A 140,650-nucleotide genomic window follows, 5' to 3' on the forward strand; every position below is an offset into this window, starting at 1 on the left:
CCGTAAAGTTAGTGTGGAAGAGGTAAAAAAATGTATTGTATTGTTGTCATTGTCTATCAACAATGACAAGCCACCGGGGACTGACAACTTGGATGGAAAATTACTGAGGATAATAGCGGACGATATTGCCACTCCTATTTGCCATATTTAAAATTTAAGCCTACTAGAATGTGTGTGCCCCCAGGCTTGGAGGGAAGCTAAAGTCATTCCCTCATTCTAAGAATAGTAAAGCCCCCTTTACTGGCTCAAATAGCCGACCAATCAGCCTGTTGCCAACCCTTAGTAAACTTTAGGGAAAAAATTGTGTTTGACCAGATACAATGCTATTTTATAGTAAACAAATTTACAACAGACTTTCAGCACACATATAGGGAAGGACACTCAACAAGCACGGCACTTACACAAATGACTGATGATTGGCTGAGTGAAATTGATGATAAAAAATATTGTGGGGGCTGTTTTGTTAGACTTCACTTCGGCTTGACATTATCGATCATAGTCTGCTGCTGGAAAAACTTGTGTTATCGTTTTACATCCCCTGCTATATTGTGGATAAAGAGTTACTTGTCTAACAGAACACAGAGGGTGCTCTTTAATGGAAGCCTCAAACATATTTCAGGCAGAATCAGGAATTCCCCAAGGCAGCTGTCTAGGCCCATTACTTTTTTCAATCTTTACTAATGAATTGCCACTGACTTTGAGGAAAGCCAGAGTGTCTATGTATGCAGATGACTCAACACTATACACGTCAGCTACTACAGCGACTGAAATGACTGCAACACTTAATAAAGAGTTGCAGTTAGTTTCAGAGTGGGTGGCAAGGAATAAGTTAGTCCAAAATATTCTAAAACTAAAAGCATTGTATTTGGGACAAATCATTCACTAAACCCTAAACCTCAACTAAATCATGTGGAAATTGAGCAAGTTGAGGTGACTAAACTGCTTGGAGTTACCCTGGATTGTAAACTGGCATGGTCAAAACATATTGATACAACAGTAGCTAAGATGGGGAGAAGTATGTCCATAATAAAGCGCTACTCTACCTTCTTAACAGCACTATCAACAAAGAAGGTCCTACAGGCCATAGTTGTCGCACCTGGACTGCTGTTCATTCGTGCCACAAAAAAGGACTTAGGAAAATTGCAATTGGTTCAGAACAGGGCAGCACGGCTGGCCCTTGGATGTACACAGAGGTGCGAATATTAATCATATGCATGTCAATCTCTCCTGGCTCCAAGTGGAGGAGAGATTGACTTCATCACTACTTGTATTTATGACAGGTATTGACATGTTGAATGCACCGCGCTGTCTGTTTGAATTACTGGCGCACAGCTCGGACACCCATGCATATGCCACAAAAGGTCTCTGCACAATCCCCATGTCCAAAACAGACTATGGAGCACAGTACTACATAGAGCCATGACTACATGGAACTCTATTCCACATCAAGTAAATGATACAAGCAGTAAAATTAGATCTAAAAAACAGATTTTTTTTTTAGCACCTCATGGAACAGCGGGGACTGTGAAGCAACACAAACATAGGCACAGACACATGCATACACACACAGGATAACGTACGCACACATGGATTTTGTACTGTAGATATGTGGTAGTTGTGGAGTAGGGGCCTGAGGGCACACAGTGTGTTGTGAAATCTGTAAATGTATTGTAATGTTTTTAAAATTGTATAAACTGCCTTAATTTTGCTGGACTCCAGCTAATGGGGATCCATAATAAATAAAAATACAAACCACGAGGGATAAAGCCTCCATCACCACCACACAGAACAATGGACAGAACAACCTCAGTCCTGGTGGTCATCAGAGAGACAGAGGCTCCAGTCGGGGATCCAGTCTGCAGCCCAGACTCTTCTCTTCACAGTCTCAGTGCAGGGATGAAGTAGGGCTTGATAGAGATAGACCCTCCTGTTCCTATGATACAAACACCACAGTATCCATGATGAACAGAGCAGGTCACCCTGGGCTTCAGACTTCACAGAGAGTGGTGGGAGACCGCCCTGGTGGTAGTCTTTCAGGAAGTGCCTAGTGTCTCAGTTCATAGAAAGCCTGGGCTTGGACCTGGGTCTAGCTTTCCTCAGCTACCTCATGGTTACCGCACCGATACAGACAGGGTCAGGATGGACATTCACCAAGAGAGGTACCTAGCCTATAACACAACACACAATCCCAACAACATCCAAACAATGGCAAGAGGTCAAGAAGGGAGCTGAAAGACTAACCACCTGAGGGTGGTGACTCCTGCTTCTACCTCTGGTGTAATTGGGTCTCAGCGTAGGAGTCGAGCATTAGGACGGACGCAGACAAGCCGTACAGCTGCCCCACGTGTGGGAAGAGCTTTACTTAGGCGACCTATGTGAAGAAGCAACAGACCGTTCACACCAAGCTAAATTGTGTACACAAACCAATAAACTTTGATCTCTCTCTATGGCCTGTTGTTCGCACTTGCATCTGCCCTCACATTAGCTAGAATGTTCCCACCTAATCTCGCCTCCTCCCTTCCATCTAAGGACAAGTCTTTCCATTTTTAGAAAGACTATCTTGAATATCTTGTCAATATAATACACAATCGTTGAAGAGGTTGGATGTGTAATGTAATAAGCAGTACCCCATTTTCAGTGGTTTAAAGTAAGTAAAAAAGTTTTAAAATACTATAAAGTACTACTTGAGTCGTTTTTGGGGCTATCTGTTCCTTATAATTTATATTTGACAACTTTTACGCCACTAAAGAAAATATGTACTTTTTACTCCCATACATTTTTTCATGACGTCAAAAAGTACTCCTTAAATTTAGAATGCTCAGACAGGACAGCAATATCGTCCAATTCATGCACCTATCAATGCAAGGCGTTGTCATCCCTACTGCCTCTGATCTGGCGGAATCACTAAACACAAATACTGCATTTGTAAATTATGTCTGAGTGTTGGAGTGTGCCCGTCTGTCAATAAATAAAAATAAGAAAGTCGTGCTGTCTGGTTTGCTTAATATAAAGAATTTGATGTATAGCATTTACTTTTACTAAAGTATGGCAATTGAGTATTTTTTCCATCACTGCATATTTTAAAGAACAGCGCAAATACCGTTTTTTAGCCACACCCTTTGACCTATGACGCCAACCAATAACAACTTATATTCCGTGTAAACGGAAGTAAACAATGACCAAGAACAATTTCCACGTTTGCGTTTTTATTTAGATGTTTATGAACACAATGGAAGTCAAAATATGACTCATTTAACTGCACAGCATTGCATATTTACCCCAGATAGTGTTTAATTCGCGCTGGAGACTGGACTTAGTTGATAGATGTTATCTAGGTAGGGCTAGCTAGCTGCTATGGTTTTTCACACTCAAATAGCCTCCATCATGGAGGTACTAGCGAATGCAGCAGTGGCAGAGGTCTGTAAACTCGTCGACGACGACTATGCAGTGTTTCGTTTGGAAATAACTCAAAGCCAGAAAGAAAACAGGACATTGCGGAGGAAACTACAGCTACTGGAAATGAAGATGGTACGGGAGCGCGTTCTCGTCAGCCGTCCCAGTAGTGTCAAGATCCTCGACCGATACAGAGGAATGGCAAGAGGTACATTTTGTGGAAGGTCGAGGCTGCGGGGCCTGTCGCCCCGTTCCCCTCTGCGCATGTGTGACTTTAGATGCATTAACCGAGAGAGGAAGAGGCGAAGCGAGAATCTTTCTCAACCCAAAATCTGTCCACGAAAATAAGCCCAGGAAGGCTTATTTTTGTATGGAGGTGAATGAGTGTCGAATTTGGTGAACAAAAAATGTAATGGCTAATTAGCTACGTGAGGCATATTTGATCAATATAAGTTTCATAATGGTTAGGTTGTTACCAAAGCGCATATATATATATATATATATATTTGATCTCTATATATATATATATATATATATATATATATATATATATATATTGATCAAATATATATATATATATATATATATATATATATATATTTGATCAATATATATATATATATATATATATATATATATATATATATATATATATATATATATATATATATATATATATATATTGATCAAATATATATATATATATATCAGAGTTTTGCCTGTTGTCATTGAGATAGAGGACTCCTCATGGATATAACCTGTTTTTAGCATGGACATTGCCATTGAGGGCTTCCACCATTTTTAAGTAGTCAACAGGGTGGGGATTCCTATAAGTTGGGAGCAATCAGCCAAAGAGGAAGAAAAAATGGACTACTTTCAAATAAATGCAAAGGAAAGGGGGATACCTAGTCAGTTGTACAACTGAATGACTTCAACTGAAATGTGTCTCCGCATTTAACCCAACCCCTCTGAATCAGAGATAGCCTCAATGGCCCTGCCCATGCTGTCACAGACTCTATAATGGCACAGATACAAAGATGAGTCGTCTATATATCTCTATTGACCAGAATGGTCCCACCTGATCTCGCCTCCTGCCTTCCATCTTTGAGGACATGTATTTATATTATCAGAGCTGTCACTCTAATATATTGTCAATATAATAGACAATCTTTGGTTAACCACATACAGTATGGTTAACCAGAATTGTGTCTTGGTCAGTTTTTGGATTGTATGCAATAATTCCCCTGATTACTTAGCTATCTTGCACAAAGACACAATATCATATTCTAACCAGATTCTTGATTTACTGCATTTCCTAATATTTTATAATTGAAAACAATAAGATGCAAGGAACATAATTAATCTATGAATAGTATATCAAGCAGTTATGCGAAGTGTTACCTTATCTAGAATTCTAAAACTGTCAACAGTGTGCAGCGTTGAGCATTGACAGTAGCTAACCTAACCACCTCTTTTCCCCCCAATCACTCTCTCAGGTGAAGGACATCTCACTGGAGGCCACAGGAGCTTTGTGAAGCCAGCGAGACACAATACATGGAGAGATGACCAACCAATCAGTTTTGATGAGGGGAGTGGAACCTCAACCCAGCACATTATCGTGATAGAGGTTAGTGTAATAGTATTACATCAAATTTACAGTACATAAAATGTGGCCAGTTTATTTCAGAAAGGCTCTGCCATTGGGGATCTTGCAAGACTTCCCTACGACATTGTTATCCAATTCAACCCATGTACCAGTAATAACCTCTTCTCTTCTTGTGTCAGTCTGCAGATACAGAGGCTGCAGGTCCTGGTGTTAAGCAGGAGAAGTCTGAAGGAGAGGAGGACCCGCGGCACAGCAGAGACATCCAGACTGAAGTGGCTGGAGTGCCCCCTGTAGCCACGGAGGTCCCCAACGCCGCCCCAGTGCCGCCCAGGACCCGAGGTAACATCACGGAGGTCAGTGGAACGCCGAACGCCGTCCTCAAGCCAGAGACAGACACCGAGACTTTAACTGTAACACACAGGCTCTTACACACAGGATCTGACCACAGATCAGACCCAGAGAGACTGGGGCTGGGGAGACTTAGCTGTCTTCCTGCTCCTGGCTCAGAGTATTTACCAGTATTTCACCAGAGCCAGAGAATGGTTCATTCCCGTGGAGATGGTGATGGTGACACATTAGACACTGGTGGTGAAGATCTGTCTTGTTCTTACGCTACAGAGATGGCAGAGATGGACCTTGGCAACATATCTTTGGGTTTAGAGACACAGACTGATCTGTCTAGAGGGGACTGGAACCGGTACAGTAGTAGTGTATACTCTGAAGGGTGCCTAGATAAGAAAGGGGAGGTTATAGTGGTAGATGAGGTGACTGTGAAAGTGGAGGGCGACGCTCCTCCCACATGGAATGCAGATAGCCACCTAGGAGACGGACACTCACAGGGCAGAGATTTCTTAGATAACAGGGAAAGCTTAGAGACAAATCTAAATGCCACAACCCAGTCCCCTTTACACGCGTTCAGGGAAAGCGACTTAGTGTCAACATCGTTGGGGCCTTCTAATTCACACGGCCGCGTCCTTTTCGATCAGGTATTGAACTCAAACGACAGGGCTAGAGCCCAGGCTCAGGGAGGAGGAGCCACATCAGGCAATAGTAAAGAGAAGCGGTTCCTCTGCAGGTTCTGTAACAAAAGCTTCAGCTGCTCCCAGAATGTGGAGATACACCAGAGGGTCCACACAGGTGAGAAACCCTTCAGCTGTACCCAGTGTCATATGCGCTTTGCCCAGGCTGGCCACCTGAAGAGGCACCAAATGGTCCACACAGGGGAGAAACCCTACAGCTGTCCCCAATGTGAGAAGAGGTTCTCCCGGCAGGACCAGCTGAAGAGCCACCTGAATGTCCACACGGGAGAAAGGCTGTTTGCATACAAAAGCATTGCGGGAAGAGGTTCTCAGAGAGGCTCTACCTCAGGAAACACCAGCAGAAAAACCAATCCACTCTGTAACATAGAAAGTAACCATTCCACTCAATAGCTTCTGACCTTTAGATCAAACCCTGCATTAACAACAAAGAGGAATTTTCAGCAGAAAAAAATCCACAGATGCATTTGGAATAACAAGAGTAACAGATTTCAGCGTTGCATATTTCTGGGTAGAATATTTTGTGATATACAGTGGGGTCAGAAATTATTGACACACTTGATAAAGATGAGCAATAATGACTTTGTAAAATAAAAAATTCAAATACTGAGCTATATTGTATGCAATTTTAAAAAATCTTAATATAATTTATATATTATTTTATACTAAGAAAATTGCTCAGAGAAAAAAAATTGTTTAACAAGTAATACTTTTTTTTCCAAAAGTTCAAAATGATTACCACAGCTAAAGATTCTTATAGATAAAGTAGTCAAAAGTTTGATATTTGGTCCCATATTCCTAGTACTCAATGTCTAAATCAAATTTGTGACTTTACGAACTTGTTGGATGCATTTTCAGTTTTGGTTGTGTTTCAGATTATTTTGTGCCCACTAGAAATGAAAGGTAAATAACCTTTTACTGCAGTGGGCTAGATCAGGGCCACACAGAGTGTTTGTAGGTAGTCTTAAACAAATCTACTTTGAAACAAAAGTATACTCCTCACACACATGGTTATGGCATAAAAAAAAGAAGACACTTGTACCATGTCTGATATAGAGTTGAAATGTATAAATGTTTGGCTTTGCATCACAATATTATACTTTATATACATCAAAGAAGACTGAAATATAACAAAACAGTTTGAAATAGAAACACCTGATTTTACTTTTTTTTAAAAAAGAATGTCGATTAATAACTTTCCACCCATGAGGTCACTAGAGGGCGATTTGGTCAGTTGGCTGCAGAAATTAAGTATTTTGTCCCATATTCATAGCATGCCATGACTACGTCAAGCTTGTGACTCTACACATTTGTTGGATGCATTCGTTGTTTGCTTTGGTTGTGTTTCAGATGATTTTGTGCCCAATAGAAATTAATAGTAAATAATGTATTGTGTCATTTTGGAGTCACTTTAATTGTAAATCACAATAGAATATGTTTCTAAACACTTATACATTCATCTGGATGCTACCATGATTACGGATAATCCTAAATTAATCGTGATTGATGATGAGTGAGAAAGATACAGAGGGTCAAAGATCATACCCCCAAGACATGCTCACCTCCTCTATTAATGGTAAGAGGTGAGTATGTCTTGGGGGTATGGTCTTTGACCCTCTGTATCTTTCTCACTCATCATCATTCACGATTCATTTAAGAGTATCCGTAATCATGGTAGCATCCACATTAATGTTGAAGTGTTTAGAAACATATTCTATTGTTATTTACAATATAAGTGAATCCAAAATGACACAATACATTATTTACCATTCATTTATATTGGGCACAAACAAAATGTTTTCCCCAAGACACTTTTAATGAGAAAATGTATGCAGTTTATTAAATTCATGCAGATTTTTAGTTGAGACGTGTATGTGTGGTTTTCATATGGTGTGTTGAGATTTTCATTTATTTTTTTAATAAACACAAAATGGGACTTTTCATTCTAAGATTTTAATTGAGACTCTCTTTAATATACATCACATCTGGACCCCTATCCACAAAGCATCTCAGAGTAGAAAATTGGTCATAAGTGCTGAGAATAGAGACATTTTACTCCTACTCTAATGAGTAAAAATAAAAGCTATGCATGAAGCACTTTTAGTTATTAGAGTCCCACCTAGTCGACCGATATGTAGAAAAACGGATTCTCCTAATCAGTTAACAGCAGGTGTCTTGATAATAGAAAAAGGTAAATAATCCGTGGTTTCGTTGGCATGGTTAAAATAATGTTTTGATATTTCTATATGATCAATTCATAAATAATCTTGACCTACAGTACCATTCAAAAGTTTGGACACACCTACTCATTCAAGGGTTTTTCTTTATTTGTACTATTTTCTACATTGTAGAATAATAGTGAAGACATCAAAACTATGAAATAACACATATGATGTAGTAACCAAAAAAGTGTTAAACAAATCAAAATATATTTTATTTGAGAATCTTCAAAGTATCTACCCTTTGCCTTGATGACAGCTTTGCACACTCTTGGCATTCTCTCAACCAGCTTCATGAGGTAGTCACCTGGAATGCTTGAAGGAGTTCCCACATATGCTGAGCACTTGTTGGCTGCTTTTCCTTCACTCTGCGGTCTAACTCATCCCAAACCATCTCAATTGGGTTGAGGTCTGGTGATTGTGGAGGTCAGGTCATCTGATGTGGCACTTCATCACTCTCCTTCTTGGTCACACAGCTTGGAGGTGTGTTTTGGGTCATTGTCCTGTTGAAAAACAAATGATAGTCCCACAAGCGCAAACCAGATGGGATGGCGTATCACTGCAGAATGTTTTGATAGCCATGCTGGTTAAGTGTGCCTTGAATTCTAAATAAGTCACCATCACACCTCCTCCATGCTTCATGGTGGGAACCACACATGCAGAGATCATCCGTTCACCTACTCTGCGTCTCACAAAGACACGGCGGTTGGAACCAAAAATCTCAAATTTGGACACCAGACCATAGGACAGATTTCCACCGGTCTAATGTCCATTGCTCGTGTTTCTTGGCCCAAGCAAGTCTCTTCTTCTTATTGGTGTCCTTTAGTAGTGGTTTCTTTGCAGCAGTTAGACGATAAAGGCCTGATTCACGCAGTCTCCTTTGAACAGTTGATGTGTCTGTTACTTGAACTCTGTGAATAATTTATTTGGGCTGCAATCTGAGGTCCAGATAATTACTGATTTCTGACTCTAATGAACTTATCCTCTGCAGCAGAGGTAACTCTGGGTCTTCCTTTCCTGTGGCGGTTCTCATGAGAGCCAGTTTCATCATATCACTTGATGGTTTTTGCGACTGCACTTGAAGAAACTTTAAAAGTTCCTGAAATGATCCATATTGACTGACCTTCATGTCTTAAAGTAATGATGGACTGTTGTTTCTCTTTGCTTATTTGAGCTGTTCTTGCCATAATATGGACTTGGTCTTTTACCAAATAGTGCTATCTTATGTATACCACCCCTACCTTACCACAACAGAACTGATTGGCTCAAATGCATTAAGAAGAAAATAAATTCCACATTAACTTTAAACAAGGCACAACTGTTAATTTAAATACATTTCAGGTGACTACCTCATGAAGCTGGTTGAGAGAATGCCAAGAGTGTGCAAAGCTGTCACCAAGGCAAGGGGTAGCTACTTTGAAGAATCTCAAATATAAAATATATTTTGATTTGTTTAACACTTTTTTTGGTTACTACTTGAGTCCATATGTGTTATTTCATAGTTTTGATGTCTTCACTATTATTCTACAATGTAGAAAATAGTACAAATAAAGAAAAACCCTTGAATGAGTAGGTGTGTCCCAACTTTTGACTGGTACTGTACAGTCATGGCCAAAAGTTTTGAGAATGACACAAATATTAATTTTCACAAAGTCTGCTGCCTCAGTTTGTATGATGGCAATTTGCATATACTCCAGAATGTTATGAAGAGTGATCAGATGAATTGCAATTAATTACAAAGTCCCTCTTTGCCATGAAAATGAACTGAATCCCAAAAAAACACTTCCACAGCATTTCAGCCCTGCCACAAAAGGACCAGCAGTTATCATGTCAGTGATTCTCTCGTTAACACAGGTGTGAGTGTTGATGAGGACAAGGCTGGAGATCACTCTGTCATGCTGATCGAGTTCGAATAACAGACTGGAAGCTTCAAAAGGAGGGTGGTGCTTGGAGTCATTGTTCTTCCTCTGTCAACCATGGTTACCTGCAATAAACACGTGCCGTCATCATTGCTTTGCACAAAAAAGGACTTCACAGGCAAGGATATTGCTGCCAGTAAGATTGCACCTAAATCAACCATTTATCGGATCATCAAGAACTTCAAGGAGAGCGGTTAAATTGTTGTGAAGAAGGCTTCAGGGTGCCCAAGAAAGTCCAGCTTGCGCCAGAACCGTCTCCTAAAGTTGATTCAGCTGCGGGATCGGGGCACCACCAGTACAGAGCTTGCTCAGGAATGGCAGCAGGCAGGTGTGAGTGCATCTGCATGCACAGTGAGGTGAAGACTTTTGGAGGATGGCCTGGTGTCAAGAAGGGCAGCAAAGAAGCCACTTCTCTCCAGGAAAAACATCAGGGACAGACTGATATTCTGCAACAGGTACAGAGATTGGACTGCTGAGGACTGGGTTAAAGTCATTTTCTCTGATGATTCCCTTTTCCGATTGTTTGGGGCATCCGTAAAAAAGCTTGTCTGGAGAAGACAAGGTGAGCGCTATCATCAGTTCTGTGTCATGCCAACAGTAAAGCATCCTGAGACCATTCATGTGTGGGGTTGCTTCTCAGCCAAGGGAGTGGGCTCACTCACAATTTTGCCTAAGAACACAGCCATGAATAAAGAATGGTACCAACACATACTCCGAGAACAACTTCTCCCAACCATCCAGGAACAGTTTGGTGACGAACAATGAGCATGATGGAGGACCTTGCCATAAGGCAAAAGTGATAACTAAGTGGCTCGGGGAAGAAAACATTGATATTTTGGGTCCATGGCCAGGAAACTCCCCAGACCTTAGTCCCATTGAGAACTTGTGGCCAATCCTCAAGAGTCAGGTGGACAAACAAAACCCCACAAATTCTGACAAACTCCAAGCATTGATTATGCAAGAATGGGCTGCCATCAGTCAGGATGTGGCCCAGAAGTTAATTGACAGCATGCCAGGGCGGATTGCAGAGGTCTTGAAAAAGAAGGGTCAACACTGCAAATATTGACTCTGCATCAACTTCATGTAATTGTCAATAAAAGCCTTTGACTCTTATGAAATGCTTGTAATTATACTTCAGTATTCCATAGTAACATCTGACAAAAATATCTAGACACTGAAGCAGCAAACTTTGTGAATATTAATATTTGTGTCATTCTCAAAACTTTTGGCCATGACTGTACATGCAACAGTGTCTCTTACGCTTTTGACAATGATTTCACATGAGGCCTATTTCACTATATATAAATTCTTATAACCGCTAGGCTAATAAATAAACATGTTTTTCAATCATGTTATTTCAAGTTATATCTTTGAGCGCAATATCACGTTCTTAAAAATAATGCCAAAATTGGGCATGTCTATATGGGCAATTGAAGGCATCTAGGGATGTTAACTTTGATTGTGTTCAATAAAAATGATAGACCTTCTAAAGGTTGTATGCAACATTATCGGCAAGTGCCTTTATGACTACTGTGCCAAAGCGATTTAGAGTTGTTAAACGGGAGTGGTGAGGATGTTGATATAAAGGTTATATTACCCAGAACTGTGCTTTTAACAACCAGCAGAATTGATAAAAAATGTTATGCATGCTAACATATTAGGCAAGCATTACAAATAAGAAAAGTTATCATGTTAAGCGAAAATTATCAAACATTTTACCATTGCAACATTTGAACGCCCACAGCAGTAGAAATCCACTTTTTAGAGGTGAAAAACGACGACCAGAGTTTACCCTTGATGTTGCACAAAGATTTAAGTCAATAAGTCATTGTTTTTTTCAAAGTATGATATATTTGGGCTTGAAGTGACAAATCCGACCTGCCCATGTCGTGCAAATCCGTGTGAATGTGGTGCATTTTCCTATGATATGACATTACAAATTATTTTCAACCTACATTTAATTTCATGAGCAAGGTTTTATTTAAATGTTACCACCGACGAGCATAGCATTGTTTATATATCAGAAACAGCTGCAACCTTATTCCTCTTCCCAAACAGTCTTGTCCACTTGGCCTCATGTTTTTGCACCTCCACTTCTCTTTTACCAGAAAATTATCATAATTCATTGGATAATTTGCACGTTATACATGTCAACATATTAGGCAAGAATAAGAAAAGTGATCGCTTCAAGCGAAAATGATCAAACATTAGTCTGTATAAAAAAGATATCTGACCATTTTATAAATGGTAAAATTTTGTGATGGTAGCATTTTGCAAACATGCTCCCCCCGTCGCCCCAAGATGAATGGTTTTGACCACTAAAGTTTTTTGCTTCACTACATGCTCCACTGCTTTGATTGGTGCAGCTTTAGCTAAAAACCACAAGTGTCTATCCAGATAATGAAAAGGCACCCTCAAAAGAAAACTTAAGGAACTTATAGTTAGTTACATGTCATTTGTGGTGTGCATGATCGTGAGGCAAGTCATTGTAGCCTATCATTTTACGTCCCCTGTGAGAACCATGAGCACGGGCTGACGGCTTTGCTGTACCACAGCCGAAACCTGCCAGCAACCTACCTACCAAAGGTTGTACCTGCCTACCAAAGGTTGCAGTGTCCATTACAATGTAGAAAAACGCATATCAGCTATCGTTCAATAGTTATCCATTAAACTGGAGCTTCATCTTATTCTTTATAATTATTTATCTGCGGATTTGTGGCCGCAATTGATGGAATCTTTGGAGATAACAATAGATGGCGAAGTCTAAGATAGTCCACTGGTTTCCATCTGTGGTGAAGGTTTCCCTAAATTAATGCTTATGACAAATCCATCTCCAGAACCAGCCATAGGCCCAGTTGGCTAATCTTTTGAATACGGTGTAGTTTAAAAAAAACACACAACAACAGATAATAATAGCTAGCTAGATAAGGTTGGCAATATACAGTGCCCTACTTAATTATTTGGACAGTGAAGCATTTTTTCATCTTTTGGCTCTATACTCCAAAAGTTTGGATTTGAAATCAAACAATGACTACGAGGTTGAAGTGCAGACTGTCAGCTATAATTTGAGGGTATTTTCATCCATATCAGTTGAACCGTTTAGAAATTACATCACTTTCTTTACATAGTCCCCCCTATTTTAGAGGACCAAAAGTATTGGGACAAATTCACTTATGTGTATTATAGTAGTAAAAAGTTAAGTACTTGGTTCCAAATTCATAGCACACCATGACTACATCAAGCTTGTGACTCAAAAATGTGTTGGATGCATTCACTGTTTGTTTAGGTTGTGTTTCAGATTATTTTGTGTCCAATAGAAATGAATGGTAAATAATGTATTGTGCCATTTTGGAATTACTTTTATTGTAAATATGAATAAAATATGTTTCTAAACACTTCTACATTAATGTGATTACTACCATGATTATTGATTATCCTGAATAAATTGTGAATAATGATGAGTGAGAAAGTTACAGACACACAAATATCATACCAAGTTGGGCTGTGGCGGTCATGACATTTTGTCATGCAGAAGACTGCCGGTCTTACGGTAACTGACCGTTAATTAACATAAACACGTTTAGCATCTCCAGGCCTCCACACACTCAAGCCACATACAAGGCACTGATGGGTAAAAAATGCTTCACTGTCCCAATAATTACAGAGGGCACTGTAGCTAGCTTGCTAAGGTTAGCATGCTAGCTAGCTAGCTACACTGACAGCTGTCAGTTTCCTATTTGTTAATGTTTATCAACCATGTGGAAATCCCCACACCCAATTCGTAAATATGTATAAGTAGCCTTTATCATTCTTTGGAGGTAGAACCTAAACGTGAATTTCCTCTCTAGGACAGGAAATGATGTTGAAATAGTGGCGGCAACTTCCTCTGGAGGGGGGGGGGGTCCTTTGATGTACAGTCACATTCACCGTAACCTCTTCCCCAGGCTATTGCGCACAGCACATATGAGGAAGTGTCTGGGGACGAGATTACATCACGGTAGTTGTCTGAGTCAGAGAGGAAGAGGTGACATGAGAGGATTTACTCCGCCCAAAATCTGTACACGTTTGGGGTTTGAACTGGTTCAGGGCACCGAAAACCGGAAAATGACTACATTTTTGGGGGAACAGAATAAGCATACACCCGACAGTGCTTTATAACCAATATACACTTTCTTAATAAATATACCTACACACTAATAAATATCTACTGTACATGTCAAAATAGTTTAGTCAGGTTTGTCTGATGATGACTTGACTTATCATAGCTGACTTATATGTACCCACAACAACATTTATGTCCACCATGATGGGTTTAACAACAATGAAGTCATTCTGTAACTACAGTATAGGACTCAAAAATAGTGGGGATGGGTCAACACTCCATGTTTAAAGTATGTTTATTATCTGTGTGTACTTACCTGAGGGTGTGTATGTCTGTGTAATCTGTATCACCTCTCTCTTCCAGGAGGAGGGTTCAGAGGTGCTGCTGGTGAAGGAGGAGGGGTGTGAGGAGGGTCTGGGGAACCCTGAGGGGACCATGGTCATGGAGGACAACCAGACTACACCTAGACCGACAGAGGATTCAGCTGAGCAGCACAGGACCACACACAGTCTCACTGAGGTGAGCCCACTGTAAACTACTGTCTGTATCCACAAAGTGTCTTAGAGTAGGAGTACTGATCTAGGATCAATTTTGCCTTTTAGATCATAATGAACATTTGGAAAGTTCCTAGATCAACACTCCTTCTCTGAGACTCTTTGTGGATACGGGCCCAGGTCTTGATTCATTTTGTCTTAAGTGTATGACCATGCCTTTGAATTATCAAACCGTTAAATGGATAGTTGGGGATTTTGGCAATGAAGACTGAAACACTTCCATTCTTTGCGCTAAGCTAGTTAGCATTACTGGATGCAGATACATAATAATGGTATCCACGAGTTCATTTGACTCTGGGGAAGTATAAGAGTGTCTGCTAGATGACTAAAATGTAAATGTAGATAAAGGGCTTCATTGCCAAAATCCTGAACTATCCCTTTAAACAGTGTCAAGGAATCAAATAAACTAACACTTTTGCGTAGTATGAAATCAACATGTTTGCATAGTACTCATAGCAATGCCTCATTGCCCAATCAGAAGATGCTCCATAGCAGGGTGCTGATATCAGATTTGTTGATCCAACATCCTCTCACTCTGCATGTCTCACAGTCAGTAGACATGGAGGATGGGAAGCCTGATCTGCTGCTGGTCAAACAAGAGACAATAGAAGACGGACCAGAGAGCATTGATCTGCTGAGTGGACTACAGATGGGGGAGCAAGGTAAGGGAGACATACATATACAGAACATAATATATAGAGATATTCTAGAGAGATGGCGCCGACAGAGATGGTCGCCTCGCTTCACATTCTTAGGAAACTATGCAATATTTAGTTTTTTTAATGTATTATTTCTTACATTGTTACCCTAGGAAATCTTAAGTCTTATTACATACAGCCAGGAAGAACTATTAGATATAAGAGCAACATCAACTTACCAACATTACAACCAGGAATACGACTTTCCCGAAGCGGATCCTCTGTTTGGACCACCACCCAGGACAATGAATTTAATCCCAGTAGCCGAACCAAAACAATGGCGCCGCAGAAGGGGCAGACAGAGCAGACTCCTGGTCAGGCTCCGTAGATGTGCACATCGCTCACCGCTCCCGAGTATACTACTCGCCAATGTCCAGTCTCTTGACAACAAGGTAGACGAAATTCGAGCAAGGGTTGCCTTCCAGAGAGACATTAGAGATTGTAACATTCTCTGTTTCACGGAAACGTGGCTCACTCGGGATATGTTATCAGAGTCGGTACAGCCATCCGGTTTCTTCACGCATCGCACCGACAGAAACAAACATCTCTCTGGGAAGAAGAAGGGTGGCGGTGTATGCCTTATGATTAACGATTTGTGGTGTAATCATAACAACATACAGGAACTCAAGTCCTTTTGTTCACCTGACCTAGAATTCCTTACAATCAAATGCCGACCGCATTATCTACCAAGAGAATTCTCTTAGATTATAATCACAGTCGTGTATATCCCCCCCCAAGCAGACACCTCGACGGCCCTGAAAAAACTTCACTGGACTCTATGTAAACTGGAAACCATATATCCTGAGGCTGCATTTATTGTAGCTGGGGATTTTAACAAAGCTAATCTGAAAACATGGCTCCCTTTTATCAACATATCGATTGCGCTACTCGAGCTGGCAGCATTCTGAAACATTGCTACTCTAATTTCCACGACGCATACAAAGCCCTCCCCTGCCCTCCTTTCGGGCAAATCTGACCACAACTCCATTTTGTTGCTCCCTGCCTATAGACAGAAACTAAAACAGGAAACGCCCGTGCTCAGGTCTGTTCAACGCTGGTCTGACCAATCTGATTCCACGCTTCAAGATTGCTTCGATCACGTGGACGGGGATATTTTCCGGATAGCCTCAGACAACAACATTGATGTATACGCTGACTCGGTGACCAAGTTTATTAGCAAGTGCATCTGTGATGTTGTACCCACGGTGACTATTAAAACCTTCCCTAAGCAGAAACCGTGGATTGATGGCAGCATTCACGCAAAACTGAAAGCGCGAACCACTGCTTTTAATCATGGCAAGGCGACCAGAAACATGACCGAATACAAACAGTGTAGCTATTCCCTCCACAAGGCAATCAAACAAGCTAAGTGTAACCGATGTGAAATGGCTAGTTAGTTAGCGGTGGTGCGCGCTAATAGCATTTCAATCGGTGACGTCACTCGCTCTGAGACTTGAAGTAGGGTTTCCCCTTTGTGGCGCGATGGGTAACGATGCTTCGTGGGTGTCAGTTGTTGATGTGTGCAAGGGTCCCTGGTTCGAGCCCGGGTTGGGGCGAAGAGAGGGACGGAACATACACTGTTACATAAGCGTCCGTATAAAGACAAAGTACAGTCGCAATTCAACAGCTCAAACACAAGACGTATGTGGCCGGGTCTACAGTCAATCACGGATTACAAAAAGAAAACCAGCCCCGTCGCAGACACCGACGTCTCGCTCCCAGACAAATTAAACAACTTTGCTCGCTTTGAGGACAATACAGTGCCACTGACACGGCCGCTACCAAAACCTGTGGGCTCTCCTTCACCGTGGCCAACATTTAACCCTCGCAAGGCTGCCGGCCCAGACGGCATCCCTAGCCGCGTCCTCAGAGCATGCGCAGACCTGCTGGCTGGTGTGTTTACGGACATATTCAATCAATCCTTATCCCAGTCTGCTGTGCCCACATGTTTCAAGAGGGCCACCATTGTTCCTGTTCCCAAGAAAGCTAAGGTAACTGACCTAAATGACTATTGCCTCGTAGCACTCACTTCTGTCATCATGAAGTGCTTTGAGAGGCTAGTCAAGGATCATATCACCTCCACCCTACCTGATACCCTAGACCCACTCCAATTTCCTTACCGCCCCAATAGGTCCACAGACGACGCAATCACACTGCACACTGCCCTAACCCATCTGGACAAGAGGAATACCTATGTAAGAATGCTGTTCATCGACTACAGCTCAGCATTTAACACCATAGTACCCTCCAAACTCGTCATTAAGCTCGACACCCTGGGTCTCAACCCCGCCCTGTGCAACTGGGTCCTGGACTTTCTGACGGGCCGCCTCCAGGTGGTGAGGGTAGGAAACAACATCTCCACCCCGCTGATCCTCAACAGTGCGGCTCCACTAGGGTGCATTCTCAGCCCTCTCCTGTACTCCCTGTTCACCCATGACTGCGTGGCCATGCATGCCTCCAACTCAATCATCAAGTTTGCAGACGACACTACAGTGGTAGGCTTGATTACCAACAACGACGAGACGACTTACAGGGAGGAGGTGAGGGCCCTCAACGTCAACAAAACAAAGGAAATGATCGTGGACTTCAGGAAACAGCAGAGGGAGCACCCCCCTATCCACATCGACGGGACAATAGTGGAGAAGGTGGAACGTTTTAAGTTCCTCGGCGTACACATCACGGACAAACTGAAAGGGTCCACCCACACAGACAGTGTGGTAAAGAAGGCACAATAGCGCCTCTTCAACCTCAGGAGGCTGAAGAAATTTGGCTTGTCACCGAAAACACTCACAAACTTTTACAGATGCACAATCGAGAGCATCCTGTCGGGCTGTATCACAGCCAGGTATGGCAACTGCACCGCCCACAACCGTAAGGCTCTCCAGAGGGTAGTGCGGTGTGCACAACGCATCACCGGGGGAAAACTACCTGCCCACCAGGACACCTACATCACCCAATGTCATAGGAAAGCCAAAAAGATCATCAAGGACAACCACCACCCGAGCCACTGCCTGTTCACCCCGCTATCATCAAGAAGGTGAGGTCAGTACAGGTGCATCAAAGCTGGGACCGAGAGACTGAAGGCCATCAGACTGTTAAACAGCCATCACTAACATTGAGTGGCTGCTGCCAACATACAGACTTAATCTCTAGCCACTTTAATAATTAATAATTGGATGTAATAAATGTATCAGTAGTCTCTTTAAACAATGCCACTTTATATAATGTTTACACACCCTACATTATTCATCTCATATGTATATACTGTACTCTATACCATCTACTGCATCTTGCCTATGCCGCACAGCCATCACTCATCCATATATTTGTATGTACATATTCTTATTCATCCCTTTACACTTGTGTGTATAAGGTAGTTGTTGTGAAATTGTTAGATTACTTGTTAGATATTACTGCACTGTCTGAACTAGAAGCACAAGCATTTCACTACACTCGTATTAACATCTGCTAACTATGTGTATGTGACCAATATATTTTATTTTATTTGATATATATTTATACTTCAATGGGAATAGTGATGCACCGGGCTATTATTTTCTCTTCATTCATAAAATGAAATCAATACAACTTACACTCAGTGACCAGTTTATCTAGTACTGGGTCGGACCTCCCTTTGCCTCCAGAACATCCTGAATTCTTTGGGGAGTGGATTCTACAAAGTGTGACATTCAAACGTTGCTCAATTGGTATCAAGGGACCTAACGTGTGCCAAGAAAACATTCCCCACATCATTACACCACCGCCACCAGCCTGTACTGTTGATTCAGGCAGGATGGGGACATGGACTCATGCTGTTCACACCAAATCCTGACTCTGCCATCAGCATGACGCAACAGAACCCGGGATTTGTCGGACCAGGCAATGTTTATCCACTCCTCAATTGTCCAGTGTTGGTAATCGCATGCCCCACTGGAGCCACTTCTTCTTGTTTTTAGCTGATATGAGTGAAACCCGGTGTGGTCGGCTGCTGCAATAGCCCATCCGTGACAAGGACTGACGAGTTGTGCATTGCACGTTTCTTGCCATTCTCCTTCGACCGCTCTTATCAACGTGCTGTTTTCGGCCACAGGACTGCCACTGACTGGATGTTTTTTGTTTGTTGGACCATTCTTGGTAAAAACCTAGACACTGTCTTGCGTGAAAAGCCCAAGAGGCTGGCTATTTCTGAGATACTGGAACGGGCGCGCCTGGCACCGACACTCATACCACGCTCAAAGTTGCTTAGGTCACTCGTTTTGCCCATTTTTTGTCCCCCCCCATTTCGTGATGTCCAATTGGTAGTTACAATCTTGTCCCATCTCCCCTACGGACTCAGGAGAGGCGAAGGTTGAGAGCCATGCGTTCTCCGAAACACGACCCTGCCAAGCCACACTGCTTCTTGACACTGCTCGCTTAACCCGGAAGCCAGCCAAACCAATGTGTTGGAGGAAACACCATACAACTGGCGACTGAAGTCAGCGTGCATGTGCCTGGTCCGCCACAAGGAGTCGCTAGAGCACTGAACGTAGTTATGTAGAGCACCTCAAGATAAAAAAGTAATATTCAATATTGGCAAGTTAGACTAAATATTAGCACTACACAATCTGGTGGGTGATAACCTTCAATCTGGATAATAACACAAAACAAATCTTCAGACTAGAGACATTTATCGACAAATATTACGAAAACAAGCAACACCCGAACATGACGGAGAGTAAGACAGGGGAACCGATTTCAAAACGAAAACGTGACTCTTCTACAGACACAGACGATTTAATATTTTCACCACCGGGAATGGTAAAGGTCGAAACCGATCTGTTAAAATCAATAAATGACAAACTGGGTATACTTGAACTAGTCAGTAAGGATATAAAAGAGTTGAAGGCAAGCCTCGAGATGAGTGATGAAAAAGCTGCGACATTGGAGAAGGAAACAAACAAGCTAAAAGGGACAGTCAATAAGATTGAAACCGAAGTGAATAAACTTAAAAAGGAAAACACCAACTTACTTGACATACAGACTCGATCCATGAAAGAGAATCTGGTACTTGCAGGTATCCAAGAGATAAAAGGAGAAGTTCCTGAATCTGTAGTTAGAGAGTTCATCCTTACAGCGCTTCAGATTCCACGCGAAGCTATCGACAAAATCCAAGTCGAACGTGTACACCGCTTCGGACAGAGAGGGCAAAGGTATGAACACCCAATCGTTGCTATATTTGCTTCCTTTAAAGATAAAATAATGGGTAAAAGCCTAGGTAAAAAAGACTTACCTGGGACCAAAATTGGCATGAATGACCAGTTCTCATCGTCGATAAACTATATATTGATAACCAGTTGTTCAGAGACACAAAGACTACTCCATGGTTATTTAAAAAATTATAAAGTTGTTATAGGCAAGGAAAATAATGAAACACAATTCTAGCCCGGTTATGGATTGTAACAATACAATACAAAATATAGCTTTTCTATACATCTTCAAATATAACTAATTGGAACACACAAGCACTAATTCAACATGGTGAAGATAAAAACTCAGTAAACAGAAGGCACAGTATGTGTGGAGGGTGTAGTGTGTGTTCATTTAATTGATTCATTTTTTTGATGTTTGGGAAAGTGTGGCGTTGAGTGAGAAAGGAAATGGTTGCATATCCCAGAACCAATGTATTGCTGTGAGCGGGGGTGTGAGAGAGCTTTCAATGTTGTTCAGATGATGGATATACTTTTTATAATGAATTATACGTCTTATTTATTTATTGTCCTATCATGGTGGAACTGTTTTAAAATAATAAATACATTTAATGTATTTATTGTCCTATCATGGGGAACAATTTGTTTTAAATATATTATATCTAATTTATTTATTTATGATCCTATATTGATGGAACGGTCCACAACCCTATACCCTAGACACCCACCTGAATGACCCAGATACTAAGGAGAAGTCCCTAACTGTTTTATGGGCCTGCTGTAAGCGGTCTGTATGCAGCCAAAATGCGGTCAGAGACCTAGAGCAGCACTGCCCTCTCAAGATTCTGAGCCTGCTTGGCAGGGTTGGTCCTGCAAAGCCAAAGCCCCCTAAAGGGAGAGCATACTATACAAGGAAATTCTCAAAGCTGCTAATGAGAACCTTGACGACCTTATACCTAGCCGGTAGGGGTTCCGGTGACGACCATGTACCTAGCCGGTGGGGATTCTGGTGGGGTGCCCCCACCCAGGCAGTGGCAGTGCTGGCAACACTAGCTGCAGTAGCACATGGGGAGGGGGTCACACTCGGACATTCAGAGAGGGGGTATATTATTGTGGCCCTGGTGGCACAAAATCAAAAGTCTGACTGCATGTAGATGCTTGGGAATATGGTCAATACGGGGGACCATGTTGTGAGTGTTTCAGGGAAAAGGTGTACATTTGACCTCCATCATCTAGGACATGACAATAGTTAATAAAATCTCTCCATTTCTGCCCATTTTTTTGCACAATCTTGCAGGCCTTCTCATACAGCTGCAACTGTATATGCATTTGTAAATCAAGACCTTTCTTGAGTTGGGCTCTGGGATGGTGCAACTGTTGAGAATGTGAGCCTATGGTTGTGTGGGGGGGGAAAGGTTGAGTGTGTATGATTGTGTGGGTGTATGTGCGTATCCCACAACTGTTGCGAAGGAGTAAAAGATGTTAGGGACAATATAAGATGATTCACAATAATTGTATGCTAATATAATAATTGCTTGTAAAAATGTAATTTTGGTAATGGCAAGCCTGGTGAGAGGTAAAACCCTTTGCATAAATTGCCAACATTACTCCAAATATTAATAGCTAATTATGGAAAATAAGAAACAGGATTTTAAAAATATATAATATACATTTTTTGATGGCTATATATAATACAAATCGAGGTGAGGGCGATGCATTTGGCCGTTGATCTACTTCTGTTCTGTAAATTACACTGTGTGCTCTTTTCGAAGGATGGATCCCAGTCTCTTCAGGGCTATGGGATACGGGGGGTCGGGGATGGTCTGCCGGGCATTGGGATGACAGCCCAACTTGGGATGAGGAGGGCTTTAGCGGGTGGAATAGTGGGGACCAATTGGAGGTTTACTTAATAGCAATGCAAATATCATGGTACAGCTATATAGACACTCAATCATCATGTTACTTTTTAATGGTACGTTTACAAACATATATTTTGATAAATAGAATTGAAAGTTGTGTCTCATTATGGTAAGTGGTGTAATAAGTATAGCCAGTTACAATTGTAATGGCCTAGCAGATAATAAGAAAAGACGATCAGTATTCACCTGGCTAAAAGAGAAGGAATATAATATCTATTGTTTACAGGAAACTCATTCAACAATTTTAGATGAAGTTTTGTGGAAAAAGGACTGGGGGCGAAATATATTTCTCCCATGGGCAAAGACATTCAAAAGGGGCGATGGTTTTAATTAACAGTCATTTTGATCCAAATGTGCAAATTGTCCAAACAGATCATCAAGGTAGATGGATTATTTTAAATATGTTATTGGACAATAAACAGATATGGCTTATTAACCTATACGGTCCAAGTAATGATGATCCAAGCTTCTTTGAAAATATATATAAGAATTTATCAACTCTACAAGCAACACTAGACTCTATTATTAAGGTGGGAGATTTTAATACGGTCTTAAATACCTCTATGGACCGGAAAGGAAATCACACTACAAACTATCACCCTTAGGCACTTAAGAAAATCATGAATGTCATGGATATATTGGAATTAGTGGATATATGGAGACTTAAATACCCTGACCTAGTAAGCTATACATGGCGGAGGCTTAATCAAGCTAGTCGTCTTGACTACTTTCTTATGCCATTCTCTCTGGCACCAAAAGTATCACTATGGATCACAACAAATATGCAAATTTTACATTACCGTGTAGTTTACCAATTAAATCCCAAAAGAAAGAAATGATCTCACTCCAATAAATTTTTATAGAAAGTTAGAAAAAATATATAAGATCTTGCTACCATGGAAAGGAAAATACCTGTCTATTTGTGGAAAAATCACCCTGATTAACTCTTTAGTCATATCACAGTTTACCTATTTGCTTATGGTTTTGCCTACACCTAGTGACCTGCTTTTTAAATTATATGAACAAAAAATATTCAATTTTATTTGGAACGGCACGCCAGACAAAATTAAAAGGGCCTATTTATATAACGAATAGGAATTCGGAGGGCAGAAATAATTAAATATTAAAGCATTAGACCTCTCACTAAAGGCATCAGTCATACAAAAGTTATACTTAAATCCAAACTGGTACTCTAGTAAATTGGTAGGAATGTCTCATCCTATGTTCAAGAATGGCCTTTTTCCCTTTATTCAGATTACACCTGCTCACCTTCGGTTGTTTGAAAAGGAAATAATCTGCAAAATATCATTATTTTTTAAACAAGCCTTAGAAAGTTGGTTGCAATTTCAGTTTAATCCACCTGAAAAGACAGAACAAATAATACAACAATTATTGTGGTTAAACTCAAATATACTAATTGATAAAAATAAACGTAACATTTTTTCAAAGAAATTTAAAAAAAGGTATAATTTGTGTGAATGATATCATAAATAGGACTGGTGGAGTTATGTCACACATACAGCTAACACAGACATATGGAAATGTCTGCTCTACCCAAAATTACAACCAATTAATTGCAGCATTACCACAAAAATGGAAGAGGCAAGTAGAAAGGGAAAAAAGCAAGGAACTTGTATGTCAGCCCTATATTAAAGGACATAAATGGTTAAAGATAAGTGTGAAAACTAAAAACATACCAATTTCATTTAAGGATCAAAAAACTGACAGCTGTGCCATATAAATTGCAAAATAGTTGGGAAGAGATTTTCGATGTACCCATTCCATGGCACATGGTTTATGAATTGATACGCAAAACAACGCCAGATTCAAAACTTTGAATTTTTCAATTTAAATTACTATACAAAATTCTTGCAACCAATAGAATGTTATATATATGGGGGATACAATCTTCCCAACTCTGCAGATTTTGCTGTGAGGAGGCAGAGTCATTAGATCATTTATTTTGGTATTGTCCATATGTAGCTAGTTTTTGGTCACAGGTCCAGGAATGGCTGAAGAATTGCAACATTTGCCTGGAACTAACGCTGCAGATAGCAATACTGGGTGATTTGAAAAGCCATAGTCAATCAATCAATCAATAATATAACAATTATTTTAGCAAAAAATATATTTTTAATTTACAATCTGTAGAAGCTATGAGAATAGAAAGGTTCAGTACTTTTGTGAAGCCTCACAGCACAGTTGAAAAATAAAAATCCAAAATGGATGATGTTGAGAGATAGATGGGAGGGGTTGAATGGAGCTGAAGGGTGGGACTAATAAGATAACCAATGTAAAGCATACGGGGTCTGTAAAATGTATATAGGTCAGAAATTTTGTGAAATAGCACAGTTACAAATATAAATCAAACTGGATGTACATCAGAAATAGAGGAAGGACTAAAAACAAACAAAATATAACTATTGTAAAATAGATTGTGTCTGTAAAATGTGTATAAGATGTAAACACTGAAGGTAGAAGCCTAAGTGTTTATTAGTTTACTTCAATTGGGGGAAGGGTGGTAGGGTTTGCGGGGAATAATAAAGGTAGATTCTTAAAAAAGTATGTATATCTATATAGGTATGTGTATGTATATATGTGTATATGTATGCATACGTGTATGTATATGGATATATATATATTTCCCCCCAAAATATATGGGGGATTGGAAATGATGCAGACAATTACATTGATGGAAGCAGCAATCTTTCCGCAATATTAAGCTGATCCACCCCTTAAAAAGTCATTAGAGCGCACTGAGCCAATTGTGCGCTGCCTTGTGCGCCACCTACTGACCCATTTACATTACATTTCCGTCATTTAGCAGACGCTCTTATCCAGAGCGACTTACAAATTGGATTGAACCCGGGTCTGTCGGGATGCCTCAAGCACTGCGATGCAATGCCTTACACCGCTGCGCCACTAGGGAGGCTCCTGTTTTGCCCATTCTAACGTTCAATCAAACAGTAACTGAATGCATCTATGCCTGTCTGCCTGCTTTATATAGCAAGCCACGTCCATGTAAATCACTGTCTGTAGGAGCAAACCATTTTTGTGGGGGGGTGTACCTAATAAACATACATTATAATAAAATGTATGACCTTGACCAGGTAATTGACAAAAAAAGTTAAGTAATAAAGTTCTCTCTGCCATGTTTGTAAAATCTATTTTGTAACCTCTTCCTGCAGGTGGTTGGCTGGAGGCTAACAGAGAAGACTGGGCGGCCATCTTGGATTCCCAGACCCAGACGGGTGCAGCCAAGGGCCCAGGGTACGACATCACCGAGCAGGCCAGGACCAGAGGCGACATAGTGGAGGTCAATGTAAGGGACAGCGTCCTCAACTATGGGCTGGGGAACAACACTGTTAACCACAACCAGAAACAGAGAGTGGAACACAAAATAACATCTGAACTTAGTCTCCATAAAAGACTGGCTGAGACCAGGGCGAGACGTAGATTGGGTCTGCAGGGACAGGGCGGTGTCCATATGCAGCTGGAGAGAACAGACACATACTCGGCTAGCAATGCTCCCTCCTGCTCCTATAGTTGTGATTCAGAGAGACGGGTGGCGCCTCAGGTTGACCCCCTAACAGATGCTGCCTTTAGCCTGCCTTCTATAGGATCTATCAACTGGAAGATGGACCCTGTGACAACACAAACACTCCCTGGCCTTCATCCTCCTCACACTCTCCTAATGTTAAACCAGACCTCAGACAATGCCAGTGCATCAACCCTAAATGGCAACACAAGCCCATTGACAAATGACAGTAGTAGTAACGCTATCAGCAGATCTGGTGGCAAAGAGAAGCGCTTCCCATGTTCGTTCTGTGGGAAAGTCTTCCGTTTGCCTAAACAGGTGGAGATCCACCAGAGGATGCACACCGGGGAAAAACCGTTTGGCTGCCACCTGTGCCGGGCCAAATTCTCACACTCGTCCAGCCTGAAGAGGCACCAGAGGGTCCACACAGGGGTTAAACCCTTCAGCTGTACCCAGTGTCAGACGCGATTTGCTCAGGCTGGTCACCTGAAGAGGCACCAGAGGGTCCACACGGGAGAGAGGCCGTTCACCTGTACGCACTGCGGGAAGAGGTTCTCAGAGAAGAGCTATCTCAGGATACACCAGCAGAAAATGCACAGGGCCCATGTATAGAGTATTATGTAGTTAGTTTGTTTGTAGTTCATTCTGTTGGTTTTGGATGTAGTAGGGAACTGGATGAGGTGAACTGAGGAAAGAATGAGTATGATTAAATAGATGATATGTCACACCTGCTCCCGCTTCTCCTCTCTGGTGTTTGAGGGCGCCAGGCTGCCCATCATTACGCATACCTGTCACCATCATTACGCACATCAGCACTCGCTGGACTCACCTGGACTCTGTTACCTTGTTGATTCCCCCTCCTATATCTGTCTTCCTCTGTTAGATCCCTGTGTCAGCATTATTGTCGTTTTTGTTTTCCCCTGTCCAGACGCTGTCCGTATTCTGTTCCTGTCCGTGTTTCATTAAATGTTCAGTCCTTGTACTTGCTTCTCATCTCCAGTGTCTGTCCTCACGATATGGTGATGGTTGGTGTGATGGTGTCTGTAAAAATGCTTCACTGATGAAGAGTGACAACCTTGTCCCTTTAGGTTGATACGGGTGTTTTATAGTGAGATACGGATGGTGCCTTAATTCATGTTTACTTGACATGAAGTAGTGAAGATGTGTGTAATGTAATGTTGAACATTTTCCAAAGTATCTTTAAATTGATTTTTATCAAAGCAGGGGTACAAGATTTACAGAAAATGTAGTGTTACCATAGTGAGAAAAGTTGTTATACATGTCACGTATCGTTTTGTGCAATAAAAGTACTGTACTTAAAAGTTATGAGTACATGACCATTTTGTTGAAATTAAATACAAAATTAACTCTGTGCTGACTGACTCAGTTATTTTTATTTTAGAAGTTGTGTAGAGTATGCCCAATATTACCATTACAAGGTTCCATCATACTTCTCTTTTTTGCTGTGAAGCCCTTTTTATGAAAAAAACTGTGAATCTATGGCATTATTTAGGATAGAAGCTTATATACTCAACAAAAAGAAGAAGAAACTGTATTCTGAAGCCAATATCAATGATATAAAGAGTGATGGATAAAAACTTGAGCACTTTAAATAAAATTATGGGCAGAAAGACATTGAATCAGATGGTTTATTCATCACAAAACTATTTGATGTTGACAATTATTTGAATGATTACTTCATTGGCAAACTTAGGCAGGAAATGGCAACAACGAAAAGTGAGCCATCATATTCATGCATAAAAAAAACTAATAATGAAAGAAAAGCATTGCAAAGTTATTGTGGGAGAGATGGAAAAAATATTGTTACCAGGGCAGATCAATGCTGTCGGGGGTATGCCAAATAAAAATGTGTTTCACTTTTTCAAATCAGCCCATTTAAATTTTCCAATGGGGCTATACATTTGGGTGATGTTTTTTTCTCTCCTGAGTAGCGTCGTTTCACTGCCCAAAATAAAATTAAACCATCTAGTGTAATAACAACACAATGTCAAATACAGGTAGCCTAGTCAAATAATTAACATCCAATCACATTAGCCCTTACTCTCTTGCGGTCCGTATGCAGTGTTGCCAACTTAGCGACTTTGTCGCTATATTTAGCGAGTATTCAGACCCCTCTAGTGACACATTTTCAAAAAAGCAACTAGCGACAAATCTAGCGACTTTTTCTGGTGTTATTTGAGACTTTTTGAGACTCTAACGTGAAAGCACGTATCGTTCTTACTCTTCTCAACGAGCAGCGGGTGCTGCCGTGGGCCCCACCCCTGTCCAAAGCACTCACAGGCGGCCCAGTCCTCGCGCAGCAGTCCCACCCAGCTGCAGTCAGAGCAGGAGATGTTCACCCCTCTGCGTCCAGACTGCAAATGAATCGCACATGCAGGAAGCCGCCGCTGGCTGATCCCGCCCTGACATACATTTAAAAAAAACAATTAACCTGAATTAAGGCCAGACTAGTTACCATAATTTTCTCACATTGCCATTGCCAGTTTTGTCTATTGTCTCTTTTTGGTCCATTTAGATTGTTAATGTAGATTGTATACAAAGAAATGTAAAAAAATGTATGGTTAAAATTTTTTATGTTTTACTGTGACTTGTTGTAGGCTCCTATGTGGACCATAAGGTTAAAAACCAAACCAAATTAAGAAAACGAACCAAAAAAACAACAACATTTAAATAAAAAACTAAGTTAAGTAACTCCGCCAGAGTGTCTCTTTTGGGTCATTTTTGCCGGTCCCAAGCCTGGATAAAGGAGGGTTTCCAACCGAACCTTGTGACATAAAAAAAAACAAGAATCGACAGAAGAAAGTGCATTTGTAGTTCTAAACATATTTAGGGTGTTTTTTAGTCCCTTTTGTCTCTCCCACGACGTTATTCCTCTCTCCTACAGCGTCCATCACAATTACATGCACATGGCCAATTATGCAAATTAGGTGATGACGTCATTTAGTGACTTCTAGCGACTTTTAGGACAGCCAATAGCTACTTTCCTTATTGAGGAGTTGGCAACACTGTCTGTATGTAGCCAAACGTAGCTGCTGCTCATCCTGTTTTGCTCGAAAATTGATAAATGGTTCAAAAAAAGTAAGGCCCGTGTCCATAGAGACACATACCAGCTCTACTGGTAGTACTGCTACTACCAGCAGTACTACACCTGCACCTGTGACACAAGTTGTTCTGCTTCCATGAGCACATCCAATGCTAGCATCAGTAATTCTACATTTGTTGCTAGACCAGCTAGCATGGACACTGACAGTTGGGAATCTGATGCAGCCGAAGAGCTACTGCCCCCTTACCCGGGAAAGCACCGAACAAAAGACAGGGAGGGACGTTGGACTATCAAAGAGGCGCAAATATGATAGCTACATTGATTTGGGGTTCACATGTATTGGGAGTCGTGCCTTTCCTCAGCCACAGTGTGTTATATGTGCAAAAGGACTATCTCACAACTCGATGAAACCTTCACAGAGACATTTAGAAACGAAACATGACAATTTGAAAAATAAGACGATTTTTTTGAGCGAGAATTAAAATTACTTTCGATTAATAAGACATGTATAAAAGCAACAGATATCATTAATAAGAAGGGGCTAGAAGCGTATTATATGGTGAGCTACCGAGTGGCTGGGACAGGCAAGCCCCATACTATTGTGGAGGACTTAATTCTTCCTGCTGCCGCGGATATGGCTGGGACAATGCTGGGGGGAAAAGGCCAAAATACTATACAGACAATGCCTTCATCAAACAACACTGTTTCATGACGCATCAGTGACATGGCAGGAGATGTTTTGAAACAATTACTGCTTCGCATACAAGCAAGTGAATTCTATGCGTTACAGATGGATGAGTCAACAGACGTGGCGGGCCTGGCACAGCTCCTGGTATATGTCCATTACATTTATGGAGGGGTCAATTAAGGAAGACATCCTCTTCTGTAAAGCACTGGAAACCAGGACAACAGGAGAGGATATTTTTTAAAGTACTGGACAGCTTTGTGACATCAAATGGACTTTGGTGGTCAAGATGTGTTGGTATCTGTACTGATGGCGCAAAAGCCATGACAGGGAGACATAGTGGAGTGGTAATGCGCGTGCAAGCAGTTGCTCCCAACACCACTTGGGTACACTGCAGCATCCACCAAGAGGCTCTTGCTGCCAAGGGAATGCCTGACAGCTTGAAAGACGTTTTGGACACTACAGAAAATGGTTAACTTTGTTAATAAAGCAAGGCTCCAGAACTCTCGTGTATTTTCTGCATTATGCAATGTTATGGGCAGCGGGCATGGAACGCTTTTACAACATACAGAAGTGCGCTGGTTATCAAGGGGCAAAGTATTGTCACGTTTTTTTTAATTGAGAGTGAGCTTAAAATTTTCTTTACTGACCATAATTTTCACTTGTCTGACAGCTTGCATGATGACGAGTTTCTCACCCAACTGGCCTAGCTGGGTGATGTTTTTTCTCGCCTGAATGATCTGAATCTAGGATTACAGGGAATCTCCGCAACTATATTCAATGTGCGGGACAAAATTGAGGCTATGATTAAGAAGTTGGAGCTCTTCTCTGTCTGCATTAACAAGGACAAGACACAGGTCTTTCCATCATTGTATGATTTTTTTGTGTGCAAATGAACTCAAGCTTACGGACAGTGTCAAATGTGATATAGCAAAGCACGAGTGAACTGCGTGCTCAATTACGCAGGTACTTTCCCGACACGGACAATACAAACAAGTGGATTCGTTATCCCTTTCATGCCCTGCCTCCAGTCCACTTACTGATATCTGAACAAGAGAGCCTCATCGAAATTGCAACAAGCGGTTCTGTGAAAATGTTATTTAATCAGGTAGCCACTGCCAGATTTCTGGATTGGGCTGCGCTCAGAGTATCCTGCCTTGGCAAATCGAGCTGTTAAGACACTGGTGCCCTTTGCAACAAGGACCTATGTGAAAGTGGATTCTCGGGCCTCACTAGCATGAAAACTAAATACAGGCACAGACTGTGTGTGTAAAATGATTTAAGACAGACTCTCTCCAATACAACCCAACATTGCAGTTATGTGCATCCTTTCAAGCACACCCTTCTCATTAACCTGTGGTGAGTTATTCACAATTTTTGATGAACAAATAAGGTTTTATATGTAAGATGGCTAACTAAAGAGCTAAATTATTGATTATTATTATATTATTTGTGCCCTGGCCCTACAAGAGCTCTTTGTCACTTCCCATGAGCCGGGTTGTGACAAAAACTGAAACTCATTCTTATGTTTAATAAATGTATCGTATAGTGTGTGTGGCAGGCTTACAATGATGGCAAAAAAACAACATTTGAGAGTGCGCTGACCCTGGTGCAGGATGGGGTACACTGCTGGAGGTTGAATGTTTGAAGGAGTACGGGACTATAAGAAGTTTGGGAACCACTGGCCTGGAGGAAAGTCTGTTCTCAGGCCTGGAGGGAAGCCAAAGTCATTCTGCTACCCAAGAGTGGTAAGCGGCATTTACTGGTTCTAACAGCAGACCTATTAGCTTGCTGCCAGTTCCTCGCAAACTGTTTGACAAAATTGTGTTTGACCAAATACAATGCTATTTCTCTGTAAACAAATTAACAACAGACTTTCAGCATGATTGTAGAGAAGGAAACTCAACATTACATTTACATTTACGTAATTTAGCAGACGCCCTTATCCAGAGCGACTTACAAATTGATGCATTCACCTTATGATATCCAGTGGAACAACCACTTTACAATAATACATCTATATCTTTAGGGGGGGTTAGAAGGAGGGGGGGTTAGAAGGATTACTTTATCCTATCCCAGGTATTCCTTAAAGAGGTGGGGTTACAGGTGTCTCCGGAAGGTGGTGATTGACTCCGCTGTCCAGGCGTCGTGAGGGAGCTTGTTCCACCATTGGGGTGCCAGAGCAGCGAACAGTTTTGACTGGACTGAGCGGGAACTGTGCTTCCGCAGAGGTAGGGGGGCCAGCAGGCCAGAGATGGATGAACGCAGTGCCCTTGTTTGGGTGTAGGGACTGATCAGAGCCTGAAGGTACGGAGGTGCCGTTCCCCTCACAGGTCCGTAGGCAAGCACCATGGTCTTGTAGCAGATGCGAGCTTCAACTGGAAGCCAGTGGAGTGTGCGGAGGAGCGGGGTGACGTGAGAGCTTGGGAAGGTTGAACACCAGACGGGCTGCGGCGTTCTGGATGAGTTGTAGGGGTTTAATGGCACAACATGTACTGCAGTTACAAATGACTGATGATTGGTTGAAAGAAATCGATAATAAGATTGTGGGAGCTGTAATTTTAGTGCAGCCATTGACATTATTGACCATAACCTGTTGTTGCGAAAACCTGTGTTATAGCTTTTCAACCTCTGCCATGTTGTGGATTCAGAGCTATCTATCTAATAGAACTCAAAGGGTTTTCTTTAATGGAAGCTTCTCTAATGTCAAACATGTAAAGTGTGGTGTACCGCAGGGCAGCTCTCTAGGCCCTCTACTGTTTTCTATTTTTACTTGCATTAAACAAAGCATGTGTGTCCATGTATGCTGATGACCACAGCGAATGAAGTCACTGAAACCCTTAACAAAGAGTTGCAGTCTGTTTTGGAATGGGTGGCCAATAATAAACTGGTACGGAACATCTCTAAAACTAAGAGCATTGTATTTGGTACAAATCATTCCGAGGTCTAGACCTCAGCTGAATCTGGTAATGAACAAGTTGAGGAGACTAAATTACTTAGATTGTAAACTGTCATGGTCAAAATACATTGCTCAAAAAAATAAAGGGAACACTTAAACAACACATCCTAGATCTGAATGAAAGAAATAATCTTATTAAATACTTTTTTCTTTACATAGTTGAATGTGCTGACAACAAAATCACACAAAAATAATCAATGGAAATCCAATTTATCAACCCATGGAGGTCTGGATTTGGAGTCACACTCAAAATTAAAGTGGAAAACCACACTACAGGCTGATCCAACTTTGATTTAATGTCCTTAAAACAAGTAAAAATGAGGCTCAGTAGTGTGTGTGGCCTCCACGTGCCTGTATGACCTCCCTACAACGCCTGGGCATGCTCCTGATGAGGTGGCGGATGGTCTCCTGAGGGATCTCCTCCCAGACCTGGACTAAAGCATCCGCCAACTCCTGGACAGTCTGTGGTGCAACTTGGCGTTGGTGGATGGAGCGAGACATGATGTCCCAGATGTGCTCAATTGGATTCAGGTCTGGGGAACTGGCGGGCCAGTCCATAGCATCAATGCCTTCCTCTTGCAGGAACTGCTGACACACTCCAGCCACATGAGGTCTAGCATTGTCTTGCATTAGGAGGAACCCAGGGCCAACCGCACCAGCATATGGTCTCACAAGGGGTCTGAGGATCTCATCTCGGTACCTAATGGCAGTCAGGCTACCTCTGGTGAGCACATGGAGGGCTGTGCGGCCCCCCAAAGAAATGCCACCCCACACCATGACTGACCCACCGCCAAACCGGTCATGCTGGAGGATGTTGCAGGCAGCAGAACGTTCTCCACGGCATCTCCAGACTCTGTCACGTCTGTCACGTGCTCAGTGGGAACCTGCTTTCATCTGTGAAGAGCACAAGGCGCCAGTGGCGAATTTGCCAATCTTGGTGTTCTCTGGCAAATGCCAAACGTCCTGCACGGTGTTGGGCTGTAAGCACAACCACCACCTGTGGACGTCGGGCCCTCATACCACCCTCATGGAGTCTGTTTCTGACCATTTGAGCAGACACATGCACATTTGTGGCCTGCTGGAGGTCATTTTGCAGGGCTCTGGCAGTGCTCCTCCTGCTCCTCCTTGCACAAAGGCGGAGGTAGCGGTCCTGCTGCTGGGTTGTTGCCCTCCTATGGCCTCCTCTACATCTCCTGATGTACTGGCCTGTCTCCTGGTAGTGCCTCCATGCTCTGGACACTACGCTGACAGACACAGCAAACCTTCTTGCCACAGCTCGCATTGATTTGCCATCCTGGATGAGCTGCACTACCTGAGCCACTTGTGTGGGTTGTAGACTCCGTCTCATGCTACCACTAGAGTGAAAGCACCGCCAGCATTCAAAAGTGACCAAAACATCAGCCAGGAAGCATAGGAACTGAGAAGTGGTCTGTGGTCTCCACCTGCACAACCACTCCTTTATTGGGGGTGTCTTGCTAATTGCCTATAATTTCCACCTGTTGTCTATTCCATTTGCACAACAGCATGTGAAATGTATTGTCAATCAGTGTTGCTTCCTAAGTGGACAGTTTGATTTCACAGAAGTGTGATTGACTTGGAGTTAGATTGTGTTGTTTAAGTGTTCCCTTTATTTTTTTGAGCAGTATATATAGATTCAATGGTTGTAAAGACGGAGAGAGTTCTGTCCGTAATAAAGAGATGCTCTGCTTTTTTGACACCACACTCCAAAAAGCAAGTCCTGCAAGCTCTAGTTTTATCTTATCTTGATTATTGTCCAGTCGTGTGGTCGAGTGCTGCAAGGAAAGACCAAGTTAAGCTGCAGCTGGCCCAGAACAGAGTGGCACGTCTTGCTCTTCATTGTAGTCAGAGGGTTAATATAAATACCATGCATGCCAGTCTCTCTTGGCTAAGAGTTGAGGAGAGACTGATGGCATCACTTCTTTTTATAAAAATATTGTGTTGAAAATTCCAAATTGTTATTATAGTCAGCTTACACCCAGCTCTGACACACACACTTACCCCACTAGACATGCCACCAGGGGTCTTTTCGCAGTTCCCAAATCCAGAAAAAAAATCAAGAAAGCAGACAGTATTATATAGACCCATTATCACATGGAACTCCCTTCCATCTCATTATGCTCAATTGAACAGAAATCCTGGTTTCAATAAACAGATAAAGCAACACCTTTCATCACATCTCCTCTCCCCTATTTGACCTAGATAGTTTGTGTGTATGTATTGATATGTAGGCTATCTGTGCCTTTTTTAAACATATGTAGTTCTGTCCTTGAGCTGTTCTTGTCTATTAATGTTCCGTATTATGTCATGATTTATGTGGACCCCAGGAAAGATCCTAATAAAATACCAAATACTTTACTAAATTAAACAAATGGTTTGAACAACAATGTGCAGAAAGTGTGGTGTCAAAACAATACTCACCGGGATTCAAATAAAATAAAATAAAATGTTATTGGTCACATACACATGTTTAGCAGATGTTATTGCAGGTGTAGCGAAATGCTTGTGTTTCTAGCTCCAACAGTGCAGTAATATTTAACAAGTAATATCTAACAATTTCACAACAATACACACAAATATAAAGTAAAGGAATGGAATTAAGAATATATCAATATTTGGACGAGCAATGTCAGAGCGGCATAAAATACAATAGAATATATACTGTAGCAGGCTCAAGGGTGTGGGTTTTCCACGTCACCAAGTTCAATAACAAAATATGCACCAGTAGTACAACTAGAATGCAAATGGAGAGTTTATTAGGGATTTTGGTACACTGGGGAAGAAGGGGGAATTCACCAATTACTTCACAGTCCACAAGCTGTTCTCATTGTCCATTCCGTTCTCCAGGGGTAATCCTCACACTCGGGTCCTCAGCCAATCCGGTTCGGTACACAAAGGGGGTAATCCGACAGTCCAGTCCAGGTAATCTCACAGATCTTGTTGTATAAGATTTCAAACATGACATCTTTAAAAAGACTTGCATCAACAAATTTCCTTTTTAGGCATTAATAACAAGGTCTGAAGTGTTTGTGAGCATTAATTTAAAAACATTTACTGACAATTTAACACCTTTTGGAACATATTTTCCAAAACAAGTCCTTAAAAATCTCATTACCGCAACGGTCTGAAAACGTCAAGACCATTAGGAAAGCTAATACATTTTTTTTTATGTAAAATTGATTATTAACAGTCATGCACAGTTACTTGAAACTTTGAAATAGTATATTTTTTTATTAACATTTGTATGTTATTTTGACTGATTTCTCTCATTACCGCAACACCTTCCGCAATCTACAACCTAATATTTTTGATATTTCATTGAAACCTGACATATTTTCAAAAGGATGTGGCAAGCCTGAAAGAACGTAACGTATAGATTATGCACATGCATTTAAAAGCAAACTACTATTTTTCCATTCATAAAATTAACATTAAATGAACACCTGTTGGGTTTCGAAAATGAGGTTGATGATTTCGGTAATGATAATAAGACTGAGGTATGGTTAAAAACATAACATTTTATGTAGAAAATAAATGACACAATATTGGCACGATCATGGATTCAAGTTCAATCAATTTCATTTTACAGTGCTTCAAAAGTATATAACATACATAGGCTAAAAACAGAGAAGACATAAAAACAGCACGTACAAAAACATTAGAACAGCACATGTCATCGTCACTACACACACTGGCCTGTACAGTGTCCCTTGGGGATGATGTTTCTATGACCCCAAGCTGGTGCAGCTTCTTTATCTTCAAGCCAAAGTTTTCATGCGTTTTGCAAGCACATGTTTCTCTGTCTGTGACTCTTCGCTGGCCAATCCAAAATGGCTTAAGTTTAAAGAATTGAGCCTTGGAAAGGTTGTGCTTTGGATTCTCAGACAGAAATCTTCTATGAAGATTTGCCATAATGTCCGTTAAGGCTCTCTTACGGAATATCTGGCCCTTTTTCCGAATGTCTCCGGATTTCCCATTTATTACAGTGGAGACTTCATCTGACGAAGGAAGCGGCTAACAAGTTTGCGCATTAGTCTTCTCTGACTGTTATTGTGTAATGTTCTCTGATGACCTATCTTTGTAGTTTTATTCTGGACCTCTCTACATTCAATGTTGACAATTACCTGCTTCCTCTTGGCCATCATCTCAAGTCTTTTCAGTCTTTTCTTTAGGTTGACCATCTCTTTGGTCCTCTCCAGCAACTTCTCTTCTGTGTAGCGCAACTTTGACCTCAATTTTGATAGTGCTTTCTTTCTTCTGTTCCTCTTTTGGGGTGATTCCTTTGGGGTAGATGTCTTCATTGGTCCTGGTGTCTGTAGAGATGTCGCTCTTCTTTTAGGAGTTGCGTTGATGGCAGGGACATTTACCTGCTGAGGTGAGAATGGCTGTTCTGTTGGGGGAGGCTGTGTCTTCTTGAAGATTTTGAATAACTTCTTCATTTTGCTTCTTGAACATGTTGAAGTGTATCATCTTCCTGGCTTGCTGTTATGTCCAATACGGCTTTTAGCTGTTTCTTTCTTCTGTAATACCTTTTTGAGTTTTCCCACCACTGTTTTTTCTCCTTTTCATGTTGCTTTTTTGTCAGATCTTGAGTTTTGATTTTACAATTTTGCTTTTGTTTTTGATATCTGGAAATGGAAAGGAAGCATGACATGAAATGAACATGTCTCAAAACATGGGAAGAATCTTACTGTTATGGACACGTCATCCAATAGTAGAGGCTGAATGGCTTATTGACTGTGTGTGTGTGCGCATCCTATAGAAGGGACTGAATGGCTTACAGACTGTGTGTGCGTGCATCCTACAGTAGGGATTGAATGGCTTACAGACTGTGTGTGTGTGTGTGTGTGTGTGTGTGTGTGTGTGTGTGTGTGTGTGTGTGTGTGTGTGTATACACATCCTATAGTAGGGACTGAATGGCTTACAGACTGTGTGGACATCCTATAGTATAAGCTACATGTCTTACTGCATCTCAGTAAGACTGCATCTCAGTACAAGAGGCATCACTGCAGTTCCGGGTTCGAATCCAGGCTGCATCACATCCGGCTATGATTGGGAGTCCCGTAGGGCGGCACACATTTAGCCCAGCGTCGTCCGGGTTTGGCCGTTATTGTAAATAAGAATTTGTTCGTAACTGACTTGCCTAGTTAAATAAAGGTTCGATAAAAAAAAATAAAAGGTCAGAGCCTATATCCACAAAGTATCTTAGAGCTTTACAACGAAAGCAAAACATTAGATTATGTCAGGAGAGTACCCAGCCAGAAATAATCACACACCCATTTTTCAAGCTAGCATATAAATGTCACAAAAACCAAAACCACAGCTAAATGCAGCACTAACCTTTGATGATCTTCATCAGATGACACTCCTAGGACATTATGTTATACAATACATGCATTTTTTGTTCAATCAAGTTCATATTTATATCAAAAACCAGTTTTTTTACATTAGCATGTGACATTCAGAACTAGCATACCCACCGAAAACCTCCGGTGAATTTACTAAATTACTCACAATAAACGTTCACAAAAAACATAACAATTATTTTAAGAATTATAGATACAGAACTCCTTTATGCAATCGCGGTGTCTGATTTTAAAATAGCTTTTCGGTGAAAGCACATTTTGCAATATTCTGAGTAGATAGCCCGGCCATCATGGCTAGCTATTTTGACACCCACCAAGTTTGGTACTCACCAAACTCAGATTTACTATAAGACAAATTGGATTACCTTTGCTGTTCTTCATCAGAATGCACTCCCAGGACTTCTACTTCAACACCCAATGTTGTTTTGGTTCCAAATAATCCATAGTTATATCCAAATAGCTGCGTTTTGTTCTTGCGTTCAAGACACTATCCGAAGGGTGACGCGCCGGCGCGTATTGTGACAAACATTTTCAAAATATTCCATTACCGTACTTCGAAACATGTCAAACGCTGTTTAAAATCAATTTTTATGCGATTTTTCTCGTAAAATAGCGATAATATTCCGACCGGGAGACCTTGTTTTCGTTCAAACACTGAAAATAGAAAATGGAGTCTTCACATGCACGCGCGAACCCGTGTCATTGTTCTCAGAACGACCACTTTCCAAAAGCCCTACTGTTTTTCGCCCAGGGACTGCAGAGTCATCATTCCCCGTTCTGGCACCTTCTGAGAGCCTATGGGAGCCTTAGAAAATGTCACGTTACAGCAGAGATCCTCTATTTTCCATAAAGAGGCACTTCCTGTATAGAATCTTCTCTATTATACTCACAGACACCATTAAAACAGTTTTAGAAACTTTAGGGTGTTTTCTATCCAAATAAAATAATTATATGCATATTCTAGTTTTTGAGCAGGAGTAATAACCAGATTAAATCGGGTACGTTTTTTATCCGGCCGTGAAAATACTGCCCCCTATCCTAAACAGGTTAATAGACAGTGTACAAAACATTAGGAAGATCTGCTCTTTCCATGACAGACTGACCATGTGTAAGCTATGATCCCTTATTGATTTCACACTTCAATCCATATAGATGGAGAGGAGACAGATTAAATAATTTTTTTGCCTTGCCATTTTTTTTGCCATGGATTGTGTATGTTTGCCATTGAGGGTGAATATGCAAGACAAAAGATTTAAGTGTGTTTGAACGGGGTATGGTAGTAGATAGTGATGGGTAAACAAAGGTTTCTGAAGCACCGAGCATTTCCAGCTAATTATGTTCAAAATAGGTTAACCTGTCTGGGCTAGGGGGCAGTTTTTCACGGCCGGATAAAAAAAAAAAACGTACCCGATTTAAACTGGTTACTACTCTTTCCCAGAAACGAGAATATGCATATTATTAGTAGATTTAGATAGAAAACACTCTGAAGTTTCTAAAACTGTTTGAATGGTGTCTGAGTATAACAGAACTCATATGGCAGGCAAAAACCTGAGAAAATTCCAAGCAGGAAGTGGCCTGTCTGACAAAGAACAGCAAAGGTAATCCAATTTTTGTAATAGTAATTCTGAGTTTAGGTTGCCCCGAACTTGGCGGGTGTCAAATTAGCTAGTCGTGATGGCTGAGCTATGTACTCAGAATATTGCAAAATGTGCTTTCGCCGAAAAGCTATTTTAAAATCTGACAGCGATTGCATAAAGGAGTTCTGTATCTATAATTCTTAAAATAATTGTTATGTATTTTGTCAACGTTTATCATGAGTAATTTAGTAAATTCACAGGAAGTGTTCGGTGGGAATGCTACTTCTGAACGTCACGCGCCAATGTAAAAAGCTGTTTTTTGATATAAATATGAACTTGATTGAACAAAACATGCATGTATTGTATAACATAATGTCCTAGGAGTGTCATCTGATGAAGATCATCAAAGGTTAGTACTGTGTTTTTGGGTTTTTGTGACATATATGCTTGCTTGAAAAATGGCTGTGGTTATTTGTGTCTATGTACTCTCCTAACATAATCTAATGTCCTAGATCAGCGCTCTTTTTTTTTTTGCCTGTTTTTTCTCCCCAATTTCGTGGTATCCAATAGGTAGTTACAGTCTTGTCTCATCGCTGCAACTCCTGTATGGACTCGGGAGAGGCAAAGGTCGAGAGCCAAAACACAACCCAACCAAGCCGGACTGCTTCTTGACACAATGCCCATCCAACCCGGAAGCCAGCCGCACCAATGTGTCGGAGGAAACAGGGTACACCTGGCGACTTGGTCAGTGTGCACTGTGCCAGGCCCGCCACAGGAGTCACTAGTGCGTGATGAGACAAGGATATCCCTGCCGGCCAAACCCTCCCTAACCCGGACGACGCTGGGCCAATTGTGCGCCGCCCCATGGGCCTTCCCAGTCACGGCCGGCTGCGACAGAGCCTGGGCTCGAACCCAGAATCTCTGGTGGCACAGCTAGCACTGTGATGCAGTGCCTTAGACCACTGCACCACCCGGGAGGCCTAGATCAGCGCTCTTACTCTGAGACTGTGGATACGGGCCCAGGTCTTGATTAATTTGTTTTTAAGTGTGGGATAATGCCTTTTAATTATCAAAACCATTAAATAGTATCAAGTAGTCAAATCAAATAATTTGTTTTGCATAAAACTCATAGCAATCCCTCATTGCCCATTCAGAAGATGCTCCATAGCAGGGTCCTCATATCAGATTTATTGATCCAACATCCTCTCACTCTGTATCTCTTACAGTCAGTAGACATGGAGTGTGCAAAGCTGTCATCAAGGCAAAGGGTCACTACTTTGAAGAATCTCAAATATAAAATAGATGTATTTAACACTTTTTTGGTTACTACATGATTCCAAATGTGTTATTTCATAGTTTTGATGTCTTCACTATTGTTCTACAATGTAGAAAAATAAAGAAAAACCCTTGAATGAGTAGGTGTGGCAAAACTTGTGACTGGTACTGTAAAGTATAGTGAGGCAGAGTAGATGATATGATGGTGGTTGGTGTGATGGTGTCTTTAAAAATGGTTCACTGATGAAAAGTGACAACCCTGTCCTGTTGTTTGATGCTGGTAGTTTATGAGGAAATTATAGTGCCTTAAAACCTTCTTGTTAGGGATAGGCGTCCCGTTAACGGGACAGTTGTAAATCATGCAGCGCCTTGTGTCACGATCGCAGATTTTAGAGAAACAACAAAGCTCGATATATAAGTGTCTTATATCGGCTGAAAGCTTAAATTCTTGTTAATATAACTGCACTTTCCAATTTACAGTAGCTATTACTGTAAAAAAAAATGCCATGCTATTGTTTGTGGGGAGCTCCTAACAAAACACTTTTTTCACCGCAATTGGTTTGATAAATTCACATCTGAAGGTGAAATGTGTACTCACATTCTGAAATCTTGCTCTGATTTATCATCCAAAGGATCCCAGAGATAACATGAAGTGTCGTTTTGTTAGATAAAATCCTTTTTCATGTTCTAAAAAGGTCCATATAGCATAAACGATCGATTTTGTATTTCTACTCGTTCAATTTGCAAAGAAAGGAATCCGTGAAAATCTAACCCTAAACATTGTTTCAACCGGTCAAATCACATTTGTATGTATTCCTCAGAGAACCTAGAACGTAACCAGACTTCACTATTTCATTAGGGGTATAGTATATCCTATAGGACACCAAATTTGGTCAGAGAGCGACGCCTTCATGGCACGCTGATGACGCGGCCGGTCTTCATTTGATTTACTGTATCTTTGTGAAATAAGCACCAATCGGGGTCAAACAAAGCTAGATAGATAGCCAGTGAGCTGGGCTTTACGGGAGTATCCGGAAACCCTGTATATGTCATAAAATGTAGGTGCTAACCTTTTGCGACAGCATGCCTTATCCTCTCGGACAAAAATTATACGAATATTCAGAGTTATGAAAACAGGTTGTTTTGCAAATGTTGGAAAAGCTAAATCAAAGTATACAGATTTTATGATAATCTTGCAGAAAAATGTAATATGAATGCAAATGTCTCCTTTACGATTTGCCCAAATGTACCTGGATGGCTTCACAGTAAATGTCATGAAGTTCGCTCATACTTCAAGTTATCCATTTGCACATACACTGCTGCCATCTTGTGGACACCATCGGAATTACAACCAGAGTGATGGCTCAAACAGGGACCTTTCTGTTGCATTTCAAAGATGGTGGTAGAAAAAAAAAAGTTTTTTTCTTTATACACTGCTCAAAAAAATAAAGGGAACACTTAAACAACACAATGTAACTCCAAGTCAATCACACTTCTGTGAAATCAAACTGTCCACTTAGGAAGCAACACTGATTGACAATAAATTTCACATGCTGTTATGCAAATGGAATAGACAACAGGTGGAAATTATAGGCAATTAGCAAGACACCCCCAATAAAGGAATGGTTCTGCAGTTGGGGACCACAGACCACTTCTCAGTTCCTATGCTTCCTGGCTGATGTTTTGGTCACTTTTGAATGCTGGCGGTGCTTTCACTCTAGTGGTAGCATGACCCCGAGTCTACAACCCACACAAGTGGCTCAGGTAGTGCAGCTCATCCAGGATGGCACATCAATGCGAGCTGTTGAAAGAAGGTTTGCTGTGTCTGTCAGCGTAGTGTCCAGAGCATGGAGGCACTACCAGGAGACAGGCCAGTACATCAGGAGACGTGGAGGAGGCCGTAGGAGGGCAACAACCCAGCAGCAGGACCGCTACCTCCGCCCTTGTGCAAGGAGGAGCAGGAGAAGCACTGCCAGAGCCCTGCAAAATGACCTCCAGCAGGCCACAAATGTGTATGTGTCTGCTCAAACGGTCAGAAACAGACTCCATGAGGGTGGTATGAGGGCCCGACGTCCACAGGTGGGGGTTGTGCTTACAGCCCAACACCGTGCAGGACGTTTGGCATTTGCCAGAGAACACCAAGATTGGCAAATTCGCCACTGGCGCCCTGTGCTCTTCACAGATGGAAGCAGGTTCAACTCTGAGCACGTGACAGACGTGACAGAGTCTGGAGACGCCGTGGAGAACGTTCTGCTGCCTGCAACATCCTCCAGCATAACCGGTTTGGCGGTGGGTCAGTCATGGTGTGGGGTGGCATTTCTTTGGGGGGCCGCACAGCCCTCCATGTGCTCGCCAGAGGTAGCCTGACTGCCATTAGGTACCGAGATGAGATCCTCAGACCCCTTGTGAGACCATATGCTGGTGCGGTTGGCCCTGGGTTCCTCCTAATGCAAGACAATGCTAGACCTCATGTGGCTGGAGTGTGTCAGCAGTTCCTGCAAGAAGAAGGCATTGATGCTATGGACTGGCCTGCCCGTTCCCCAGACCTGAATCCAATTGAGCACATCTGGGACATCATGTCTCGCTCCATCCACCAACGCCACGTTGCACCACAGACTGTCCAGGAGTTGGCGGATGCTTTAGTCCAGGTCTGGGAGGAGATCCCTCAGGAGACCATCCACCACCTCATCAGGAGCATGCCCAGGCGTTGTAGGGAGGTCATACAGGCACGTGGAGGCCACACACACACTACTGAGCCTCATTTTGACTTGTTTTAAGGACATTACATCAAAGTTGGATCAGCCTGTAGTGTGGTTTTCCACTTTAATTTTGAGTGTGACTCCAAATCCAGACCTCCATGGGTTGATAAATTGGATTTCCATTGATTATTTGTGTGATTTTGTTGTCGGCACATTCAACTATGTAAAGAAAAAAGTATTTAATAAGATTATTTCTTTCATTCAGATCTAGGATGTGTTGTTTAAGTGTTCACTTTATTTTTTTTAGCAGTATATTTTCTTCTACCAGATCTATTGTGTTATATTCTCCTACATTCAATTCACATTTCCACAAACTTCAAAGTGTTTCCTTTCAAATGGTACCAAGAATATGCATATCCTTGCTTCTTCAGGGCCTGAGCTCAGGCAGTTAGATTTGGTATGTCATTTTAGGTGAACATTTAAAAAAAAGAAAAAAGAAGGGGGCTATCCCTAAGTTCATGTTTACTTGACATGCAGTAGTGAAGCTGTGTGTAATTTAATGTTGAACCTTTTCCAGTGTATTCTAACATTCATTTTATCAAAGTGAGTACCAGATTTACAAAAGATAGTGTTACCATAGTGAGAAAATGTATACTTCTTGTCACATATCATTTTGTGAAATAAAAGTACTGCACTTCAAGTCCCTTATGTTAGAGTATGACCATTTTGTTGAAATTAAATACAAAATCGAATCTAGGCTGATAATAAATAAAAAATACATTAAAAAAATAAAAAAAACTGAGGGATTGAGTTTCCCTTATCTCAGGCAAACCAAAACATTATACTTCATAAGGACATTTTTTATAATAAACTCCAATGGCTCCATATTGTTAGGTACTTGAATCCCAGTGTTAGCAATGGGCTTAACTGTGGTTAACATTTTATAATATGTCATGTTTCTGTGTGTACAGCAAAGAGTTTATATAAACCGTCATGCTTTTCTGTTCAATGTGTGTTTACAGTCTGCATTCCATGAGGACCTGCTGATATCCGGTGTTGCTGGTGGAAGAGACTGGACCTCTGAGGCGGCTGGTCACAAACCCTGGCCCTGGATCAGAACCCTGGATCAGAACCCTGGATCAGGAGCCATTGCTCTTCCTTCCCGATTCGGAACCAGGACCCAAACACGAGGAACAGAGACTCCACCACCACATAGAACCCAACCAGTGGGCAGGTGGACTGAACCACCTCAGTCCTGGTGGTCATCAGAGAGACAGAGGCTCCAGTCAGGGATCCAGTCTGCAACCCAGGCCCTTCTCTTCAGTCTCAGTGCAGGGATGAAGCAGGGCCTGGGGCTGATAGAGATAGACCCTCCTGTTCCTATGATACAATCACCACAGTATCCATGATGAACAGAGCAGGTCACCCTGGGCTTCAGCCTTCACAGAGAGTGGTGGGACCCCCCCTGGTGGTAGTCTTTCAGGTAGTCTGTCTTCTCCTTCAGGGTCTCGTCTAATGCCTGGTGACTGGGTTCATAGAAAGCCTGGACCTGGGTCTAGCCTTCCATAGTTACCCAACCAATACAGACAGGGTCAGGATGGGTGTTCACCATAAGATGTACCTAGCCTATAACACAGCATACAATCCCAACAACACCCAAACAATGGCTAGAGGTCAAGGAGGTAGCTCAAATACTACACCTGAGGGTGTAGTATAGTATAGCTTCAGTCCCTCTCCTCGCCCCTACCTGGGCTCAAACCAGGGACCCTCTGTACACATCGACAACAGCCACCCTCGAAGCATCGTTACTCATCGCGCCACAAAAGCCGCGCCCCTAGCAGAGCAAGGGGAACAACTACTTCAAGGTCTCAGAGCGAACGACGTCACCGACTGAAACGCTATTAGCGCGCACCACAGCTAACTACCGTAAATTCCGGACTATAAGCCGCAACTTTTTTCCCACGATTTGAACATCGCGGCTTAAACAATGACGCGGCTAATATATGGATTTTTCCCGCTTTCAATTTTTTTTTCCCAAAAAAACACATTCTGTGACGTGCTCAGTTTTTTGGCGGCATGAAGCTTTCATTAGACCAATGAAATTGCCGAACGGGTTAAGGTCAAACAACTTTTTTGTTTACTGTTTAAATTAAATCGAGTGCTCTCAAACTTCCCATCATTCTGATTACGGTAGTCATTTTGTCACCCTCATCATGGCAAAGACACGGAGAAATGCATATGATGCAGCTTTCAAGTTGAAGGCGATTGATCTGGCTGTTGGAAAAGGAAATAGAGCTGCTGCACGGGAGCTTGGTCTTAATGAGTCGATGATAAGACGTTAGAAACAGCATTGTGAGGAATTGACTTAGTGCAAAAAGACAACTAAAGCTTACTGCTAATTTTTTATTACAAGCCGTTTCGTTAAAGCCTATTTATTTTTGTTACAAGCCGTGTTTCGTTAAAGCCTGTGTAAAGTTCATTTGTTTCAATGTACCGGTAGGCACCTGCGGCTTATAGACATGTGCGGCTTATTTATGTTCAAAATAATATATATTTTTTAAATTCAGTGGGCGCGGCTTATATTCAGGTGCACTTAATAGTCCGGAAATTATGGTAGTTAGCCATTTCACATCGGTTACATGGGCACTATTCATTAGCTGACATATTATAGTTATCATGTGAAGTTTAAGGTAATTAACCACATACCCCTCATTAACCCTTTATTAACTTGTAATTTGAAACAGGGTTGTGTAAATAACTTTTTAGAGTGACAGTAAACCTAGGGTAGAACAAAGACAGTTGAATATTTACCTTACTGAGGTGATATAGAAGGAATTAAGTCATTCTAATATTTTCTACTCTATTATTGCTAACACACTGTTTTTTCTAAACAATTCTGCTCTCAGCTTGAAAGATAGCAATCATAGGGGATTTTGTGTAAAAACCCTCTGAATTTGGCATTCCAGATTGTGTTTGTAATTTCAATCCATTGTTTATATTTTTTAATCCCCTTAAAAACCAAGTTAGGAATAGGCTACCTCATTTCAAAATAGGCCATCACTGTCAACCATGTATGATAATTTGTCACGTTATACCAAATGTCCAAACTGCATCTCCATGACAATAATTTAATTAATCTCAATCAATTTAATGGGAATATGCATTTACACCGAACAAAAATATAAAACGCAACATGTAAAGTGTTGGTCCCATGTTTCATGAGCTGAAAAATATCCCAGAAATGTTCAATATGCACAAAAAGCTTATTTCTCTAACATGTTGTGCACAAATTTGTTTACTTCCCTGTTGGTGAGCATTTCTACTTAGCCAAGATAATCCAGCCACCTGTCCAGTGATCATCACACAGGTGATGAGTGGCCATACATGAGCGGTTGGATGTACAGCCAAATTCTCTAAAACGACGTTCCATTCCCTGGCAGACATTCATGCAGTCAGCATGCCAACTGCACGCTCCCTCAACTTGAGACATCTCTGGCATTGTGTTGTGTGACAAAACTGCACATTTTAGAGTGGCATTTTATTGTCTCCAGACCACGTAAAATGCCACTCTAAAATGTGCAGTTTTGTCACACAACACAATTCCACATATGCCTCAAGTTAAGGGAGCTGTGTGGGCGTGTGGTTTGCTGATTCAACGTTGTGAACAGAGTGCCCCATGGTGGCAGTGGGGTTATGGTATGGGCAGGCATAAGCTATGGACAAGGAACACAATTGCATTTTATCGTGACTTGAATACACAGAGATACCGTAGGATCTGTACACAATTCCTGGAAGCTGAAATGTCCCAGTTCTTCCATGGCCTGTATACTCACCAGACATGTCACCCATTAGCATGCAGTGGCGGTTCTAGACCATTTGAACTGGGGGGGGGGGCAGTTACATTAGACGTTATTGTTGTCATATCGTTTTCTTCACTGCATTGCAGGCATTAGCAGGCAAAATACCATGTCCATAATCATCATCGTTGCCACTGTCTAATAACGGATGTAAAAAAAAGAAAGATAACACATTTTTGCTATGTAAAAATTATTTCATACGCCACATTTAGGGGGGCCACAAGGGTGTCCAAAATTGTTGTCACAGGGGCACTGCCCCCCCAGAACCGCTAGTGTAAGCATGTGTAGTAGAGTGATGTTGTTCCCCTAGATTATGCACCAAGTTGCACGCAAGGACAGTTCAAGTAGGCCAGGTCAAGAGGGGATGTTAATAAGTTAATAACAATAATAATAATTCAATGTGTTTTCTTTATTTAATTACAGCAGCATAGTTAATGTTGTTTTTCGGTGTACAAACATTTTTTGATATCTATATTGTAAATACACCTAATTGTAAAAGTTTGTATATTTTGGTTTGGTCCATCGCGGGTTATCCGTACTTACGTACCCTTTTATCGTTCTCTTTTGCCGGTCCTTCAACTAGCAAGGTGCCCGAGAGCTGTGACTGCACCGAGGGCTAACATATTGTGTGTTGTCTCTTCGTGTGCAGGTCGAATAAACATGATTCAACCATCACAATTCCAGTTGTGGCAATGTCCTAATTAAAAGTACACAACGCAGAACGAACCACGCTACACATGCTCTGGATCGACATGTATGACAGCGTGTTCCAGTTTCCGCCAATATCCAGCAACTTCGCACAGCCATTGAAGAGTGGGACAACATTCCACAGGCCCCGATCAACATCCTGACCAACTCTATGTAAAGGAGATATCGCGCTGCAGTAGGCAAATGGTAGTCACACCAGATACTGACTGGTTTTCTGTTTTACGCCCCTACCTTTTTTTAATGTGACCAACAGATCTGTATTCCAAGTCATGTGAAATCCATAGATTAGGGCCTAATGAATTCATTTCAATTAACTGATGTCTTTATATGAACTGTAACTCGGTAAAATCTTTTAAATTGTTTCATGTTGCGTTTATATTTTTGTTCAGGATAAAAAGCAGTGCCGTGTTTCAAAGAACAGTGCGCGTACCCTTTTCATTTAACCACACCCTTTGAGCTATGACGCCAACCAATAAGATCATTTCATTTCAAGTGTAAACGGAAGTGAACAGTGACCAAGAATAATTCCCCGTTAGCGTTTTTATTTCGATGTTTATTAACACGCTGGAACTCAAAATATGACAAATGTAAATGCACAGCATCAAACTTACCACAGGTAGTTTGTAATTCGCGTTGGAGACAGGACTTTGTTCATATGTTATCTTCGTAACGCTAGCTTGCTAGTTGCTGACGTTAACTAACAATGGCAACCTGTGACGGTGTGGTTTTTCACACTCAAATAGCCTCCATTATGGAGGTGCTAGCGAATGCAGCCGTGGCAGAGATCTGTAAAGTCGTAGACGACGAGTATGCAGTGTTTCGTTTGGAAATAACTCAAAGCCAGAAAGAAAACAGGGCATTGCAGAGGAAACTACAGCTACTTGAACTGAAGGTGGCACGGGAGCGCGCAGAGAGGACAATTCGAGAGCGCGTCCTCGCCAGTCCCAGTAGTGTCAAGATCGTCGACCGATACAGAGGAATGGCAAGAGGTATATTTGCATTAGGCCGAGACTGTGCTGCCTGACGCGGTTCATATATAGCTCAGTGCCTGTCGCCCCCATCCTCTGCACACACGTTCAGATGTGTTACCCAGAATTGGGTCTTAGTTAGCCCATTCAAATAGACGATAAAGGTTATTTAAGCAATAAGGCCCGAAGAGGTGTGGTATATGGCCAATATACAACGGAGTGCCAGGATACGGCCCTTAGCCGTGGTATATTGGCCATATATATCACAAACCCCCGAGGAGCCTTAATGCTATTATAAACTGGTTACCAACGTAATTAGAGCCGTAAAACTAAATGTTTCATATAACCAATACATTATGTTTCAAATATAAAATTTACACTTGCAAAGTTGCACCCGGATGTATTTTGAGAAACACAGTAAATGTGGAATGGAACGGTCCAATGGAAATGCTAGCGCAAGGTGAGAGGATGTGTCGTAGCCGAGGCAGTGTTTGAAAACAGCCAGGTGCAACTTGCTAAACTGTGCACAGTAAGTGTATATTTTTTATTTGAAATATTATTTCTCGCTTATATGAAAGTTAAGTTAAAGGTTTCCAAAACTATAGCAAGTGAGGTGCATTTGCATTTAGAGTGTCTGGATTAAACAGCATCGAGATTGTAGTTCACGTGGGAGCAAGCTGGGATCAGTACCATCAACTGAGAACGGGGGCGGCTGCTGTAAACTGGGTATACCCCACTTGGGTTCTTGAGAGCTTGTTCTTGGATAGTAGGCAATAATTCACCTGATTTAACTTACTTAGCTATCTTGCGCATATCAGTCGGGCTCTACTAAGCACCACTTTTCCCACAATAACTCTCAGGTGAAGGACATCTCACTGGAGACCACAGGAGCTTTGTGAAGCGAGCGGGACACAATACATGGAGAGATGACCAATCAATCACTGTTGATGAGGGGAGTGGAACTTCAACTCAGCATGTTATCTTGATCGAGGTTAGTGTAAAAGAGTTGCATAAAAAAATGCATCTCTGTGGCCAGTTTATTTCAGAAAGGTGACCCTCAGCTAGGGATGGGCATGGTTATTTGAATATCCAAACGGATGTTAGTATTCGATTACAAGGGAGAGTATTCATTTAAGATTTTTTTTTAAGGCAGTGTCTATAATTAAATAATTATCTATGTGTCACTGCTACATAGCCTACAAGGATGGAGCATTACATTCAACGTTTTAATAAAACTGTTACATGACAGAGTGCCTCATAAAAAAAGACTGCACCGGTAGCTTACACACGTTTCACACTGGTGTAGCTTGTTATTGTCGGTCAATCAAGAGGAACCATGTGTAGCAAGTGAAGTGGGAGCGTTCTACTCAATGCAAAAGGGAATTAAAGTTACGGAATTAAGCTGGCTAAATGAGGAGTAGGCTACAATGATCAACCAACAGATGCTGTTTCATATGAATAGAGTTGGAAACGAGGATGGGAAGCACAGCAAAATAGCCTCAATTAGCCTTGCTACTTTAGCTAGCTGGCTGGCTAATTTAGCTGGCAACTGTAGCTAGCTAGCTTCTTTACAATGATGCAGTCATTACATGCACTACAGGATGGCATGACAGATAAACTATGGCAGCAACAAGTTTGTCTAACTAGCATGAGTTGGTTTGGCTACTTTCTCTTTCTTCCTCAGTGCTACACACACCAGTCCCTGCTCCTCTCTCAACCCTCCCCCACCCTTAGCATAGCGCACCTTCTCTAAAATCTCCATTGAAGTAAACCAATAAAAATACCTTCTTTAAAAACGCATGAATCCGGATATCCTAAAAATATCATGATATTATTAAAATAGTGAAATCATTTCAAATGCCCATCACTACCCTAAGCTATTCACTTATATATATATATATATATAACCTTTATTTAACTAGGCAAGTTAAGAACAAATTCTTATTTACAATGACAGCCTACCAAAAGGCCTCCTGCGGGGAAGGGGGCTGGGATATAAAATAAATATAGGACAAAATACACATCACGACGAACGACGAGAGACCTAAGACAAAAACACAGCATGGCAGCAACACAACATGGTAGCAACACAACATGGCAGCAGCACAAAACATGATACAAACATTATTGGGCACAGACAACAGCACAAAGGGCAAGAAGGTACAGACAACAATACATCATGCAAAGCAGCCACAACTGTCAGTAAGAGTGTCCATGATGGTGTCTTTGAATGAAGAATTTAGTTAAAACTGTCCAGTTTGAATATTTGTTGCAGCTCGTTCCAGTCAGTAGCTGCAGCGAACTGAACTGTACATCCACATTTATCTGCCATAGCCTCCAGAGACCCATAAAGTTTGGATGTAAAAAATACATAAAATGCATTTGTGGTGCAAAAAGAAAGAAAAAAGTTATTAATATTTTTTTTATTGTATGTGATCTGTAGTGGCCATTTATGACTCAATTGATAGTAAATGTAAACAGACATTTATTAACAAGCTCTTATTTCATGTGAAAATTATTCCACTGCTCTGAAAACTCACACTATTCCTGAGATATTTACCTGTTAGAAACTATTTGAATATCAAACTCAACAATTATAATTACACACAAGAAAGAATTATGAAGGTAACACCGTTACACGTGATATAATTGAAAATCCCAAAATGTCCTCTCATAGGTACAACAGGACCTAACACAGTGGCATGTATGGCCTTAGCGATATGATCAAAAACTAATGTCCATTAAAGAACATAAAAATTCATTGCTGGGTCTCAGGAGGATATGGGTGCTTGTGAGACTTTCCTACGACATTGTTATCCAATTAGACTCCTGTACCACCTCTCTTCTTGTCAGTCTGCAGAGGCTGCAGGTCCTGGAGGATCGTCTCTGGTCAAGCAGGAGAAGACTGAAAGAGAGGACCCACCACACAGCAGAGAGACCCAGACTAGAGCGGCCCCTGTAGCCACGGAGGACCCAGCGCTGCCCAGGATCCGATGCAGCATCGGGTCAGTGGAACACCGAACATCGTCAGAGATCAACACTGAGATTTTAACTGAAACTCACAGGCTCTTACACACAGGATATGACCACAGATCAGACCCAGAGAGACTGGGCTGTCCTCCTGCTCCCGGCTCAGAGTACTTACCGGTATTTCGCCAGAGGACAGTTTATTCCCATGGAGATGTTGGTGACGCACTAGACACTGGCGGTGATGACCTGTCTTGTTCTTACACTACAGAGATGGACGCTGGCAATATATCCTTGGGCTTAGAGACACAGACTGATCTGTCTAGAGGGGACTGGAACCGGTACAGTAGTAGTGTATACTCTGAAGGGTGCCAGGAGGAGAAAGTGGAGGTTATGGTGGTAGATGAGGTGACTGTGAAAGTGGAGGGTGACGTTCCTCCCACATGGAATGCAGATAGTCACCTAGGAGACGGACAGTCCCAGGGTAGAGATTTCTTAGATTACAGGGAAAGCTTAGAGACCAATGCAAATGTCGCGATCCAATCCCCTTTACATTCGCTCAGGGATCGCGACCCAGTGTCCACTTCGATGGGGCCTTCCGATTCACAAGGCTGTGTCATTTTCGATCAGGTATTGAACTCAAACGACAGGGCTAGAGCCCAGGCTCAGGGAGGGGGAGCCACATCAGGCAATGGTAAAGAGAAACGGTTCCTCTGCATGTTCTGTAATAAAGGATTCAGCTGCCTCCAGAAGGTAGAGATCCACCAGAGGGTCCACACGGGGGTAAAACCCTACAGCTGTACCCAGTGTCATATGCGCTTCGCCCAGGCTCGTGACCTCAAGAGGCACCAGAGGGTCCACACAGGGGAGAAACCTTACAGCTGCCCCCAGTGTGAGAAGAGGTTCTCCCGCCAGGACAATCTGAAGATACACCTGAAGGTCCACACAGGAGAGAGGCAGTTCGCCTGTACGCAATGCGGGAAGAAGTTCACAGAGAGGAGCTACCTCAGGATACACCAGCAGAAAAACCATCCCACTCTATTAACATAGAAAGTAACCATACCACTTGATAGCTTCTGAGGTTTAGATCAAAACCTGCATTAAAGGGTAGGTAGCATAAACATAACTGAATGTAACATGGATTTGCATTAGTATACGCATCAAAAGTCCCAATGCAAAGTTACCTCACTTTTCAATTTTTCGAGTTATTACATAAAACCCATAGAAATTTTGAAGTCATCCTGGAAAATGTTTTTGCGGGGTGTGACGTAATATGGATGCCCCAGGAAAGCCAGCCTATTCCCCATAAATGTAAACTCCAACAGAAATAACTTTATATTAAACAATATTGTTTACACTCATTACTACTGGTTTCAATTACATTTACTTTATGAATGTATTGTTACAAATCAACTTGCAAGGTTGCTAGCCAACTAGCCTGCTAACGTCAGTGGTGTAAAGTACTACTTAGGTAGTTTTTGGGGTATCTGTACTTTACATTTTGGACAACTTATAATTTACTTTTTACTCCAAACATTTTCACTGACAGCAAAAAGTATTTGTTACATTTTGAATACTTAGCAGGAGAGGAAAATGGTCCAATTCACACACTTATCAAGAGAACATCCCTGGTCATCCCTACTGCCTCTGATCTGGTGGACTCACTAAACACGAATGCTTCGTTTGTGAATTATGTCTTATAAAGAGTGCCCCTGGCTATCCGTAAAACATTTTTAAAAAAATGCTGTCTGGTTTGCTTAATACTTTGATACTTAAGTATATTTCAGCAATTACATTTACTTTTGATACTAAAGTATATTTAATACCAAATACTTTTAGACTTTTACTCAGTAGTATTTTACTGGGTAACCTTGGCTTTTACTTGAGTCATTTTCTATTAAGGTATCTTTACTTTTACTCAAGTGTGACAATTGGTTACTTATTCCACTACTGGCTAATGTTAGCACTGCATGAGTCAGCCAGTTGCTATCAACACCTAACTTCCAGCTACATTAATGTAGACCAAAGTTTTGGGAAAGCATAATGCCATCTAACCAGTTATCAAATAATGTTACCAGTTTATGCAGCAGTGGAGGCTCGTCTGAGGAGGAAGTGGAGGACCATCCGCAGTGAAATTTCATAAAAATACAAATAGTGAAACATGAAGTTTATTTTTATTTTTAGATAAAACTATACTAAATATATTGAAGTAACTTGCACTAACTGGACAAAAATAAAGTTCTAAAACCAAGAAAACTATTTATAAATCTACCTCCTCCTCCTGTAATTTGAAGGCCAGCATCCCGGAGTCGCCTCTTCACTGTTGACGTTGAGACTAGTGTTTTGCGGATACTATTTAATGAAGCTGCCAGTTGAAGACTTGTGAGGCTTCTGTTTCTCGACACTCTAATGTACTTGTCCTCTTGCTCAGTTGTGCACCGGGGCCTCCCACTCCTTTTTCTATTCTATTTAGAGCCAGTTTGCTGTTCTGTGAAGGGAGTAGTACACAGCATTGTACGAGATCTTCCATTTCTTGCCAATTTCTCGCATGGAATAGCCTTAATTTCTCAGAACAAGAATAGACTTACGAGTTTCAGAAGAAAGTTCTTTGTTTCTGGACGTTTTGATCCTGTAATCGAACCCACAAATGCTGATGCTCCAGATACTCAACTAGTCTAAAGGCCAGTTTTATTGCTTCTTTAATCAGAACAACAGTCTTCAGCTGTGCTAACATAATTGCAAAAGGGTTTTCTAATGATCAATTGCCTTTTTTTAAGATGATAAACTTGGATTAGCTAACACATCGTGCCATTGGAACACAGAAGTGATGGTTGCTAATAATGGTCCTCTGTACACCTATGTAGATATTCCATAAAAAATCATCCGTCTCCAGCAACAAAAGTCATTTACAACATTAACAATGTCTACACTGTATTTCTGATCAATTTGATGTTATTTTAATGGACAAAAATGTGTTTTTCTTTCAAAAACAAGGACATTTCTAAGTGACCCCAAACTTTTGAAAAGTAGTGTACTTTCTTCCTCTTACCCCCATAATGTCAAGCTTGATTAACAACCCCTCCTTCCACATATCATACGCTTTCTCCACATCAAAAACGACAGCTACTACAGTCTCCTTGTTCACCTGAGCCTTCCTGACCTCTGCTTCTAAGTAGAGCACTGGATCCATAGTTCCCCTTCCCTTCCTGAACCCACTCTGATGTGGCGATAGTAGCCCCCTGCTCTCCCGGAAGTAAGTTAGCCTCTCTGTAATCATACGTTCCATTATCTTACTTACATGTGATGTTAAAGCTATTGGCCGATAGCTTGTTGGGTCCTTCCCTGGCTTCCGGATTGGTACCACTACTGCCTCCTTCCAACTGCCTGGTAGTTTCCCCTCCTCCCACACTGTGAAGAGGGCACAACAAAACCTATTCCCCCTCAGGTGACTGAAAAGATTTGGCATGGGTCCTCAGATCCTCAAAAGCTTTCACAGCTGCACCATCGAGAGCATCCTGACGGGTTGCATCACTGCCTGGTATGGCAACTGCTTAGCCTCCGACCACAAGGCACTACAGAAGGTAGCGCGTACAGCCCAGTACATCACCGGGGCCAAGCTTCCGGCAAACCAGGACCTCTACCAGGCGGTGTCAGATGAAGGCCCTAAAAATTGTCAAAGACTCCAGCCAACCTAGTCATAGACTCTCTCTGCTACCGCACGGCAAGCGGTACCGGAGCGCCAAGTCCATGTCCAAGAGGCTCCTCAATAGCTTCTACCCCCAAGCCATAAGACTCATGAACAGCTAATCAAATGGCTACCCAGACTATTGGCATTGCCCCCCTCCCCCCCGGAATGCTGCTGCTACTCTGTTATTCTCTATGCATAGTCACTTTAATAACTCTACCTACATGTACATGTTACCTCGACACCGGTGTCCCCACACATTGACTCTGTACCGGTACCCCCTGTAAATAGCCCCGCTATGGTTATTTACTGCTGCTCTTTAATCATTTGTTATTGTTATCTCTTTTTTGTGGGTATTTTCTTAACTGCATTGTTGGTTAAGGGCTTGTAAGGTACCTGTTGTATTCAGCGCATGTGACAAATAAAATTTGATTTTGTTGTACAACACCAAAACCTTACCCAGTGCCTCATCACTAAAATGGGACAAGATAACATAGCACACCTCATCTTTCCCAGGTGAAGTTAACCCAACCTTACCTATTGTCCTTTTCATCTCTGCCATTGTAAATGGTGCATTCAATGCATCCTTTACATCCTCCCTCATATCCAGCACTCCAGGATATTCCTCTCCCATTCTCTCTCTCCGTCTGCCCATCCTCTGACAAATTTGCCTAGCTAATTGGAAACTCCTCGGGAAAGCATGGAGTTTATTAGGCTACAGATTAAATAAATTATGAACTTCATATGGTGGTGAATGTGCAAGATACTTCTTTCCAATAAATATCGAGGGTCTTATTCTGGTGACATGATTGATGCTTGGCTGCCGTTTGACAAATAATATCGCTCTTATCCATAAGGATCTCGTAATGTAGATAGCCAACCTCCACTGTATGTGCGAGCTGTTAGCTAGAGCGCATGTGCAAAGACCAGAGTGGGCACATTTGCTATTTAACGCAACAGTTGTGACAAAACCATCAGTAGAGTTGAAAATGTGATGGAAACCCATTTAACTTGAATTTATTTTTATTCGGTACATGGGAATTTAACAGCAAAAGTTTTTTTTTTTTTTTTTATCTGCAAAAAGTCTGTTTGATGGAAACATATCGCCGGTGGGAAAATGCGCATATTGTTTTATGCATATTTTGTTATATTCGTAATAAATCTGTCGCAAATTGAATGGAAACCTACCTAATGTGTAGGAGTGTGCAGTGATGCGTAACATATTTTGGAATGCTGTTCGTTCCTTTCATTCAAGGTTTACAAATGCGATCTAATTTCCGCATCAATCTTCCTATGCCGATTCACTATTTAAACTTACAAGTAAATGAAGGACTTTCTGGTCTCATTGAAGCTGGGTCGGGAATGTCTTCCTGCCTAGCTGATAGACTGGCAGGAATCTTTAAGCGATGTCACCTTGTGTATCTGGAGAGAAGAATGTTTAGTGAATAACTTGATTGTTTCAGGCAAAAAAATGAATGAGCATCTGACGCACCACCAGCTGGGTATTTTCAAACTAGACTTGCACTTCGAAGAGAAGATCTTGGACCTGCTTCTCTCGGTTGGCGAAGCAAAGTTTTGTTTTTTGTCCTTGAAGATCGCTACTACTTATGAATGGACGGAATAGCAGCGAAATAGCCTCAATTAGCCATGCTACTTTTCTCACTTAGGTGTCTACTGTAGCTAGATAGCTAGCTTCTTTACAACGATGTAGTCAAGACATGCACTACAGGATGCCAAATCTTTCCAGCGGATGAGTTTTAGTTAGGTAAGATTTATTTTATTTTTTTGCTATGGTTATTAATTATACTGCACTGATGGAGCGTAAATCCCAGAAAACAGATTTGATAGTGGCAGCAGCAGAGATATTTTTGAGTGTAAGAGATTTTAGAGCAGAAGATCTAAAGGGGTTTATAAGAGAAGGGGTCTGTCCCATCCTCCAAGTTGGCCTCTAGTAAAATCTGGGAGGACTGGAGTACTGGGATGGGGTGGTGAGTTTTTTTTGGATATAGTGGTGTATACAATGCGTGGGTTAGATGGTGGTACAATTTATTTTCTCCATTTCCCCATATTTTTTGTGACAAAATGTGCAATTCACACTCCGACCTGTGTAAGGAAACATGAACCAACACAGCGTCCAGTCTACCGGAAACTCACACGAAGAAGTAAACAGAAAGTGAACAGTGACTAAGAACAATTTCCACTTTAGCATTCATTGTTATTTAGACGTTTATTAACACCCTGGAACTTAAAATATGACTAATTTAACTGGATAGCATCACATACTTTCAGCGTGTAGTGTTTAATAAGCGCTGGAGACAGGACTTGATTGATTGATAGACGTTATCTCGGTAACGCTAGTGAACAATGGCTAACTGTATAGTTTTTCACACTCAAATAGCCTCCATCATGGAGGTGCTAGCGAATGCAGCTGTAGCTGAGATCTGTAAACTCGTAGACGACGACTATGCAGTGTTTCGTTTGGAAATAACGCAAAGCCAGAAAGAAAACAGGGTTTTGCGAAGGAAACTACTGGAACTGAAGGTGGCAAGGGAGCGCGCAGAGAGGACAACGCGAGAGCGCGTCCTCGCCAGTCGTGTCAAGATCCCCGACCGAAACAGAGAAGTGTCAAGAGGTACAGTTTGCATACCAGTGTGTGGTGCACAACAATAGTGGAATCTGCGGATCGCATTCAAAATAAAAGTAACCCATTGAAACTGATTCAAACGGATAAAAATAGTGGAATCATGCCACAATAGATAATGCTATACCAGGTTGTAATGTTATGATAATTTGACAAAGTACAAATCTGTTGAAATCGCACTGTGGATGTATAGACTACAGAATTAAATTGGGGCGTTATTATATTGCAGTGTACATACAGCCTTCTGGATTCTGGGTCCATGAAATGGGGTATCAGCCTACTCAGTGACACCCACAGATTATAATTCTGAAGAGTTTGCAGAAATATTAGAGTTGTAGATCTTATTGTGGAACTATGGAATATCACCTCACTATTCAGCCTCTTCCAGAAGGTGGTGCACAATTGGCACAGCGTTGTCCGGGTTAGGGTTTGGCTGTCATTGTAAATAAGAATTTGTTCCTGACTTGCTTAGTTAAATAAAGGTTAAATAAATAAATATTGTGCATATTTAACATTAATATTGCAATGTACAATCACATTTTCAATAATTTATTTATAAAGCCCTTACATCAGCTGATGTCAAAGTGCTGTACAGAAACCCAGCCTAAAACCCCAAACAGCAAGCAATGCAGGTGTAGAAGCACGGTGGCTAGAAAAAACTCCCTAGAAAGGCCGGAACCCTGGAAGAAACATAGAGTAACCAGGCTATGTACACCCTTACCTCTGGATCTTGAGTCCATAAAATGGGGTATTAGCCTACTCAGTGAGACACACAGAACACAACTGTAAATATACTGCTAAAAAAAATAAAGGGAACACTTAAACAACACATCCTAGATCTGAATGAAAGAAATAATCTTATTCAATACTTTTTTCTTTACATAGTTGAATGTGCTGACAACAAAATCACACACAAATAATCAATGGATATCCAATTTATCAACCCATGGAGGTCTGGATTTGGAGTCACACTCAAAATTAAAGTGGAAAACCACACTACAGGCTGATCCAACTTTGATGTAATTCTCTTAAAACAAGTAAAAATGAGGCTCAGTAGTGTGTGTGGCCTCCACGTGCCTGTATGACCTCCCTACAACACCTGGGCATGCTCCTGATGAGGTGGCGGATGATCTCCTGAGGGATCTCCTCCCAGACCTGGACTAAAGCATCCGCCAACTCCTGGACAGTCTGTGGTGCAACGTGGCGTTGGTGGAGGGAGCGAGACATGATGTCCCAGATGTGCTCAATTGGATTCAGGTCTGGGGAACGGGCAGGCCAGTCCATAGCATCAATGCCTTCCTCTTGCAGGAACTGCTGACACACTCCAGCCACATGAGGTCTAGCATTGTCTTGCATTAGGAGGAACCCAGGGCCAACCGCACCAGCATATGGTCTCACAAGGGGTCTGAGGATCTCATCTCGGTACCTAATGGCAGTCAGGCTACCTCTGGCGAGCACATGGAGGGCTGTGCGGCCCCCCAAAGAAATGCCAACCCACACCATGAATGACCCACCGCCAAACCGGTCATGCTGGAGGATGTTGCAGGCAGCAGAACGTTCTCCACGGCGTCTCCAGACTCTGTCACGTCTGTCACGTGCTCAGTGTGAACCTGCTTTCATCTGTGAAGAGCACAGGGCGCCAGTGGCGAATTTGCCAATCTTGGTGTTCTCTGGCAAATGCCAAACATCCTGCACGGTGTTGGGCTGTAAGCACAACCCCCACCTGTGGACGTCGGGCCCTCATACCACCTTCATGGAGTCTGTTTCTGACCGTTTGAGCAGACACATGCACATTTGTGGCCTGCTGGAGGTCATTTTGCAGGGCTCTGGCAGTGCTCCTCCTTGCACAAAGGCGGAGTTAGCGGTCCTGCTGCTGGGTTGTTGCCCTCCTACGGCCTTCTCCACGTCTCCTGATGTACTGGCCTGTCTCCTGGTAGCGCCTCCATGCTCTGGACACTACGCTGACAGACACAGCAAACCTTCTTGCCACAGCTCGCATTGATGTGCCATCCTGGATGAGCTGCACTACCTGAGCCACTTGTGTGGGTTGTAGACTCCGTCTCATGCTACCACTAGAGTGAAAGCACCGCCAGCATTCAAAAGTGACCAAAACATCAGCCAGGAAGCATAGGAACTGAGAAATGGTCTGTGGTCCCCACCTGCAGAACCACTCCTTTATTGGGGGTGTCTTGCTAATTGCCTATAATTTCCACCTGTTGTCTATTCCATTTGCACAACAGCATGTGAAATTTATTGTCAATCAGTGTTGCTTCCTAAGTGGACAGTTTGATTTCACAGAAGTGTGATTGACTTGGAGTTACATTGTGTTGTTTAAGTGTTCCCTTTATTTTTTTGAGCAAGCTCTTCTTGTGGAACTTTAACTGTGGGAAATCACCTCATACAGCCTATTCCTTCCCAAGATCATAGGCATAAGGTTGTACATTGCAAAATGAATGTTCAATACAATAGGCTGAATAGTGAGGTGCTTTTCCACAGTTAAAGTAACACAATAAGAGCTACGCTGCTAATATGTGTAAACTCTTCAGAATTGTAATCTGTGGGTGTCACTGAATAGGCTGATAGTCCATTTCATGGACCCAAGATCCATAGGTAAGGCTGTACAGTGCGTATAAGTATGCCTCCAATGCAATTCTGAAGTCTACATCCCTGTGCGATTAACAGTTTATTTTTTTGCTTTTAACTACATTTTTGTCTTTTGTTGAATTTGAATAACAACATTCCAACCTTGTGTAGAATTATTTTGTCCAATTGTGGCATGATTCCACAATTTTTATCCGTATGCATCAATGGGGGACTTTTAGTTTGAAGGCAAATCATTCAGCTTTTGTTGTTCATGACACACACATTTTACAGAAGGCTGAGCAGCCTGTCATATATAGTGGCACTGCCTCACCCCTGTTGCCTTCTGCATGTGTTCAGATGTGTTACCTAGAATTGGGTCTTGCTGGTCACTTTTTGGATAGTATGCAATAATTCCCCTGATTACTTATCTCTCTTGCACAAAGACACTATCATATTCTAACCAGATTGTTCATGTGCTGCATTTCCTATTATTTACTCAATGAAAACAATGTGATGCATGGAACATAATACATTGATCAATAAATAGTATTTCAGGAAGTTATGAAAAGTGTTACCTTACATCTCTGCCAATTCTAGACCGTATCAATTAGTGTACAAAATACCGTTGACAGTACCTAACCACCTCTTTTCCCCCAGTCACTGTCTCAGGTGAAGGACATCTCACTGGAGGCCACAGGAGCTTTGTGAAGCCAGCGAGACACAATACATGGAGAGATGACCAACCAATCACTGTTGAGGGGAGTGGAACCTCAACCCAGCACATTATCGTAATAGAGGTTAGTGTAATAGAATTGCATAAAAAATTACAATCAATTTGTAAATCAAATGTTGCCGTTTACTACCGGAAGGATCCCCTCAGCTATTCACTTGCTTACATGTACATCCTTATTTATCTGCCATAGGGGAGCTTGTGAGACTTCCCTACGACATTGTTATCCAATTCAACCCATGTACCGGTAATAACCTCCTCTCTTTTTTGTGTCAGTCTGCAGATGCAGAGGCTGCAGGTCCTGGGGTCAAGCAGGAGAGGACCGAAGGAGAGAAGGACCCTGTAAGCATAGAGGACCCCACCACCGCCCCAACGCCTCCCAGGACCCAACCCAGCATCAGGGAGGTCAGTGGAACGCAGAACGCCGTCCTCAAGTCAGAGACCGACACCAAGACTTTAACTTTAACACACAGGCTCTTACACACAGGTTCTGACCACAGATCAGACCCAGAGAGACTGGGCTGTCCTCCTGCTCCCGGTTCAGAGTACTTACCGGTATTTCTCCAGAGCCAGAGGATGGTTCATTGCTGTGGAGATGATGATGCGATAGACACTAGTGGTGATGATCCGTCTTGTTCTTACGCTACAGAGATGGACCCTGGCAACATGCCCTTGGGTTTAGAGACACAGACTAATCTGTCTAGAGGGGACTGGAACCGGTACAGTAGTAGTGTATACTCTGAAGGGTGCCTAGATAAGAAAGGGGAGGTTATAGTGGTAGATGAGGTGAAAGTGGAGGGTGTCATTCCTCCCACATGGAATGCAGATAGTCACCTAGGAAACAGACACTCACAAGGCAGAGATTTCTTAGATTACAGGGAAAGCTTAGAGACAAATCCAAATGTTGAGACCCACTCCCCTACACACGCATTCAGGGAATGCGACCCAGTGTCCACGTCGATGGGGCCATCCGATTCACACGGCCGCGTCCTTTTCGATCAGGTATTGAACTCAAAGGACCAAAGGGCCAACGCTCGGGGAGCAACATCAGGCAATAGTAAAGAGAAACGGTTCCTCTGTATGTTCTGTAACAAAGGCTTCAGCTGCTCCCAGAATGTGGAGATCCACCAGAGGATCCACACAGGAGAGAAACCCTACAGCTGCCCCCAGTGTCACATGTGTTTCGCTCAGTCTGGCAGCCTAAAGAGGCACCAAAGGGTCCACACAGGGGAGAAACCCTACAGCTGCCCACAGTGCGAGAAGAGGTTCTCCCGCCAACACCTGCTGAAAACACACCTGAAGATCCACACAGGAGAGAGGCCATAACGCCTATACGCACTGCGGAAGAGGTTCTCAGAGAGGAGCTTCCTCAGGATACACCAGAAGAAAAACCATTCCACTCTATGACATAGAAAGTTTGTTTAGATCAAACCCTGCAATAAAGGTAGACTCAGCGAGATGACTTAGATGCACAAAGTAAACAGCAGTAGTGGGTATATTTCTACAACAACTAAGAGCGTTGAAGCACGAGGCTAAACTTCTGATGTTTTGGTCCTGTGGCTACCATGTTGTAGCAGCGTGACGCGAACTCATGTACATGCGCAGATACTGTGTGACTGTGTGAGAGCAACATCTAGCATCACGCTCATCACAATATCTGGGGTTCTGCTCGTGGCAATCTCATAACGCTGAGTCTTCCTTTGTCAGAATAACATTTCAGTGTTTAATATTCCTGAGTAGAATATTGCATTTAGGCATTGTGTGATACACATAATTGCAGTGCCTTCAGAAATTATTCACACCAGTTGACGTTTTCCTAATTTTGTTGTGTTACTGGCCTACACACAATATCCCATGATGTCAAAGTGGAATTATGTTTTTAGACATTTTTACAAATTAATAAAAAATTAAAAGCTGAAATGTCTTGAGTCAATAAGTATTCAACCCCTTTTGTTATGGCAAGCCTAAATAAGTTCAGGGTTAAAAATGTGTCACTTAAGTTGCATAGTGTTTAACATGATTTTTGAATGACTACCTCATCTCTGTACCCCACACATACAGATAATTGTAAGGTCGAGCAGTGAATTTCAAACACAGATTCAAGACCAGGTAGGTTTTCCAATGCCTCTGAATGAAGGGCACCTATTGGTAGATGGGTAAAATAAAATAAAAATGCAGGCATTGAATATCCCTTTGAGCATGGTGAAGTTATTAATTACACTTTGGATGGTATATCAATACCCCCAGTTACTACAAAGAAACAGATGCCCTTCCTAACTCTGTTGCCGGAAAGGAAGGAAACCACTCAGGGATTTCCCCATGAGGCCAATGGTGACTTTAAAACAGTTAGAGTTTAATGGCTGTGATAGGAGAAAACTCAGGATGGATCAAGAACTTTGTAGTTACTCTACAACACTAACCTAATTGACAGAGTGAAAAGACGGAAGCCTGTACAGGAGAAAAATATTCAAAAACATGCATCCTGTTTGCAAAAAGGCACTAAAGTAAAACTGCAAAAAAATGTAGCAAAGAAATTAACTTTATATCCTAAATACAAAGTGTTATGTTTGGGGCAAAAACAACACATCACTGAGTACCACTCTTCATATTTTCAAGCATGGTGGTGGCTGCATCAAGTTATGGGTGTGCTTGTCATCGGCAAGGACTAGGGATTATTTTTTTTTAAATCATAAAAATAAACGGAAGTGCTAAGCACAGGCAAAATCCAAGAGGAAAACCTGGGTCAGTCTGCTTTCCAATACACTGGGAGATGACACTGGGAGACACTGGGAGATGAAATATGGCCAAATATACAATGCTGTTACATACCAAGACGACATTGAATGTTCCTGAGTGGCTTAGTATCAGTTTTGACTTAAAAACATTTTTTTTATAATAATGTGCAAATATTGTACAATCCAGGTGTGCAAAGCTCTTAAGGACTTACCCAGAAAGACTCACAGCTGTAAATAGCTGCCGAAGGTGATGTTTTGACTCGGGTTGAATACTTATCTAATCAAGATGTTTTTTTTTTAAATGATTATTTATTTTATTTTTACAAATGTAGAATTTTTCTTCCACTTTGACAGAGTATTTTGTATAGATCGTTGACCAAAAAAATTACAATTAAACCAATTTTAATCCCACTTTGTAACACAACAAAATGTGGAAAAAGTAAAGGGGTGTGAAGGCCGCACTTCATTTTTATATTGTGCTTGCACTGTGTAGACTGATGTTCAAATGCCATTGAAATACCCCAAAAATTCCTGAGACACTTTTAATGACAAAATGAATGCAGATTTGTTGTTGAGACATGTATGTGTGGTTTTCATATGGTGTATTTAAAACTTGTTTCTGTTTAATAAACACAAAATTGGACTTTTCATTCTAAGACTTTCATTGAGACTCTCTTTATAAATCTGATCTCAGCCTATTCTGCATACACCCAACACTGCTTTATTACCAATATACACTTACTAAATATACCTACACACCTACTGTACACGTCAAAATAGTTTAGTCAGGTTTGTCTGATGACTTTTCACTTATCATAGCTGACTTTATTTTACCCACGTCATATTTATGTCCACCATGATGGGTTGAAATGAAATTCTGTAACTACAGTATAGGACTCAAACGTAGTGGGGATGGGTAAACACTCCATGTTGAAAGTGTGTTTATTATCTGTGTGTACGTACCTGAGGGAGTGTATGTCTGTGTAATCTGTATCACTTGTCTCTTCCAGGAGGAGGAGGGTCTGGAGGTGCTGCTGGTGAAGGAGGGGTGTGAGGAGGGTCTGGGGAACCCTGAGGGGACCATGGTCATGGAGGACAACCAGACTGAACCCACAGAGGAACCAGCTGAGCAGCACAGGACCACACAAAGTCTCACTGAGGTGAGTCCACTGTAAACTACTGTCTGAATGGTATTAGGTCAGGGTGCGTATCCACAAAGCCTCTCAGAGGAGGAGTGTTGATCTAGGATCAGTTTTACTTTTTAGATCATAATGAATAAGATTATATGTAAATATCCTAGATCAGCAATCCTAGTCTGAGATTTTTTTGTGGATACGGGCCCAGCTATTGATTAATTTTGTCTTCATTTTGGGACCATGCCTTTGAATTATCAAACCATTTTTATTTAACCTTTATTTAACTAGGCAAGTTATTTAAGAACAAATTCTTATTTTACGACACCCTACCCCGGCCAAACCCTCCCCTAACCTGGACGACGCTGGGCCAATTGTGCGCCGCACCTATGGGACTCCCGATCACAGCCAGTTGTGATACAGCCTGGGATCGAACTAGGGTCTGTAGTGACGCCTCTAGCACTGAGATGCAGTGCCTTAGACTGCTGCGCCACTCGGGAACCATTAAAGAGTGTCAAGTGATCAAATCAACTAACACTTTAGCATAGTATCAAATTAACTTGCATAGTACTCATAGCAATCCCTATTTGCCCAATCAAAAGATGATTCATAGCAGGGTGCTCATATCAGATTTCTTGATCCAATATCCTCTCACTCTGTATCTTTTACAGTCAGTAGACATGGAGGATGGGAAGCCTGATCTGCTGCTGGTCAAAGAGGAGACAATAGAAGACGGACCAGAGAACATTGATCTGCTCAGTGGACTAAAGATGGGGGAGCAAGGTAAGAGAGAAATACATAAGCCTACATACAGTAATATATCTTCAATGGGAATAGTGATGCATCTGTCTATAGTGTTTTCTTCATTCATAAAATCAAATCAATACAACTTACATAATGTATTAACTTGACCAGGTAAAAAAACGTAATATGTAAAAGTTATTCCACTTGTCACGTATATTTTTGTGCATTAAAAGTACTGTACTTTAAAGTTTGCGTGTATGACAATTTTGTTGAAATTAAATACAAAAATGACTCTGTGCTGACTGACTTGGTTATTTTTGTATCATTGCAGGGACTGAGTTTCCCTTATCTCAGTGAACCAAACATACTTCATTATTGAATCAACACAGATATTTTTAAATTATAAACTTCAATGGCTTCATATTGTTAGGTACTTGAATCACGTTGTTAGAGATGGGCTTCACTGTGGTTAACATTTGATAGTAATCTTTCTGTGTGTACAGCAAAGCGTTTCGAACATACGTACCCCAACCAAAAAAACGTGTATAGATGGCATCATTTGCACAAAACTGAAAGCTCGAACCACCACATTCAATCAAGATAAGGTGACCGGGAACAAGTACAAAACACACCAGCTACGACCTCCGTTATGCAATCAGAGGCAAAAAGTCAGTACAGGGACAAAGCAGTCAGAATTCAATGGTTCAGACACGAGACGCATCTGGCAGGGACTTCAGACAATCACGTATTATAAAGGGACCAGCTACGTAGTGGACACTGACGCCTCACTTACAGACAGGCTGAACAACTTTTTTGCCCGCTGTTCCCACATGCTTCAAGATCTCCCCCATTGTTCTTGTACCCAAGCAAGCTAAGGTAACTGTACTGAATGACTATCGCCCCATAGCACTCACTTCTGTCATCATGAAGTGGTTAAGAGGCTAGTAATGGACCATATCACCTCCACCTTACCCGACTCCCTGGACCCACTTTAATTTGCATACTGCCCCAACAGATCCACGGACGACGCAATCGCCATCGCAGTACACACAGCCCTATCTCACTGGGACAAGAGGAATACCTATGTGAGAATGCTGTTCATCGACTACAGCTCAGCTTTCAACATCATAGTGCCCTCGAAGCATATCACTAAGCTCAGGGCCCTGGGTCTGAACTCATCCCTGCTTCTACACCTGCATTACTTGCTGTTTGGGGTTTTAGGCTGGGTTTCTGTACAGCACTTTGAGATATCACCTGATGTAAGAAGGGCTTCATAAATACATTTGATTTGCTGTCCCATGTACAGTATATGGAGACACTGGACACTTCCTGTTTTTATACTGTTTATACACACTATTTACATAGTGTATTCTTGACAGAGCTCACTCTAATACATATGCTGCTGTGCATATCATTCTTAGCATATAATTGGGTGCATTCATCCTGTGTATATATGCACAGATTGCTATTTGGATTATTTATATAGTATTTATATTGTAAATTGGATTCGTACTGTTATTTCTTGGTTTACATTTTTGATGATTTAATGATTTGTTTGACATTATAATGTTAGTAACACAAACATTTCACTGCACCCACTAAAACACTAGGCAGAGTTGCAAAGAAAAATCCAATGAAAAGAAAAGATTAAGATGGCAAAAGAACACAGACACTGGACAGAGGAGTTCTGCCTAGAAGGTCAGCATCCCGTTATCGCCTCTTCACTGTTGAAGTTGAGGACTTGTGAGGTGTCTGTTTCTCAAACTAGACACTCTAATCTACTTGTCCTCTTGCTAGTTTGTGCACCGGGGCCTCCCACTCCTCATTCTATTTAGAGCCAGTTTGCGTTGTTCTGTGAAGGGGGTAGTACAGTCGTGGACAAAAGTTTTGAGAATGACACAAATATTAATTTTCAAAGTTTGCTGCTTCAGTGTCATTAGATATTTTTTGTCAGATGTTACTATGGAATACTGAAGTATAATTATACACATTTCATAAGTGTCAAAGGCTTTTATTGACAATTACATGAAGTTGATGCAAAGAGTCAATATTTGCAGTGTTGACCCTTCTTTTTCAAGACCTCTGCAATCCGCCCTGGCATGCTGTCAATTAACTTCTGGGCCTCATCCTGACTGATGGCAGCCCATTCTTGCATAATCAATGCTTGGAGTTTGTCAGAATTTGTGGGTTTTTGTTTGTCCACCCGCCTCTTGAGGATTGACCACAAGTTCTCAATGGGATTAAGGTCTGGGGAGTTTCCTGGCCATGGACCCAAAATATCAATGTTTTGTTCCCTGAGCCACTTAGTTATCAAGGGAGTGAGCCCACTCCCTTGGCTGAGAAGCAACCCCACACATAAATGGTCTCAGGATGCTTTACTGTTGGCATGACACAGGACTGATGGTAGCGCTCACCTTGTCTTGTCCGGACAAGCTTTTTTCCAGATGCCCCAAACAATCGGAAAGGGGATTCATCAGAGAAAATTACTTTACCCCAGTCCTCAGCAGTCCAATCCCTGTACCTTTTGCAGACTATCAGTCTGTCCCTGATGTTTTTCCTGGAGAGAAGTGGCTTCTTTGCTGCCCTTGACACCAGGCCATCCTCCAAAAGTCTTCGCCTCACTGTGCATGCAGATGCACTCACACCTGCCTGCTGCCATTCCTGAGCAAGCTCTGTACTGGTGGTGCCCCGATCCCGCAGCTGAATCAACTTTAGGAGACCGTCCTGGCACTTGCTGGACTTTCTTGGGCGCCCTGAAGCCTTCTTCACAGCAATTGAACCGCTCTCCTTGAAGTTTTTGATGATCTGATCGATGGTTGATTTAGGTGCAATCTTACTGGCAGCAATATCCTTACCTGTGAAGACCTTTTTGTGCAAAGCAATGATGACGGCACGTGTTTATTGCAGGTAACGATGGTTGACAGAGGAAGAACAATGACTCCAAGCACCACCCTCCTTTTGAAGCTTCCAGTCTGTTATTCAAACTCAATCAGCATGACAGCGTGATCTCCAGCCATGTCCTCGTCAACACTCACACCTGTGTTAACGAGAGAATCACCGACATGATGTCAGCTGGTCCTTTTCTGGCAGGGCTGAAATGCAGTGGAAATGTTTTTTGGGGATTCAGTTCATTTGCATGGCAAAGAGGGACTTTGCAATTAATTGCAATTCATCTGATCACTCTTCATAACATTTTATATATGCAAATTGCCATCATACAAACTGAGGCAGCAGACTTTGTGAAAATGAATATTTGTGTCATTCTCAACTTTTGGCCACGACTGTACACAGCGTTGTACGAGATCTTCAGTTTCTTGGCAATTTCTCACATGGAATAGCCTTCATTTCTCAGAACAAGAATAGACTGACGAGTTTCAGAAGAAAGTGCTTTGTGTCTGGCCATTTTGAGCCTGTAATCGAACCCACAAATGCTGATGCTCCAGATACTCAACTAGTCTAAAGAAGGCTTCTTTAATCAGCACAACAGATTTCAGCTTTGCTAACATAATTGCAAAAGGGTTTTGTAATGATCAATTAGCCTTTTAAATGATAAACTTGGATTAGCTAACACAATGTGCCACTGGAACACAGGAGTGATGGTAGCTGATAATGGGCCTCTGTCCACCTATGTAGATATTATTATCCATTAAAAATCTGCCGTTTCCAGCTACTATAGTCATTTACAACATTTATTTATATATTTATTTTATTTCACCTTTATTTAACCAGGTAGGCAAGTTGAGAACAAGTTCTAATGTACAATTGCGACCTGGGAACATTAACACTGTCTACACTGTATTTCTGATCAATTTGATGTTATTTTAAATTGACAATTTCTTTTTGCTTTTCTTTAAAAAACAAGGACATTTCTAAGTGACCCCAAACTTTTGAACGGTAGTGTAGTATATAGGGTAGCAGACTCCAATGTGCTAGTGATGGTTGCAGTCTGATGGCCTTGTGATAGAAACTGTTTTTCAGTCTCTCGATCCCAGTTTTGATGCACCTGTACTGACCTCGCCTTCTGGATGTTAGCGGGGTGAACCGGCAGTGGCTTGGGTGGTTGTTGTCCTTGATGATCTTTTTGGCCTTCCTGTGACATCAGGTGCTGTAGGTGCCTCCTTAGGTTGAAGAGGCGCTGTTGCACCTTCTTCACCACACTGTCTGTGTGGGTGGACCATTTTAGTTTGTCAGTGATGTGTACACCGAAGAACTTGAAGGTTTCCATCTTCTCCACTGCGGTCCCGTCGATGTGGATAGGGGGGTGCTCCCTCTGCTGTTTCCTGAAGTCCACGATCAGCTCCTTTGTTTTGTTGATCCTGGCACCACACTCCCAGGTCCCTCAACTCCTCCCTGTAGGCTGTCTTGTCATTGTTGGTAATCAGGCCTATTACTGTTGTGTCGTCTGCAAACTTGATGATTGAGTTGGAGGCATGTGTGGCCACGCAGTCATGGGTGAACAGGAAGCACAGGGAGGGGGCTGAGCACGCATCCTTGTGGGGCCCCAGTGTTGAGTATCAGCGAAGTGGAGGTGTTGTTTCCTACCTTCACCACCAGGATGCGGCCCATCACGAAGTCCAGGACCCAGTTGCACAGGGCGGGGTTCAGACCCAGGGCCTCAAACTTAACGATGAGCTTGGAGGGTACTATTGTGTTGAATGCTGAGTTATAGTCAATCAACAGCATTCTTACATAGGTATTTCTCTTGTCCAGATGGTATAGGGCAGAATGCGGTGCGATGGCGATTGCATCGTCTGTGGATCTATTGGGGCGGTAAGCAAATTGAAGTGGGTCTAGGGTGTCAGGTAACGTAGAGGTGATATGATGCTTGAATAATCTCAAAGCACTTCATGATGACAGAAGTGAGAGCTACGGGCAACAGTAATTTAGTTCAGTTATTTTTGCTTTCTTGGGTACAGGAACAATGGTGGACATCTTGAACCATGTGGGGACAGCAGACTGGGCTAGGGAGAGATGGAACATGTCCGTAAACACAACAGCCAGCTGGTCTGCTCATGCTCTGAGGACGCGGCTAGGGATACCGTCTGGGCCGGCAGCCCGTGCGAGGGTTAACACGCTTAAATGTCTTACGTAGGCCACGGAGAAGGAGAGCCCACAGTCCTTGGTAGCATGCCATGTCGGTGGCACTGTGTTATCCTCAAAGTGGGTGAAGGTGTTAGCTTGTCCGGAAGCAAACGTTGGTGGTTTTCCCTATGTAGTCCGTGATTGTCGGTAGACCCTGCCACATACGTCTAGTGTCTGAGCCATTGAATTGTGACTCCACTCTGTCTCTATACTGACCTTTTGCCTGTTTGCTTTACGGAGGGAATAACTACACTGTTTGTATTCGACCATATTCCCTGTCACCTTGCCATGGCTAAATGCAATGGTACGCTCTTTCAGTTTTGCGCGAATGCTGCCATCTATCCACGGTTTCTGGTTAGAGTAGGTTTTAATAGTCACAGTGGGTACAACATCTCCCATACTTCCTGATAGACGAATGCACTGATATGGTGACTGAGTTTATGTTGTTCTCGGAGGCTACCCAGAACATATCCCAGTCCACGTGATCAAAACAATCTTGAAGCATGGATTCCGATTGGTCAGACCAGCGTTGAATAGTCCTTAGCACGGGTACTTCCTGTTTGAGTTTCTGCCTATATGAAGGGAGGAGCAAAATTGACTCGTCATCAGATTTGCCGAAGGGACGGTGGGGGAGGGCCTTGTAGGCATCCCGGATGTTGGAGTAGCAGTGGTCGAGTGTTTTAGCAGCATGAGTACTACAGTCATTGTGTTGATAGAACTTCAGTAATGTTTTTCTCAAATGTACTTTGATAAAATCCCCAGCTAAATACAGCCTCGGGATATGTGGATTCCAGTTTGCATAAAGTCCAGTGAAGTTCTTTGAGGGCCGTTGTGGTCTCGGCTTGAGGGGGAATATACACAGCTGTGACTAACTGAAGATAATTATCTTGGGAGGTAATATGGTAGGCATTTGATTGTGAGGTATTGTATGTCAGGTGAACAAAAGGACTTGAGTTCCTATATGTTATCACAATCACACCATGAGTCGTTAATCATGAAACATACACCCCCGCCCTTCTTCTTCCCAGAGAGATATGTATTCCTGTCTGCACGATGAACTGAGAACCCAACTGGCTGTACGGACTCAGACAGAATATCCCGAGAGTGCCATGTTTCCGTGAAACAGAGTATGTTACAGTCCTTGATGTTTCTCTGGAAGGAAATCCTCGCCCTGAGCTCGTCAACTTTATTATCCAGAGACTGAACATTAGCTAGTAACATACTAGGAAGTGGCAGGTGGTGTGTGCGCCTCCTGAGTTGGACTAGAAGTCCACTCAGAGTCCCTCTTTTCTGCTGGTGGTGTTTTGGATCAGCCACTGGAATCAGCTCAACCGCCCTGGGGGGTACGAGCAAAGGATCCGATTCGGGAAAGTCGTATTCCTGGTCATAATGCTGGTAATGCTTTTAAGTTACCGCCGCTCTGATATCCAAAAGTTCTTCCCGGCTGTATGTAATAACATCAAACATTTCCTGGGCTAATAATGTAAGAAATAAGACAAAAAACGAAATACTGCAAAGTTTCATAAGAGCTAGAAACACGGAAGCCCTATCCGTCGGCGCCATTTTCACGTCACGCCCCTCAGGGATCGACCCGTGTCGTGCTTTGCTCTCCGGAGCAGGGTACCATTCAAAGGAGTGATCAATGGGGTAGCATTGAGTGTAGAAGTGGATCAAATAAAAAAAGTATATTCCTGGTGTTTGTGACATCCTCCGTTTGGTGAGATGCAGACCCGGTGGCAATGGCAAGACTGAGAATACCCGGTCTGTCTTGTTGAGATTTGAGACAGTTTCTACCTGGTTAGGTCATATGTGATTCTCCACCTTGATTTGGTCTTATGTAGCAAAATTTGAAATTGTGTTTTTTTACATTGGATAAAAGTAGAGACTCAGCTACAAAATGGTATATCATACACTGCATTTTTGAGGAACAATGGGAAAGTAATTCTGCTTTGAAAGTTGCAAAACTTTTGAGAAAATGGCCTTTGAATGTTTTGGTATCTAGTGAAGAGCTCTTCTTTGTCTACACCCATTCAGCATTGTTCACACCCTCTTAAGCTTTAGTCCCACCCATCTCGTTTTGCTCTCACCTCTGGATAACATGAAAAACAGCCTAACCAGCCCTGCTGGCAACAATTTCATTACGCTTTTTTGCCGGCATTTACTGACACCAGCAATATTGAACAGGTGTTGTACACTTTAGCTTAAGACATGTACAGTGTTTAATTCTGGAAATGGTCCTCTACAAGCCGGAATGTTGAATACAATTATATTTGAATTTACTCTGCCAATTATCCGTGGTGTTGGTCCTTCAGACAAAATATTCACAGCAAAGTATTGTTTACCTGACTTGTTAGAGAACCGGTACTGAAGTAGAAACGTATGTCACCTGCGCAAAACTTTGTAAACTCTTGCAAGACTTCAGTTAGTATGCATGGTTCTGGTGCGTGCACTTCCGTCTTGTGCACCTGCCTTCGGTCACGAGCACAACATATTGATTGCCACACACATAGACCCGTGTTTTGAAGTTGGTTTAATAATACTTCATTGTGGACAGCCGGCAGAGTAGGTTTAAATATAATTTTATTCAACATTCGTTGTCTACATAATTTAGTGACAAGGATAGAGAAAGCAAAGAACTGTGTGTCAACTGTTGGGGCGCCGAAGATGTACTCTTAAGTCTAAATCGATTCTCAATTGTGGCTCGGTTATAGAAACAAAGCCCTTTACTTTAATACCACATCAAAATAATTTCACAAATGTAAAATATACACGTACTGTTTTAACTGGCTTTATCACAGTTGCAGCAGACAGTATTTTTCAGTTACATGTTTCTGGCAGCCTTCTTCCGTTACACACAGGTGTTCAGAGCACGCGATATAGCTAATTAGCACAGGAGGTCCCTCTGTCTTCTATAAACACATACTGTTACATGGATATATGGACGTGTGGGAACACTAATCCTAATCCTATAAAGGCCTGTAGTAAGGAAGGAGTAAACCTATGCTAGGACAGTTTAATATTTACCTTACTGAGTCTTTGGAATAAAGTTGTATTATTTTATATTCTAACACACTGTTCTTTATAAACAAGTCTGCTTTGAGCTTGATACTGATCATACGTGTAATGTAATAAGTGTGTAATGTAATGTGTAATGTAATAAGCAGTACCGTAATTCAAAGAACAGCGCGCATACATTTTTCCTTTAACCACACCCTTTAAACTATGACGCCAACAAATGAAATCCTTTCTCTTCTGTGTAAACGGAAGTGAACAGGTGACCAAGAACCATTTCCACATTAACGTTTATATTGTTGTTATTTGGACGTTTATTAACTCACTGGAACCTTACAATATCACCCATTTAACTGCACAGCATTACCTCGTGTAGTCTTTAATTCGCATTGGAGACAGGACTTGATAAATGTTATCTAGGTAATGCTAGCTAGCTGCAAAAGTTAGCAAACAATGGCTAACTGTATGGTTTTTCACACTCAAATAGCCTCCATCATGGAGGTGCTAGCGAATGCAGCCGTGGCAGAGGTCTGTAAACTCGTAGACGACGACTATGCAGTGTTTCGTGTGGAAATTTCTCAAAGCCAGAAAGAAAACAGGGGATTGCGGAGGAAACTACAGTTATTGGAACTGAAGGTAGCACGGGAGCGCGCAGAGAGGACAATTCGAGAGCGCGTCTTCGCCAGTCGTCCCAGTAGTGTCAAGATCCTCGACCGATACAGAGGAATGGCAAGAGGTACATTTTGCAGAAGGCTGCAGGGCCTGTCGCCCTGTTCCCCTCGCATGTGTTCAGATGTGTTATCCAGAATTGGGTCTTGGTCAGTTTTTGGATAGGATGCAACTTCCCCAGATTACTTGGCTATCTTTATTTTACCTGGCAGATCAATTAAGAACAAATTCTTCTTGCACAAAGACAATATCATATTCTAGCAAAATAATTGTATTTCCTATTGTTATACTCAATATATATTTTTTGATGCATGTAATATAATCAATCAATAAATACTATATAAAAAAGTTATGAATAGTGTTATCTTACATCCTTGCCAATTGTAGACAGTGTCAATAGTGTACAATATAGCATTGACAGTACTTAACTTAACCACTCCTTTTTCCCACAATCACTCTCAGGTGAAGGACATTTCACTGGAGGCCACAGGAGCTTTGTGAAGCCAGCGGAACACAACGCATGGAGAGATGACCAACCCATATCTATAGATGAGGGGAGTGGAACCTCAACCCAGCATGTTATCGTAATAGAGGTTAGTGTGCATAAAACGTGTTATTTGTAAATTACTGTACATCAAATGTCGCCCGTTTATTTCAAAAAGGCTACCCTCAGCTATTGACTTGCTTACATGTACATCCTTATTTATCTGCCATAGGGGCACTCGTGAGACTTCCCTATGACATTATTATCCAATTCAGCTCATGTACCTGTAATAACCTCCTCTCTTCTTGTCAGTCTGCAGATGCAGAGGCTGCAGGTCCTGGAGGATCGTCTCTGGTCAAGCAGGAGAGGACTGAAGGAGATGACCCACGACACAGCAGAGACATCCAGACTGGCGCAGTGGCATCCATTTTAGCCACGGAGAACCCCACCGCCCCGCCCCAGCCCAGGAACCGATGCAGCATCACGGAGGTCAGTGGAATGCTGAACGCCGTCCTCAAGTCAGAGACAGACAGCGAGAATTTAACTGTAACACACAGGCTCTTACACACAGGACCTGACCAAATGTCAGACCCAGAGAGACTGGGTCTGGGACCACTGGGCTGTCATCCTGCTCCTGGCTCAGAGTATTTGCTTTACGGTATCCCGAGCCCGAGGACTGTTCATTCCCATCGGGACTCAGGTGACACGTTGGAGACTGGCAATGATCTGTCTTGTTCTTACACTACAGAGATGGACCCTGGCAACATGCCCTTGGGCTTAGAGAGACAAAGTGATCTGTCTCGAGAGGACTGGAACCAGTACAGTAGTAGTGTATACACTGAAGGGTGCCTAGATAAGAAAGGGGACGATATAGTGGTAGATGATGTGAAAGTGGAGGGCGACGTGCCTCTGACATGGAATGTAGACAAGACTCACTTAGGAGAAGGACATTCAAAAGGCAGAGATTTTTTAGATTACAGGGAAAGCTTGGAGACAAATCCAAATGTCGCAACCCACTCCCATTTGCATGTGCTCAGGGATCGTGAACCTGTGTCCACGTCGATGGGGCCTTCCAATTCACATGGCTGCGTCCTTTTCGATCAGGTATTGAACTCAGAGGACCAAAGGGCCAAGGAGCAGGGAGGGAGACCAACATCTGGCAATAGCAAAGAGAAACGGTTCCACTGCATGTTCTGTAACAAAGGCTTCAGCTGCCCCCAGAAGGTGGAGATCCATCAGAGGGTCCACACAGGAATTAAACCCTTCAGCTGTACCCAGTGTCACATGCGCTTTGCTGAGGCTGGTAACCTGAAGAGGCACCAGAGGGTCCACACAGGGGAGAAACCCTTCAACTGTACCCAGTGTCAGATGCGCTTCACCCAGGCTTGCCACCTGAAGAGGCACCAGAGGGTCCACACAGGGGAGAAACCCTACAGCTGCCCCCGGTGCGATATGCGCTTTGCCCAGGCTGGCAACCTGAAGATGCACCTGAAGGTCCACACGGAAGAGAGGCCGTTCGCCTGTACGCACTGCGGGAAGAGGTTCTCAGAGAGGAGCTATCTCAAGATACACCAGCAGAAAAAACATTCCACTCGATAGTTTCTGATTTTCATTGTTGTCAGCAGAAAAGATCCACAGATGCATTTGGAATAACGAGAGTAACACACTTCAGTGTTGAATATTCCTGGTAGAATATTACATTCAGACATTGTGTGCTATATAAGCCTAAAAAGTCTTACATATTGTGTTTGTACTGTGTAGGCTATATGATGTTCAGAAATGCATGTTTCATTACCTGCATTCAACTACTTAATTTTTTCCCCAATACTATTTCTATGAGAAAATGTATGCAGTTTATCAACTTCATGGTGATTTTTGTGTTGAGACATTACATTTTAGTAATTTAGCAGATGCTCTTATCCAGAGCGACTTATATCACAGTTATAGCAAGTACCGTTTCCCTCAAAGTAGTTATCAGTAATATCTGTGCAAGTAGGAAAATACTATTTGTATTTATTTGCATTTATTTATTTTAATGATTCGGGGGGGCTTTCGGATTCATTTAAGATTCCATTTGAAGAGGTAGGGTTTCTGAAGATTGTCAGTGAATCTGCTGTCCTTGCTTCAGGGGGAAGCTGGTTCCACCAATCGGGTTCCAGGACAGAGAAGAACATTGCCTGGGCTGGCCGTGGGATGGCCAAGAGACCATAGGTGGCAGAATGGAGTGCTTGGGTTGGGGTGTAGGGTTTGATTATAGCTGGAAGGTAGGGAGGGGCAGTTCCCCTTGCTGCTCCGTAAGCAAGCACCATGGTCTGCTAGTGGATGCAAGCTTCAACTGGAAGCCAGTAGAGTGTGCTGAGGTGTGGGGTGACATGGGAGAACTTTGGAAGGTTGAACACCCGGCGGACTGCGGAGTTCTGGATAAGTTGCAGGGGTTTGATGGCACAAGCAGGAAATCCAGGCAACAGAGTTGTAGTAGTCTAGACAGGAGGTGACAAGCGCAGGGATTAGAACCTGCACCGCTTCCTGTGTGAGGAAGGGTCGTACTCTATAGATGTTATAGAGCACGTGTCAAACTCATCACTCATGTTGAAGAGCATGAACCTGCAGGAGCGAGTCACTGCTTCGATGTTCTTTGCACTCTGGGAGGGGGACACCATGGAGCCGCAGCTTCGTCTTGTTGAGTTTGAGGTGGTGGGTCGACATCCAAGCTGAGATGTCTGCCAGGCATGCAGAGACGTGTATGTGTGGTTTTCATGTGGTGTATTTTAACACTTAAATGTTTAATAAACACAAATGGGACTTTTCATTCTAAGACTTTCATTGAGACCCTTTAGTATACATCACATCTAATCTCACCCTATTCTGCATACACTCGACAGCGCTTTATAACTGTAGTGGGGATGGGTAAACACTTCATGTTGAAAGTGTGTTTATTACAGGGCTGGCATTATGGGCGGGACTTAGGGGGGCCCGCCATACTGTATCTCCATAATCGTCCAAACAAAATATTTTAATATTTATCATTTATTTGACCGAGACGCGCTAACAGAAAGACCCATCACTGTCAGATAAAGTATCCGAGCAGCCCCTCTGTCTCAGTATGTGTAGCCCATGTATCTGATGCTGTCTGGACTAAAAGAGCATAGCATGACATTTTATTTTTTGACCGCATCAGATAAATGGGCTACATATTGTAAGACAGAAAGGCGCTGTTTCAGTCGTTCGGATGCTATTTTGGACTAACGTGTGAAGGTAACCTACTTTTAAAGTGATTTGTTTTACAATCAGAAGACAACATCATGATGGGTTGTGTTCATACCACATTAAAAGGCAGACTAATACATTTTTACAGTTAAACTACATGCATTACTATACAACCCACAAAAGAAGCGCAAAAGCAGTCAGTTGGACTGCTCATGAATACAAAAAAATGCATTAGGCTACTCTGCTATTTTTAAAGTCATGCCTCCCTCCGTCCTAGACTTTTCCTAAATAAGTCTATAATACACATGGTCAGAATCTTAATATCACAAACAGAATTGGTGTTATAGACAGTTTCAGGAGGCCCCTTCTCCCCACAATATGGCCTGCTCCCCACCTTCTCACGATTAGTTGAAGATGCCATGCCCAGTTGATAATTACGCCGATAATTGTCTCAAAGCTGAACCTAAACTATACCGGCACTAAAATCAAACGCATAAGAGATTAAATAAATTAAGTAGGCTAAAGTATGATGGGGGAGAATCGATGGGTTGATGAGTAGGGGGAAGCGAACAATGCATAATTATGTAATCACCAATTGTTAATGAAGGACAGGGCGGGCCATTCTATTGTATTGATCTATTTTAATTCTAATCTAAACATGGTATGTACTCTATCAGTGTATTCTGGACCTCTTGGAGTACACCGTGAGAGCGTGTGTAATTTACAATGGCAAGAAGGCCAAGATGAATGAATGCACTCTTTAGCGTTGCTACAAAATCTGAATAAAAACGACTCAGATGGTGGGGAAGAATGAATCATGATCACATCCTTGAGTATTCTTCTGATTCTGAGCCTCAACCTGAACCTATTCCTCTGAGTCCTAAGCGCAAAACATACATATTTGTGCGCACTGAGCAGGTGGTAGCGCCACCACCAAATGAAATGGTGAGACAGGAAAGCGGACGGCACTATTCGGAATAGAACAAGCCGGTGAGAATTCTACTGGTCATTATCAGCACAAAATGTCATCACTGAGAGAGCAGGCCCTACATCTCAAGCAAGAAACCAATTCAGCAACGCACTCCACAGCTTTCGTTGTTTAGGCTGTGTGACATGGACATGCTCCAACTGATAATTTACTTTTTGACTGTCATATCAACACTTATATTCATTATGCTATTATTGCCTTCGTGATGATTTTCACTATTATCAAGCACACTTGGCGCTTGTAATGATATTTAGGCTACTTTCATCATTTGACAGTGCGTCTTGGCTGTTGGTGTATTATTTTTATTTTGTTGTTATAAATATACCGGGTTCCAACACCTATGCTTTCTGTTTCATAGGTGTAACAAAGCCACTCCACAAATACAATTTACTGAACACTTGAATATTATATATATTGTTTACATATATCCACATAGGTCCTGAAAAAAAAAACGTGCCCCCCTATGAAAAAATCTAATGCCCGTCCAACGGATTTGTTCTGGCGCCCGCCCTGGTTTATTATCTGTGTGCGTGTGTACATTATGTATCTGATGGAGTGTATGTCTATTTAATCTGTATCACCTGTCTCTTCCAGGAGTAGGAGGGTCCAGAGGTGCTGCTGGTGAGGGAGGAGGGTCTGGGGAACCCTGTGGGGACCATGGTAATGGAGGACAACCAGACTACACCTCCTGAACCCACAGAGGAACCAGCTGAGCAGCACAGGACCACACACAGTCTCACTGAGGTGAGCCCACTGTAAACTACTGTCTGAATGGTATTAGGTCAGGGCCCGTAGACACAAAGCCTCTCAGAGTAGGAGTGCTGATCTAGGATCAGTTTAGCCTTTTAGATCATAATGAATAAGACTATGTAGACAGGTGAGGACGGTCAGCACTCTTACTCTGAGATGCTTTGTGGATATAATTTTGTCTAAACTGTGGGACCATGCCTTTTAATGATCGAACCATTAGTGTAAAGTAATCAAATGAACTAACATGTTTTTTATTTAACCTTTATTTCATCAGGTAGTCATACTGAGACCAAGGTCTCTTTTACAGATGAGCCCTGAATTACAGAAATTAGATTAAATACACACATCAAAATATAAATCCAAAATGCAACCAGAAAGAAAAGTCATAAAAAACAAACGCATTAATCAGTAACAAGGTCCTCAATCAGCCTTCTGAATTGCCCTAGAGGCACCAAAACATCAAATGTGAGAACATTTGGAAGATTGTTCCACAAATACGGTGCAAGAAAACTAAAAGCTGATTAACCTAACGTAGAGACCAAAGGAATTCCTGGAGTAAGCCAACCCTGACACCGGGTGTAGTAACTCGGAAGTCTAAAGTTTAGCAATAATGTTAGGTACAGTGGGAGTTTTTGTAAAAGGGCTTTATAAATGAAAATGTATCAACCTATGTGACATCAGAGGGCCAACCAACTTTCTGATAGAGATTGCTTTGATGAGTACTAAATCTGACGCCCGTATTAAAGCACTACGATAACAGCATCTAACAGCTTTAATGAAGTGGCAGCTGCGTTCATGTAGATGATGTCGCCATAGACTGAATAATTTGCTGTCTACTATTTAGCGAGAGGCATGACCTATTTCTTTAGAAGAAGCCTATTTTTATTCTCAACTTCTCTATATTATTTTTAAAAGACAGCTTTTCAGCTATCCAGATGTCTAGACATTTGTAAGCGGGGACACGATCAATATGGACACCGTCCAAAGTACATTAGTTATTTTTATGCGCTCTAGAGAACAACATATGCTTAGTTTTACCTGCATTCAATACTAATTTCAGGTCAATAACGTTTTTTGGTAATACGATGAAGACCGATTGTAGTTCAGATAAAGCCTGGTCAATCGTGGGGGCAATAGCATACACAACATTATCATTGGCATGCAGGTTACAATTTTTTGTAACCTGCAACAATATTGTTAATGTAAACAGTAAAAAGTACAGGACCCAGAATTGACCCCTGTGGGTCTATTTGTCAAGTAATTTTTAAACCAGTTATATTGAACAAAAATATAAAAGCAACATGTAAAGTGTTGGTCCCATTTTTCATGACCTGAAATAAAAGATCCCAGAAATGTTCCATATGCACAAAAGCTTATTTCTCTCAAATGTTTTGCCAAGATAATCCATCCACCTGACAGGTGTGGCTTATCAAGAAGCTAAATGGCATGATCATTACACAGGTGCAACTTGTGTTGGGGACAATAAAAGGACACTCTAAAATGTGCTGTTTTGTCACACAACACAATGCCACAAGTTTTGAGGGTGTACAATTGGCATGCTGACTGCAGGACTGTCCAACAAAGCTGTTGCCAGAGAATTTAATGCAAATTTCTCGACCATAAGCCTCCTCCAACGTAGTTTGAGAATTTGTCAGAATTCAGAACTCCGACTAGAAGTGGTAGGCCACAAAAGATCACAGAACAGGACCGCCGAGTGCTAAAGCGAGTAACGCGTAAAAATCCTCTGTCCTCGGTTGCACTACCGACATCCAAACTGCCTCTGGAAGCAACGTCATCACAATAACTGTTCGTCAGGAGCTTCATGAAATGGGTTTCCATGGCCGAGCAGCCGCACACAATCCTAAGATCACCATGCGCAATGCCAAGCGTCGGCTGGAGTGGTGTAAAGCTCGCCGCCATTGCACTCTGAAGCAGTGGAAATGCGTTCTCTGGCGTGATTACGCTTCACCATCTGGCAGTCTGACAGACAAATCTGGGTTTTTAGGATGCCAGGAGAACACTACCTGCCCCAATGCATAGTGCCAACTGTAAAGTTGGGCGGAAGAGGAATAATAGTTTGGGCCAGTGAAGGGAAATCTTAATGCTACAGCATTCAAAAACATTCAACTATTCTGTGCTTCCAACTATGTAGCAACATTTTGGGGAAATCCCTTTTCTGTTTCAGCATGACAATGCCCCTGTGCACAAAGCGAGGTTCATACAGAAAGGGTTTGTTGAGATCGGTGTGGAAGATCTTGACTGGCCTGCACAGAGCCCTGACCTGAACCCCATCAAACACCTTTGGGATGAATTGGAATGCCAACTGCAAGCCAGGCCTAGTTGCCCAACATCAGTGCCCAACGTCACTAATGCTCTTGTGGCTGAATGGAAGCAAGTCCCCGCAGCAATGTTCCAACATCTAGTGGAAAGCCTTTCCAGAAGAGTGGAGGCTGTTATAGCAGCAAAGGGGGACCAACTCCATATTAATGCCCATGATTTTTAGAGTGTAATGTTCGACGAGCAGATGTCCACTTTTGGTCATGTAGTGCACAGTCGTGGCCAAAAGTTTTGAGAATGACACAAATATTAATTTTCACAAAGTTGGCTGCCTCAGTTTGTATGATGGCAATTTGCATATACTCCAGAATGTTATGAAGAGTGATCAGATGAACTGCAATTAATTGCAAAGTCCCTCTTTGCCATGCAAATGAACTGAATCCCCCAAAAACATTTCCACTGCATTTCAGCCCTGCCACAAAAAGACCAGCTGACATCATGTCAGTGATTCTCTCGTTAACACAGGTGTGAGTGTTGACGAGGACAAGGCTGGAGATCACTCTGTCATGCTGATTGAGTTCGAATAACAAACTGGAAGCTTCAAAAGGAGGGTGGTGCTTGGAATCATTGTTCTTCCTCTGTCAATCATGGTTACCTGCAAGGAAACACGTGCCGTCATCATTGCTTTGCACAAAAAGGGCTTCACAGGCAAGGATATTGCTGCCAGTAAGATTGCACCTAAATCAACCATCTATCAGATCATCAAGAACTTCAAGGAGAGCGGTTCAATTGTTGTGAAGAAGGCTTCAGGGCACCCAAGAAAGTCCAGCAAGCGCCAGGACCATCTCCTAAAGTTGATTCAGCTGCGGAATCGGGTCACCACCAGTACAGAACTTGCTCAGGAATGGCAGCAGGCAGGTGCACGCACAGTGAGGCGAAGACTTTTGGAGGATGGCCTGGTGTCAAGAAGGGCAGCAAAGAAGCCACTTCTCTCCAGGAAAAACATCAGGGACAGACTGATATTCTGCAAAAGGTACAGGGATTAGACTGCTGAGGACTGGGGTAAAGTCATTTTCTCTGATGAATCCCCTTTCCGGTTGTTTGGGGCATCTGGAAAAAAGCTTGTTTGAAGAAGACAAGGTGAGCGCTACCATCAGTCCTGTGTCATGCCAACAGTAAAGCATCCTGAGACCATTCATGTGTGGGGTTGCTTCTCAGCCAAGGGAGTGGGCTCACTCACAATTTTGCCTAAGAACACAGCCATGAATAAAGAATGGTACCAACACATCCTCCGAGAACAACTTCTCCCAACCATCCAGGAACAGTTTGGTGACGAACAATGTATTTTCCAGCATGATGGAGCACTTTGCCATAAGGCGAAACTGATAACTAAGTGGCTCGGGGAACAAAACATCGATATTTTGGGCCCATGGCCAGGAAACTCCCCAGACCTTAATCCCATTGAGAACTTGTAGTCAAGCCTCAAGAGGCGGGTGGACAAACAAAAACCCACAAATTCTGACAAACTTCAAGCATTGATTATGCAAGAATGGGCTGCCATCAGTCTGGATGTAGCCCAGAAGATAATTGACAGCATGCCAGGGCGGATTTCAGAGGTCTTGAAAAAGAAGGTTCAACACTGCAAATATTGACTTCATGTAATTGTCAATAAAAGCCTTTGACACTTATGAAATGTGTGTAATTATACTTCAGTATTCCATAGTAACATCTGACAAAAATATCTAAAGACACTGAAGCAGCGAACTTTGTGGAAATTAATATTTGTGTCATTCTCAAAACTTTTGGCCACGACTGTATGTTGATGGTGGTGCTGGAGATGATGAATATATAGTTGACCATTTTTTAAATGTCCCTTTAAGCAAGGCATCTAGCACATAACAGGTAGTAAATTGGTGAAATGAAAACAAAAAGATTCACTAGAAGTTGACTGGTTAACCGTCGAGTTAGCTAGAGTCCGGCAGAGGGAAGAACAGTCGATTGACTGACCAGTGTCAATTAAACCACAGTTTCTCTCAAATAATAAGCCTGCCAAGGTAAAATGATGTTTAAAAGCATCACTTATCGCATTCTTATCAGTTAGCCAGAGTCAGACAGAACTTGCTTAGGCAGGGAAGAGGAATTTCCACACTTCAGTGCATTTACTGTTACTGTTCAAATTCACCAGCAGAGTCAGAGACAGTGCATCTGTTTCTCACAATTCACTACAGAGTCAGTTTTCCATGCTTTGGACCGGGTCTGATTTCTCGTCCGAAGGAGCTCAGATGGCTCCGAAGATCTAACCCTTGGTTTTCTATCTTTTACTCTGAGTTGTTTAAAAGGGGCATGTTTATTTGCCAGAGGAATAAATATGGAGGATACATTTTCTAAAGCTAACTCAGGGTCAGGAATACAGGAGACAGTGGCTAAATCAGAGTCGAACATGTAATGTAAAAACTCTTAAGGAGGAAACTTTTTTTAAATGCATATTTTTTATTAAATGAGGATTAGTATTTTGCTGTTTGGTATCTCTAATACATACATACATACATACATACATACATACATACATACATACATACATACATACATACATACATCCATCCATCCATCCATCCATCCATCCATCCATCCATCCATCCATCCATCCATCCATCCATCCATCCATGCATGCATGCATGCATGCATGCATACATACATACATACATACATACATACATACATACATACATACATACATACATACATACATACATACATGCATACATGCATACATACATACTATGGAAAAATGATCACTGAGATCATATGCAAATACTCCACTAGACAAATATTTATGGGGACATTTAGCTGTGTGGGTTTTGAGATCAATTGAGCCAGATTAAAATCAATGCATACGGTGCATTCGTAAAGTATTTAGACCCCTTGACTTTTTCCACATTTTGTTACGTTAATGCCTTATCTCCAGCGATGTTCGATGGGGTTGAAGTCCGGGCTCTAGCTGGGCCACTCACGGACATTCAGAGACTTGTCCCGAAGCCACTTGTGCATTGTCTTGGCTGTGTGCTTAGGGTCGTTGTCTTGTTGGAAGGTGAACCTTCGCCCCAGTCTGAGGTCCTGAGCACTCTGGAGCAGGTTTTCATCAAGGATCTTTCCGTTCATCTTTCCCTCGATCCTGACTAGTCTCCCAGTCCCTGCTGCTGAAAAACATTCCCCACAGCATGATACTGCCACCATCATGCTTCACTTTAGGGATGGTGCCAGGTTTCCCCCAGACATGACGCTTGGCATTCAGGCCAAAGAGTTCAATCTTGGTTTCATCAGGCCAGAGATCTTGTTTCTCATTGTCTGAGAGTCCTTTAGGTGCTTTTTGGCAAAATCCAAGCAGGCTGTCATGTGTCTTTTATTGAGGAGTGTTTATGTCTGGTCACTCTACCCTAAAGGCCTGATTGGTGGAGTGCTGCAGAGATGGTTGTCCTTCTGAAAGGTTGTAGCGTATCCACAGAGGAACTCTAGAGCTCTGTCAGAGTGACCATCGAGTTCTTGGTCACCTCCCTGACCAAGGCCCTTCTCCCCCAATTGCTCAGTTTACCAAGGGGGCAGCTTTAGGAAGAATCTTGGTGGTTCCAAACTTCTTCCATTTAACCATAGTGGAGGCCACTGTGTTCTTGGTGACATTCAATGCTGAAGACATTTTTTGGTACCCTTCCCCAGATCTGTGCCTCGACACAATCTTGTCTCGGAGCTCTACGGACAATTCCTTCGACCTCATGGCTTGGTTTTTTCTCTGACATTCACTGTCAACTGTGGGACCTTAAATAGACAAGTGTGTGCCTTTCCCAATCATATTCAATCAATTGAATTTACCACCGGTGGACTCCAGTCAAGTTGTAGAAACATCTCAAGGATGATCAATGTAAACAGGATGCACCTGAGCTATATTTCAAGTCTCATAGCAAAGGGTCTGAAGACTTAGGTACAGTTGAAGTCAGAAGATTACATACACCTTAGCCAAATACATTTAAACTCAGTTTTCACAATTCCTGACATTTTAATCCTAGTAAAAATTACCTGTCTTAGGTCAGTTAGGATCACCACTTTAGTTTAATAAGGTGAAATGTCAGAATAATAGTAGAGAGAATGATTTATTTCAGCTTTTATTTCTTTCATCACATTCCCAGTGGGTCAGAAGTTTACATACACTCAATTAGTATTTGGTAGCATTGCCTTTAAATTGTTTAACTTGGGTCCAATGTTTCGGGTAGCCTTCCACAAGCTTCCCACAATAAGTTGGGTGAATTTTGGCCCATTCATTCTGACAGAGCTGGTGTAACTGAGTCAGGTTTGTAGGCCTTCTTGCTCGCACACGCTTTTTCAGTTCTGCCCACAAATTTTCTATAGGATTGAGGTCAGGGCTTTGTGATGGCCACTCCAATACCTTGACTCTGTTGTCCTTAAGCCATTTTGCCACAACTTTGGAAGTATGCTTGGGGTCATTGTCCATTTAGAAGACTGATTTGTGACCAAGCTTTAACTTCCTGACTGATGTCTTGAGATGTTGCTTCAATATATCCACATAATTTCCCCCCTCATGATGCCATCTATTTTGTGAAGTGCACCAGTCCCTCCTGCTTCACGGTTGGAATGGTGTTCTTCGGCTTGCAAGCTTCCCCCTATTTCCTCCAAACATAACAACAGTCATTATGGCCAAAAAGTCATATTTTTGTTTCATCAGACCAGAGGACATTTCTCCAAAAAGTACGATCTTTGTCCCCATTTGCAGTTGCAAACCGTAGTCTGGCTTTCTTATGACGGGTATGGAGCAGTGGCTTCTTCCTTGCTGAGCGGCCTTTCAGGTTATGTCGATATAGGACTCGTTTTACTGTGGATATAGATTATTTTGTAACTGTTTCCTCAGCATCTTCACAAGGTCCTTTGCTGTTGTTCTGGGATTGATTTGCACTTTTCGCACCAAAGTACGTTCATCTCTAGGAGACAGAACGAGTCTCCTTCCTGAGCGGTATGACGGCTGCGTGTATGTAAACTTCTGACCCACTGGAATTGTGATACAATGAATTATAAGTGAAATAATCTGTCTGTAAACAATTGTTGGAAAAATGACTTGTCATTGTCATGACGTTGCCCTCTTGGAACACTGCGAGCACCATCCCCCTACCTCTGCACCATCTCCCTCTGTCTCCTACACCCAGGCTGCTGTGGTCAGAAGAGGTCGTAAATTCCTATGAGGAGATTCTCTTCTCATGGCCACAGTATAGAGACAGTGAGTTTTCATAGACCACACAAAGGAATTTTTCTACCTCACAGAACTTGACAACCGAACAATATTCAGGTTCTGGAGAAGGTATAAAAGATCGGTGAAGAATCCAGCTATGAACTGGTCCGTTTGGTACGATTTTGTGAAACTCATGAGAGACAATATGGCCACATTACCATAATCATGTTTATGCAATAGCCTCAGCTATGAGACTTACATCTAAATGGTTGTATAAAATGAATGAATAAGGATGAAGCTATTTGTGAAATGATGGGATGCTATGTAATGATGTTAATGTGTGAGAGTTGTATTTCTGTTTAAAGTTTCACTAAGTCCTTGGCACGCCCCCAGGGACACAGACAGGACCTGGCGTCATGAGACAGCCTTTTTCTATGTCCCGAATAAAACCCCCACCTTGGTTTTCTATCACCAGACCGAGCTTACCTCAATTACGAGATGGCTAAAGGTTGGAGACCATGCATTTCTTGATTAACTTTTAACCATACCACGTGGTTAAACTCTTAGACTATCGATACCGACAGAATAAGAACTAGTCTTTGATAATAATTACTAGTGTGCAGCTACGAATTCGGTATCATTGAACGCGAAGACTGCCAACCACCAAAAACATCTATTCTATAACGACATGTATGAATGTTATTCTGAACTATCCATTCTAACCACGACAGAGAGAGAGAGGGCAGACAGACTCTCCAACAGAAACAACATTTTCAACAGAGATCCCGACGACACACTGAGCGTAAATATATATATTGATTGCAATTGTTCCCGAATGAGTGAGCGTTCATGTGCAAAGGATTAGCATTTCAATTGTTATAATTATCAACTCTGTAGTGCCTTCTCAGTTGACCCCCCACTCCCCTTTTGTCTAACAAGCCGCCATGCCGGTTTAGCCCACTAGGGCACATTCCTCTATAATTTCTTTGTAACGATATCTACTGTTTGTTATGCATTTCTGTGAATTACTTAGTTAGTAAATAAATGATTTTAAAACGATGTATGGATGACTCATAGTGAAGACTGGGTTCGTGCAGATAACCAACAATTTACGACGTTTGGAATGAGACTGATGAGGTAAAGAATACGTCATTAATCAGAAGACTAAGTGATCAGATATTAAAATATCTGAAAGTTATATTAGGAAAATTATAACTTTAATCTGAATATTTTCCTTGGTGCCCCGACTTCCTAGTTAATTACAGTTACACGATTAATCAGTTTAATCGCGTAATAATAATTAGAGAGTTATTTGATAAATATGTCTTCAGTTTTAATGATGCCAAAGACACGACAGTCATGCATAAAGAAGATGTCCTAACCGACCTGCCAAAACTATAGTTTGTTAGCAAGAAATTTGTGAAGTGATTGAAAAACGAGTTTTAATGACTCCAACCTAAGTGTATGTAAACTTCCGACTTAAACTGTAAATAAGGTATGTTTTTTTTATTTGAATACATTTGCAAAAATGTCACTTTTTTTTTTTTGCTTTGTCATTATGGGGTATTGTGTGTAGATTGCTGAAATCCATTTTAGAATAAGGTTTTAACGTAGCAAAATGTGGAAAAAGTCAAAGGGTCTGAATACTTTCCGAAAGCACTATATTCTTTAATTGATCTGAGGCCGGGGAAAAAGGGTCAACACTCAGATATAGCACCAATAGCATCCGCCATGGCAGCAAGGGGTAAATCACAGCAACAAATACATGTGTATTCTGGGTTATGGACACAATTTCAACCAGGAGCTTGGGAACATAAATATTTGTAAAAAATGAGACGCCATGAAATTATATTTTACATACAGTGCCTTCAGAAAGTATTCACGCCCCTTGACTTGTTCCATATTTTGTTGAGTTAGGGCATGAATTTAAAATGGATTACATTTAGATTTTTTTGTCACTGGCCTACCCCATGTCAGTGGAATTATGCTTTTCGAAATGTTTACTAATTCATTAAAAGCTGAAATGTCTTGAGTAAATAAATATTCAACCCCTTTTTTATGGCAAGCCTAAATAAGTTCAGGAGTGAAATGTGCTTAACAAGTCACATAATAAGTTGCATGATTTTTTTGAATGACTACCTCATCTCTGTACCCCACACATACAATTATCTGTAAGGTCCCTCGGTCATGTTGTGAATTTCAAACACAAAGACCAGGAAGGTTTTAACTCTTTCTCGGAAAGATGGGCACCTATAGGTAGATGGGTAAAAACAGAAGCAGGTATTGAATATCCCTTTGAGCATGGTGAAGTTATATCAATGCACCCAGTCACAACAAAGGTACGGGCTTCCTTCCTAACTCAGTTGCCAGAGTGGAAGGATATCCCTCAGGGATTTCACCATGAGGCCAATGGTGACTTTAAAACAGTTACAGAGTTTAATGGCTGTGTTAGGAGAAAACTCAGGATGGATCAACAGCATTGTAGGTACTCCACAATACTAACTTAATTGACAGAGGGAGAATAAAGAGTCCTGTACAGAATAAAAATAGTCCAAAACATGCATCCTGTTTGCAAAAAGGCACTAAAGTAAAACTGTAAAACAAATGTGGCAAAGCAATTCACTTTTTGTCCTGAATACAAAGTGTTATGTTTGGGGCAAATCCAATACAACATATTACTGAGTACCACTCTCATGTTTTCAAGCATAGTGGTGGCTGCATCATGTTATGGGTATGCTTGTAATTGGCAAGGACTGGGGATTTTTCCAGGATAAAATCAAATGGAATGAAGCTAAGCCCAGGCAAAATCCTAGAGGAAAACCTGGTTCAGTCTGCTTTCCACCAGACACTGGGAGATGAATTCACCTTTCAGCAGGACAATAACCTGAAACACAAGGCCAAATGTACACTGGAGTTGCTTAACAAGAAGACAGTGAATGTTCTTGAGTGGCCAAGTTACAGTTTTGACTAATCTACTTAAATATTTGCCAAGACCTGAAATTGATTGTCTAGCAATGTACAACAACCAATTTGACAGAGCTTGTAAAATTTTGAAAAGAATAATGGTAAAATGTTGCACAATCCAGGTGTGGAAAGCTCTAAGAGACTTACCCAGATAGATTCAGAGCTGTACTCGATGGTGCTTCACCAAAATTTTGACTCGGTGTGAATACTTATGTAAAGTAGATTTTTCTGTATTTCATTTTCAATAAATTTGCAAAAATTTCAAAAAATATGTTTTCACTTTGTCATTATGGGGTATTGTGTGTGTGTGTCTATATGGGTGAGAGAAAATCTATTTACTCCATTTTGAATGCTGAAACGCAGTAAAATGTGGAATAATAGTACTTTCTGAAACCACTCCCCCCCTTTCTGTAATCTGTCACATTTGAAGGAAATTATTCAAATGTATTTCATCTCTTTTTCAGAGACAGAACCATTTAACCATGTTTCAGAGAGAACCAGAATGTCAGGACACTAGTTCTGGATCCAAATGTCAATTGTGCCCATTTTTTTAAATCATACTATGCACATTTAGGTGCATTAGCCCCCTATGAGATTTAGAGGGGTATTCAGTTCATTTACATAAGTGCTAACTGGCATAGGATCATCTGCAGCTATTTGTTGAGTGAGCTGAGACTTTGCCAGGTCCTTGGCCATCCACATGAGAGCAGAGCAGACTGCGCATTCGACAGAGCTCCTTCAGTTTGCTGGATGCAATGGCTGGAGCGGGAGCTGTGTGAGCAGTGTTGGCAGAGCTCAGTCCACCCAGATGAAGCTCTCATAGTATCAAATTAACTAACATGTTTGCATAGTACTCATAGCAATCCTTCACTGACCCATCAGAATATGCTCCATAGCTGGGTGCTCATATGAGATTTCGTCATCCAACATCGTCTCACACTGTATCTCTTACAGTCAGTAGACACGGAGGATGTGAAGCCTGATCTGCTGCTGGTCAAAGAGGAGACCGTAAAGGACGGACCAGAGAGAATTGACCTGCGGAGTGGACTAAAGATGGGGGAGCAAGTTAAGGGAGAAATACATATAGCCTTCGTACAGTAATAGATCTTCAATGGGAATAGTGATGCGCCTGTAACTTTCTTAATTTTCTTCATTGATAAAATGAAATCAATACAAAACACACATTATAATGTATAAACTTGATCAGGTAATTGACTCAAAGAACTCCATTGGTATACTGCCATGTTTGTAAAGTCTATTTTGTAACGTCTTCCTGCAGGTGGTTGGCTGGAGGCAAACAGAAGAGACTATGTGGCCATCTTGGATTCCCAGACCCAGACGGGTGCAGCCAAGGGCCCAGGGGACAACATCACTGAGCAGGCCAGGACCAGAGGCGACATATTGGAGGTCAGTGGATGGGACAGCGTCCTCAACTCTGGGCTGGGGAACAACACTGTTAACCACAACCAGAAACAGACTGTCGAACACAAAACAGCAACCAAACTTGACAACAGACTGGGTGAGGCGTAGATTTGGTCTGCGGGGACGGGGAGGTATCTGTATTAGAACAGCCACAGACTTGGCTAGCAATGCGCCGTCCTGCTCCTATAGTTGTTATTCAGACAGACTGATGGCGCCTCAGGTTAACCCCCTAACAGGTGCTGCCTTCAGCCTGCCTTCTATAGGATCTATCAACTGGAACATGGACCCTGCGACAACAAACACTCCCTGGCCTTTGTCCTCCTCACACTCTCCTAATGTTAAACCAGACCTCAGACAATGCCAGTGCCTCAACTCTAAATGGCTACACAAGCCCATTGACAAATCACAGTAGTAGTAATGCTATCAGCAGTTCTGGTGGCAAAGAGAAGCTCTTAAAGTCTTCATTCTGTGGGAAAGCTTTCAGTTTCCCCAAACAGGTGGAGATCCACCAGAGGATGCACGTGGGGGAGAAATTGTTGGGCTGCCGCCTGTGCTGGGCCTGTTTTTCCGACTCGTCGCACCTGAAGACACACCAGAGTGTCCACACGGGAGAAACCCTACAGCTGCCCTCAGTGTCAGAAGAAGTTCTGGAAGAGGTTCTCAGAGAGGACCTACCTCAGGATACAGCACCAGAAAATGCACACGGCCCATGTATAGTTTAATGTAACATAGTACTGGTTAGTTTGTTTGTAGTTAATTCTGTTGGTTTTGGATGTAGTAGAGAACTGGATGAGAACTGAGGAAAGAATGAGTATGATGAGGTCGAGTAGATGATAGTGTGATGGTGTCTGTAAAAATGCTTCATTATTGAAAAGCATTTTCATGTAATGTTGAACTTTTTCCAAAGTATCCCCCAACCCTATCCGGTCATATCCCCTATACTCCCCCAACCTGGTTATAGCCCCCATACCTCCATTGACTGTGGTTAATATTTTAGAATATCTTGTCATGTTTGTGTATGTACTGCAAAAAGTTTCTTATATAAACCTTTATGATTTTCTCTTCCATTTGTGTTTACAGTCTGCAGTCCACGAGGACTTGTTAATATCCAGTGTTGCTGGTGGGAGAGACTGGACCTCTGAGGTGGCTGGTCACAAACCCTGGCCCCGGATCAGGATCATGGATCAGGAGCCGTCGCTCTTTCTTCCTGAGTCGGATCCAGGACCCAACCGTGAGGGACAGAGACTCCACCACCAGCACCACACAGAACACAACCAGCGGACAGGTGGACTGAACAACCTCAGACATGGTGGTCATCAGAGAGGCTCCAGTCCGCAGCCCAGACCCTTCTCTTCACAGTCTCAGTGCAGGGATGGAGCAGGGCCTGGGGCTGATAGAGATAGACCCTCCTGTTCCTATGATACAAACTCCACAGTATCCATAATGAACAGAGCAAGACACCCTGGGCTTCAGCCTTCACAGAGACTGGAGGGAGACTCCCCTGATGGGAATCTAACAGGAAGTTTGTCTTCTCCTTCAGAGTCTCGTCTAATGCCTAGTGACTGGGTTCATAAAAGGCCTGGGCCTGGGTCTAGACTTCCTCAGCTACCTCATGGTTACCCTACCAACACAGCACGCAATCCCAACAACACCCAAATGGCTAGAGGAGGGAGCTCAAAGACTAACCACCTGAGGGTGGTGGCTCCTGCTTCTACCTCGCCTGGTGTCATTGGGTCACAACGTGGGAGGCGGAGCATTAGGGGGGATGCCGACAAGCCATACGCCTGCCCCACATGTGGGAAGCGCTTCGCTCAGTCGAATTATGTGAAGATGCATCAGACCGTTTACATCAAGGAGAAGCCCTTCAAGTGCAAACTATTTTACAAGAGCTTCTCCTTCCTGACTAACCTTACCAGACATAAGAGTGTCCACAATGGGGAGAAATTGTAGCACTGTGGCTTGAGTTTTATACAGGGGATATCTGGGAACCATTCTTTAGCTGACATTATAGTTATCATGTGAAGTGTCTTGGGGTACGATATTTTTTTTTTTAAGTACTCTAAGTCCCTCAGTTGAGCATCTGGGTACACTCACATTCTCAGATATACAGACTTGTTGTTTTGGGTGCTAGCATAGCCAAAACACTGTCATGTTATTGAAGAGCAACATTATATTTCCCCTCTCAATTTGGTTTTGCCTATGTTCTATTCATAACAAATATAATGTCCCTCGCAACATTATTTGGCATAATCAGGTGGTACCTGTTCCTTTATGTAGTATAATTAAGTGATCAAATCTGTTAATAAATTAGAATAAATCTTGTTGATTTTGTATTTGCGTGTTAACCGTTTAGATTTAAAATTGGCCTTAGTTTCCTTGCCTTATAGTGCTCTGAGCTTGAAAGATACTGATCGTGAAAAGGAAATTTGATGTGTAATGTAATAAGCAGTACTGTACTTTAAAGCCCCCAAATAGCAGTCTATTTAATTGTATTTTTAAATCATGCCTAATAAATCACTGGTTGTTTATTTCATGAAAATAACTCCAAATATATTTGTCATTTATTTCCCTGAACCTCTCTTTGCCATTGAAATGCTCAGGGGTAAATACATTTTTATTCAATTACTGTTGCTGCATCCCTGTTGATTTAAATAAAACTTTCCATACATGTTTGCCCATGGAAGAAGTGGACAGAAAGTTACTTTTTTGAGCTGAATGACAAGAAATAGTTCATGTACAATCACTGCAGAACAAACTGAATGAGCTCCGTTCGAGACTATCCTATCAACGGGACCTGAAGAACTGTAATATCCTATGTTTCTCTGAAACTTGGCTGAACAAGGACATGGATAATATGCATCTGGCTGGTTTTTCTATGCATCAGCAGAAGACAAACAATATACAAGAAACGCTTCAGTCTGGTTTTAGACCCCATCATAGCACTGAGACTGCACTTGTGAAGGTGGTAAATTACCTTTTAATGACGTCAGACCGAGGTTCTGCGTCTGTCCTCGTGCTCCTAGATCTTAGTGCTGCTTTTGATACCATCGATCACCACATTCTTTTGGAGAGATTGGAAACCCAAATTGGTCTACATGGACAAGTTCTGACCTGGTTTAGGTCTTATCTGTCGGAAATATATCAGTTTATCTCTGTGAATGGTTTGTCCTCTGACAAATCAACTGTACATTTCGGTGTTCCTCAAGGTTACGTTTTAGGACCACTATTGTTTTCACTATATATTTCACCTCTTGGGGATGTCATTCGAAAACATAATGTTAAATTTCACTGCTATGCGGATGACACACAGCTGTACATTTCAATGAAACATGGTGAAGCCCCAAAATTGCCCTCGCTAGAAGCCTGTGTCTCAGACATAAGGAAGTGGATGGCTGCAAACTTTCAACTCTTAAACTCGGACAAAACAGAGATGCTTGTTCTAGGTCCCAAGAAACAAAGAGATCTTCTGTTGAATCTGACAATTAATCTGGATGGTTGTACAGTCGTCTCAAATAAAACTGTGAAGGACCTCGGCGTTACTCTGGACCCTGATCTCTCTTTTGAAGAACATATCAAGACTGTTTCAAGGACAGCTTTTTTCCATCTACGTAACATTGCGAAAATCAGAAACTTTCTGTCCAAAAATGACGCTGAAAAATAATCCATGCCTTTGTTACTTCTAGGTTGGACTACTGCAATGCTCTATTTTCCGGCTACCTGGATAAAGCACTAAATAAACTTCAGTTAGTGCTAAATACGCCTGCTAGAATCCTGACTAGAACCAAAAAATTTGATCATATTACTCCAGTGCTAGCCTCCCTACACTGGCTTCCTGTTAAGGCAAGGGCTGATTTCAAGGTTTTACTGCTAACCTACAAAGCATTACATGGGCTTGCTCCTACCTATCTTTCCGATTTGGTCCTGCCGTACATACCTACACGTACGCTACGGTCACAAGACGCGGACCTCCTAATTGTTCCTAGAATTTCTAAGCAAACAGCTGGAGGCAGGGCTTTCTCCTATAGAGCTCCATTTTTATGGAATAGTCTGCCTACCCATGTGAGATGCAGACTCAGTCTCAACCTTTAAGTCTTTACTGAAGACACATCTCTTCAGTAGGTCCTATGATTAAGTGTAGTCTGGCCCAGGGGTGTGAAGGTGAACGGAAAGGCTGGAGCAACGAACCGCCCTTGCTGTCTCTGCCTGGCCGGTTTCCCCTCTTTCCACTGGGATTCTCTGCCTCTACCCCTATTACGGGGGCTGAGTCACTGGCTTACTGGTGTTCTTCCATGCCGTTCCTGGGAGGGGTGCGTCACTTGAGTGGGTTGAGTCACTGACGTGGTCTTCCTGTCTGGGTTGGCGCCCCCCCTTGGGCTGTGCCGTGGCGGAGATCTTTGTGAGCTATACTCGGCCTTGTCCCGGGATGGTATGTTGGTGGTTGGAGATATCCCTCCAGTGGTGTGGAGGCTGTGCTTTGGCAAAGTGGGTGGGGTTATATCCTACCTGTTTGGCCCTGTCCGGGGGTTTCATCGGATGGGGCCACAGTGTCTCCTGACCCCTCCTGTCTCAGCCTCCAGTATTTATGCTGCAGTAGTTTATGTGTCGGGGGGCTAGGGTCAGTCTGTCACATCTCGAGTATTTCTCTTGTCTTTTCCGGTGTCCTGTGTGAATTTAAATATGCTCTCTCTAATTCTCTCTTTTTCTTTCGTTCTCTCAGAGGACCTGAGCCCTAGGACCATGCCTCAGGACTACCTGGCTTGATGACGCCTTGCTGTCCCCAGTTCACCTGGCCGTGCTTCTGCTCCAGTTCCAACTGTTCTGCCTGCATCTATGGAACCCTGACCTGTTCACCGGACGTGCTAGCTGTCCCAGACCTGTTGTCCCAGACCTGCTGGGACCCTGACCTATTCACCGGACGTGCTACCTGTCCCAGACCTGCTGTTTTCAACTCTCTAGAGACAGCAGGAGCGGTAGAGATACTCTCAAAGATCGGCTATGAAAAAGCCAACTGACACTTACTCTTGTGTTACTGACTTGTTGCACCCTCGACAACTACTATGATTATTATTATTTGACAATGCTGGTCATTTATGAACATTTGAACATCTAGGCCATGTGCTGTTATAATCTCCAACCGGCACAGCCAGAAGAGGACTGGCCACCCCTCATAGCCTGGTTCCTCTCTAGGTTTCTTCCTAGGTTTTGGCCTTTCTAGGGAGTTTCTCCTAGCCACCGTGCTTCTACACCTGCATTGCTTGCTGTTTGGGGTTTTAGGCTGGGTTTCTGTACAGCACTTTGTGATATTAGCTGATGTAAGAAGGGCTATATAAATCAATTTGATTTGATGGTAAACTACAGGACTGTTTCGCTAGTACAGACTGGAATATTTTCTGGGACTCATCTTGTGGCTTTGAGGAGTTAACCACATCAGTCATAAGTGCATTGATGACATTGTGACCATACGTACATATCCCAACCAGAAGCCATGGATTACAGGCAACATCCGCACGGATGTGGCAGTGCTTGCAAACTATCACGGATTACCAAGGGAAACCCAGCCACAAGCTATCCAGTGAGTTGAGCCTTCCAGACGAGCTAAATGCCTTCTTTGCTCGCTTCAAGGAAAGCAACAGTGAACCATGCATGAGAGCACCAGCTATTCCAGATGACTGTGTGATCACGCTCTCTGTAGCTGACGTGAGTAAGACCTTTAAACAGGTTAACATTCACATGGCCGGCAGGGCCATACGGATTACCAGGACGCGTAGTCGGAGCATACGCTGACCTGCTGGCAAGTGTCTGACGTATTCAACCTCTTCCTGACCCAGTCTGTAATACCTACATGTTTCAAGCAGACCACTTTAGTTCCTGTGCCCAAGAACGCCAAGATAACTTGTCTAAATGACTATCGCCCCATAGCACACATCTGTAGCTGTGAAATGCTTTGAAAGGTTGGTCATGGCTCACATCAACACCATCATCGCAGACATCCTGGACCCACTCCAATTCACATACAGCCCCAACAGATGATGCAATCTCTATTGCACTCCACACTGCCTTTTCCCACTTAGACAATAGGAACACCTACGTGAGAATGCTGTCCATTAACTACAGCTCAGCGTTCAACACCATAGTGTCCTCCAAGCTCATCACTAAGCTAAGGACCCTGGGACTGAACACTTCCCTTTGCAACCGGATCCTGGACTTCCTGACAAGACACCCCCAGTTGATGAGGGTAGGCAACAACACATCCACCACGCTGACCCTCAACATGGGGGCCCCTCAGGTCAGGTCTAGCAAACATTTCAAGCCCAATGACCACTCAAAAAACAGCTAAAGGGCCTGAAAAGTTGCCAATTTTTATTTCCCACAGCAAGAGTTGCCACATTTATACAATAAACAATTTTTCCATTATGTTTTCAAACTAATTAAGAAGGAATAGATGTAACTTTTAAATACGTTAGAAGCAAAATTTGTTTTTCATCAAAATAATAATTATTGTGAAATATCACATGACATAAACGAATTAAACTTGCCATATCATTTTCCATCAATGGATGTCGATTTAACTCGTTTGACTGCTATGATTAAGCAATAAAGCATGCGAGGGTATGGTATATGGCCAATGTACCACAGCTAAGGGCTGTTCTTAAGCATGACAACGCGGAGTGCCTGCATACAGCCGTGGTACAGTGGGGGAAAAAAGTATTTGATCCCCTGCTGATTTTGTACGTTTGCCACTGATAAAAAAAGGATCAGTCTATAATTTTAATGGTAGGTTTATTTGAACAGTGAGACACAGAATAACAACAAAAATATAGAGAAAAACATATGTCAAAAATGTTATAAATTGATTTGCATTTTAATGAGGGAAATAAGTATTTGACCCCCTCTCAATCAGAAAGATTTCTGGCTCCCAGGTGTCTTTTATACAGGTAACGAGCTGAGATTAGGAGCACACTCTTAAAGGGAGTGCTCCTAACCGCAGCTTGTTACCTGTAAAAAAGACACCTGTCCACAGAAGCAATCAATCAATCAGATTCCAAACTCTCCACCATGGCCAAGACCAAAGAGCTCTCCAAGGATGTCAGGGACAAGACTGTAGACATACACAAGGCTGGAATGGGCTACAAGACCATCGCCAAGCAGCTTGGTGAGAAGGTGACAACAGTTGGTGCGATTATTCGCAAATGGAAGAAACACAAAAGAACTGTCAATATCCCTCGGCCTGGTGCTCCATGCAAGATCTCACCTCGTGGGGTTGCAATGATCATGAGAACGGTGAGGAATCAGCCCAGAACTACACGGGAGGATCTTGTCAATGATCTCAAGGCAGCTGGGACCATAGTCACCAAGAAAACAATTGGTAACACACTACGCCGTGAAGGACTGAAATCCTGCAGCGCCGCAAGGTCCCCCTGCTCAAGAATACATATACACGCCCGTCTGAAGTTTGCCAGTGAACATCTGAATGACTTAGAGGACAACTGGGTGAAAGTGTTGTGGTCAGATGAGACCAAAATGGAGCTCTTTGGCATCAACTCAACTCGCCGTGTTTGGAGGAGGAGGAATGCTGCCTATGACCCCAAGAACACCATCTCCACCGTCAAACATGGAGGTGGAAACATTATGCTTTGGGGGTGTTTTTCTGCTAAGGGTACAGGACAACTTCACCGCATCATTTGACGGGGCCATGTACTCTCAAATCTTGGGTGAGAACCTCCTTCCCTCAGCCAGGGCATTGAAAATGGGTCGTGGATGGGTATTCCAGCATGACAATGACCCAAAACACACGGCCAAGGCAACAAAGGAGTGGCTCAAGAAGAAGCACATTAAGGTCCTGGAGTGGCCTAGCCAGTCTCCAGACCTTAATCCCATAGAAAATCTGTGGAGGGAGCTGAAGGTTCGAGTTGCCAAACGTCAGCCTCGAAACCCTAATGACTTGGAGAAGATCTGCAAAGAGGAGTGGGACAAAATCCCTCCTGAGATGTGTGCAAACCTGGTGGCCAACTACAAGAAACGTCTGACCTCTGTGATTGCCAACAAGGGTTTTGCCACCAAGTACTAAGTCATGGTCAAATACTTATTTCCCTCATCAAAATGCAAATCATTTTATAACATTTTTGACATGCGTTTTTCTGGATTTTTTTGTTGTTATTCTCTCTCACTGTTCAAATAAACCTACCATTAAAATTATAGACTGATCATTTCTTTGTAAGTGGGCAAACGTACAAAATCAGCAGGGGATCAAATACTTTTTTCCCCCACTGTATGTTGACAACAAACCCCCGGGTGCCTAATTGTTCTTATAAACTGGTTACCACAGATGTTACCAATCACACTACACACTGCCCTATCCCATCTGGACAAGAGGAATACCTATGTAAGAACGCTGACTACAGCTCAGCATTCAACGCCATAGGACCCTCCAAACTCATCATTACGCTTGAGACCCTGGGTCTCGGCCCAGCCTTGTGCAACTGGGTCCTGGACTTCCTGACAGCTGCCCCCAGGTGGTGAAGGTAGGAAACAACATCTCCACTCTGCTGATCCTCAACACTGGGGCCCCACAAGGGTGCGTTCTCAGCCCCCTCCTGTACTCGCTGTTCACCCACGACTGCGTGGCCATGCACGTCTCCAACTCAATCATCAAGTTTGCAGATGACCCAACAGTGGTAGGCTTGATTACCAACAACGACGAGACAACCTACAGAGAGGAGGTGAGGGCCCTCGGAGTGTGGTGTCAGGAAAATAACCTCTCACTCAATGTCAGCAAAACAAAAGAGATGATCGTGGACTTCAGGAAACAGCAAAGGGAACACCCCCCTATCCACATCAACGGGACAGCAGTGGAGAAGGTGGAAAGTTCTAAGTTCCTCGGTGTACATATCACCGACAAACTGAAATGGTCCACACACACAGACAGTGTGGTGAAGAAGGTGCAACAGCGCCTCTTAAACCTCTGGAGGCTGAAAGAATTGGGCTTGTCACCGAAAACCCTCACCAACTTTTACAGGTGCACAATTGAGAGCATCCTGTCGGGCTGTATCACCACCTGGTACGGCAACTGCACCGCCCACAACCGCAGTGCTCTCCAGAGGGTGGTGCGGTCTGCACAACGCATCACCGGGGGCGAACTACCTGCCCTCCAGGACACCTGCAACACCCGATGTCATAGGAAGGCAAAAAGATCATCAAGGACAAATACCACCCGAGCCACTGCCTGTTCACCCCGTTTCCATCCAGAAGACGAGGTCAGTACAGGTGCGTCAATGCTGGGACAGAGCGATAGAAGTTGTTTGTCAATCTCAAGGCCATCAGATAGTTAAACAGCCTCCACTAGCACAGAGAGGCGGCTGCCTACCTACGGACTTCATATATCATTGGCCACTTTAATAAATGGAACACTCGTCACTTTAATAATGCCACTTTAAGAATGTTTACATATCTCGCATCACTCATCTCACATGTATATACTGTATACTTCACTATCCATTCTTTACCTATTGCATCTTAGCCGCTCTGTCACTGCTCATCCATATATTTTATACTTACAGTTGAAGTCGGAAGTTTACATACACCTTAGCCAAATACATTTAAACTCAGTTTTTCACAATTCCTGACATTTAATCCTAGTAAGAATTCCCTGTCTTCGGTCAGTTAGGATCACCCCTTTATTTTAAGAATGTGAAATGTCAGAATAATAGTAGAGAGAATGTTTTCTTTCAGCTTTTATTTCTTTCATCATATTCCCAGTGGGTCAGAAGTTTACATATACTCAATTAGTATTTGGTAGCATTGCTTTTAAATTGTTTAACTTGGGTCAAACGTTTTGGGTAGCCTTCCGCAAGCTTCCCACAATAAGTTGGGTGAATTTTGGCCCATTCCTCCTGACAGAGCTGGTGTAACTGAATCAGGTTTGTAGGCCTCCTTGCTCGCACACGCTTCTTCAGTTCTGCCCACAAATTTACTATGGGATTGAGGTCAGGGCTTTGTGATGGCCACTCCAATACCTTGACTTTGTTGTCCTTAAGCCATTTTGCTACAACTTTGGAAGTATGCTTGGGGTCATTGTCCATTTGGAAGACCCATTTGCGACCAAGCTTTAACTTCCTGATTGATGTCTTGAGATGTTGCTTCAACATATCCACATCATTTTCTTTCCTCATTATGCCATCTTTGTGAAGTGCACCAGTCCCTCCTGCAGCAAAGCACCCCCACAACATGATGCTGCCCGTGATTCACGGTTGGGATGGTGTTCTTCGGCTTGCAAGCCTCCCCCTTTTTCCTCCAAACATAACAATTGTCAATATGGCCGAACAGTTCTATTTTTGTTTCATCCGACCAGAGGACATTTCTCCAAAAAGTACGATCTTTGTCCCCATGTGCAGTTGCAAACCGTAGTCTGGCTTTTTTATGGCGATTTTGGAGCAGTGGCTTCTTCCTTGCTGAGCGGCCTTTCAGGTTATGTTGATATAGGACTCGTTTTACTGTGGACATAGATACCTTTGTACCTGTTTACTCAGCATCTTCACAAGGTCCTTTGCTGTTGTTCTGGGATTGATTTGCACTTTTCGCACCAAAATACGTTCATCTCCAGGAGACAGAACGCGTCTCCTTCCTGAGCGGTATGACGGCTGCATGGTCTCATGGTGTTTATACTTGCGTACTATTGTTTGTACAGATGAACGTGGTACCTTCAGGCGTTTGGAAATTGCTCCCAAGGATGAATCAGACTTCTGGAGGTCTACAAAGTTTTTTCTTAGGTCTTGGCTGATTTCTTTTGATTTTCCCATGATGTCAAGCAAAGAGGCACTGAGTTTGAAGGTAGGCCTTGAAATACATCCGCAGGTACACCTCCAATTGACTCAAATTATGTCAAATTATGTCAATTAGCCTATCAGAAGCTTCTAAAGCCATGACATCATTTTCTGGAATTTTCCAAACGGTTTAAAGGCACAGTCAACTTAATGTATTTAAACTTCTCACCCCTGGAATTGTGATACAGTGAATTATAAGTGAAATAATCTGTCTGTAAACAATTGTTGGAAAAATTACTTGTGTCATGCACAAAGTAGATGTCCTAACCAACTTGCCGAAACTATAGTTTGTTAACAAGAAATTTGTGGAGTGGTTCAAAAACAAGTTTTAATGACTCCAACCTAAGTGTATGTAAACTTCCGACTTCAACTGTATATATTCTTATCTTATTCCTTTACTAGATTATGTGTATTAGATTTTCTGTGGAATTTGTTAGATATTAGGTTTTGTTGTGGAATTGTTAGATATTACCTGTTAGATGCTGCTGCACTGTCGGATCTAGAAGCATAAGCATTTTGCCCCGCTAACCATGTGTATGTGACCACAACATTTTTATTGGAAGTCTTTTTGTCATACCCATGGTACATGGTGTGATTTTTTTATATATTTTTTTTTTCTTCACCTTTATTTAACCAGATAGGCCAGTTGAGAACAAGTTTTCATTTATAATTGCTACCTGGTGTCGTGTCTTTGGGTACCATTAAACTGAAGACATGTTTATCAATTAACTCCCTGTAATTATTATCACGCGATTAAACTGATTAATTGTTTAATTGTAATTAACTAGGAGATCGGGGCACCAAGGAAAATATTCAGATTACAAAGTTATAATTTTCCTAATATAACTTTCCTATATTATAACATATATTATAGTATAGGCCGATTATCTTCTGGTTTAAATGGTGTATTTTACCTCGCGTCCAGTCTCATTCCAAACGTCGTAAATTGTTGTATCTGCACGAACCCAGTCTTTACTAAAATCATCCATACATCAATTGTCTTAAAATCATTTATTTACTACACTAAGTAATTCACAGAAAACATACAAACAGTAATTATCGTCACAAAGGATTGGTAGAGTAATGTGCCCTAATGGTCTAAACAGGCCTGGCTGGTGTCTTGTAGAACAATGGGTCATAAAAAGTCAGCTGAGGATGCACACCTACAGAGTTCATTAATATTAACAATTGATATGCTAATCCTTTGCACATGAACGCTCACTCATTCGGGAACAATTGCAATCAATATATATTTACGCTCAGTGTGTCGTCGGGATCCTTGTTGAAGAGTCGTTCTGTTGGAGAGTTCTCTCTCTCTCTCTGGGTTAGAATGGATCTTTCAAAGCGACATTCATTAATGTCATTATAGAATGGATGTTTCGTTGGTCTTCGCGTTCGATGATATAATTTACTTAGCTGCAGACTAATAATTAATATCAAAGACTTGTTCTTATTCTGTCGGTCTCGATAGTCTAAAAGTTAACCACGTGGTGTAGTTCACTTTCAGTAGAGGAATTGGATGGTAAAACCTATTGGCCAACTCACTAATGGAGTGGAGGCCTGGTCTAAAGAAAGTAAATCAGGGTGGGGGGTTTTATAGGTGACCTTGGAACAGGCTTGTCAAATGACGCCTGGTCCTGTCTGTGTCCCTGGGGGGCGTGCCGATGACTGAGTTAAGCTTGGTACAGAAATCCAATTCTATCACATTAACATCAGTACATAGCATCTCAATGTATTACAAATAGCTTTATCCTTATTAATACATTTTATACAACCATTATGATGCAAGTCTCATCGCTGAGGCTATTATATAAACAGTTTTATGGTAATATGGCTATATTGTCTCTTCTGAGTATCACAAAATTGTACCAAGCGGACCAGTTCGTAGCTGGATTCTTCACCAATCTTCCATACCTTCTCCAGAACACAAATGTTGCTCGGTTCTCCAATTCTATGAGTTGGAAGAATTTCCTTTGTCTCTCTATGAAACATGTGGTAGGAGATTCTCCTCTTAGAGTTTTTACAACCCTTTCACACAGGGCCTTGGTGGTTGGGGGATGGTACAAAGGGGAGGGGGTCAACTGTCCTCCCTGTACCCAAAGAGGTCAACGTCATGACATACCCCCCCTGGTGGTTTGGATCTTGTTTATCCTGCAAGTTACAAATCAACATAAAATCATGACCACGTGATGTCCCATTGGTAGATCATCGTTGCAGTCCTCTCTGGTGGTTGAACTTGGTAGGCTCTCTGGAAGCGGAGCAGTCCACCACAAGGATGGGCAGTTGATGTCCGGTTGGTGGTCGCCGTTGCGGTCTCCTCTAGTGGTGTACCTTGGTAGGTTCCCTGGAAGCTGCAAAGTACCCCAGGAAGGGCCAGGGGATGTCCTGGTTGGTGATCGCCGTTGCGGTCCGATCCCCTCAGGTGGTTTACCTTGGTAGGCTCTCTGACAGAGGGCATGCCGCCACAAGGATAGGCTGTGGGTGTCCGGATTTGGGGTCGCCGTTCCGGACCCGTCGTCCAGACTGGAAGATCTGGGCAGTAACTTAGGCAGATGTTAACAACGCACACACACTCATGAAATATATATAATTACATTCATTCCCCAATGAGCGGCGTTGTGGCACTAAGTGATGGTTGTATGGGGACTTTGTTTATGGCTCTATCACTTCCTAAGTGTCAAAGGAACTGAACCGAAAAGGAATGAAAGCATAAACAAAAAAATATATACAAAATATAGTTCTCACACAAAAAAAATCATCTAATTGGACTGTATTCTATATACGTCCAATGTTCTGGCAAAATGATTATCATGGCATTGTCTATAATGCTCCACGTAGGATACACAAGTGGCACAAATTGATTTGCAATGACTCCAGTGACAGTCATTTCAACATATTTATTGTATCAAATGGCAGCCTACAGTAGCCTACAATGGCATTGTAACAGCTGTCGTAGAGAGGGGACCAAAGCGCAGCGTGTTGAATGCTCATGATGAATATTTTAACTCAGAACACTAAAGAAAAAATAACAAACAAACAGCCAACAGTTCTGTCAGGTACAGAAAACTAAAAAGAAGACAACTACCCACAAATACAGGTGTAAAAAACCCCTACTTAAGTATGATCTCCAATTAGAGACAACGAGGACCAGCTGCCTCTAATTGGAGATCATCCCAAAAAACAACAACATAGAAATAGAAAACTAGAACCTAAAACATAGAAATACAAAATATAGAAAAACACAAAACACCCCCTGTCACACCCTGACCTACTCTACCATAGAAAATAACATCTTACTATGGTCAGGACGTGACAGATATATAAATTAATAGCCTACTTGATGGCCAATAGATGCAAATGTATCATTCTCCACATTTAATGTCAGTTTCATTGAGGACTTTTCCCCATAACAGAAGAACGCAAGGGAGTTCCATCTTCCACTTCTAATTTCCACTGGTGCATAATGACAAAGTTAAAAAGCCTACCCACTGGTAAAAAGTTGTCACAATGTGCTCCTGCTGCTTTGCCTCCACTCAGTCACATGACTCAGCGAATAGTGGACTAAACTGCATGCTGTAGTGCTCTCTCAACACAGACATACCCCTACGATCCTCCACATCACCCATTTGCTCAGTAACCGGCTGCCTCACTGCCTGATAGTCAGCAGCAGGTCACAGTGAAATATTTTTACAAAAATCTGACGTGGTGCAATTTAGACATAGCACATCGTTTTCAAAGTAACCCAATTTGGTGGGAAAAACACAAACATGTCAACCCTGCCCTCAGGGGTACATGTTCAGTCACCTTCTTTACTCCCTGATCACCCACGACTGCTCACAACTCCAACACCATCATTAAGTTTGTCGACAACACGGCGGTGGTAGGCCTGATCCTTGACGACGATGAGACAGCCTACAGGGAGGAGGTCAGAGACAACAACAACTTATCCCTTAATGTCAGCAAGACAAAGGTTGTTCTGGTTTCTGGTGGTTTTATGAATAAAACTGCTCCATTGATTACCCAGTTTTGCTCTCCTGCGCCTGACTTCCCTACCACCAGTTACGCACTCTCTTACAGAATTCCGCAACGCTAATGGAGTTAGCAGGAGCAGGTGCCCCTGGTATAGGGGTGGAGGAGCGCGTCCGGGAGCACGCAGCGATGCTCCACCATCTTGGCACCGCCATGGACCTCGTTGTCCAAACAATAGACCGCTGGGAGAGACAGGGAGTTCTTCCAGCGCCTCCACCAGCACAACTGGGGTCTCCACTACTCGCCCCCCCTGCAGGCTGCCAGTGGTTCCTGTTGCAGCTCGACCTATACCTGGCAACCGTCCACCCGGCTCCTTCAGGCCGTGAGAGGGTGTCCGCCCTCGCCTCGTGCCTCGATCCGGCTGGATAACCTGCTGGCTACCTGCGGACGTCCAGATCGGGGTCTGTCGGTTCCATCCCCCCGCACCACCTCTCCGATACCCATGGAGCTGGGAGGTGCGGTGCGCAGGGAGACCGGAGGAGGTTCCAGTTTGTGCACCACCTGTGGCCGCAGAGGTCACACTGCTGGTCGGTGCCGGGTTGGTTCCTCTGGGGATCGAGGCAGCAGGCAGGGCACTCTGGCGTCACCCCAGGTAAGCCGGCACCAGTCTCACCCAGAGCCCTCTGTTGCACATATACTTTTCTGAGTTTTCCCCGCATTCGCAGCATCAGGCGCTCGTCTATTCAGGCGTGGCTGGGAATTTTATAGATAGATCGTTCGCCCATAGTTTAGGGATCCCCATTGTTCCCGTAGCTGTGCCCTTCCCCGTTCACGCCTTAGATAGTCGACCATTAGGGTCAGGGTTGATTAGGGAGGCCACCACTCCTCTGGGCATGGTGACGCAGGGGGGTCACAAGGAGAGAATTAGTCTCTTCCTCATTGACTCTCCTGCGTTTCCTGTGGTGCTAGGCCTACCATGGTTAGCTTGACATGACCCCACTGTTTCTTGGCAACAGAGGGCTCTCACGGGGTGGTTGCGAGAGTGCTCGGGGAGGTGTTTAGGGGTTTCCGTTGGTGCTACCACGGTGAAAAGTCCAGACCAGGTCTCCACCATGCGCATTCCCCCTGAATATGCCGATTTGGCTCTCGCCTTCTCCAAAAAGAAGGCGACTCAATTACCACCCCATCGACGGGGCGATTGTGCAATAAATCTCCTGGTAGATGCTGCACTTCCCAGGAGTCACGTGTATCCCCTCTCACAGGCGGAGACAGTGGCTATGGAGACATATGTCTCCGAATCCCTGCGTCAGGGGTACATTCGGTCCTCCACTTCACCCGCCTCCTCGAGTTTATTTTTTGTGAAGAAGAAGGAGGGAGGTCTGCGCCCGTGTATTGACTATCGAGGCCTGAACCAGATCACTGTGAGGTATAGTTACCCGCTACCGCTCATAGCCACAGCGATTGAGTCAATGCACGGGGCGCGCTTCTTCACCAAACAACATCTCAGGAGCACTTACAACCTGATGCGTATCCGGGAGGGAGACGAGTGGAAGACGGCTTTCAGTACCACCTCAGGGCACTATGAGTACCTCATCATGCCGTACGGGTTGATGAATGCGCCATCAATCTTCCAAGCCTTTGTAGACGAGATTTTCAGGGACCTGCACAGGCAGGGTGTAGTGGTGTATATTGATGACATTCTGATATACTCCGCTACACGCGCCGAGCATGTGTCCCTGGTGCGCAGGGTGCTTGGTCGCCTGTTGGAGCATGACCTGTACGTCAAGGCTGAGAAATGCCTGTTCTTCCAGCAGTCCGTCTCCTTCCTAGGGTACCGCATTTCCACCTCAGGGGTGGAGATGGAGAGTGACCGCATTTCAGCCGTGCGTAATTGGCCGACTCCCACCACGGTAAAGGAGGTGCAGCGGTTCTTAGGGTTTGCCAACTACTACCGGAGGTTTATCCGGGGTTTTGGTCAGGTAGCGGCTCCCATTACCTCACTGCTGAAGTGGGGCCCGGTACGTTTGCAGTGGTCGGCTGAGGCGGACAGGGCTTTTGGTCACCTGAGGGCTCTGTTTACCTCGTCTCCCGTGCTGGCCCATCCGGATCCCTCTTTGGCGTTCATAGTGGAGGTGGACACGTCCTCTCAGCGCTCGGGTACGCCACTGAAGCTCCGCCCCTGTGCCTTCTTCTCGAAGAAGCTCAGCCCGGCGGAGCGAAACTATGACGTGGGGGACCGGGAGCTTGTTGGCTGTCGTCAAGGCCTTGAAGGTGTGGAGACATTGGCTTGAGGGGGCTAAACACCCTTTTCTCATCTGGACTGACCACCTCTATCTGAGGTACATCTGGGCAGCGAGGAGACTGAACCCTCGTCAGGAAAGGGGGGCCATGTTTTTCACCCGTTTTGTTTTCACCCTGTCCTACAGACCAAGCTCCCAGAACGTGAAGGCAGACGCACTGTCCCGGCTGTATGACACAGAGGATGGGCCCATGGATCATACTCCCATACTTCCGGCCTCCTGCCTGGTAGCGCCGGTGGTGTGGGAGCTGGACGCGAACATTGAGCGGGCGTTGCGTGCAGAGCCCACTCCCATCCAGTGTCCCGCTGGACGTCTGTACGTCCCGTCTGCTGTCCGTCACCGGTTGATCTATTTGGGCAGGTTTCTGCGGTCTTATTGCCAGGACCGGCCGGGGGAGTGGGCGGCATTCGTGCCCTGGGCCGAGATGGCACAGAACTCGCTCCGCCACTCCTCCACTAAACTCTCCCCCTTCCAGTGCGTACTGGGGTACCAGCCGGTTCTGGCGCATTGGCATCAGAGTCAGACCCAGGCTCCTGTGGTGGACGACTGGTTCAGGCGCATGGAGGAGATATGGGAAGCTGCCCGTATTCACCTTCAGCGGGCCGTGCTGCGCCAGAAAAACAGCGCAGACCGTCACTGCAGTCTTCACTGCAGACCCAAAACCTGCCCCTCCGCCTGCCCTGCCGGAAGCTGGGCCCGCGGTTTGTGGGGCCATTTAAAGTCCTGAGGGAAGTGAATGAGGTTTGTTACAGGTTACAGCTTTCCCCCGATTACCGTATTAACCCCTCGTTCCATGTGTCTCTCCTCAGTCCGGTGGTTGCTGGCCCGCTCCAGGAGTCTGAGGTGCGGGAGTTTCCTCTGCCCCCTCTGGACATCGAGGGGGCCCCGGCGTACTCCATTTGCTCCATACTGGATTTGAGGCGTCGGGCGAGGGGCCTTCAGTACCTCGTGGAGTGGGAGGGGTACAGTCCGGAGGAGAGGTGCTGGGTTCCGGTCGAGGACGTGTTGGACCCTTCAATGCTGCAGGAGTTCCACCGTCTCCGTCCGGATCGCCCTGCGCCTCGCCCTCCGGGTCCTCCCCGAGGCCGGTTTTGGCGCGCTGCTGGAGCCGCACGTCAAGGGGGGGGTACTGTCACGACTTCCGCTGAAGTCGGTTCCTCTCCTTGTTCGCTCGGCAGTCGGCGTCGCCGGTCTTCTAGCCATCATCGATCCACTTTTCATTTTCCATTTGTCTTCTCACACACCTGGTCTCAATTTCCCTCATTACATGTTGTGGATTTAACCCTCTGTTCCCCCCATGTCTTTGTGCGGAATTGTTTATTGTAAGTATATGTGCACGTTTTCTCTGGTGCGCGATGGGTTTTGTACCCATTTCTTTGTTGTTCTGGTTTCCGGTGTTTTATGAATAAAACTGCTCCGTTGATTACCCAGTAATTTGCTCTCCTGCGCCTGACTTCCCTGCCACCAGTTACGCACTCTCTTACACCAAAAGTGTTAAACAAATCAAAATATATTTTATATTCTTCAAAGTAGCCACCCTTTGCCTTGATGACAGCTTTGCACACTCTTGGCATTCTCTCAACCAGCTTCATGAGGTAATCACCTGGAATGCATTTTAATTAACAGGTGTGCCTTGTTAAAAGTTACGAAGTGGAATTTCTTTCCTTAATGCGTTTGAGCCAAGGTATGGGTGGTATTTGGTAAAAAACTCCATAATATGGCAAGAACAGCTCAAATAAACAAAGAGAAACAACAGTCCATCATTGCTTTAAGACATGAAGGTCAGTCAATCCGGAAAATGTCAAGAACTTTGAAAAAGTTTCTTCAAGTGCAGTCACAAAAACCATCAAGCGCTATGATGAAACTGGCTCTCATGAGGACCGCCACAGGAAAGGAAGACCCAGAGTTCCCTCTGCTGCAGAGGATAAGTTCATTAGTGTTAACTGCACCTCAGATTGCAGCCCAAATAAATGCTTCGCAGAGTTCAAGTAACAGTCACATCTCAACATCAACTGTTCAGAGGAGCCTGCATGAATCAGGCCTTCATTGTCGAATTTCTGAAAAGAAACCACTACTAAACGACACCAATAAGAAGAAGAGACTTGCTTGGGTCCAAGACATTAGACCGGTGAAAATCTGTAATTTGGTCTGATGAGTCCAAATTTGTGAACTCTGGTTCCAACCGCCGTGTGTTTGAGAGACGCAGAGTAGGTGAACGGATGATCTCCGCATGTGTGGTTTCCACCGTGAAGCATGGAGGAGGTGGTGTGATGGTGTGGGGGTGCTTTGCTGGTGAAACTGTCAGTGATTTATTTAGAATTCAAGGCACACTTAAACAGCATGGCTATCACAGCATTCTGCAGCAATACACCATCCCATCTGGTTTGCACTTAGTGGGACTATCATTTGTTTTTCAACAGGACAATGACCCAAAACACACCTCCAGGCTGTGTAAGGGCTATTTGACCAAGAAGGAGAGTGCTGGAGTGCTGCATCAGATGACCTGGCATCCACAATCACCCGACCTCAACCAAATTGAGATGGTTTGGGATGAGTTGGACCGCAGAGTGAAGGAAAAGCAGCCAACAAGTGTTCAGCATATGTGGGAACTCCTTCAAGACTGTTGGAAAAGCATTCCTCATGAAGCTGTTTGAGAGAATGCCAAGAGTGTGCAAAGCTGTCATCAAGGCAAAGGGTGGCTACTTTAAAGCATTTGTTTAACACTTTTTTGGTTACTACATGATTCTATATGTATTATTTCATAGTTTTGACGTCTTCACTATTATTCTACCATATAGAAAATAGCCAAAATAAAGAAAAAACATTGAATGAGTAGGTGTGTCCAAACATTTGACTTGTACTGTACATCACAGTCATCCACGGGATAAATGCTTCCCGATTCATAATGTGCACATAGCACATCACAAAGACATTCGTCACAACCAACTCTATGACCGCAACAACATCAACAGAGAAGGGATAAGAGCCTTTACAAAGGTTCTGACGGACACAGCTTTGGACAGAAGGTCCCACAAACACACTGACATCAGAAAAGCAACCAGCCACCAACAACCTCTTAAAATTCAAAATCAAATAGAAAAATTATCCTTGGTATGACCTTAAAACAATTCCATATAGCTTGATAGTACCCCGCCATTTTTCACATTTTGTTACGTTGCAGCCTTATCAACCTACAAGGCTCTGGCTGGGCCACTCAAGGACATTCAGAGACTTGTCCCAAAGCCACTCCTGCGTTGTCTTGTTTGTGTGCTTAGGGTCGTTGTCCTTCTTGGGTATGACACTACAAGCTTGGTGGTTCCAAACTTCTTCCATTTAAAAATCATGGAGGCCACTGTTCTTGGGGACCTTCAATGCAGCAGAAATGTTTTGGTATCCTTCCCCAGATCTGTGCCTCGACACAATCCTGTCTCGGAGTTCTACGGACAATTCCTTCGACCTCATGGCTTGGTTTTTACTCTGACAAGTTGTAGAAACATCTCAAGGATGATCAATGGAAACAGGATGCACCCGAGCTCAATTTCGAGTCTCATAGCGAAGGGTTTGAATACTTACATGAACGTAAATAAGGTATTTGTTTAGTTATTTTTATAAGTTTGCAAACATTTCTAAAAACCTGTTTGCTTTTGTCATTATGGGTTATTGTGTGTAGATTGATGAGGATTTAAAAAAAAAATGTAATCCATTTTAGAATAAGGCTGTAACGTAACAAAATGCGGAAAAATGGAAGGAGTCTGAATACTTTCCCGAATGCACTGTATATATGTCTAGTGGAGTCTGCCTATTATTTTAGTGATCATTGCTCCATAGTGTGTATTTGAGATACTAAACTACAAAAATCGAATGTTCGTCTAATAAAGAAGAAACACTTGTCAGAACAGAAATTACAAGATTATGTTATAATACTGTAATTGCATCAAATGGTTGTTTTATGCAACAGAATAAGGGGTTGTTAGAACACTCATCTACAGTGCCTTGCGAAAGTATTCGGCCCCCTTGAACTTTTCGACCTTTTGCCACATTTCAGGCTTCAAACATAAAGATATAAAACTGTAATTTTTTGTGAAGAATCAACAACAAGTGGGACACAATTATGAAGTGGAACGAAATTTATTGGATATTTCAAACATTTTTAACAAATAAAAAACAGAAAAATTGGCCGTGCAAAATTATTCAGCCCCTTTACTTTCAGTGCAGCAAACTCTCTCCAGAAGTTCAGTGAGGATCTCTGAATGATCCAATGTTGACCTAAATGACTAATGATGATAAATAGAATCCACCTGTGTGTAATCAAGTCTCCGTATAAATGCACCTGCTCTGTGATAGTCTCAGAGGTCCGTTTAAAGTGCAGAGAGCATCATGAAGAACAAGGAACACACCAGGCAGGTCCGAGATACTGTTGTGGAGAAGTTTAAAGCCGGATTTGGATACAAAAAGATTTCCCAAGCTTTAAACATCCCAAGGAGCACTGTGCAAGCGATAATATTGAAATGGAAGGAGTATCAGACCACTGCAAATCTACGAAGACCCGGCCGTCCCTCTAAACTTTCAGCTCATACAAGGAGAAGACTGATCAGAGATGCAGCCAAGAGGCCCATGATCACTCTGGATGAACTGCAGAGATCTACAGCTGAGGTGGGAGACTCTGTCCATAGGACAACAATCAGTCGTATACTGCACAAATCTGGCCTTTATGGAAGAGTGGCAAGAAGAAAGCCATTTCTTAAAGATATCCATAAAAAGTGTAATTTAAAGTTTGCCACTAGCCACCTGGGAGACACACCAAACATGTGGAAGAAGGTGCTCTGGTCAGATGAAACCAAAATTGAACTTTTTGGCAACAATGCAAAACGTTATGTTTGGCGTAAAAGCAACACAGCTCATCACCCTGAACACACCATCCCCACTGTCAAACATGGTGGTGGCAGCATCATGGTTTGGGCCTGCTTTTCTTCAGCAGGGGCAGAGAAGATGGTTAAAATTGATGGGAAGATGGATGGAGCCAAATACAGGACCATTCTGGAAGAAAAACCTGATGGAGTCTGCAAAAGACCTGAGACTGGGACGGAGATTTGTCTTCCAACAAGACAATGATCCAAAACATAAAGCAAAATCTACAATGGAATGGTTCACAAATAAACATATCCAGGTGTTAGAATGGCCAAGTCAAAGTCCAGACCTGAATCCAATCGAGAATCTGTGGAAAGAACTGAAAACTGCTGTTCACAAATGCTCTCCATCCAACCTCACTGAGCTCGAGCTGTTTTGCAAGGAGGAATGGGCAAAAATGTCAGTCTCTCGATGTGCAAAACTGATAGAGACATACCCCAAGCAACTTACAGCTGTAATCGCAGCAAAAGGTGGCGCTACAAAGTATTAACTTAAGGGGGCTGAATAATTTTGCACGCCCAATTTTTCAGTTTTTTATTTGTTAAAAAAGTTTGAAATATCTAATAAATTTCGTTCCACTTCATAATTGTGTCCCACTTGTTGTTGATTCTTCACAAAAAATTACAGTTTTATATCTTTATGTTTGAAGCCTGAAATGTGGCAAAAGGTCGAAAAGTTCAAGGGGGCCGAATACTTTCGCAAGGCACTGTATGTGTGTTCATCTGAGGATGGGTTTCTGGGAGATTTAACACTGACAGAAGATTTACGATGTCTTTGGGTGATAATCCTAAAGAGACCGCATTCCATAGCATAAATTAATGTTTCTGTTCTATAGGGTTTGTTTGTTTGTTTGTTTGTTTTACCTTTGTTTAACTAAGCAAGTCAGTTAACCTGTTTAGGATAGGGGGCAGTATTTTCACGGCCGTATAAAAAACGTACCCGATTTAATCTGGTTATTACTCCTGCCCAGAAACTAGAATATGCATATAATTGTTTGATTTGAATAGAAAACACCCTAAAGTTTCTAAAACTGTTTGAATGGTGTCTGTGTCTGTGAACAGAACTCATATGGCAGGCCAAAATCTGAGAAGATTCTAAACAGGAAGTGCCCTCTCTGACCATTTCTTGGCCTTCTATAGCCTCTTTATGGAATACAGAGGATCTCTGCTGTAACGTGACATTTTCTAAGACTCCCATAGGCTCTCAGAAGGCGCCAGAATTGGGAATGATGACTCTGCAGTCCCTGGCTGAAAAACAGTAGCGCATTTGGACAGTGGTCGATCTGAGAACAATGAGACGGGTGCTCGCGTACACGTGAAGAGTCCATTTTACATTTTCAGTCTTTGAACGAAAACGACGTCTCCCGGTCGGAATATTATCGCTATTTTACGCGAAAAATCAAAATAGCTAGCCTGTGATGGCCGGGCTATCTACTCAGAATATTGCAAAATGTGCTTTCACCGAAAAGCTATTTTAAAATCGGACACCGCGATTGCATAAAGGAATTCTGTATCTATAATTCTTAAAATAATTGTTATGTTTTTTGTGAACGTTTATCGTGAGTAATTTAGTAAATTCACCGGAAGTTTCGGTGGGTATGCTAGTTCTGAACGTCACATACTAATGTAAAAAGCTGTTTTTTGATATAAATATGAACTTGATTGAACAAAACATGCATGTATTGTATAACATAATGTCCTAGGAGTGTCATCTGATGAAGATCATCAAAGGTTAGTGCTGCATTTAGCTGTGGTTTTGTTTTTTGTGACATTATATGCTAGCTTGAAAAATGGGTGTGTGATTATTTCTGGCTGGGTACTCTCCTGACATAATCTAATGTTTTGCTTTCGTTGTAAAGCCTTTTTGAAATCGGACAATGTGGTTAGATAAAGGAGAGTCTTGTCTTTAAAATGGTGTAAAATAGTCATATGTTTGAAAAATTGAAGTTTGGGGATTTTTGAGGAGTTTGTAATTCGCGCCATGCCCTATCATTGGATATTGGAGCGGTGTTCCGCTAGCGGAACATCTAGATGTAAGAGATTAAGAACAAATTCTTATTTTCAGTGATGGCCTAGGAACAGTGGGTTGACTGCCTTGTTCAGGGGCAGAACTACAGATGTTTACATTGTCAGCTCGGGGATTCGATCTTGCAACCTTTCAGTTACTAGTCCAACGCTCTAACCACTAGGCCAGCCTGCCGCCCCGCCCCAGCCTGACGTTCTATAGGGTACCAGGGAGAGATGACTCGGGGCTAGACCCTGGTTTCTACACAATGAGGACAGTATTTACAGCAGATACTGTTTGCTGTGAATTATTAGTAACCTTGTGACCCATTCCATACATCTGTTGTTTGTCATGAACATCCAGGAGGATGGACTTTGCTATAAAATGCTGTGGCTCAAATCCGCTCGTTGAGTTCTCAGTAATCACCACCAAGGGTGTTTACCTACCAGCTCCGTTACTGCAGTAATTAAATAAAGTTGACTTGTTTTGAAGAAATGTAAAAGTCTCTCCTTTTGATTACAATAATTACACAACACACTTTAAGAACTTTATTGCTCAAAGTTTTCTACACAACTCGTACCAGTGTGATTTATCCAGTGTTTCCTGTATTCCTGACCCTGAATTATCTCTGGAACATTTCTCCTCTATTTTTATTCTCCTCGCTGATGGCTGATAACACGCCCCTTTTAAACAACACAGAGTCAAAGACAGATCAAATCATTGGTATACCCCGGAGTTTTCGGGAGTTTATTCAACTGAGAAACCTGGGGCCTCATTTATAAAAATGTTCTTAGATTTATACTTGAACTTAGTCGTAAGATAATTTCCGACAGTGTGCTTACGTTCGGTTCATAAAAGATACTGAGCATTAAAAACCTTGCTTACGCAGGTTCTAAGAAGCCCATTTGTAACTTACGCACCTGTAATCTATAAATCTCAAATTAACTTAAAATTGACGGCACCTGAACGTGCCTTACAATCAGCGGTTTCCCCTTATAGAATGCTAGAACAAATGAGGGTTTAGTCAGGAATTGCCATGGACCAAAAGAGAAAAGCAAACTTTTTGGAAGATGAGATCACGGCAATGGTGGAGAAGATTGAAGACAGGCAACACGTATTATTCGGTGGACTAAATAGTGGGTTGACAAACAAAGCCAAACAGGTAGCTTGGGAGTGTGTCACTGCTGCAGTAAACGAGGTGGGGCAGCAAGACTGAACTGTGGCTGATGGGAAAAAGAAATGGTCTGACCTTAAACTGCAAAGGGGAAAAAATTAGCCATGCATAACCAGCAGGAAAATCACTTACGCCAAGTCTAGACTTTGCGTAGAGAAAAGATCATTTCCACATCAAAGTAAGGTTTAATAAATAACTACTTACACGTGGTTTTCTGCATAAGTCATACTTAAGATCAAAATTGATCGTAAGTCCGTTTTCTAAATGAAGCCCCAGGCCTGGTCCAAAGCAAGGCAAACTGACTCTGCAGCTGATTGGCAATCTTTCAGACAACTTAGAAACGTATGTGCTATCTTGAAAGGAAGCTAAATCAGGCTACTTTATAAGCTCTATCTCTGACTATAGAGGTAATCCTTCAAAATTTTGGAAAACACTTATTTAAACGAAGCATGCAAATTCCTTTCCTTTTCTGCCCGTTTTTTAAAGTATGTTTTGTCAGACTGGCATCATTACTGAAAAACTTGTGATACCTGATGCTTTTAATCATAATTTTATTTCGGCAGGCTATTTATTTGAGAGAAATGGTGGTTTAAGTAACTATGGTCAGTTTGTTGCTCTTCCCTCTACCAGCCTCAAGCTGACTTGATGGTTAACCCGTCAACTACTGGTGAATCTGTGTATTCATTACTACCCGTCAGTGGCGATTTTAGCATGTAAATCTTGGTGGGGCAATAACAATAAATATATGTTTTAGATGTGTAACAGGGTTGGTTATGTTTCCACTTGCCTCTAAAGAAAGACGTATTTAAGTTCAAGCATTCTTATTGGTTGGTTCAATTCTGATGACAATAAGGCGTGTTGTTATTGGCCCCGCTTGCAGATAGGGGGAGATTGCGAACGTCAGGTCTCCCCAATATGAAAATGTGATGCAAGGGGTAGGTCACGTTCTGAATACTGTATTCTATTTTATATTTTACAATGTGTACAAGTTTGCTGTACATTCCTGATTTATACATGTGTGGGTATATGGTACCTGTTAGGGATTGAGGGGCTTTCTGGGATGTGCTTTGGTATATGATTGCTGTATATATGTGTGTTAGCTAGCATGCACCGATGTAATGCTCACATACGCTCACGGCTAACACAGTTGTTTTCATGCTACAGATTTTACCATCGACAGCCATCAACATCATTAAGCCCTACACAACTAATGCGCTGTTTCCTATTTAACTACAGGTATTTACACGTTATATTTTGTATTGTATTTTTGTATTTTGTTTATGCCCAGTATGAAAATGTGATGCAAGGGATTTTACCATCGACAGCCATCAACATCATTAAGCCCTGCACAACTAACGTGCTGTTTCCTATTTAACTACAGATAATAAATAATGCTCAACTGGGACAACTGGCTGGGTGTGATTTCTTTGAACAAAAAAACGCAAGGAGAGTACGATTGATTTCTGTTACAGATGCATGCCAGCAAACCCACAACACATTATTGCTCTATAACGGTGACAAACGGTGCCCACACACTGTTAGAGCCTACATAAAGCTGTCCCAACAGCAGAGTCCCAACAGCAGTCCCAACACCTTACCACTGCTACACCTGGCTTTCAGCGGAGCCTTATCTGGCCTTTTAATAAAACAGCTGATATGGCTGACTTGCTTAACCAAATGTGGTTTCTATTGACAATTGAGATGTACAAACTATGGCATAAGGGGACGACGAGCAGATAATAAGCAAGCCGTAATTTCGATTAAGACATTAATGAACGAGCAATGATGGATGTAGTCAATATTACTATTTGTTCAGCACTTCTGAAATGTACAGCGACAGAATTCAGAAAATGGGCAGTTCTTACAGAGTACTCCCTGTACACCAAGTCAGAACCGTAGGATAAATTAAGAGGGCATATAAGCAGACAATGAAACCTCTTACAATATTCAATGAAAACATTTATCTAAAACAGGCTATAGGCTACATGTGCAACCCCAAGTCAGAACAGTAGGGGAAACGGGACCATATTTTTATGGTGGGCCACTAACAGCTTACTACACAACACACACTTAGTATTACTTTCTTAGCTACAGTATACATATCTCCCTGGCATATTACACAATTTATGCAACAGCATACAAGACATGTTTGGACTCATCTTGTTGTGCTGTGCTCACTTGAACAGGAAGGTGGCGCAGTGGTCCTTCGTGGGCAAATTTTGTCATCAAACTTTGTCATCAAAGTCTGGCATTCTCTGGATTTATGGTGCTTTCAGGACAACTGGGAACTCGGAAAAAAACAAGGTTGAATCATGATGATGTCAGGGATCTTCAGGTTGGAGCTCTAGAAAGATGCCAGAGTTCCCGAGTTGCAATTCCGAGTTGGATGACCATTCAAAATGTATTTTCCCCAGTCAGAGCTCGTTTTCTTGAACTCACTGAAGTCTGAGATTTCCGAGTTTCCAGTTGTTTTGAGCGAGGCAGAAGTCATGCTGAATTGACGACATGGCCAATGCTGAATGTTTATTCTTTTAAGGCTGTAATTGCTGCCGACGGTGCTTCAACAAAGTACTGAGTAAAAGGTCTGAATACTTGGAAAAGAGACCCTTAAATCCAAACTTGGGACCCCACACCCACTCCACTGAATAGCAGGATTGCAGTTAGCTACTGACTCCTTCCAAACCACTCATTGTTGAATGTGATTTCCAACTTGTTGAGTAATGTTTATATCCAATGGCCGATTAGCACCGATACGTTTGTGTCACGCCCTGACCTTAGAGAGACGTTTTATTTCCTCTAGTTTGGTTAGGTCAGGGTGTGATGTGGGGTGGGCAATCTAGTTTTTGTATTTCTTTGTGTTTGGCCGAGTATGGTTCCTAATCAGAGGCAGCTGTCTATCGTTGTCTCTGATTGGGAATCATACTTAGGCAGCCCTTTTTCCCTCCTTCAGTTGTGGGATCTTGTTTTTGTACAGCTCAGTGAAAGCCTGCAAAACGTGACGTTCGTTTTACTTTGTTTGTTATTTTTGTTTAGTGTTCTGAGTATAAATCAAATTTAATCATGAGCACTTACCACGCTGTGCTTTGGTCCCCTTCTTCAAACGAAAACCGTCACAGTTTGATCTATAATTTCTCTTCATATGACAAGGATTAAAAAGGATTTGCCAGTAGATTGATGTTAAAAAATCCACTGGAGTTGATATGCTTGATCCATTTTTGCTGCAGCTCTTTGCCCCCCTGATTGCTAAATAATTACCCATATCTTTAACTTGACTACTATATCTGGTACTATTCCCAGTTTGGAAGGCAGCTCTTGTACTCCCCATTCATAAATGTGATGACCCTTATGACCTAGAAAACTATTGCCCTATCTCTAAACTTTCTTGTCTAGCAAAAACATTAGAAGCTAAGATCTTTCTTATCTATGAACTGTATTCTGAATGTTCATCAGTCCGGCTTTAGACCAGGTCATAGCACTATCTCTGCTGCATCCCTTGTTATAAATGATGTAGTTAACTGTATGGATAAAAGGCAACATTGTGCTGCCGTCTTTGTAGAGTTGTCAAAGGCCTTCGATACTGTTGATCACTCACTGCTAATTCAGAGGCTTTCCTCAATTGGCCTAGAACAGGCTGCATATAACTGGTTTAAAAACTACTTAATGGATGGAACTCAGAGTGTCTACTGATGGTGTTAAATAAAGTTTTCTGGATATAACGAATGGTGTCCCGCAGGGGTCGGTTCTGGGTCCAGTACTTTTACTGTATACAGTGCCTTTGGAAAGTATTCAGACCCCTTGAATTTCTACATTGTGTTACGTTACAGCCTTATTCTAAATGTTTTTTTTTTAAATCATCAGCAATCTACCCATAATACCCCATAATGACAAAGTGAAAACACGTTTTTATACATTTTTGCAAATGTCCGTTGTCCTGAGTCTGCACAACTGCCAGGACCTAGGATCAAGGGAGACACTAAAGGGTTTTAGTACTATATCTCTTGACACAATGATGAAAATAATCATGGCCTCTAAACCTTCAAGCTGCATACTGGACCCTATTCCAACTAAACTACTGAAAGAGCTGCTTTCTGTGCTTGGCCCTCCTATGTTGAACATAATAAACGGCTCTCTATCCACCGGATGTGTACCAAACTCACTAAAAGTGGCAGTAATAAAGCCTCTCTTGAAAAAGCCAAATCTTGACACAGAAATGATAAACTATCGGCCTATATCGGATCTTCCATTCCTCTCAAAAAAAATTGAAAAAGCTGTTGCGCAGCAACTCACTGCCTTCCTGAAGACAAACAATGTATACGATACGCTTCAGTCTGGTTTTGGACCCCATCATAGCACTGAGACTGCACTTGTGAAGGTGGTAAATTACCTTTTAATGACGTCAGACCGAGGCTCTGCATCTGTCCTCGTGCTCCTAGATCTTAGTGCTGCTTTTGATACCATCGATCGCCACATTCTTTTGGAGAGATTGGAAACCCAAATTGGTCTACATGGACAAGTTCTGGCCTGGTTTAGATCTTATCTGTCGGAAAGATATCAGTTTGTCTCTGTGAATGGTTTGTCCTCTGACAAATCAACTGTAAATTTCGGTGTTCCTCAAGGTTCCGTTTTAGGACCACTATTGTTTTCACTATATATTTTACCTCTTGGGGATGTCATTCGAAAACATAATGTTAAATTTCACTGCTATGCGGATGACACACAGCTGTACATTTTAATGAAACATGGTGAAGCCCCAAAATTGCCCTCGCTAGAAGCCTGTGTCTCAGACATAAGGAAGTGGATGGCTGCAAACGTTCTACTTTTAAACTCGGACAAAACACAGATGCTTGTTCTAGGTCCCAAGAAACAAAGAGATCTTCTGTTGAAACTGACAATTAATCTGGATGGTTGTACAGTCGTCTCAAATAAAACTGTGAAGGACCTCGGCGTTACTCTGGACCCTGATCTCTCTTTTGAAGAACATATCAAGACTGTTTCAAGGACAGCTTTTTTCCATCTACGTAACATTGCAAAAATCAGAAACTTTCTGTCCAAAAATGACGCTGAAAAATTAATCCATGCCTTTGTTACTTCTAGGTTGGACTACTGCAATGCTCTACTTTCCAGCTACCCGGATAAAGCACTAAATAAACTTCAGTTAGTGCTAAATACGGCTGCTAGAATCCTGACTAGAACCAAAAAATTGGATAATATTTCTCCAGTGCTAGCCTCCCTACACTGGCTTCCTGTTAAGGTAAGGGCTGATTTCAAGGTTTTACTGCTAACCTACAAAGCGTTAGATGGGCTTGCTCCTACCTATCTTTCCGATTTGGTCCTGCCGTACATACCTACACGTACGCTACGGTCACAAGACGCAGGCCTCCTAATTGTCCCTAGAATTTCTAAGCAAACAGCTGGAGGCAGGACTTTCTCCTATAGAGCTCCATTTTTATGGAATTGTCTGCCTTCCCATGTGAGAGACGCAGACTCAGTCTCAACCTTTAAGTCTTTACTGAAGACACATCTCTTCAGTAGGTCCTATGATTAAGTGTAGTCTGGTCCAGGGGTGTGAAGGTGAACGGAAAGGCTGGAGCAACGAACCGCCCTTGCTGTCTCTGCCTGGCAGGTTCCCCTCTCTCCACTGGGATTGTCTGCCTCTACCCCTATTACAGGGGCTGAGACACTGGCTTACTGGTGTTCTTCCATGCCGTCCCTGGGAGGGGTGCGTCACTTGAGTGGGTTGAGTACCTGACGTGGTCTTCCTGTCTGGGTTGGCGCCCGCCCTTGGGTTGTGCCGTGGCAGAGATCTTTGTGGGCTATACTCTGCCTTGTCTCGGGATGGTAAGTTGGTGGTTGGAGAAATCCCTCCAGTGGTGTGAGGGCTGTGCTTTGGCAAAGTGGGTGGGGTTATATCCTACCTGTTTGGCCCTGTCCGGGGGTTTCATCGGATGGGGCCACAGTGTCTCCTGACCCCTCCTGTCTCAGCCTCCAGTATTTATGCTGCAGTAGTTTATGTGTCGGGGGGCTAGGGTCAGTCTGTCACATCTGGAGTATTTCTCTTGTCTTTTCCGGTGTCCTGTGTGAATTTAAATATGCTCTCTCTAATTCTCTCTTTCTTTCTCTCTTTCTTTCTTTCTCTCTCTCGGAGGACCTGAGCCCTAGGACCATGCCTCAGGACTACCTGGCTTGATGACGCCTTGCTGTCCCCAGTCCACCTGGCCGTGCTGCTGCTCCAGTTCCAACTGTTCTGCCTGCGGCTATGGAACCCTGACCTGTTCACCGGACGTGCTACCTGTTCCAGACCTGCTGTCCCAGGCCTGCTGGAACCCTGACCTGTTCACCGGACGTGCTACCTGTCCAAGACCTGCTGTTTTCAACTCTCTAGAGACAGCAGGAGCGGTAGAGATACTCTAAAAGATCGGCTATGAAAAAGCCAACTGACACTTACTCTTGTGTTACTGACTTGTTGCACCCTCGACAACTACTATGATTATTATTATTTGACCATGCTGGTCATTTATGAACATTTGAACATCTTGGCCATGTGCTGTTATAATCTCCACCCGGCACAGCCAGAAGAGGACTGGCCACCCCTCATAGCCTGGTTCCTCTCTAGGTTTCTTCCTAGGTTTTGGCCTTTCTAGGGAATTTTTCCTAGCCACCGTGCTTCTACAACTGCATTGCTTGCTGTTTGGGGTTTTAGTGTGAGACTTGACATCAGAAGAGTTACAGGGTGTGTTGAGTGGTGATGTCCCATTCTTTAAGGTTGTTAGCATGAGGTAGGACTAAATAGATTTAAATTTTGGAGTAGGGTGGTGTTCTTTTTTTCTGAGTGTAGTGTTAGATGCTAGGGTATTTGTTTATTTATTTTTCAAGCAAAGTACAATGTAGTTGTACTCCAGTCTAATAGGTGGCGGTAATGCAACATATATTGGATGCCAACCGCCGTTAAACCTCCTCGAAGAAGAACAACATCCTTTCTCTTCAGTGTAAACGGAAATAAACAATGTAATCGACCGAGAAACATTTCCACTTTAGCGTTTTATTATTGTTATTTAGACGTTTATCAACACAATAGAACTCAGAATATGGACCATTTAACAGCACAGCACCACATTCTTACACCATGTAGTCTTTAATTCGCGTTGTAGACAGGACTTTATTGATAGATGTTATCTAGGTAACGCTAGCTAGCTGCTAACAATGGCTAATTGTATGGTTTTTCACACTCAAATAGCCTCCATCATGGAGGTGCTTGCGAATGCTGCCGTGGCAGATATTTGTAAACTCGTAGACGACGACTATGCAGTGTTTCGTTTGGAAATTTCGCAAAGCCAGAATGATAACAGGGCATTGCGGAGGAAACTACAGCTACTGGAACTGAAGATGGCACGGGAGCGCGCAGAGAGGACAATGCGAGATCGCGTAGTCGCCAGTCGTCCCAGTAGTGTCAAGATCCTCGACCGATACAGAGGAATGGCAAGAGGTACAATTTGTAGAATGCCAAGGCTACGCGGCCTGTCGCCCCATTACCTTCTGCACATATGTTCAGATGAGTTACCCAGAATTGGGTCTTGGTTAGTTTTTGGATAGTATGAAGTAATTTCCCTGATTACTTAGCTAGCTATGTTGTGCAGACACAATATCGTACAGGTATTCTGACCAGGTGGGCGCTACTTTTGGATGTAGATTGCAGAATGAGAGCATGTCACCCAGTCGTCGGTCAGGGCCCCGAAGAATCATTCATAGGTTGTTGTAACCAGAGCCACACATTTTTGGTTTGTCATACACGTACAATGTTTTGATTATTACTTGAAAAGTCACTAAGATCATATTTGGTTGTGGTCTTTTTTGTGTGCAAAATACCTATTTTGGATGCAGCTGTTAGCTAGAATGCTAACGCTCATTGACATACAGTGCATTTGGAAAGTATTCAGACCCCTTGACTTTTTCCACATTTTGTTACATTACAGCCTTACTCTAAAATGTATTAAATCATTTTTTCACACAATATGCACACAATACCCCATAATGACAAAGCAAAAAGTATTCAGACCCTTTGCCATGAGACTCACTTAACATACTGCTTGACTAGTTGGGCCCAAGCTTGCTGTACAACATTAAAACCTATTCAGTCTGTCTACAAACAGGCTCTCAAAGTGCTTGATAAGAAGCCCAATAGCCAGCATCACTGTTACATCCTCAGAAAGCATGAGCTCCTGAGTTGGGAAAATCTTGTGCAATACACCGACGCATGTCTTGTATTCAAGATCCTAAATGGCCTGGCTCCCCTTCCACTCCGTATTTTTGTTAATCAGAAAACCCAAACATATGGCAACAGATCCACAAGGTCTGCCATGAGAGGTGACTGTATAGTTCCCTTAAGGAAAAGCACCTTTAGTAAATCTGCTTTCTCTGTGAGAGCTTTCCATGTCTGGAATACACTGCCATCAGACACACATAACTGCACCACATATCACACTTTCACAAAATGCATGAAGACATGGCTAAAGGTCAATCATATTTGTGAACATAATCCCTAGCTGTGTATTGCCGCTTTCCATGTTGTCTGTTGCCTGTAGCTTGTGAGGTGTGGAAACACTTTGTTGCGTTTATGGATTTTGTCTTGTTGCTTTTTGTCCTATGTTGCTCTGTCTGTATGCTATGTCTTGCTTGTCCTATGTTGCTCTGCATGTGCTCACTGCTCAGTGATTGTCTATATTGTAATTGTTTTTAATAACCTGCCCAGGGACTGCGGTTGAAAATTAGCCGGCTGGCTAAAACCCAAACTTTTATTGAAATGTTGATTAATGTGCACTGTCCCTGTAAAAATGAAATAAACTCGAAATTGAGCTCCGGTGCATCCTGTTTCCATTGATCATCCTTGAGATGTTTCTGCAACTTGATTGGAGTCCATCTGTGGTAAATTCAATTGATTGGACATGATATGGAAAGGTCCCACAGTTGACAGTAAATGTCAGAGCATAAACCAAGTCATGAGGTTGAAGGAATTGTCCGTAGAGCTCTGAGACCGGATTGTGTCGAGGCACAGATCTGGGGAAGAGTACCAACAAATTTCTGCAGCATTTAAGGTCCCCAAGAACACAGTTCCCCCATCTTTCTTAAATGGAAGAAGTTTGGAAACACCAAGACTTCCTAGATCTGGCTGCCCGGGCAAAACTGAGCAATCGTGGGAGAAAAGCCTTGGTCAGGGAGTTGACCAAGAACCCTGAAGGTCACTCTGACAGAGCTCCGGAGTTCCTCTGTGGAGATTGGAGAAACTTCCAGAAGGACAACCATCTCTGCAGCACTCCACCAATCAGGCCTTTATGGTAGAGTGGCCAGACGGAAGCCACTCCTCAGTAAAAGGCTCATGACAGCCCGCTTGGGATCTGATGAAATCAAGATTGAACTCCTTGGCCTAAATGCCAAGCGTCACGTCTGGAGGAAACCTGGCACCATCCCTACAGTGAAGCATGGTGGTTGCAGCATCATGCTGTGGGGATGTTTTCAGCGGCAAGGACTTAGACTAGTCAGGATCGCGGGAAAGATGAACGGAGCAAAGTACTGAGAGATCCTTGATGAAAACCTGCTCCAGAGCGCCCAGGACCTCAGATTGGTGCGAAGGTTCACCTTCCAACAGGACAACAACCCTAAGCACACAGCCAAGACAATGCAGGAGTGGCTTCGGGACAAGTCTCTAAATGTCTTTGAGTGGCTCAGCCAGAGCCCGGTCTCTGGAGAGACCTGAAAATAGCTGTGCAGCGACGCTTCCCATCCAAGCTGACTGAGCTTGAGGGGATTTGCAGAGAAGAATAGGAGAAACTCCCCAAGTACAGGTGTGCCAAGCTCGTTGCGTCATACCCAAGAAGACTTGAGGCTGTAATTGCTGCCAAAGATGCTTCAACAAAGTACTGAGTAAAGGGTCTGAATATTTATGTAAATGTCCGTTTTAAAAAAATATATAAATTAGCAAAAATTCAAAAAATCTGTTTTTGCTTTGTCATTATGGGGTATTGTGTGTAGATTGATGAGGGAAAAAAATATTTAATCCATTTTAGAATAATGCTGTAACGTAACTAAATGTGGACAAAGTTAAGGGGTCTGAATACTTTCCGAATGCACTGTAGGCTGTAGCAAAGTTAGCCGAAAGAGCCATAATTTTTAAGTGTAATGCAGTTGATTTGCGATGATGATAAACATTATCTAGCAGGACATTCATGCAAGCCTTAAAATCCAATTATAATCCAAAAGTACAGTAGTGTGAAATTCATAAATAAGCAACATGTACTTTTTGTTGTTGTTGTTGCTGACGTTCTATGAGAACTTCCCCGTCTTCTGCAAACAAATTCTGCACATTGCCCTGGTACAGCAATGTTTGAAAACACAGAATGGGGTCTATACCGTTGAACAGACAGTAGTTAACCTACGTAAAAGCATTTTTTCCCCTAATTACTTTCTCAGGTGAAGGACATCTCACTGGAGGCCACAGGAGCTTTGTGAAACCAGCGGGACACAATACATGGAGCGATGACCAACCAATCACTGTTGATGAGGGGTGTGGAACCTCAACCCAGCATGTTATCGTGATAGAGGTTAGTGTCATAATGTAACATAAAAGATTACAGTACATTAAATGTGGCCCCTTTATTTCAGAAAGGCTCCCCTCAGCTAATCACTTGCTTACATCCTTATTTATCTGCCATAGGGGAGCTTGTGAGACTTCCCTACGACATTGTTATCCAATTCTACTCATGTATCGGTAATAACCTCCCCTCTTCTTGTGTCAGGATGCAGAGGCTGCAGGTCCTGGGGTCAAACTGGAGAGGTCTGAAGGAGAAGAGGACACACGGCACAGCAGTGACATCCAGACTGGACTGGCTGGAGTGCCCCCTGTAGCCACGGAGGACCGTACCACCGCCTCATCGCAGCCCAGGACCAGAAGCAGCATCACGGAGGTCAGTGGAACGCCGAACGCCGTTCTCAAGTCAGAGACAGACACCAAGACTTTAACTGTAACACACAGGCTCTTACACACAGGATCTGACCACAGATCAGACCCAGAGAGGCTGGGGTTGGGGACACTGGGCTGTCCTCCTGCTCCTGGTTCAGAGTATTTACCGGTATTTCAACAGAGCCAGAGGACAGTTTATTCCCGTGGAGATGTTGATGGTGATGCGTTAGACACTGGTGGTGATGATCCGTCTTGTTCTTACACTACAGAGATGGACCCTGGCAACATATCCTTGGGTTTAGATACACAGACTGATCTGTCTAGAGGGGACTGGAACCAGTACAGTAGTAGTCTATACCCCAAAGGGTGCCTAGATAAGAAAGGGGAGGTTATGGTTGTAAATGATTTGACTGTGAAATTGGAGGGCGACGCTCCTCCCACATGGAATGCAGATAGTCACCTAGGAGACGGACACTCACAGGGCAGAGATTTCTTAGATTATAGGGAAATCATAGAGACAAATCCAAATGTTGCGACCCACTCCCCTTTACACGCGTTCAGGGATCGCGACCCAGTGTCCACGTCGATGGGGCCTTCCGATTCACAAGGCCACGTCCTTTTCGATCAGGTATTGAACTCAAACGACAGGGTTAGAGCCCAGGCTCAGGGAGGGGGATCAGAATCTGTCAATGGTAAAGAGAAGCGGTTCCTCTGCATGTTCTGTAACAAAGGCTTCAGCTGCCCCCAGAGGGTGGAGATCCACCAGAGGGTCCACACAGGAGTGAAACCCTTCAGCTGCACCCAGTGTCACATGTGCTTCGCTGAGGCTGGCACCCTGAAGAGGCATCAAAGAGTCCACACAGGGGAGAAACCCTTCAGCTGTACCCAGTGTGAGAAGAGGTTCTCCCGTCAGCACCAGCTGAAGATACACCTGAAGGTCCACACGGGAGAGAGGCCATTTGCCTGTACGCACTGCGGGAAGAGGTTCTCAGAGAGGAGATCCCTCAGGATACACCAGCAGAAAAACCATTCCACTCTATAACAGAAAGTAACCATTCCACTCAATAGCTTCTGATGTTAACATCAAACCCTGCATTAAAGGTAGACTCAACGAAATGACATAGATGCACAAAGTAAACAGCAGTAGTTGGTCAATTTCCGCAACAACAAAGAGCATTGAAGTGCAAGGCCCAGACATTGTGGGATATTTAAGGCATATATATATAAGCCTGACATTCAGAAGCTTAGCTACAACCTTCTAAAGTCGAGGAGTCAAAGAAATGTAACTTTGTTTGGGAAGTAATCTTATACAATGTGTGACTCTCGCTATCAATTGATCAAGACAATGTAGTCCCGTGTGGCTCAGTTGGTAGAGCATGGTGTTTGCAACGCCAGGGTTGTGGGTTCGATTCCCACGGTGGACCAGTACGGAGAAAAAAATGTATGAAATTTATGCATTCACTACTGTAAGTCGCTCTGGATAAGAGCGTCTGCTAAAATGACTTAAATGTTTAAAAAAACAAAAAAAAACAATGCAGGAGTGGCTTCGTGACAAGTCGCTGAATGTCCTTGAGTGGCCCAGCCAGAGCCCGGTCTCTGGAGAGACCTGAAAATAGCTCAGCAGCAACGCTCCCCATGCAACCCTACAGAGCTTGAGAGGATCTGCAGAGAGGAATGGGAGTAACTCCCCAAATACAGGTATGCCAAGAAGATACCCAAGAAGACTGTAATTGCTGCTGACGGTGCTTCAACAAAGTACTGAGAAAAAGGTCTGAATACTTATGTAAATGTAATATTTCCATTTTAAATTTTTAATACATTTGCAAACATTTTGCTTTGTCATTCTGGGGTAGTGTGTAGATTGTTAATCAATTTTAGAATAATGCTGAAACGTAACAAAATGTGGAAAAAGTCAAGGGATCTGAATACTTTCCGAATGCATTATTAACACTATTGGGTTGTCTGTAAAATAATTTTACCTGCACCTGTATACGGACGATAATGTTGTGTATTCTATTGCCCCCACTGTTGACCAGGCTCAATCTGAACTACAAGCTGTTTTCATTGTTTTATAGAAAACCTTTGACCTTAAAATAGTATTGAAATAATTGGCTTTATAGTTATGTGGTGACATCACATGCCCCGCTTACCTTCAAAACAGTGGAGGCTGCTGAGGTGAGGACGGCTCACAATAATGGCAGGACTGAATGATTGGAATGGCATCAAACACCTGGAAACCATGTGTTTCATGTATTTGATAACATTCCACCAATTCCGCTCCAGACATTACCACAAGCCCGTTCTTCCCAATTAAGGTGCCACCTACCTTCTGTGCTTCAAAATGATTCGGCAATCATAATTTATTAGAAAAACACCACAGATGCAGGAATTCCCACATGCAGGAACACCCCGAATCACACACTATTGGAAAGAGGACCTCTTTGCTGAAGAATGTGATTGTTTTTCATGAGTATGTCTTATTTTATTTGTTTGTACTTTTATTTTCTTGTGTATTTCTTGTGTAATTTGTTGTGCAATTGTAAGATGCAGGGTTCCCTTGCAAAATAGACCTTGTTCTCCCTGTTAAAATAAATGTAATAAAAAAATGAAGTACAGTGCACATACTCTTTTCATTTAGCCACACCCTTTGAGTTATGACGCCTACCAATAACATCCCTTGAAAGAAGTGATTACTGCGGTAGCAGTAAAAGTAAAAGTTGATCAACTGAAGAGGAAGATTCCAGGTGTTTGTGATGCTCGTCGTTCGGTGCCACGCAGACAGGGTGGCGAGAGTGAGGAAACAGAAGTCTGTTCTTTTGAATTTTGATGTTGAGTCTTTTCCCGTCAAAGATGTTATCCTGTATGAGCTTTTGTGCCGAATACATTACATCGTTACAGGTGTCAAGCTTATGGGCATGTGGCAACGGTGTGTAGGTGGGAGGTTCCTAGGTGTGAGAAGTGTGCAGAAGGGCATGAGACAAAGGAATGTGTAGCATTGGGAACGTAGTGGTATGTGTTAATTGTTGGGGTGCCCATGGGACATGGGATCAGAAATGTCCTGTGCGAGAGAGGCAGGTTGCGGTGGTTTCCAGGGTTAGAGTAGTGCAGAAGTTGTCATATGCTGAGGCAGTGAAGAAAGTAGAGGAAGATGGGTCAAGGAGGAACGATCCTGAGGAGTAGTAGAACTGTACCAGTAGAGGGATAGGACAACAAGTGATATGTTTCAGTAAGATTGGATTTTTAGCATTTATAGCAATGGTTATCAACTGTACTGCAAGGATGGAACATAAGTCACAGAAAATTGAGGTTGTGGTGGCAGCTGCAGAGAGGTATTTGGGTGTGTGAGACTTGACATCAGAAGAGTTACAGGGTGTGTTGAGTGGTGATGTCCCATTCTTTAAGGTTGTTAGCATGAGGTAGGACTAAATAGATTTAAATATTGTAGTAGGGTGGTGGTCTTTTTTTCTGAGTGTAGTGTTAGATGGTAGGGTATTTGTTTATTTATTTTTCAAGCAAAGTACAATGTAGTTGTACTCCAGTCTAATAGGTGGCGGTAATGCAACATATATTGGATGCCAACCGCCGTTAAACCTCCTCGAAGAAGAACAACATCCTTTCTCTTCAGTGTAAACGGAAATAAACAATGTAATCGACCGAGAAACATTTCCACTTTAGCGTTTTATTATTGTTATTTAGACGTTTATCAACACAATAGAACTCAGAATATGGACCATTTAACAGCACAGCACCACATTCTTAACCCATGTAGTCTTTAATTCGCGTTGTAGACAGGACTTTATTGATAGATGTTATCTAGGTAACGCTAGCTAGCTGCTAACGTTAGCTAACAATGGCTAATTGTATGGTTTTTCACACTCAAATAGCCTCCATCATGGAGGTGCTTGCGAATGCTGCCGTGGCAGATATTTGTAAACTCGTAGACGACGACTATGCAGTGATCCGTTTGGAAATTTCTCAAAGCCAGAATGATAACAGGACATTGCGGAGGAAACTACAGCTACTGGAACTGAAGATGGCACGGGAGCGCGCAGAGAGGACAATGCGAGATCGCGTCGTCGCCAGTCGTCCCAGTAGTGTCAAGATCCTCGACCGATACAGAGGAATGGCAAGAGGTACAATTTGTAGAATGCCAAGGCTACGCGGCCTGTCGCCCCATTACCTTCTGCACATGTGTTCAGATGAGTTACCCATAATTTGGTCTTGGTTAGTTTTTGGATAGTATGAAGTAATTTCCCTGATTACTTAGCTAGCTATGTTGTGCAGACACAATATCGTACAGGTATTCTGACCAGGTGAGCGCTACCTTTGGATGTAGATTGCAGAATGAGAGCATGTCACCCAGTCGTCGGTCAGGGCCCCGAAGAATCATTCATAGGTTGTTGTAACCAGAGCCACACTTTTGGTTTGTCATACACGTACAATGTTTTGATTATTACTTGAAAAGTCACTAAGATCATATTTGGTTGTGGTCTTTTTTGTGTGCAAAATACCTATTTTGGATGCAGCTGTTAGCTAGAATGCTAACGCTCATTGACATACAGTGCATTTGGAAAGTATTCAGACCCCTTGACTTTTTCCACATTTTGTTACATTACAGCCTTACTCTAAAATGTATTAAATCATTTTTGCACACAATACCCCATAATGACAAAGCAAAAAGTATTCAGACCCTTTGCCATGAGACTCACTTAACATACTGCTTGACTAGTTAGGCCCAAGCTTGCTGTACAACATTAAACCTATTCAGTCTGTCTACAAACAGGCTCTCAAAGTGCTTGATAGGAAGCCCAATAGCCAGCATCACTGTTACATCCTCCGAAAGCATGAGCTCCCGAGTTGGGAAAATCTTGTGCAATACACCGACGCATGTCTTGTATTCAAGATCCTAAATGGCCTAGCTCCCCCTCCACTCAGTTTTTTTGTTAATCAAAAAACCCAAACATATGGCAACAGATCCACAAGGTCTGCCATGAGAGGTGACTGTATAGTTCCCTTAAGGAAAAGCACCTTTAGTAAATCTGCTTTCTCTGTGAGAGCTTCCCATGTCTGGAATACACTGCCATCAGACACACATAACTGCACCACATATCACACTTTCACAAAATGCATGAAGACATGGCTAAAGGTCAATCATATTTGTGAACATAATCCCTAGCTGTGTATTGCCACCTTCCATGTTGTCTGTTGTCTGTAGCTTGTGAGGTGTGGAAACACTTTGATGCTTTTATGGATTTTGTCTTGTTGCTTTTTGTTCTATGTTGCTCTGTCTGTATGCTACACCTTGCTTGTCCTATGTTGCTCTGTCTGTATGCTATGTCTTGCTTGTCCTATGTTGCTCTGCGTGTGCTCACTGCTCAATGATTGTCTATATTGTAATTGTTTTCAATAACCTGCACAGGGACTGCGATTGAAAATTAGCCGGCTGGCTAAAACCCAAACTTTTACTGAAACGTTGATTAATGTGCACTGTCCCTGTAAAAATGAAATAAACTCGAAATTGAGCTCCGGTGCATCCTGTTTCCATTGATCATCCTTGAGATGTTTCTGCAACTTGATTGGAGTCCACCTGTGGTAACCTCAATTGATTGGACATGATATGGAAATCCCACCATTGACAGTAAATATCAGAGCATAAACTCAAGTCATGAGGTCGAAGGAATTGTTCGTAGAGCTCTGAGACAGGATTGTGTCGAGGCACAGATCTGGGGAAGAGTACCAAAAAATTTCTGCAGCATTTAAGGTCCCCAAGAACACAGTTTCCCCCATCTTTCTTAAATGGAAGAAGTTTGGAAACACCAAGACTTCCTAGATCTGGCTGCCCGGGCAAAACTGAGCAATCTTGGGAGAAAAGCCTTGGTCAGGGAGTTGACCAAGAACCCTGAAGGTCACTCTGACAGAGCTCCGGAGTTCCTCTGTGGAGATTGGAGAAACTTCCAGAAGGACAACCATCTCTGCAGCACTCCACCAATCAGGCCTTTATGGTAGAGTGGCCAGACGGAAGCCACTCCTCAGTAAAAGGCTCATGACAGCCCGCTTGGGATCTGATGAAATCAAGATTGAACTCCTTGGCCTAAATGCCAAGCGTCACGTCTGGAGGAAACCTGGCACCATCCCTACAGTGAAGCATGGTGGTTGCAGCGTCATGCTGTGGGGATGTTTTCAGCGGCAAGGACTTAGACTAGTCGGGATCAAGGGAAAGATGAGCGAAGTACTGAGAGATCCTTGATGAAAACCTGCTCTAGAGCGCTCAGGACCTCAGATTGGGGCGAAGGTTCACCTTCCAACAGGACAACAACCCTAAGCACACAGCCAAGACAATGCAGGAGTGGCTTCGGGACAAGTCTCTAAATGTCTTTGAGTGGCTCAGCCAGAGCCCGGTCTCTGGAGAGACCTGAAAATAGCTGTGCAGCGACGCTTCCCATCCAAGCTGACCGAGCTTGAGGAGATCTGCAGAGAAGAATAGGAGAAACTCCCCAAGTACAGGTGTGCCAAGCTTGTTGCATCATACCCAAGAAGACTTGAGGCTGTAATTGCTGCCAAAGATGCTTCAACAAAGTTCTGAGTAAAGGGTCTGAATATTTATGTAAATGTGATATAGTTTTTTAAATATAAATTAGCAAAAATTCAAAAAATCTGTTTTTGCTTTGTCATTATGGGGTATTGTGTGCAGATTGATGAGGGGAAAAAATATTTAATACATTTTAGAATAATGCTGTAACGTAACTAAATGTGGACAAAGTTAAGGGGTCTGAATACTTTCCGAATGCACTGTAGGCTGTAGCAAAGTTAGCCGAAAGAGCCATAATTTTTAAGTGTAATGCAGTTGATTTGCGATGATAATAAACATAATCTAGCAGGACATTCATGCAAGCCTTAAAATCCAATTATAATCCAAAAGTACAGTAGTGTGAAATTCATAAATAAGCAACATGTACTTTTTGTTGTTGTTGTTGCTGACGTTCTATGAGAACTTCCCCGTCTTCTGCAACCAAATTCTGCACATTGCCCTGGTACAGCAATGTTTGAAAACACAGAATGGGGTCTATACCGTTGAACAGACAGTAGCTAACCTAAAAGCATTTTTCCCCCCTAATCACTTTCTCAGGTGAAGGACATCTCACTGGAGGCCACAGGAGCTTTGTGAAACCAGCGGGACACAATACATGGAGCGATGACCAACCAATCACTGTTGATGAGGGGTGTGGAATCTCAACCCAGCATGTTATTGTGATAGAGGTTAGTGTCATAATATAACATAAAAAATTACAGTACATTAAATGTGGCACCTTTATTTCAGAAAGGCTCCCCTCAGCTATTCACTTGCTTACATCCTTATTTATTTGCCATAGGGGAGCTTGTGAGACTTCCCTACGACATTGTTATCCAATTCTACTCATGTACCGGTAATAACCTCCCCTCTTCTTGTGTCAGGATGCAGAGGCTGCAGGTCCTGGGGTCAAACTGGAGAGGTCTGAAGGAGAAGAGGACACACGGCACAGCAGTGACATCCAGACTGGACTGGCTGGAATGCCCCCTGTAGCCACGGAGAACCGTACCACCGCCTCAGCGCAGCCCAGGACCAGAAGCAGCATCACGGAGGTCAGTGGAACGCCGAACGCCGTTCTCAAGTCAGAGACAGACACCAAGACTTTAACTGTAACACACAGGCTCTTACACACAGGATCTGACCACAGATCAGACCCAGAGAGGCTGGGGTTGGGGACACTGGGCTGTCCTCCTGCTCCTGGTTCAGAGTATTTACCGGTATTTCAACAGAGCCAGAGGACAGTTTATTCCCGTGGAGATGTTGATGGTGATGCATTAGACACTGGTGGTGATGATCCATCTTGTTCTTACGCTACAGAGATGGACCCTGGCAACATGCCCTTGGGTTTAGATACACAGACTGATCTATCTAGAGGGGACTGGAACCAGTACAGTAGTAGTCTATACTCTGAAGGGTGCCTAGATAAGAAAGGGGAGGTTATGGTTGTAAATGAATTGACTGTGAAATTGGAGGGCGACGCTCCTCCCACATGGAATGCAGATAGTAACCTAGGAGACGGACACTCACAGGGCAGAGATTTCTTTGATTATAGGGAAATCATAGAGACAAATCCAAATGTTGCGACCCACTCCCCTTTACACGCGTTCAGGGATCGCGACCCAGTGTCCACGTCGATGGGGCCTTCCGATTCACACGGCCGCGTCCTTTTCGATCAGGTATTGAACTCAAACGACAGGGCTAGAGCCCAGGTTCAGGGAGGGGGATCAGAATCTGTCAATGGTAAAGAGAAGCGGTTCCTCTGCATGTTCTGTAACAAAGGCTTCAGCTGCCCCCAGAGGGTGGAGATCCACCAGAGGGTCCACACAGGAGTGAAACGCTTCAGCTGCACCCAGTGTCACATGTGCTTCGCTGAGGCTGGCACCCTGAAGAGGCATCAAAGAGTCCACACAGGGGAGAAACCCTTCAGCTGTACCCAGTGTGAGAAGAGGTTCTCCCGTCAGCACCAGCTGAAGATACACCTGAAGGTCCACACGGGAGAGAGGCCATTTGCCTGTACGCACTGCGGGAAGAGGTTCTCAGAGAGGAGATCCCTCAGGATACACCAGCAGAAAAACCATTCCACTCTATAACAGAAAGTAACCATTCCACTCAATAGCTTCTGATGTTAACATCAAACCCTGCATTAAAGGTAGACTCAACGAAATGACATAGATGCACAAAGTAAACAGCAGTATTTGGTCAATTTCCGCAACAACAATGAGCATTGAAGTGCAAGGCCCAGACATTGTGGGATATTTAAGACATATATATAAGTCTGACATTCAGAAGCTTAGCTACAACCTTCTAAAGTGAGGAGTCAAAGTAATGTAACTTTGCTTGGGAAGTAATTTTATTCAATGTGTGACTCTCTCTATCAATTGATCAATTCACTTTCTGTAAAATATAATATGTATAATAAAATTGAATGTTCATATAAATTATTATTATAAAACATATTTGGTAGCGGAATAACATTTTGGGATATCTGGTCTATAATTTATTTTTCTTATCCATTAATTTTTCTTATTATCATTAAATAGCCTACCTAAAAGATGTAATGAGTCTTTGTTAAACTACGTAGAATTGCATGAAATTAGCTTCAAAACAAAATTCCTAGGTCCCTTAAATTAAACAAAATCAAGCTGGGAGGGGCTATAGAATGATCACAAATACCTGTTTCATCACTTATATTCAACTACTTATTTTTTTCCCAATACACTTTTAATGATAAAATGAATGCAGTTTATCAAGTTCATTCAGATTTGTAGTTGAGATGTGTGTATGTGTGGTTTTTATATGGTCTAGTTAAAACTTGTTTGTTTAATAAACAAAATATTTGACTTTTCATTCTAAGACTTTCATTGAGACTCCCTTTAACATACATCACTTCTGATCATATAAATCACACAACAGCACTTTATAACCAATATAAACTAAATATACCTACGAATATACATACACACACTAACAAACACCTATTTATTATGGAACATCATGCTAGACAAAATTGAACGGGCCTATTTATATAATGAATTCGGAGGGCAGAAATTATAAAATATTCAAGTACTGGACCTCTAAGTAAAGGCTTCAGTCATGTAAAAGCTATACATAAATCCAATATGGTTCGCTCCGTGTTCAAGAATGACCTTATTCCATTTATTCAGATTATAATCTCACTTTCGGTTGTTTGAAAATTAAATAATCTTCAAAATATCACTCTTTTTAAACAAGCCATAGAAAGCTGGTTGCCATTTCAGTTTAATCCACCAGAAAAGACAGAACAAATATTACAACACATTATGGTTAAACTCAAATATACTAATTGATATAAAAAAAAAAAATACAATTAAAAAACAAAAAAGCAGTAATCTTTGTCAATTATATCATAAATGGGACTGGTAGAGTTATTTCACACATGCAGTTTACAAAAATATGGAAATGTCTGCTCTATCCAAAATTACAACCAACTGCAGCATTACTGTAAAAATGAATGAGGCAGGTGGAAGGGGGAGAAGGTAACGAATTTGTCTGTCAGACCTGCGTTAAAGACCAAAATTGGTTAAAGAACACTGTGATAAATAAAAGTATACCAGTTTCATTTTAGGACCAAATGCACCATACAGTTTGCAAAATAGTTGAAGAGATTTTCGATGTACCTATTCCATGGCACATGGTTTATGTGACAACTACGCTTGATTCAAAAATTTGAGTCTTTCAATTTTAAATTATTATACAAGATTCTTGCAACCAATAGAATGTTATGCACAGTGTGTATATCTATATATTGTGGCAGACCCGGGGGTTTGGTCAAGACGTTTACCCATATCAGACACGGACAGAGAAGGATTAGCTCAGTTTCAAGGGTGTTTATTTAAATAATAGATCAAAAAGAAAAGGATAGGTCTCCCCTATGAGACCCTCTCCGGGATGCCTTCTTCAGGTATTCCGGGTCTGGCTGTATCCTGTTGGGCACAAAACTGAACTCCCTCTTCTTACCTCTGCAACTGTCAACAATACCATGGGAGTCCTTTCTTCCCCCATTCCTCCTGTGTGCTGCCCTTCTGGCAGCTTTATGGGCCTTGCACAGCTGGTGAGCAATCCGCCCTTGATTTCTCACCAGCTCCTAATCAGCCCCAATTAGTCCTGGCTGGAGAGCCCGCCAAGACCTGGTACGTCCAGCAGATGGAGCCATCGCCTCGTGATGTTTTCTCCATCTGTTACCAGGCCTCGACGAGTCTCCCCCTGGTGGCTGACCTGCTGATCGCCACAATATCTATCTTTCTATCTACAGTGCATTCAGAAAGTATTCAGACCCCTTGACCTTTTCCACATCTTGTTATGTTACAGCCTTATTCTAAAATGGCGTAAATATTTTTTTCTCCTCACCATTCTACAAAGCAAAAACTGTTTTTTTGAAAGTTCATCAAATTTATAAAAATAAAAAACGGAAATATTACATTTACATAAGTATTCAGACCCTTTACTCAGTACTTTGTTGAAGCACCTTTTGCAGCGATTACAGCCTCGAGTCTTCTTGGGTATGACTAAAAGTTTGGCACACCTTTATTTGGGGAGTTCCTCCCATTCTTCTTTGCAGATCCTTTCAAGCTCTGTCAGGTTGGATGGGGAGCGTAGCTGCACAGCTATTTTCAGGTCTCTCCAGAGATGGGGTTCAAGTCAGGGCTCTGGCTGGGCCACTCAAGGACATTCGTAGACTTGTCCCGAAGTCACTCCTGCATTGTCCTGTTGGAATGTGAACCTTCGCCCCAGTCTGAGGTCCTGAGCGCTCTCCAGGAAGTCTTCATGAAAGATCTCTGTACTTTCCTCCATTCATCCTTCCCTCGATCCTGACTAGTCTCCCAGTCTCTGCCGCTGAAAAACATCCCCAGCATGATGCTGCCACCACCATGCTTCACCGTAGGGATGGTGCGAGGTTTCCTCCAGACGTGACGCTTGTCATTCAGGCCAAGGAGTTCAATCTTGGTTTCATCAGACCAGAGAATCTTGTTTCTCATGGTCTGAGAGTCTTTTAGGTGCCTTTTGGCAAACTCCAAGCGGGCTGTCATGTGCCTTTAACTGCGGAGTGGCTTCCGTCTGGCCAATCTACCATAAAGGCCTGATTGGTGGAGTGCTGTAGAAATTGTTGTCCTTCTGGAAGGTTCTCCCATCTCCACAGATTAACTCTGGAGCTCTCTGAGTGACCATCGGGTTCTCGGTCACCTCCCTGACCAAGGCCCTTCTCCCCCAATTGCTCAGTTCGGCCGGGCGGCCAGTTCTAGGAAGAGTCTTGGTGGTTCCAAACTTCT

General features: G+C 42.7%; 7 protein-coding genes and 3 long non-coding RNA genes across 13 annotated transcripts; 9 read left to right on the forward strand and 1 right to left on the reverse strand.

Annotated features, from left to right (window-relative positions):
- Window positions 1-4,967: 4,967 nt before the first annotated feature.
- Window positions 4,968-7,064, forward strand: LOC115191367 (zinc finger protein 420-like). The gene is made up of 2 exons (XM_029749242.1): window positions 4,968-5,020; window positions 5,179-7,064. Exon 2 carries the CDS (start codon window positions 5,539-5,541, stop codon window positions 6,427-6,429), a length of 891 nt encoding a protein of 296 aa, XP_029605102.1. The 5' UTR covers window positions 4,968-5,020; window positions 5,179-5,538; the 3' UTR covers window positions 6,430-7,064.
- A 7,653-nt stretch (window positions 7,065-14,717) lies between these two features.
- LOC115191595 (zinc finger protein 662-like) lies at window positions 14,718-27,543 on the forward strand. Its single transcript, XM_029749383.1, has 3 exons — window positions 14,718-14,795; window positions 15,381-15,492; window positions 25,822-27,543. Exons 1-3 carry the CDS (start codon window positions 14,718-14,720, stop codon window positions 26,781-26,783), a joined length of 1,152 nt encoding a protein of 383 aa, XP_029605243.1. The 3' UTR covers window positions 26,784-27,543.
- LOC115191410 (uncharacterized) lies at window positions 20,022-21,160 on the forward strand. Its single transcript, XR_003877668.1, has 2 exons — window positions 20,022-20,331; window positions 20,441-21,160. It is a non-coding gene; the product is annotated as an uncharacterized LOC115191410 (long non-coding RNA).
- Window positions 27,544-35,631: 8,088 nt separating the features above from the next.
- On the reverse strand, window positions 35,632-49,286 carry LOC115191406 (uncharacterized). Its single transcript, XR_003877664.1, has 2 exons — window positions 48,991-49,286; window positions 35,632-37,525 (listed from the first exon to the last, which is right to left on the reverse strand). It is a non-coding gene; the product is annotated as an uncharacterized LOC115191406 (long non-coding RNA).
- On the forward strand, window positions 48,447-53,678 carry LOC115191372 (gastrula zinc finger protein XlCGF53.1). 2 transcript variants are annotated; one of them, XM_029749248.1, is made up of 3 exons: window positions 48,447-48,565; window positions 50,208-50,338; window positions 52,201-53,678. In XM_029749248.1, exon 3 carries the CDS (start codon window positions 52,588-52,590, stop codon window positions 53,362-53,364), a length of 777 nt encoding a protein of 258 aa, XP_029605108.1. In that variant the 5' UTR covers window positions 48,447-48,565; window positions 50,208-50,338; window positions 52,201-52,587; the 3' UTR covers window positions 53,365-53,678. The 2 variants fall into 2 exon arrangements, with proteins under 2 accessions (XP_029605108.1, XP_029605109.1); XM_029749249.1 differs by lacking the exon at window positions 48,447-48,565 and adding an exon at window positions 49,628-49,876.
- An 8,306-nt stretch (window positions 53,679-61,984) lies between these two features.
- On the forward strand, window positions 61,985-63,335 carry LOC115191375 (zinc finger protein 28-like). The gene is made up of 2 exons (XM_029749253.1): window positions 61,985-62,020; window positions 62,230-63,335. Exon 2 carries the CDS (start codon window positions 62,530-62,532, stop codon window positions 63,277-63,279), a length of 750 nt encoding a protein of 249 aa, XP_029605113.1. The 5' UTR covers window positions 61,985-62,020; window positions 62,230-62,529; the 3' UTR covers window positions 63,280-63,335.
- A 2,457-nt stretch (window positions 63,336-65,792) lies between these two features.
- Window positions 65,793-66,861, forward strand: LOC115191395 (uncharacterized). The gene is made up of 2 exons (XR_003877653.1): window positions 65,793-65,848; window positions 66,493-66,861. It is a non-coding gene; the product is annotated as an uncharacterized LOC115191395 (long non-coding RNA).
- A 9,015-nt stretch (window positions 66,862-75,876) lies between these two features.
- LOC115191329 (zinc finger and SCAN domain-containing protein 22-like) lies at window positions 75,877-95,328 on the forward strand. 2 transcript variants are annotated; one of them, XM_029749205.1, is made up of 6 exons: window positions 75,877-75,921; window positions 76,125-76,301; window positions 80,602-80,751; window positions 92,183-92,294; window positions 92,508-92,635; window positions 93,731-95,328. In XM_029749205.1, exons 3-6 carry the CDS (start codon window positions 80,665-80,667, stop codon window positions 94,598-94,600), a joined length of 1,197 nt encoding a protein of 398 aa, XP_029605065.1. In that variant the 5' UTR covers window positions 75,877-75,921; window positions 76,125-76,301; window positions 80,602-80,664; the 3' UTR covers window positions 94,601-95,328. The 2 variants fall into 2 exon arrangements, with proteins under 2 accessions (XP_029605065.1, XP_029605066.1); XM_029749206.1 differs by lacking the exons at window positions 75,877-75,921; window positions 76,125-76,301; window positions 80,602-80,751 and having other exon boundaries at window positions 91,138-92,747.
- A 32,779-nt stretch (window positions 95,329-128,107) lies between these two features.
- On the forward strand, window positions 128,108-130,053 carry LOC115191596 (zinc finger protein 408-like). Its single transcript, XM_029749384.1, has 3 exons — window positions 128,108-128,188; window positions 128,244-128,417; window positions 128,613-130,053. The coding sequence occupies exons 1-3, from the start codon at window positions 128,108-128,110 to the stop codon at window positions 129,816-129,818; spliced, it is 1,461 nt and encodes a 486-aa protein (XP_029605244.1). The 3' UTR covers window positions 129,819-130,053.
- Window positions 128,705-138,191, forward strand: LOC115191305 (zinc finger protein 585A-like). Of its 2 annotated transcripts, none has more exons than XM_029749175.1 (3): window positions 128,705-128,780; window positions 135,903-136,033; window positions 136,229-138,191. In XM_029749175.1, exon 3 carries the CDS (start codon window positions 136,325-136,327, stop codon window positions 137,432-137,434), a length of 1,110 nt encoding a protein of 369 aa, XP_029605035.1. In that variant the 5' UTR covers window positions 128,705-128,780; window positions 135,903-136,033; window positions 136,229-136,324; the 3' UTR covers window positions 137,435-138,191. The 2 variants fall into 2 exon arrangements, with proteins under 2 accessions (XP_029605035.1, XP_029605034.1); XM_029749174.1 differs by lacking the exon at window positions 128,705-128,780 and adding an exon at window positions 132,326-132,909.
- Window positions 138,192-140,650: the final 2,459 nt, after the last annotated feature.

This window comes from Salmo trutta, chromosome 4, assembly GCF_901001165.1.
Source record: "Salmo trutta chromosome 4, fSalTru1.1, whole genome shotgun sequence".
NCBI lineage: Eukaryota > Metazoa > Chordata > Actinopteri > Salmoniformes > Salmonidae > Salmo > Salmo trutta.

What these genes read in the sequence shown, in the direction of transcription:
- LOC115191367 (XM_029749242.1), top strand. Translation starts at nt 5,539, where the DNA reads ATGGTTCATTCCCGTGGAGATGGTGATGGTGACACATTAGACACTGGT.
- LOC115191595 (XM_029749383.1), top strand. Translation starts at nt 14,718, where the DNA reads ATGGAGGACAACCAGACTACACCTAGACCGACAGAGGATTCAGCTGAG. An exon ending in CCACACACAGTCTCACTGAG is followed by an intron (nt 14,796 to 15,380) that starts GTGAGCCCACTG and finishes CATGTCTCACAG; the next exon opens with TCAGTAGACATGGAGGATGG. An exon ending in ACTACAGATGGGGGAGCAAG is followed by an intron (nt 15,493 to 25,821) that starts GTAAGGGAGACA and finishes CTCTTCCTGCAG; the next exon opens with GTGGTTGGCTGGAGGCTAAC.
- LOC115191372 (XM_029749248.1), top strand. Translation starts at nt 52,588, where the DNA reads ATGGACGCTGGCAATATATCCTTGGGCTTAGAGACACAGACTGATCTG.
- LOC115191375 (XM_029749253.1), top strand. Translation starts at nt 62,530, where the DNA reads ATGGTTCATTGCTGTGGAGATGATGATGCGATAGACACTAGTGGTGAT.
- LOC115191329 (XM_029749205.1), top strand. Translation starts at nt 80,665, where the DNA reads ATGGTAATGGAGGACAACCAGACTACACCTCCTGAACCCACAGAGGAA. An exon ending in ACTAAAGATGGGGGAGCAAG is followed by an intron (nt 92,295 to 92,507) that starts TTAAGGGAGAAA and finishes GTCTTCCTGCAG; the next exon opens with GTGGTTGGCTGGAGGCAAAC. An exon ending in CCAGAGGCGACATATTGGAG is followed by an intron (nt 92,636 to 93,730) that starts GTCAGTGGATGG and finishes TTGTGTTTACAG; the next exon opens with TCTGCAGTCCACGAGGACTT.
- LOC115191596 (XM_029749384.1), top strand. Translation starts at nt 128,108, where the DNA reads ATGTACTTTTTGTTGTTGTTGTTGCTGACGTTCTATGAGAACTTCCCC. An exon ending in AAATTCTGCACATTGCCCTG is followed by an intron (nt 128,189 to 128,243) that starts GTACAGCAATGT and finishes AACAGACAGTAG; the next exon opens with TTAACCTACGTAAAAGCATT. An exon ending in AGCATGTTATCGTGATAGAG is followed by an intron (nt 128,418 to 128,612) that starts GTTAGTGTCATA and finishes TTCTTGTGTCAG; the next exon opens with GATGCAGAGGCTGCAGGTCC.
- LOC115191305 (XM_029749174.1), top strand. Translation starts at nt 132,627, where the DNA reads ATGGCTAATTGTATGGTTTTTCACACTCAAATAGCCTCCATCATGGAG. An exon ending in ATACAGAGGAATGGCAAGAG is followed by an intron (nt 132,910 to 135,902) that starts GTACAATTTGTA and finishes TCACTTTCTCAG; the next exon opens with GTGAAGGACATCTCACTGGA. An exon ending in AGCATGTTATTGTGATAGAG is followed by an intron (nt 136,034 to 136,228) that starts GTTAGTGTCATA and finishes TTCTTGTGTCAG; the next exon opens with GATGCAGAGGCTGCAGGTCC.